We start from the raw sequence: 144,179 nt of genomic DNA, 5'->3' as shown, positions 1-144,179 counted from the left end.
TATCAGAAGGGAGACACGATAAACAAAATTGTATAATAGCCATGTGCCGAAAAATACGTAAAGAAATAGAACGTATTCATGAAGAAAGATTGGGAACAGACGAGTTTGAGCAAGATGAAGTGTCCAAATCAGGGAATTCCGCAAGACAGTCAGAGACCATAGCCTATGTAGGCAGAGGAAGATCCTGTGAAAATACTCGATGTTTTTCTGATCCCATACACTCTGTATGCCCAAATAATAGCAGAACATATCCGACGCCCGTAATAAATCTGAAATCTCCTGAACATTCGTTTCAAGCCGCAGATAAAATACTACGAGAACGAAGGGGTTACCACCTCCTCGATTCCATGGATGAGCAAGAATTAGCCAGATCAGCCGTTCACTGGATTGACAGTCCTGAAAAATACGGTGATGAGACCGTAGCACACACGTTTTTTAATCTCAGTACAGATGAACAACGTTTAGCTGGAATCTATATGATTCAGCAACTCCTTATATTATATAAGAGCCAACATGCTGACCCTGGTCCTTTACCTGATATATTAACGGAACTACTCATGAACAGATGGAGAGGTTCTAGTAACAAGCTAATTAAAGAGATATTAGTGTCACGTAAACAGTATGTCCTTTTTGTAAGTCCGGATTCTCTCTCGCTGCCCCGCAGAGAAAGAGCGCCGTACTATATGGATAGACAAAATCCCTTACGAGAAGTGCACCCAATAAAAGGCGAAGACAATGAGTTTCACCGTGTATTTGTTTACACACCCATATCAAAAATGGAATTATTGGAAATGAAAAAAGTAGTACCTAGTCATGACAAAGACCCAGCGGGTTTCCACCGAGAAATTAAAGACATGTTACTGATGGGAGAGTACACCTTTCCTGATATTATGACGATATTAAAGGTGCTTTTGCCTGCTGGCATTTATGAAAAACTGAAAGAAAAAGAGTGGGAAGTGGGAGACCAAAAGATAGACTGGACAGCATTAGCAGAGGAAGAAAGGGGCCGAACTGCAGGTTCAGGGCTCGGGGATAAAGTTAAACTGTTACCAGGTTTACTAGTACAGGTACTGCCACGTTTATTAACTACAAAAAAGGAAGATTGGGGTGCAATCACAGCCTGCAAACAAAAGCAAGATGAAGACACAAGCGATTATTATGCTCGATTTGAAAAATGTTTTGGTATAAATAGTGGTATAAAAGCAAGTAGTGACTCATATCCACATTTATTTGTGACAAAATTAGTGGAAAATGCATTACCTCCAGTAAAGAATAGAATATTGAAATTCGAGAGTACCTGGCAAAGTAACACTCCGTCGCAAATGCTACAAATGTTACAGTATCATCACAATAGAATTAGGGATGAACAAGAACACGAGCATAGACGCATGAAAGATACAAAAATGAAAATGCTAGTTTCTCAGACAGTACCAGCAGATGGTCACAAAAAGGGTGTGACACATTCTGGTGATTCTGCAGTTCCTGTAAAAGGAACCTGCAATTACTGTAAACAACTAGGCCATTATGTACACGATTGTCCAGTCCTGAAACGTAATATAGCTACAGGTATTGCAAAAGAGAGACCACGATTAGTTAGACACGATCAGAATGAACAAGGAGCTATGCAGCATGGACAGTCCATGCCAGTTCAGCAACAGTCCATGCCAGCCTCACAGCAACCCATACAGTTTGTGCCAGCTGCACCACCGTTGCCTGCTACTGCCACACAAACCACAACACGACAAATGTATCAGACTGCACAGTATGAATACCCTGAGTATCAGCGTTACGCATGAACCAGCCTAGAGAGGGAAGTTGACTTACCGCTTATCGAGATTCCTGTAGATCAAGAAGGACCTTATGTACATAGTGAATTATTAGGTCAAGATAGAAAATTCTTACTCGATACAGGGGCAAGTCGAACAACCATAAAACGTAGTGAAGTTCCAGGGGCACCCCTCTCAGGCTCTCAAAATGTTTCCCTTGGTTTTTCAGGAAAACCTATTGTTAATGAAGTATCACAGCCTCTACCACTTACGATAGGACCTTTGACACGAACTACAGATTTATTGCTTACTAAATCATGCCCAGAAAATCTGTTAGGAATTAAAACTCTGAAAGCACTAGGAGCCATAATATGTTGTTCTCCGGAAGGAGTAAGGTTGTTTTTACGTGATTTTAAAGGTCACTATGTGTCTAGAGACATGGATCCCCGACTACAGACTTTACCAGTACATCTATGGGCACAAGGCCCTACGGATGTTGGCTGCATGAACATTACACCCTATCGAGTCACATTGAAAGCAGGAGTGGTACTACCACGAATGCGACAATACAAGTTACCGCATGATGCTGTAGAGGCTTTGCTGAAAATCATTGATGAGCTGATTGCCCAGGGAGTAGTTGTAGAAACAGACTCCAATATATGTAATTCACCGATAATTCCGATTCTTAAACGAACTGATCCTACTGCCCCACCAGTGTACCGATTGGTTATTGATTTGCGTGAACTAAACAAGTGCATTGTACCACAATTTCCTGTGGTCCCTGATATATCATCATTATTGACAGCAATTGATTCCGAAGCAACATTCTTTACTGTAATTGATCTCAAGAATGCCTTTTTCAGCGTCCCAATAGATCCGGAAAGCCAATACTTGTTCGGATTCAGTTTAAATGGGCGCAGTTTTAAATTCTCGCGCGCTCCCCAAGGATTCACAGAAAGCCCCAGCATCTACAGCCAAGCACTGAAACGAGAACTTGACAGTATCCACATGCCAGTCAATACTGCACTGCTTCAATATGTCGATGATCTGTTGATCACCGCGAGAAGCGAACCTGAATGTGAAAAGGCTTCTCTGACAGTTTTACATTTTCTAGCCGACAAGGGGCACAAGGTGTCTCCTTCTAAGCTGCAATTCTGTGTCCAGCGAGTTATTTATCTTGGTCACTCGCTGTCCAAGGAGGGAAGGCAGCTTACACCAGATCGCATCCAGTTAATTGCTAACATATCAATACCCCAGACACAAAAGGAGGTGCGAGCTTTCATAGGCCTCACTTCATATTGTAGGCAGTGGATCCCTCAGTACGCATTTCTAGCAAAACCACTCATTCAGTTAACCACACAGGAGGCAGCCACATCGACTGTTCTCCCTTGGACTCAGGAACATACACAAGCTTTTGAAAGCCTAAAGGAAGCTTTATGTCAAGCACCTGTTTTAGCAACACCATGTTATAGCAAACATTTTACACTTTTTGTTACAGAACGTGAAGGTACTGCCTTGTCAGTACTCACTCAGGATCAAGCAGGATCCCGCAAGCCATGTGCTTATTTTTCCAGTACATTAGATCCCGTAGCTCAGGCTTTGCCTGCATGCCTGAAATCAGTGGCAGCGACAGCTTTAGCAATCAGACAAAGCGATGCCATAGTATTAGGACACCCATTGACAGTACAAGTACCACATGCAGTAGAGGTTCTTGTGAACCGAACACAAACACAACACTTGACCATAGCAAGACTTACCGGTTATGAACTGACATTGTTTCAACCACACATAGAGATCCGACGGTGTAATACATTGAATCCTGCTACACTATTACCTGTAATTGGAACAGACCCACTAGCTCATGATTGTGTTGAAATCATTGAAATAAAGACGAAACCCAGACAAGACCTGACAGACGTTCCGTTGTTAGATCCAGACCTGACGTTGTATGTAGACGGATCGTGCATGAGAACAAGTACAGGAGATTTAGTGGCCGCGTATGCAGTCACAACAGACACTGAAGTTATTGAGACAAATTGTATAGATACTTTGTCAGCCCAAGCAGCAGAACTTATTGCTCTAACACAAGCCTGTATTCAAGCCACAAATAAGAAAGTTAATGTATACACTGACTCACGTTATGCATTCGGAGTTGTACACGACTTCGGCGTGCTGTGGCGAGAGAGAGGTTATTTAACTTCCCATGGTGCCCACATTCAGCACGGACCTCTCATTCATGCCTTGTTAGACGCAATACATCTACCCACTGCTATATCGATTATGAAATGTAAAGCACACACGAAGGTTACTGATATCATTTCTCAAGGCAATGATTTAGCTGATAGAACAGCTAAACAGACTGCTCAGAATCGCACATTAGACATGACAAAGCCAATAGTTCAGACACCAACACAGTGTATGACAATTAAGGATCCCGCACTTGACGTAATTGACATACAGACACACGCCACAGCAGAAGAAATAAAGAAGTGGACTGAACTAGGAGGGATCCAGACAGATCAGGGATGGATGACGAAGGAGAAATCTGTATGGTTTCTCCCTGATTCCATGGTTCAAGCCATTATAGCTACAGTTCACAGTCCAGCACATTTAGGAGAGAAGGCTATGCTAGACAGCATTCAGCACATTTGGTTTAACAAACATTTACGAGCAGCAGCTAAACAAAAGGTTCGTACCTGTATGATATGTTGTCAGTTTAATCCAGGAAAGAGTGTTCCCGTAGAGCAGGGTGGATTTCAGCCTCCTGACCATCCTTTTGAAGTCCTCCAGATGGATTATATTCAGATGGAACGTTGTCGAGGATTCAAATATGTTCTCGTAGTTGTCTGCGCTCTCTCCCGTTGGACAGAGGCGTATCCCGTATCAGATTACACTGCCCCGACTACTGCCAAGCAGCTAGTTCGAGAATTCTTCCCACGGTACGGTTTACCACGTGTTGTATATTCAGATAACGGCCAGCCTTTCTCATCCGAATTAATGAAACATGTCTCACTTTTGTTGGGATATCAGTGGAAATTCCACTGTGTCCGACACCCCGAGGCAGCAGGTCTCGTGGAACGACATAATCAACTTTTAAAAATCAGATTGTCTAAAATATGTCAGGAAAAAGGTGTGGACTGGATAGTAGCCTTACCAGTTGCGCTATTTTACATGAGGATGGTAGCACACTCTCGAACAGGGCTATCCCCTTATGAGGTGATCTTTGGTAGACCACCGAATATGTGGGGGACGCCTATACCCCGTAAAATAACTGATGTTGACTGTAATATGCTGACAGATTACCTGGCTTCTTTGATGTCTGCACTACAATCTTGTCGTTCACAGGTAGTCGCAGCTTTTCCCGACAACACCGAGGTGAAACCTCATGACGTAATTCCCGGCGATTATGTTCTCGTCAGGAACTTTGATCGGAAAACCCAACTGGAGCCAAGGTGGAGGCTTCCTAAGTTGGTCCTGCTGACGACCAGAACAGCTGTGAAGATCGAAGGGAGAAAAGGCTGGGTGCATTCCAGCCATATCAAAAAATTTCATGGACTTCCTCCTGACACAAACGGTACTCCCCGTGTGTCTTCCCCCATTGACTCAAAACTACCTTTGGCTGAGGCCAGTAGCACCGAACTCTATAAGCAGAAACTCAGGTCCAGATCCAAACTGTCGGACGATTTGATTGTTTAAGTCCTCTCCAAGGTGAAGCGGTTGAATCTGTCCCGACATGTATCCCTTAGGTCTGAATGACGTAGAGTCCAGAATCATAATGAAACGACATGCTTATTGTAAATTACTGCGTAGCCACTGTATTGTGATTTTATTAATTTTGTTTTCCTTGAGTTTTTTAATAGTTACTACAAGTATATTGTTGCATATGTATTATCCTGTTTCTAAACGTGCTTTCAATATAACTGATGAACATTCTTTTAGTGACCTACCCCCACATGAGTTGTCCTATAGACTTGCGCTGCGCAACAACACCTTCATTAGTATGTTACATCATTCCCATCAGACTAGTAATGCTACCAATTGTTGGGTGTGTGGCCGACTCCCTCCCTATCAGAATAACAAAGGAGTTCTGCCTTTCTTTCCACATCCGTTCACACACAATGGCTCCTGTGGAGCCTGGTTTAGTTTATTAAATTCCATAGACCCAGACACAGCAGTTTATCAACAACATTGGATATGGGGAAATCTGAATCTAGTTTTATTCAAAATCTGTCACCCTAATAAGGAGGGTCACCCCAGTAGAACAGGAACTGATTTAGAAAATGAAGTGTATAAATTAGGTAATTTTACGCCTAATCTTATGATTTTGAATGTCAAAACCGAAGTTGAACTAATTCTGCCCACTATGTCAGTATTTCCAGTTAAGGGTGAATTATGTGTAAGAAAAGTTGGTTCCATACATATGGGCCATAGCCAATGCGTTACTACAGTAGAATATAGTGATCAAGGTAAATCTTCATTTAGAGCTTCTCGTCATTCTTACTTTATATGTGATCAGACGGCATATATGCGTCTGCCTCTAGATTGGGATGGTACCTGTTACATAGCATTCCTTTTGCCACCTGTTTTCCTAGCTCCCCCTGATTATTATCGAAATGTTCATTTAGTACACAAAAGAGAGCGTAGAGATCTCCCAGTTGTCGATTATACTGAAACGGCATGGGACAAGTATGTAGATTTCAATAAAGGTATCTTTCCCTATATAGGTACAATATCAAATAGTAAGCTGATACGCAGACTAACCAAGACTCTTGAAGCTGTAGTAAACGAGACTATAGCCGCCCTAGGCAATCTGACAGAGGAACAATCAGTGATGAGAATTGTTGTTCTCCAGAATCGTCTTGTCCTCGACGTCATCCTGGCCGATAGGGGCGGAGCTTGCAGGATCATCGGATCCAGCTGCTGCATATTCATACCAGAAAATTCGCCATCTGTATATAAAGCTATAACGCGCCTTCATAAGATTGTAAGCCAGATACACGAGAATCCAGGCACTTGGACGTGGTCCGGGTGGTTTTGGAGTGTGATATCAGCCTGGGGATGGAGAGTTCTATCCTTCCTAGGTATTGGCCTTCTTATGCTCTTCAGTTGTTGTTTATGCCTGCAATGTGGACCAGCGATTTGTGGTCTGTGTGCCACATCATGCATTCCATATCAAAGTTCTCGTTCAAAATGCCGGAAGAAGAAGGAAGAAGAAATGATGCTCCATGAGCAAATCGATGGAATGATGAAGATTGATATCTCTTGAAGGGCAAGTAGGGGACAAGGAGGGAATGTGGAAATGTGGATTTTCCTGATCAGTTATGTCCCCTATCTTGGACCCCAACGGTTCTGTATGCATGTTACAAGTACATGTATGTTCCCTCCAGTTCCAATTTCTAAGACGCAAACACATGTGTGTCTACCGTCAACATGTTCTCTGTCAGATCCGCCATCAATGGGCTGGATATTCGATTCCTAAGCATGAAAGGCCACCGACTTTATATGGCTCAGTTACTCCATTTTTTTCAGTTCAGGCAAGTAGGCCCGATTCTGTCCTTAAAGCCTTTCCCTGCTCTCTGTCTTTGACAGCTTCAGCTTGAGCTCGCATCCGTATCCATGAACTTTGTCCTACTCCCTGTGCAGCTAACGGTGCCTGCCTCGGCCAGTTTTCGCCTGCCTGCCAAGAAGCTGTATTTCACCTTCGAATTATCTATTTTTCTCTTCAGCCGATGCATTCCTGTCTAGTGATTTAGGTAAACATTTCCTCTAGCTCACAAGCAAGGGACTCAGCCTTTCCGTCCTCCTGCAAATGATTCATAGCCCTGCTGCCATGGAAGGTTTTCTGCCTCTCGCATCTCACATAGACATTTAGGCGTTTGTGCACGCACACAGTCAGTATAGACTAGATTATGTCCGAAAGTCCTTCCTTGTGGATAACATAGTTCTTTAAACATAGGATGTTAGATATGATTTGGGGATTAGGTTGACTTGACCCCTCAGACTTTTCGTCTCCATATGTAGAGTTAATGTCAAGTCCCCTTCACCTCCTAGTTGCACGTCAATTACACGTCATGCTGCTGCGCGCGCATCTATGCCAAGTATTATCTTATAGATCCACCTATGTCTGATAATCCTAACCAATCATGTTTCTTTAATTCCTTATTACGCCTAGTTTCGATTACGTACCTGTCATGTCACTTTTCTTATCAAATGTTACGCCTTCTACATTCGTTTCATTGTAATGTACTTATTATAAAAATGCATGTCTGTCAATAAAGTATTGTACTTCACTTCCTGAACCTTCTTGGTGACGGAACCTGAAGGCCGCGACTCGAGTCGGCCATTTTGAATGGAATAAAGCCCATTTAGAAAAACCTCTTATACCACGGATTCTGCCTCTTGTTATTCTGAGCTATTTTACTTCATTTTAAGATTCCGTATGAAATTCAGTCCGGTAAAGAAGATTTTATTTACCACAAGCCCAAAACCAAAACAAGGAAGGAAAAAGGAAAGACCCGTGTAGTCTTACAGGTAAAATTAGGTCTGACCCACGTGTATAGTTCCAATTATTTTATTCCGCTCTATGAGTCATCCCAAGGTTAAAACCACGGTCATGTTATGTAACCACATTTAAGAATGGCCAACATGTTTCATTGCCTACTCATCTTTGCGGCAAATTCATCAGGGCGTCAAGGAACTGCAATCGCTTCCCTGGATTTTATCTATTTGAAAACAAAAATAACTGCACATATGCAGAGAACATAAAACACATGTAAGGTTGGTGAATGCATGAAAAAACCAATTACACCCCACATAAAACACTTAAAGACATATATCCTTACGAGAAGGACAACATCAAGGGTATCAGTGTGGATTACCTAGTGAGAGCCAAGGGCCCGCATACCAGCTCTCAATTGGTTTAGAGGAGCAGTGCAAGTTGCTCTCCTTGTCCTTGTAAAAAGCACATCCGTTGCTTATGCGTTGCTTATACCTTCATCTGTTGAAACAAATATGAGGAACAAACAATTCTAGTAAACATTGGGAGGTCCCCAGACCTTGACCTTTATACAAGCGAACTCATAACACTCACAATCAACAGAGAGGGGATAATGTCTATTCAGTGCCACCCTCTCGCGACCCCACCATCACATTCAAATTAGGTAGAGGCAGTGTCCACGAGTGCTAATGTGGTTCACAGGGTCCTTAGGCACCAAGCATACGTCAGCATTTTAATAGCGACCCAGTTCACCAAGGTTTGTGCTGACTAACTGCTAACCCTTCGCAGTATTCCTCTGTCACTCGTTCCAATATTAAATAAAACCCAGATTTTTCAACGTTTTTAACAGGGTCCTAATACATATGGCAAAATAGACACTGTTCCTGATTTATCTACTCTCACCGTAAGGTTCCTTGGATAACGCCGTTAATCATTCCAGGATCAACAGGGAAGAGTACGCGGCCGAGATTTAAGCCGGCAGCGCGTATCAGGCTCTTCCGGATCACACCTCGGTACCAAGGCAACGCATCCGGGTCACTACAGCGTCGCTTTCTAAAAGACCAACAGGGCGGCCATCTTGTAGTGGCGAAGCTTGACTGGATCATTGCTAGAATAGCTCAGTATGTGGTATCTGAAATGCACTGGCATATGTGTAACATTTGTCAATAGTAACGCTGGGTGAACAGAGTCACAATTTATTCGAAGGCAGACTGTTCAAAATTGTAAAGATAATTTACAAAAAAGTGAAAGGATAGTAAAAAGCATGCGCACAGCACATAGCTCAATTATTTCATACGGGGCTAAGGGCAATCCCTCAGAAATTGTCGTGCTAATATAATCGCGTTAGTCAGAAAGTCACGGAGAAAGAGACGCTAAACTCTTTTAATATATATGCCAGAGGAGTCAGGACATAAAGTACTGCTTTATCAGACACTCTCATTGTCTGGAGATCTTGTTCCATTCGATCTGATCATTTAGGCCAATCTGATCAACCTTTTCTGAGTAAATCCAACGGGCCTCTTTCAATGCGAGTGTATTCTCAATCTGACTCGCATTACCCATTACTTTTTCCAACACCACCCATTTCACAGCCTTGCAGTTGTGCTGGTTATCTTTATAGTGTTGAACCAACCTCGTAGTCAATTTGCCATTCTTAATGGTGCTAAGATGCTCTTGTATCCTCACTTTAATTTTTCTTGTGGTGAGGCCAATATAGTGAAGCCCACATGGGCAAGTTAATCTATAGATGATGTTGGATGAGTTGCAATTACTGAACTTGTTCAAATACCAAGTTTGTCCATTCTGCAACTGTACACTAGTTGTCTTCTCAGTCAGTTCACAAACAGAACAACCACCACATGGGTTGTGCAGATTTGTGCCCGCTTCACACCGTGGTTTGCGGCCCTCCCTATAGAGTGAGATGATAGATGGACACCGTGGCATGCATGTGCCGAGCGTGGAATTAGCTGCGTAAAAGAGCGCACCTGCCCCATCTCTATGCCCTGTCAATCCCAATTCTGGGGCACCCGCTACTCCTGGTGACTTCTGAGGCTGGAGTGTCTCAGTCGCCGGCAATTTACCTCCTTTTGTATGGCATACCCTGATAGCTCTTTTATTACTTACCACCATATTTTTCAGGACACCTCGGCGGCCCCTCTAGACTCCATGACCTATTATCAACTATGAGCATCCATGCCCAATCTCAATGACACCTTCCTTCTGGCCCCCCCTGTTTTTACGCTGCTTGAGAAAATGTACATTATGCAGCAGACCGCACCGATTGGGATTACCTCTGCTCTGTAGATCTGTTCAGACGATATTAATGTGGAGATTTAGTTTTGCACCCAGTCTAAGGCATAATCACCAAACTATAGGCTGTGTTTTTGATCCACTTCATGCTTTTACACAGAATATACAATACACCAGCACGCCTACTGCCAATGGGACTAGTGGAGGACACACGTTGCTTGTGCTGTGCTGTATTGCACTCTTACTTCCTACAACTGGCGTGGGAGTGACCCGAGATCCGTGACTTCTGGGAGGTGGTGTTTGGGGATATCGTTAGCATTACTGGCCATGCCCCAGATAGTACCCCTCTTGTTGCCCTGCTAGACTATGTTAAAGAGATTCCGCTGGAGGCCTGTTAACTAACAGCAATGCTGCTGCTGTTGGCGAAGCCCATAGTGCAATGAATTTGGCAGACGAAGAGCTCCCACAAGAAGAGGCTAACTGCGGCCCTCTGTCCGGATCTTCTGGACGCATAGTGTGAGCTGATGCCGGTTTGCTCCCGCCCCAAGGACATTTGTGCCCCCCTGACAACTTATCTTAGGCTGCTTGACACCTGTCCGGGGAAACTAATAGGTCATGGGGGCCTATCCCCCACCCTCGGACTGGTCCTACACTCACATCCCCTACACATGATGGCCTCTTGCCCATATGCCCAGTTACATATGATGAATTCCCTAATCAATCTAGCTGTTGGGTGCACTATATCCAGATTTCATACACTAGCAGATAGTGAATCTCATTGAGTGGCAATGTTACAGGTTTTTCTTTGATTACCCCCCTTCCTCCCTTATATACCTCCCCCTCTCTCTCCCTAATTACCCCACCTTATCCTCAATTGCATTCTATTTGATGATGCTAACAGATGTGTATGTTAAGCACCGATTACGATGCAAAATATACTAAGTTTGTTGTTACAAATCAATAAAATCTATCAAAACCTTTTTTTTTTTTTACATTTCTGGTGCTGATTTGGCCAGATGTCTAGAAAGGTTGTGACTTTGATGGAGCAGGGTTTTTACTTTAAAACCGAATACCTGTTTCATTTTCGCATATTATAACTAAAAGTACTACTGATTAATTATTAATTATTAAAAGTTTGACAAATGTTGTCTAACCAACCTTATTAACAAAAGAATTACACGTGGGAATGCAATTGCATGGCTAAAATAATACGTGAACTAAGTTGGTGAGCAAACTGACAGAAATCGATGTTGCTTATGTGATGTTAGTGTGTTTGCGCTTATAATTAATATGCATTAATGGCTTTTGATGTCGCAAATGGCTAGATAAATACACACACATAAGGGTAATAGCAGGGGAATAACACTGTATAATCATTTCCGTGCAGTAATTTTGTTTTATGTCTATTTTCACTTAAGTTGTCTAATGTGGCCTACCCGAAAATGGCTACCATCCGCAGCCTGCATTCGAGTAGATGGAAATTTTACAAAAAGGCTTCGCGCTGCCTGTGACCTTGCACCTCCGATGAACTGAAAAGCCATGAGCAGGATGACAAGTCCAGGAAATCTGCCAAGTGCCCCTGGAAGATGGAGTTGTTGCAATTTTGAAATATTGACTTCATGAACTTATAATGATCCCACCATTTGATACAAATGTATCCAGTAGAGACATCCGTAGATGTATCGAATTAGTCATGGACATTCAATTTTTCTATTCATTATTTGGGACAATCTATGTGTGAGAAAATCTCGCACAATATCGAAAATGTACCAAGATGACATTATTTCCGCCATTCATCCGTTCTGAACAAAGAATTGTAACTTTATAGAATGTAAATTTTAGTATAAATACTAGTAGGCTAGAGAGGTCTAGCGCCACTTCTTCCCGAGCTGATGATCCGAGGTCCCTATGCTGACGGAGAGGACGATGACTCTACATGACGGCAGGAAACTCTAATTCTTCTACAGAGGACCGGTTCTGACTTAGGATCTGACATTTAGAAAGAATAGGTAAATATGAGAGAAATGAATTTGCATTTAATTGGCTTTTCTTACAATTTTAGATAAACAAATAATTCTGTTTGAATTTCTGTGTCGGGTGATTATTTCTGGTCATGTTTATTGAATTTGTGTATTCTTTGCAATGTTTCGCTAGATTTAAAAGCAACTAAGCAGATGCCTTTGACCTCAAAGTACAGGCAGATTGGATAGGTATTGAAAGGTTTCCCCTTATACATGGCACGGATAAGAGTGGTAGGATGAATGTTGGTGAAATGGGCCCCACCAGCGTGTGATGTGTGTGTGCGTGTGTGACTGTGAGACCGCTCCATCCGTGGAAGTAGAGGGGATTCGGAAGCTCTGATCTGCACCAGTTTCTTGGTAGCAGAATGATGGTTTGCTATTGTCTTGGTCTGGCGAAATTGCGTGTATATAGGCTTGTTGATTATTGATTGAAATTTGTACTAACACTATATGTTGGAGTCGTGTTGAGTTTTATGTATTGTGAACGGCTTCTGGGACGTAGGGAGTCGGTGACAGTTCCGTAGTAGAGCAGAGGGAGTGTTGCTCTCGGAAAAAGGCGGGATTGTTGGCCCTGTATGCAGACAGGGGAAAACGTGTGACAATTGAAGTTGCGCGTCGCATTGTCTGGGTTCGATGAGGTAGCATCGCCGTGTGTTGCCATTAGAAACATATTTTCTGTGTGAGAGAGGTGTGTATGATAGCGAAGGTTATCTGTGAAACTCTGGTCTTAGGTCTCAGGGATCCGTATGGCATTCCGTTAAACCTTACCACTGGAGAGGTAATAGGTATTCTCGGAGCTTGTTAGAAGGACAGGGCAGAGGTAAGTGCTGCTTTGTTAACGTGTGATATAATTCTGTAGTAGGACAGACTGTTCGCTGTTCTCCGTAAAGACAGAATTCTGTGTGAATGTACTACATTTTCTGGTGTGAAAGTGCGTGAATAAGAAGGCATTCTGGTTAATTCTGAAACTCTTAGGAGCATTCCGGAGGAAACAGTTAATTGGTGCTTGTTAGAAGGGTAAAGTAGAGGGATGTGCTACTTTATCAACGGAAGTAACGATTCTGTAGTAGGGCAGAGGTAAGCGCTGCTCTCGGGAAAGGCAGAATTCTCGTGGGAAAGGTCTTTTGCTGTTCTGTGGCTAGCGAAGCAGACAATGGAGATGTTTGTATGTTGTAACTAACAGACTCGTAGAAGTTGAAACAAAGTCTACCGAGTAGTCTTGTAAAGGAGGGGTAGAAGAGAAGGACAGGAGACAGGAGCAGAAGCGACTACAGCGACCGCTGACATCAGGGAGACCGCGCTGTGATTGGGCAGTGGGTTAGAACAGTGGAAGCACAGTGATTGGTGTGCTAGTGTACGCCGCGCTAGGATTGGGAGACATACAGAGTGACGTAGACGCTCCAGGATTGGTGCGTTAGTGTGAGTCGCGCTGGGATTCGCGGACTGAGTCAGTGACGTAGACGCTCCAGGATTGGTGCGTTAGTGTGAGTCGCGCTGGAATTGGACAAGAGATCGTACTGTTGTAGAAGAGCAAACAGCTTGTGGAAAATAAGACAAATGTACTACCAGGCTGAGGAAAAGAAGAAGAAATCCTTGCTTAGTAAAGTAAAGAACTGGTTCGACAAGGATAAAGATATAGTGACTAGGGAAGGACAGTTATTGCCCCCGATAAGAACCCCGGCATCCTTCATGGTTGCGAAGTATGGGTATCATACCTGTGTTTGGTTAGATAACTGGGTGAAGTATACGAAGGATGATGGAGTGTTAGCGTTCCCGGAACATGGTTCATTCAATCTGGCCATACTGAGGAACTTACGGGAGCAGATGATGAATCTAGAGCCTCGGCCTAGGCCAACGCAGTTTGAGGCATTGATTGAATGGGAAGATGAAATGCATGAACGAGAAAAGCAGAGGGGTGGGGCTAGCTACAGGTACATGTTTGGGCGAAAGTATGATCGCGAAACCCATCATGACCGGATGAGAAGGTGGCGTGATGCCAGTATGACCGAGGGATTATATCCTGTAAGAACGACAGAGGAATCAGGAGGGAGAAAGTGTACAGAGAAAGAACATAATATAGAAACCCAGAAGATATGGGGCAAATGAGTCTGATGATGATGTCTTGGAGGACATGCTCTATAAAAGACCACCCCCGTATAGACGAGAACCAGAGGTAGGAACAGCAGTGACCCCGATGAGAGACACCCTGCGGATTATTAAGACAGAGGGTACCACCCCTGGGTTGAAAAGCAGTTGTTCTCTGGCGGAAAGAGAAAGAGAGAGAGAGAGAGAGACAGAGAGAGAGACAGACAAAGAGAGAGAGAGAAAGAGAGAGAGAGAGAAAGAGAGAAAGAGAGAGAGAGAGAAAGAGAGAGAGAGAAAGAGAGAATGAACTTGAGGATGAAAAGACCGGAGAACTAGCACGAACTACCTTTGAACTGACAGAGAAAATCAGAGAACTGACTAAAAATCTTGAGGCAGTTACAGTGCCTGTGACAATAGGCCCAGTTATGCCGATTTTTGACAAGCAGAGGACGGGTGAGAATGGTTTGACAGTACCATATGTGAGCAATAGATTGATTGTTCCTCCGGAGCAGGCAGAAATGAGAGCAGGAGAAACACAGTGGAGACATACCATATGTGGAGGAGAATTGAGTGTGCAAACTAACTCAAGTTTGAATTCTGGATGTGTGGAAGGGAACAGAGGATCAATTTTAGAACCGCAAAGAGTGACAGAACCAGGGGGTGCAGAAAAATCTGTGATAACGGCCGAAGATTTGAATGATTGGCTGAAAACTTTACAGAAAAAAGAAAAGGAATCACAGGGAATTGATGTAGCTAGGCTACGTATGGAGATGGAAGAGATGATAGTAGGAACAATCCCTACAGAAACACTGAAGAATTATCAGGAAGGGGAGATCCTCTTCCTGTGCAAGAGTATCACATGGAGAGCAAAGAACATACATGACAGGTTGAAAGGAATAGCCAGTGAATTGGGAATTGACATGGATAAGGTAAAAGCTTTACAAACGCCTTACCGAGTGGATTTTGCAGATAAGGACATTGAGAATCTGAACAATGCAGGTCAAAAGGACAGATTAAGGAAATGATTGCTTTGCTGAAGAAATGGGGAGATGTAGAAAGATGGAAAGACAGATGGTACCGAAAGCGAGAGGATGGGGCAGATAGAACTTACTCGGCATTCCCCCTGAAAGAAAAAGAGAAGGCAGTGACAGCTTACCCCATGAGAGAGATTCCAGGAGGTGGGTACGTACATGTCCCATGGACCAGACAGGATATTTTATCATTTACAAATGATTTCCCTCGACTAAGGGAAAAGCCCGTTGAGTGGTACAGACAGGTCGACAGATTTGTAAAGCTGTCAAAAGTACTGTGGATTGACCTGAATGGCCTGTTTGATATAATTGTACCAGCAGACCTGTGGGCAGAATGTAAAATAGTCATAGACTGGCCCACTAAAGAATACCCAAGAGATCCAAAAACAGGAGCTCCAGATCCAGAGGTAATGAAGAAATATGAGCAGGTTATGGCTTTCTTGAAAAATAAAGTACCCCCCAAGGAAACAGACTGGGTTAAAATAGATCGAACACACCAAGAATTGAAAGAATCAGTCCATGCTTACTATGAAAGACTGATACTAGCTTTTAAGCAGTTCAGTGGAGATGAACACCTGGGTGACAAGGATCTGAGTCATTTTGTGTATAGATTTGTGTATGGTTTGCGACCTGAAATCAGTGAAATGATACGGCAGCACATCGTAGACTGGCAGAGTAAGAAGATTGATGAGATTCTGAGACATGCAAAATACTTCAGTGATGAGATTGAGGCAAAGCAGAGGAAGCTAAAAGAAAAGGCAATGTGGGCACAGGTGAAAGTTGCAGAAAGACAGGAAGCTCAGCTGGTTGAACAGGCAAATAACCCAGGAAATAAGCCCAGGTTTGGTCCAGGAAAAGGAAAGGGGAACATCGAAGAAGCCAAGAAAAAGTTCCCATGCCACAACTGTGGAAAATTGGGGCACTGGAAATCCGAGTGTAAGAATCCACCGTCTACTAATGATGATAATCCATCATTGAATTCACAGGTGCAGAGTGAGGGGTGTGGTCAGCATCGGCAACAGCAGAAGGCTGATAAGCAGCAGAATCAGGTACCAAAACCACCCTTACCACAGAGAAGAGGATCTCAGAAGTACAGCCAAGAGTCGGGATTCTACGATGAAGAACAGGTAATCAAACCAAAACGCGCAAGCGCAGTTTCTCAGTACTGGCTGAAAAATGAGGGAAGCGACTCCGAGGGAGACTTCTGACGTTGCCGAAGAGAGGAAGAGGAGTGTGTGCTTGGCGCAACTCTAGAAATAGACCAGGCAGGGCCTTTTGTAGATGGGAAAATTAATGGTGAAAGTGTCACTTTCTTAGTTGACACAGGGGTCACGAGATCAACTGTCAGGTCAGCTGATATAAAGAATCTTCCTCTCTCGGACGAAGCAATCCAAGTGGTTGGTGTGTCCAACACACAGATTAAAACACTACTTACTGAACCAGTAAGGGTTAGAATAGGGAAATTTTCAGACATGCACTGATTTGTTGTGTGTGACACAAGTCCTGTGAACTTGCTAGGCAGGGACCTGCTGTGCAAGATGAATTGCACTATTTTCTGTACTCCAGATGGAATAACCTTTGAGACACCTGATGAGGATGTTCTATACAGAATGACCATGGATAACAGGGAATGTGAGGCTTTGGGAACATATGCAATATTTAATCCAGATGCATTACCCCCAGAATTGAAACAGACAGTGAAAGCAGCAGTTTGGGATTTTACTGGAGAAGATGTGGGTCTGATGAGAAATGTAGATCCAGTAAAGTTTACTGTAAAAGAGGGAGTGGTTTACCCAAACATACCGCAATACAGATTGACACCTGAAATAATTGAAGGAATAACACCCTTAATTGAAAAGATGATCCAGAAAGGGGTGTTAAGAGAAATATTGAGCAGCCCATGTAATTCACCAATAATGGGACTGAAGAAACCTAATGGAAAGTTCAGAATAGTACAGGATTTGAGAAAAATTAACAAGATTGTTGTACCATGTTGTCCTATTGTGCCAAATCCATCAGTGATTTTGTATCAGATTCCCCATGATGCAGAATGGTATACGGTAATTGATTTGTGTCATGCTTTCTTTTCAATCCCATTGCATCATGACAGCCAGCCAATATTTTCTTTTAGATTTGGAGAACGGATTTTGGCATGGTGCCGAATTCCACAGGGGTATACAGAGAGCCCTTCAATATTTAATCAATTGCTAAAGAAATCTCTGGAAAGTCTGACAATGCCTGAAAATTCAGTCCTGGTCCAGTATATTGATGACCTACTTGTGGCATCAAAAACCCGTGAAGCTTGTGAAATAGACACCATTGCATTACTGAATCACTTGGCAGATGGAGGATTAAAGGTATCTCCAGCCAAATTGCAGTTCTGTAAGAAAGAAGTCCAGTATTTGGGACATAATATTGAGAAAGGCCTGAGAAAAGTGACCATTGACAGGATCAAAATCATTAGAGGAATGAGAGCTCCAATGACACAAAGAGAGGTGAGAATGTTCCTGGGAATGGTGGGTTACTGTCGTCAGTGGATAAGTAACTTTTCCCTGATTGCCAAACCATTGATTAAATTGACCAAAAGTGAGGTGAAAGACCCATTAGAACTAAACCCAGAGGAAATGGCTGCATTCAGAGAGTTAAAAGACAGACTATGTGAAGCTCCTGCCCTAGGAATGCCTGATTATGAAAAGGAATTTGAGCTGTATTGTAGTGAGAGAAATGGATGTGCACTTTCAGTGTTAATCCAGAAACATGGACGTCTGAGGAGGCCAATTGCCTATTTCTCAGCAACTCTTGACCCAGTAGCTGTGGGTTTACCAGGTTGCCTGAAAGCAGTAGCTGCTACCTGCAAAAGTCTGGAACAAAGTGAGGGAATCATAATGGGATACCCTGTACGGGTATTTGTACCTCATGGTGTAGCAATCCTTTTGACAAGGAGCCGGACACAGTTCATGTCTCATAGTCGGCTGACTAAATATGAGAAAGTCATTCTTGGTGCAACCAATGTAAGCCTGGAGAGATGCGTGAATGTGAATCCAGCGACACTGTTGCCGGATGCTGAATGTGTGGAAGTGAGAAATGACGTTGATCATGACTGCCTGGATGTACTTGATTACTGTACAAAGCCAAGGCCAGACATAAGAGATCTGCCACTGTCTGAAAGTGATCATGTGTTTGTGGATGGATCATGTCTGAGAACAGATGAAGGGGTGTTGAGTGCTGCATATGCTGTGTGTAAAGTCTCGGAAGTTGTGGAAGCATCACCCTTGAAAGGAGTTAAATCCGCTCAGGTGGCAGAATTGGTGGCACTGACAAAAGCCTGCAAGATTGGAAGGAGTGTGAGAGTGACTGTGATGACTGATAGCCAGTATGGCTTCGGAGTTGTCCATGATTTTGACCAGCAATGGCTACAAAGAGGTTTCCTGACCTCAAGTGGAACTCCCATAAAGAATGCTGAAGTGGTTGGAAAACTGCTAGAGGCGATACAGCTGCCTAAAGAACTAGCAGTTGTAAAATGTGCTGCTCATGGTCATGGTGATGATTTTGTTACTGTGGGTAATACATTTGCCAATGACATAGCACAATACTGTGCAAGAAACAATCACTCCATTAACCGGAGTAAAGAGAGAGAAGTATCTTCTTGTTCCTTAATGTTTACTAATGAGGTGGGAACATGGGAGGAAGTAAAACAGCTACAGGACGTGGCAGGAGATGAAGAAATAAGAGATTGGGTGAAAGCAGGTTGTGCACCTAGAGAGAAAGATCATGTGTGGGTCTATAGGGATGGAAGACCAGTCATGCCAAATAGCATGCTATCAACAATGGCAAGGATGTATCATGGCCAAGGACACCTGGGGAGGGATGCTATGATAAGAGCCTTTAAGCAAACCTGGTACAGTCCAAAGTTTAGACTGATAGCAGAAAGTCTCTGCCAGAGATGTCTGATATGTCAGCAATTCAATCCTGGAAAGAAAACAGTGGTGAGCCTAGGAACAATAGGCAGGGAAGGAGGACCCTTCACAAGAATGCAGATAGACTTCCTTGAAATGCCCCCAGTCAACAGATTGAGGTATGTCCTGGTGGTGGTTTGTTTGTTCTCCAGGTGGGTGGAGGCGTATCCAACAAGAAGAAATGATGGGATAACAGTGGCCAAATTACTGTTAAGAGAGTTCATCCCAAGGTACGGGTTCCCAGTAACCATTGAATCAGACAGAGGAGGACATTTGTATAATGAAATCATGGGTCTAATTTGTGAAGCATTGAGTGTACAGCAGAAGCTACATTGTGCTTACCGACCAGAGGCTTCTGGTGTGGTTGAACAAATGAATGGTACCATCAAAAACAGAATTGGCAAAATGTGCTTGGCCACAGGAATGAAATGGCCCGATGTCTTGCCTCTAGTCCCGATGACCATTAGGTCTACTCCAGACAGAACGACAGGTTTGAGTCCACATGAAATTATCATGGGACGTGCAATGAGACATGCATTTGTACCAGTCAACAAGTTGATGACAATAACTGATGACATGATTTTGGATTACTGTAAAGGCCTGGCTGACGCAGTTCATTCTGTGTTTCACCAGGTTGGAGAAGACGCCACCACACTTGAAAAGAAAGCAGCCCATGGTCTGAGCCCAGGGGACTGGGTAAGGATAAAAGTCCACAGAAGAAGGAATTGCCTGGTTCCAAGGTGGGGAAGGCCAAGACAAGTCATCTTGACCACAAAGACTGCTGTGAAGTGTGCTGGTGTGAAAAATTGGATACATGCAAGTCACACACTGAGAGTTCCAAATCCAAGAGATGGTACTGGAAAAGAATACTTTGAAGAATCAGATTTCAGTGATGAAGCAGACAGTGAGGCAGTAAGAAGGAAAAAGAATCCTGAAAGTGGGGAAAGTGAGTCAAGGGAAATTTTCATCCCACCAGAAGAGGTTCTGAAGAGAACAGTGCAAACTGCAGAAGCAAGTGCAGACTCAGAAGAATTACCCGAAGTTCCAATTGACAGTGACCAACACAAAAAGAAAGAAAGAAAAGAAAAGAACATTCCAACAGAAGAGACACCTGAATCACATGGGGAAATTGGAAAAGTTCCACCTGAGATAAATATTGAAGAAAAAGGGACAGACAGAGACAGTGAGGGACAGATTGCGGAAAAACCCCGAGGAGGTGTAGGGAACATCAACAACAAGCTAGGTGAAGAGACAAGTAGACAGCAAGAAGATTGCGTGTCGGAGACCAGAGGAGGGACAGAAGTAGGGAAATCTCAATTGGTGGAAAAAGAGACTGTTGGAGAAAAGGAAGTTGTTGGGGAAAAGAAAACTGTTAATGAACAAGAGGCAACTGAGACAGAGTCTGAGGAAAGTGACAATGAGATACATGGAGGACGAGTTCTGAGAAAGAGAACTTGGTTTGGAGAAAGAAACAATAAAGAGGGAAAACAAAAGAGAAATGCTAAAGGTGATATCTGGCCAAATAAGATAAAGAGACTAAGGTACAGACTGACACGAGTTAACTCTTCGAAAGCTGAACAAGTGAACGAAGTGTCAAGTCAAAATCCAACCAAAGAAGAAGAAACAAAGATACCTGAGAGAAGTAAAAGAATAAGGAAACCAAACCAGAGGTACAAGTCACCGGAATGGACGTATGTGGCACTGCCTGAACAAGGAGAAGAGGCGGACAGCCAAGGAAGTCCAGAGGAGGCTTTACTGAAGGAGGTTGCTGAAGAAGAAGCTGTGGGAATCCTGAGAGTTATCTTGTCCGATATTGGAGAAGAGACGGATGTTTAGGACCTGATACAGTTTGATGATGATGAAGAGACAGTGAAAAGTGATGAAAATCCAAATTGAATAATCCAAGGAAAATAACTTGGAGAAGAGAAGAAAAAGAAATACTAAAAATTAGTAGATTGTAATAATCTGTTGGGTACTTGCTGCCCTTAAAAGTTCTGTAGAGGAGTAGAAGAGGCTAAGTCAAAAGACACGGTCAAATTAACAAAATGGCTAACACTGAGAATAAAAGTAGATGTACCTTTCTGAAAAGATGGTGCAAGATGTGCTGCTGCTGTACAGGTTTATTAATGTTGCTTTGGAGCGTGCTTGCTCTATTGATTTCATTTAGAGTCACTATAGACACTTAAGAGGGTCAAACTAATATAGGGAAAAGTTCACAGAAAGTAGTACCGACTAGAACTAGCAATATACTTATACATAAGGATAGGTCAATTAATGATTTTTCTAGCAATGTTTTTTCTAAATTGTTGTATGAGTACGTAAAGACAATGGAAGTAAGGGATTGCTACGTCTGCATGCAATTACCTGCCTCTGTTTCGGAAGGAGTGACTTATCATCTTCCGGCTACGTATGGAATTTCCTGTAGTGTGCTGATTAGTATATTTTATCAGTTAGGGAAATTAGATTATAATATGTCTAATGTAGATAATATTCTTGGGCAACTGCCTATGAATAAAGCACTGAATCCTGCAAAGGAAGCTAACAATTTAGGTGAGATTTTTTTAGAAACCAAAGAATTAACATTAGAATATGTTTTTAGAAATAATTTAACTTGCAGTTTGAAAGGAGAAGAGAAGAATTTTCTAGACATGGTTGAGAGAAGAAGATTGAACATGCACTAGAAAGCAGAAGGGCATAAAATGAGTGACACAATGTGGGATATTGAGAAAGAAAAGGAGTTGAAAAATGGAGCCAGTCCAACTATGGCTATAGATGCCCCACAGAAAGGAAAACTGTGCATTACCAGGAAGAGATCCCAGTATGATTATTATTTCATAGGGACTAGTGAGTGCCATGATACATACTTTATTGCAACCGGATGGGGATTTAGAGGAGGAGAAGATCCAGTTTTCCCGGGAGTGTATTATATTTGTGGGAACAAGGCTTATTACCGTTTGCCTGACCATTGGTTTGGTACATGTTATGTTGGCCTGGTCTTTCCAAAGATTTTTCACATGGATAGAGTAGATGATGCTGAACAAACTAATTTATTAACACGCTATAGAAGAGAAACATGGACAGAAATTGTAGGAGATATTTTTGGAGCTTTAATTCCAGCAGTGGGAATTTCTTTAAATGCATTTGGCATTCGGAAGCTGTCAACAGTGGTAGATAGCTTGTCAACAAGCACCGCTGGAGGCTTTCTTCTGGTTAATACAGAAATGGTTGCTTTGCGTGCTATGGCGATGCAAAATCGACTTGCCCTTGACATTCTTTTGGCAAAAGAGGGTGGAGTCTGTGGAATGCTGAAAGTTCAACATTGTTGCACTTACATTCCTGACGAAAGTAAAGATCTAAAGGTTTATATCAAAAATATTACTGATTTGCACGAAGAATTAGTACCACTGGAAGCTGAAAGTATCTGGACTAGAATGGCTAATAAGATGATTGCTATTAATAATTTTATAGCTAAAATAGGTAGTACCATTTTTGGTAAGATATTATTTCCATTAACATGTGTAATTGTTGCATTATTGATCCTTAGATTAGGGTGTATGTGTTGTAGATATAGAAAAAATAAAAAGAAAATCACAAAAGAAAATGTTAAAAAGAGACAAAAGAAACTAGAAAGAGATCCACAAGAAATAGAATTAGAAGAGCTAAGAGAAAGCATGTATATAGAAACTAAAAAGGAAGATGAGATGGAAACAAGGGTTTAAAAAAAGAAATGAACAAGAAGATATTTTGAATTCTTCCAAAAGGGGAAACTAAATTGATTTTTTGGGGTTTTGATTTTTGTGGTGATTAGTTATCACCAAAGGGGGGATTGATGGAGCAGGGTTTTTACTTTAAAACCGAATACCTGTTTCATTTTCGCATGTTATAACTAAAAGTACTACTGATTAATTATTAATTATTAAAAGTTTGTCAAATGTTGTCTAACCAACCTTATTAACAAAATAATTACACGTGGGAATGCTATTGCATGGCTAAAATAATAAGTGAACTAAGTTGGTGAGCAAACTGACAGAAATCGATGTTGCTTATGTGATGTTAGTGTGTTTGCGCTTATAATTAATATGCATTAATGGCTTTTGATGTCGCAAATGGCTAGATAAATACACACACATAAGGGTAATAGCAGGGGAATAACACTGTATAATCATTTCCGTGCAGTAATTTTGTTTTATGTCTATTTTCACTTAAGTTGTCTAATGTGGCCTACCCGAAAATGGCTACCATCCGCAGCCTGCATTCGAGTAGATGGAAATTTTACAAAAAGGCTTTGCGCTGCCTGTGACCTTGCACCTCCGATGAACTGAAAAGCCATGAGCATGATGACAAGTCCAGGAAATCTGCCAAGTGCCCCTGGAAGATGGAGTTGTTGCAATTTTGAAATATTGACTTCATGAACTTATAATGATCCCACCATTTGATACAAATGTATCCAGTAGAGACATCCGTAGATGTATCGAATTAGTCATGGACATTCAATTTTTCTATTCATTATTTGGGACAATCTATGTGTGAGAAAATCTCACACAATATCGAAAATGTACCAAGATGACATTATTTCCGCCATTCATCCGTTCTGAACAAAGAATTGTAACTTTATAGAATGTAAATTTTAGTATAAATACTAGTAGGCTAGAGAGGTCTAGCGCCACTTCTTCCCGAGCTGATGATCCGAGGTCCCTATGCTGACGGAGAGGACGATGACTCTACATGACGGCAGGAAACTCTAATTCTTCTACAGAGGACCGGTTCTGACTTAGGATCTGACATTTAGACAGAATAGGTAAATATGAGAGAAATGAATTTTCATTTAATTGACTTTTCTTACAATTTTAGATAAACAAATAATTCTGTTTGAATTTCTGTGTCGGGTGATTATTTCTGGTCATGTTTATTTAATTTATTTGTGTATTCTTTGCAATGTTTCGCTAGATTTAAAAGCAACTAAGCAGATGCCTTTGACCTCAAAGTACAGGCAGATTGGATAGGTATTGAAAGGTGTGTTTCCCCTTATACATGGCACGGATAAGAGTGGTAGGATGAATGTTGGTGAAATGGGCCCCACCAGCGTGTGATGTGTGTGTGCGTGTGTGACTGTGAGACCGCTCCGTCCGTGGAAGTAGAGGGGATTCGGAAGCTCTGATCTGCACCAACTTAATCTGCTAGACAGGAGAGTGAGCTAATTTTCTTCAGCAGACCATAACAGAACTTCAAGGCATTAAGATTCTCAGTGGAAAGGTCACAGTGGGAAGAGGCTAGCTCCTCGTTAGCAAGGTGCTCAGTTCGAAAGATGGTACAGAGGTTTGTAACCCTCTCATTGCCTCCATGGAAAGCATGGTCTTCCTCTATAAAAGCAGTTGGTGCTCGCCCCCACGCCTGTCCACCTCTGGTCCTGGGCATTATTATCTGCTCTACTGCTCCTAGCTTAAGGCTTTTTCACTCAATGTCATCCGTTTTGGTGTGATAGGAGGCATGCTGCTCAGGATTGTGGTTGTCCTATGTGTTCTGGCCAGTGTTCACCCCCTCCCAATTACCAGCAGAGCTAATCGTGTCCCTATGCATGTATTCCAAAAAGCTGTGACGGTACGCTCCATCTGAGTAACAGGCTGCTGCAGGATTTGAGGATTCTGGGATTAGATTATTGTGATCTATAAAAGCCTCATTCAGGTTGTGGTCATGCTTTCCTCCTTGTTAGCGAAAGTAATCCTCTGCTCTTCACCTTTGTTTCTGGATCTCCAGCTGTGACACTCTTCAAGATGGATGGCGAGTTAATCTTCTCAGAAGTTATCTGTTTGTGAAGCACCGCTCAAGTTCTTCGGCAGCATCACTTCAAAGAAAAGGTTGGGATGTTTCAAGGAATGTGAAGGTTAATTGTAATAAAATAGAAGTATAATAAAACACAAGTGAAAGATCCATATTTTTCTCTCAAAGAACTTTGCGATGAATCCATCTATTCTATATAGAAGAAAAATTGTTCACTACAGGAGTAGGTTTTAGATTAGAGTGATTCCAAAATGTAAATACTTTGAGAACATTTTGCATTGATTTGTTATTGGGCATAGTAAACCAAACACAAAAAATTAGCCCATCGGGAAAAAAAAAGGGAGAAAGATGCTCAGATTTAAAAGCCCTTACAATCTTACTCTGCTACAGGGCGCTTCTTGTCTCCGAGCTTGTATAATATATTCAGATGAAGCAGCTAATCCTAGCATGGAAACTGCGGCTACAGTAGATTTAGCATCCAAAGTTGAGATGAATTCAGTTATAAAGTTGAATCCATTGGCCCCAATTGTTAATTACGCTATGTAAGAAAATATATTCTGAATTACCAACACTAAAAGAATTAGCCCATAATTGGAGATCATGAGACCGAATAAAAAAAAAATACAGTGTAGAGATTGAAATGCTGTTTTTCAGTCAAGTGACTCGCTGTGTTTGCAATTTATTGGCCTATTCCCGGAATCCAACCAATATTTAAATTTTTATCTGCTATCAAATACATTTCATGTAATACCCCAGTTTAGAGTAATCCAGAGATTTATTCAGTGTAAGCCTATTGGATTCAGGAAATGTTTGCTTAGCTACAACGAATAGGGCAAATAAAGCTGCAGTAAATTTGATAATGGCAAAGTTGGCTGTTTTCATGTGATGGGAGTATATGTTCAAAGAAACCAAGTGATTTCCGAATTAAAGACTTAAAAGACTGTAAAAAGACTGTATGCACTAATTTATGGGTACCAGAAATAATGTCTTAAAGCCAGCTAACCACTACAGATAGCACCTCAAACTTCACTAATCTAACTTTGGTGGAAGAGTCCTCCTTCCTTCTTTGATATCTGTCTCAAATAGTCACAAGGAGGAGTATGCCATGGGTTTGACTCACTGGTATTTATTGGTTCAACCTTTCTGGAACAGTTCTGTTAATTGGAGTCCGCAATTTAGATGACACAATCATCTGACTACAACCAACAGCCGGCAGGGTAAACAAGTTAAGACAAGATGTACACAGCTGAATGCCTACAATCCCGGGTCCGGCAACGGTGAATGGGCCATTTTAAACATAAAAGAAGAAGAGAGCAACAGAAACCATTAGAAGAAAAACACAAAACAATACTCCTCCACACCCGGTTCTCCCAAAATTATCATGCATGGCAGAGATATGCTCCAAGGGGCCCATTGTCTGTGTCCAACACTGGGCGGGAGATCTATGCAGCTTTCATGTCATCTCGTGGAAGCAAGCGCAATATCTGCAAGTGTTTTGGGCAGGTCACTTCCCTGAATTCTGATGATAGAATTCTGATGAAGGGGGCCCACAAATCAGGGTAGGCGGCCGCTTTGTTCTCGGCAGTGAGGGATATACGCTCCATCGCTAGAGTGAATCATAATTTGTGTCACCATGAGACATGGTCCGGGATTTTCTCGGTCCCCTAGTTTGAGAGGATTACTTGGCGTGCTGCGTTTAATGATACCCCGGGGTGATCACAACAAAAAAGTCAGGGGGTTGGGTAGCCCTAAGAGAGTATAGGAAGGGAAAAAAGTATTTCAGGGTCAAATGCTGAATCAGTGTCATCCAAAACCTGCTCCCAGAATCTACTCACCAAAGTCACAGAATCACACGCTAATACTATTTTAACTTAATACCTACTGGACTCATCTCAAAATGGTTTCCGGCCTTGGCACAGTCCGAGTCTGCTCTGCTTGCGTTTATGGAGCAGCTGTGGGCCTCTCTGGATGAGGGCAGAACCTCAGCGCTGATTTTGCTTGACTTGAGTGCAGCTTTCAACATGGTCTCCCACAAGATTTTGCTACATCACCTGAGAGAGATCGACATAGATGGCATGCCCCCTCTGGGTTCTCGTCTTTCCTGGCTGACCGGACCTTTCAAGTCATCTCCCCTCCTCTCTACTCCCTCATCCACCCGCTATGCTTTGGCATTCTCCAGGGCTCAGCATTGGGCCCTACCTTATTCAATGTCTATAGTCGACCTCTGGCTTTGGTAGCAAAAGCCCGCAACATCTCCATGATGTCCTATGCTGACGACATGCAGCTGGTGCTTTCCTTCTCTAGCAATCCCAGTCAGGATTCAGTGAAATTTCAGGAAGACCTGACTGCTATATCTGATTGGATGGCTGACCATTACCTCCAATTAAATTCCATCAAATATGAAGTCCTCCTTGTGGGTAGGGACTGACATCTTTGCGGCAGCCAGTGGTGGCCCCGCACTTGGTGCATCCCCCCTGCCTAAATCTGTGGTCAAGAACCTGGGAGTCTGGGTGTATAGCACCCTCTCCTTTGATGCCCATGCTAAATCAGTAGCAGGCACCTGCTTCGGATGGCTACTTGGCCTAAAGCCTATTCTAGGACTTTTTGATCCCCACACCCAGCAGCTGATTGTCCAGTCCACTGTCCTGGCAAGATTGGACTACTTCAACATGTTGTTCCTTGGCTCTAACAAGTCAGTGATCAAAAGGCTCAAACATGCTCAGAATGCCGCAGCCCACACTCTTTTCGCACTCCCAAAACACTGTCACGTCTCTGACCTCCTTCGCCGGTTACTCCGGCTGCCGATAAAACAGAGAATCCACTTTAAGGCTCTTTGCATCATCCGTATGATTTTCTCGGGCCTCTGACCTAGGATTCTGAGTGATATGTGTCTCCCTTACGCACCTGCCCGTGCTTTGCACTCAGCGGATCTCCATCTGGCCTGAGTGCCTCGGGTACGTAGGGCCAGAGCGCGTGGTCGCTCGTTCAAGGTGTTGACGCCTGCTCTTTGGAACTCCCTACCTTTTCCTACCCGTAGCATCTCTGACCACTGGGTTTTTAGAAAGGCTGTGAAAACTTAGCTATTCTCTGATCACTAAGCTGCCTCTCCTTCCCACTCTATCACACAGCCAGCGCTGGGACGTCCTGTTGCAGGGGTAGCCATGTGCTCTATAAATATTTGAACATAACATACTCAATTTGGGGCAGTGTCACAGGAGGTGAAGTGATCCCGCCTGCCCACAACCGCATCAGCATTTCTCTGAGTGCCCCGTATTCTATCTGTGTATTCGTGCAGGTGTGAGATACCAGTAGGACGCTACTTTATAGGCTGACTCCATACTGGCCATATTGTGTGCAGTGTGATATACTCTATAGTAAATGTCGCTTCAGTCTTTAGTGGAGAGGGAGTGCCCCAGTGTTTCTTTCCAGCGCAGCTGGCCCTTAAATTTAAAAGCAGAGCCGCTGTCAGACAGTAGTGCTTAGAGTTCAGTAACGAGGTGCTTATCACCATCCTTACAGACCATTTCTCACAGTTGGTGAGGGGGCAAGAGCAACCCTGTTTGCATCTCGTGGTGGTCACCCAGTGTCACAGCTGTGGATTGTGAAACTCGTTGGACGAAAGAAGAGAATAGTCCTGCTTGAGTTGATCAGAGGGGGTAACCCCCGAGGGGTTGAAAAGTGAGCCCACCCCTTTACAGCCCTGCTCAAGCCATCAGCTTGAGTTATACCCTGGAGGGATGTTAGGATTGTCAAAAATAAAATGTAAATCCGTATTTGTAAAGCGCAAACTACTCATCCTTACGGGTCTGAAGGCGCTGGGGACCGTCGTGGAAATTAAGTGAGCTATTGCCCAGAGTCATATGGTGCTGAGCTGAGCTGAGCTGCCGCTGGAGCCGGAGATCGAACCGTGAACCCTGTGCTCGAAAGTCAGCTGCCCTGGTCGCTGCACCACACAGCACCACACCACACCTAATTGGCGTCATTGGCAAGGGAAACGTCATCAGACCAAGTTTAAGGTCTAAGGTGTTCTGTACCTTAATTGTCGTGGCTGTCACTGGTGATGAATTCAGCCCCCAGGCCCTGTGCTTTCGAGGCAGCCAAACTTCACGCCAGATAATAACACCGGTGACCGTCTGGTCCGTGAAAGACTTGTGTTTTTCCAAGAGTTGTCGATTCCGCTTTACTATTTAGCGGAGTTATGTGGCCTACAAGTAACGGACAATCATAGGGAGCCCTAAGCTTCCGTCTCCCTTTGCACAAGACAGTTGTTTATGATGGAGTTGTGGTATCTTGCTGCTCCCAATGAGCCGATTGATGGCGGTTTGTAGTGTGTGCAACACAGGGGGTTATGGCGTCATTGGAATGGTCTGGAAGATGTAAAGTATGCGCTGGAGTACTGTCAATTTAACTGCAGCTATGCGGCCATTCCAGGCTAGTTGCAGGTGACTCCACGAGGATAGTGCCTTATTTGTTTGGTCGAGGAGTGCCTGGTAGTTCATCATCATTGTCTTAGTCAGCGTGGTAGCTAACTGGATACATAAATACAGTATGGTCTCTGTCGTCCAGACAAATCGGAAGCAGGCACGCAGGATGGACATGTGCGGAGTGCCCAACAGGTTCAGAATCTTGGATTTGTTAGATTGACTTTAAATCCCGAGACCTCACTAAACAACCATAACTCATCGAGTAGGGTTGGCAGCGAGGTCATCGGGTCCGTTAGCGATAGTATAACGTCATAGATGAACAGGCTGATGATGTGGTTTTCAGCATTGAATCAAATGCCAGATATCTTCTGTTTGTCCCTGACTCTCTGCGCCATGGGTTCCATGTACAACGCGATGAGTAGTGGAGAAAGGGGGGCGGCCCTGTCAAGTCCTGCATGCTATAGGGAATATCAAAGATGATGTCCCATTGACCCGAATGGGGACTCGGGGAGAGCTATATATACAGCATAGCTATGCGATAAATTTATCTCCAAACCCAAATTGGTGGAGGGTTTCTAGCAAGTATGGCCAATGAACGCAGTCAAAACGCCTTCTCCCTTTGAATGGATAGGAAGAGAGCCTCCTTTTGCGACCACTGGATATCACTTAGGTGAAAGAGTCATTTAATGTTGTCCCCACATTGCCTCATTGGAATGAAGCTGGATTGGTCTGGATTGACCAAGTCCTGCATTATTGGGTTCAATCAAGAGGCCCGGATCCAGGCGTCTATGTGGAGGAGAGAAATAGGTCTATACAACCCACAGTCTCCAAGATCTTGAAATGGCTCGAGTATTACCGATATAGTCACCTCTATCATCGAGTCCGTCAGAGCGCCTGAGTCAAAAATCAAGTTAAAAAGTAGAGTTAGGAGAGGTGCTAACTCCTGACAGAAGATTTTATAAAATTGGGCGGTGAATCCATCCTGCCATGGTGCTTTTGAGGAGAGCAATAGCTGCAATCACCTCCTCGATACGTATTGGTTGGTCGAGATTAGAGTGATTCCAAAATTTAAATACTTTGATCACATTTTGCATTGATTGGTTATTGGGCATAGTAAACCAAACACAAAAAATTAGCCCATCGGGAAAAAAAAGGGAGAAAGATGCTCAGATTTAAAAGCCCTTACAATCTTACTCTGCTACAGGGCGCTTCTTGTCTCCGAGCTTGTATAATATATTCAGATGAAGCAGCTAATCCTAGCATGGAAACTGCGGCTACAGTAGATTTAGCATCCAAAGTTGAGATGAATTCAGTTATAAAGTTGAATCCATTGGCCCCAATTGTTAATTACGCTATGTAAGAAAATATATTCTGAATTACCAACACTAAAAGAATTAGCCCATAATTGGAGATCATGAGACCGAATAAAAAAAAAATACAGTGTAGAGATTGAAATGCTGTTTTTCAGTCAAGTGACTCGCTGTGTTTGCAATTTATTGGCCTATTCCCGGAATCCAACCAATATTTAAATTTGTATCTGCTATCAAATACATTTCATGTAATACCCCAGTTTAGAGTAATCCAGAGATTTATTCAGTGTAAGCCTATTGGATTCAGGAAATGTTTGCTTAGCTACAGCGAATAGGGCAAATAAAGCTGCAGTAAATTTGATAATGGCAAAGTTGGCTGTTTTCATGTGATGGGAGTATATGTTCAAAGAAACCAAGTGATTTCCGAATTAAAGACTTAAAAGACTGTAAAAAGACTTTATGCACTAATTTATGGGTACCAGAAATAGGGCCTCATGTAGGTAAATAAAGTTTACCGGTTCTTAAATACCGAGCCGTACCGAATCGGTAAATTAGAATCGGTAAGTTATATGTAGGTAAAAATTCGGTAACAGTTACCGATTCGGTAACATTCGGTAATCACGAATCGGAATTCACCGAATCGGTAAATACCGAGGTGGTATTTACCGATTCGGTAAATACCGAGGTGTTATTTACCGAATCGGTAAATACCGAGGTGGTATTTACCGAATCGGAAAATACCGAATCGGTATGTACGGATTCGGTAAATCAAATCACATGACTTGACGAAACAGCTAATCCAGTGCAACGACAGCCCACCCAACCAGGAAGTGCCCACACCCAGGCAGGTGTACATAATTAGCCGAAGTGGCCACACCCAGGCAGGTGTACATAATTAGCCGACCCTGGAGAAGCTTGGAGTGCAGAGGAGAGGCAGGGAGCCGTTGCATGTGCGAGCGGGTAAACGAACAGCATGTCCAGCCAGAGAACACAGAAAGACGGAGGGGAAAGGAGGAGGAAGCTGAAATTTAGCCCCAAGGAACTCCAGGTGCTGGTGGAGGAGGTGGTGAAGCAGCACCAGAAGCTGTTTGGAAGGCAATCCCTGCAAGTGCCTGAGGCCGAAAAGCGCAACATATGGCTGGCCATCCAGGCGCAGGTCAATGCTGTGGGAGTGACCCACAGGGACATTGAGGTCCTCAAAAAGCGCTGGTATGACCTCCGGATTGTAACCAAGAGGAAGATGGGCGACATCCAGAAGGAGGCCAGCCAGACCGGAGGTGGAACCAACAGGGCACCTGCCCTCACCGAACTGGAGGAGCTGGTGGCGGCCACAATCGAGCAAGAGAGCGTCGTGGGTCTTGGGGACGCCGACAGCTCTGCCAGAGCCGCAACACACCAAGGTAAGACGAAAGCACAGCAATGTAGCCCCCCCTACCCCTATCCCACATCCCCCATTGTGAAACGAGAATCACACTGCAGTCCACACGTGTCAGTGCAGACAGGCAATGCATTCCGGGAGATGTAGTCAGGGCAACACTAACCATGACGTAAATGTTACAGGGCAACAAGGCATGTCACGCACTCGAGGCACAAGGAGACAGGGGACATATTGGAATGTGAAATGATTTATTGTGACGCATGCAATGCAGCCCTTCGGGGACACTGAGCCAATGTTGTATTTCTGTCCACAGATGTGACATCATGCAGGACAGGGCATGCTGCAGGAGAGACGGCACACCGGCCACATAAATCACCTCTAGCCAGCACCAGTTCAGACCAGGGAGCAGGCCCACTGGCAGCCGCACCACCAACACAGCCAGCCTCGCCGCACACAGAGCCAGCATCACCTCACCGAGAGCCAGCATCACCACCACCAGAGCCAGCATCGCCACTCATGTTCGAATCACCGGCCACATCTCCGCTTGCAGGTGTGAGAATGAGGAGGCGTCCAACAGCCAGGCTACGAGCCTTAGACACCTCGTCAGACGACAGCATGGGCCCAGAAGACCGCACCGGGCCCCAGGAAGGGAGCCATGCCACTGTGCCCCACACCTCACAGGCAGCACAGACGGAAGCAAGAGGGCGCCGCAGGTCGCGTGTCCAGAGTCCACCAGCACCCACTGACGGCCATGGTGTCTTCTTGGGGCTCGAGGGCCAAATGTTGAAGCAACAGCGCCTGCAATCAAAGGCAGTCATGTCAGTCCAGAGGCACATGCGGGTGATGAAGACAACATTAGTCAACATGGACACCAACATTAGCGGCATGGCTGCGGGCATTCGGGACATGTCCCAGTCAATCCAGCAGTTGTGCAGCAAATTAGATGCTGACATCGAAGCACGGCGCCGGGAACGCCAGAGAAGGGACACTACCAGCAGGGCACTCAACCGTCTGGCAACTGCGACTTCTCTACTGTGCCGGCGCTCTGTGACGATGCAGGAGGGCCTAACACAGTGCTGCAGCGACCTGTCTCGGGGGATGGTGCAGGTGACAAGTGCACTAGGGGTGCTATTGACTAGTCAGGCGTCGACAACTGCTGCAGGGGATGCTGCGGAGAGCATCGACACCAGCAGCAGCATCACACCCCCCGTCCCAGAAGCACGCAGGAGCAGCAGGCGGCTTGGGGTTGGCTCCAGTGAGGATGCACAGGCCGTGCAATCCACCACTGCAGCGCGTATGCGCAAACATTGATGTAGCCCTGCTTAGCCACTTCCCATTGGGTGACGTAACCCTGGACATACTCCTTGTATAGATGGTATATTGCCAGATTGGCCTGTTCATGTGTTCATGGCGTGGTGCCACATTAAAACTACGTCAGGACTTCTCACAACTCGCTGTGTCCCCTTACTTACTCAGAAATAGTTGCATGTGATATCTGCCCGTCTCTCTCTCCCATCGATTGCAGTTGGCACTCTAGCTGCGTTGCCCTCTGGCTGGCCTGACTCATCCTCGTTGTCCTCAAAATATGTCAGTTCCACATCTGTACCTTTTTTCGTGGCAAGGTTGTGCAGCATTGCACAAGTGGCAATAATCTTGCAGCAGGTGATGGGTTTGTACTGGCGTGCGCCTCCGCTCTTGTGCAGGCAGCGGAACCTGCTCTTCAGTAGTCCAAACGTGCGCTCCACCACATTGCGTGTTGTTTTGTGTGCCACGTTGTATCGTCTCTCACTCTGGGTTGCTGGGTGTAGGTAGGGAGTGAGGATGAATGACCGGCATGCATATGCACTGTCGCCTGGATGAGTAAAAGGGAACCATCAGTAACATGTCTCTATGCACTATGATTTGCAGGTTTCAAGGGGCGTCACTGTTACTTACCTAGCAGGTATCCCTCTCCGAATTCTCCGGCACTCAGTCGTGTGTAGATCCCACTATTCTGGAAGATGTAAGAGTCGTGGGTGCTCCCAGGAAACTTTGCAACAATATCTGTGATGATGTTCCCTGCATCACAGATCACCTGCACATTGATGGAGTGGGTGGACTTCCTGTTCCTGTAGATGTGCTCTGTATCAGCTGGTGGACAGATTGGGATGTGTGTACCATCAATACAGCCGATGACATGGGGGAACTGTGCCATGTGATAAAAGTCTGTTTTTGTTTTCTGCAGTGCAGCCTGTGTGTTTGGGAAGCTTATGTAGTGGTGCATTCTCTGCATCATGGCATCCAGGAACTTCCTGAAGAAACGTGACAGGCAACTCTGGGATACCCCACCCACCGCAGCTATCACCACCTGATAACTGCCGGATGCCAGCAGATGTAGGCTGCAGAGCACCTGCACATGTGGGGGTATGGCGTGCGCCCTTCTTATTGGATGGTCCAGGAGTGGCTGTAGGTCCCTGATTAAGTCCATGATGGTTTCGGGGTCTAGCCTGTACCTCTCATGTATCTCTGCATCAGTCAGCTGGAATAGTGTGATGCGCTGTCTGTAGATTTGTTCCTCCCGTCGCCACACCCTCAGTCCTGCTGCCTGTAGACGTAGGCGCCTTGCAATGACGTACATAGCGGCCATGTTGTCCACGCTGTAGCATTTTGGGATTGCTCATATGCATTGTTGATGGTTACCACCTGCTTTCAATCCGTGTTAATTACCGACTCTAATTTACCGATTTTCTTGGATTTCTTAATTACCGAGTGCTCCTACATGTCATTTTCATTTTTACCACTTCGTATTTACCACTTCATATTTACCGATTCGTTAATTATGTATTCGGTAACTCTGAATCGGTATTTTGGAATTCGGTAAATATGAATCGGTATTTACCGCCTCATATTTACCGAAAATTGGTTTTGGGACTCCTACATCTCACTTGTCTGAATACCGGTCGGTAACGGCATATTTACCGAAAATCGGCCGTTACCGACCGGTATTTGGCTACCTACATGAGGCCCATAATGTCTTAAAGCCAGCTAACCACTACAGATAGCACCTCAAACTTCACTAATCTAACTTTGGTGGAAGAGTCCTCCTTCCTTCTTTGATATCTGTCTCAAATAGTCACAAGGAGGAGTATGCCATGGGTTTGACTCACTGGTATTTATTGGTTCAACCTTTCTGGAACAGTTCTGTTAATTGGAGTCCGCAATTTAGATGACACAATCATCTGACTACAACCAACAGCCGGCAGGGTAAACAAGTTAAGACAAGATGTACACAGCTGAATGCCTACAATCCCGGGTCCGGCAGCGGTGAATGGGCCATTTTAAACATAAAAGAAGAAGAGAGCAACAGAAACCATTAGAAGAAAAACACAAAACAATACTCCTCCGCACCCGGTTCTCCCAAAATTATCATGCATGGCAGAGATATGCTCCAAGGGGCCCATTGTCCTTGTCCAACACTGGGCGGGAGATCTATGCAGCTTTCATGTCATCTCGGGGAAGCAAGCGCAATATCTGCAAGTGTTTTGGGCAGGTCACTTCCCTGAATTCTGATGATAGAATTCTGATGAAGGGGGCCCACAAATCAGGGTAGGCTGCCGCTTTGTTCTCGGCAGTGAGGGATATACGCTCCATCGCTAGAGTGAATCATAATTTGTGTCACCATGAGACATGGTCCGGGATTTTCTCGGTCCCCTAGTGTGAGAGGATTACTTGGCGTGCTGCGTTTAATGATACCCCGGAGTGATCACAACAAAAAAGTCAGGGGGTTGGGTAGCCCTAAGAGAGTATAGGAAGGGAAAAAAGTATTTCAGGGTCAAATGCTGAATCAGTGTCATCCAAAACCTGCTCCCAGAATCTACTCACCCAAGTCACAGAATCACACGCTAATACTATTTTAACTTAATACCTACTGGACTCATCTCAAAATGGTTTCCGGCCTTGGCACAGTCCGAGTCTGCTCTGCTTGCGTTTATGGAGCAGCTATGGGCCTCTCTGGATGAGGGCAGAACCTCAGCGCTGATTTTGCTTGACTTGAGTGCAGCTTTCAACATGGTCTCCCACAAGATTTTGCTACATCACCTGAGAGAGATCGACATAGATGGCATGCCCCCTCTGGGTTCTCGTCTTTCCTGGCTGACCGGACCTTTCAAGTCATCTCCCCTCCTCTCTACTCCCTCATCCACCCGCTATGCTTTGGCATTCTCCAGGGCTCAGCATTGGGCCCTACCTTATTCAATGTCTATAGTCGACCTCTGGCTTTGGTAGCAAAAGCCCGCAACATCTCCTTGATGTCCTATGCTGACGACATGCAGCTGGTGCTTTCCTTCTCTAGCAATCCCAGTCAGGATTCAGTGAAATTTCAGGAAGACCTGACTGCTATATCTGATTGGATGGCTGACCATTACCTCCAATTAAATTCCACCAAATATGAAGTCCTCCTTGTGGGTAGGGACTGACATCTTTGCGGCAGCCAGTGGTGGCCCCGCACTTGGTGCATCCCCCCTGCCTAAATCTGTGGTCAAGAACCTGGGAGTCTGGGTGTATAGCACCCTCTCCTTTGATGCCCATGCTAAATCAGTAGCAGGCACCTGCTTCGGATGGCTACTTGGCCTAAAGCCTATTCTAGGATTTTTTGATCCCCACACCCAGCAGCTGATTGTCCAGTCCACTGTCCTGGCAAGATTGGACTACTTCAACATGTTGTTCCTTGGCTCTAACAAGTCAGTGATCAAAAGGCTCAAACATGCTCAGAATGCCGCAGCCCACACTCTGTTCGCACTCCCAAAACACTGTCACGTCTCTGACCTCCTTCGCCCGTTACTCCGGCTGCCGATAAAACAGAGAATCCACTTTAAGGCTCTTTGCATCATCCGTATGATTTTCTCGGGCCTCTGACCTAGGATTCTGAGTGATATGTGTCTCCCTTACGCACCTGCCCGTGCTTTGCACTCAGCGGATCTCCATCTGGCCTGAGTGCCTCGGGTACGTAGGGCCAGAGCGCGTGGTCGCTCGTTCAAGGTGTTGACGCCTGCTCTTTGGAACTCCCTACCTTTTCCTACCCGTAGCATCTCTGACCACTGGGTTTTTAGAAAGGCTGTGAAAACTTAGCTATTCTCTGATCACTAAGCTGCCTCTCCTTCCCACTCTATCACACAGCCAGCGCTGGGACGTCCTGTTGCAGGGGTAGCCATGTGCTCTATAAATATTTGAACATAACATACTCAATTTGGGGCAGTGTCACAGGAGGTGAAGTGATCCCGCCTGCCCACAACCGCATCAGCATTTCTCTGAGCGCCCCGTATTCTATCTGTATATTCGTGCAGGTGTGAGATACCAATAGGACGCTACTTTATAGGCAGACTCCATACTGGCCATATTGTGTGCAGTGTGATATACTCTATAGTAAATGTCGCTCCAGTCTTTAGTGGAGAGGGAGTGCCCCAGTGTTTCTTTCCAGCGCAGCTGGCCCTTAAATTTAAAAGCAGAGCCGCTGTCAGACAGTAGTGCTTAGAGTTCAGTAACGAGGTGCTTATCACCATCCTTACAGACCATTTCTCACAGTTGGTGAGGGGGCAAGAGCAACCCTGTTTGTATCTCGTGGTGGTCACCCAGTGTCACAGCTGTGGATTGTGAAACTCGTTGGACGAAAGAAGAGAATAGTCCTGCTTGAGTTGATCAGAGGGGGTAACCCCCCGAGGGGTTGAAAAGTGAGCCCACCCCTTTTCAGCCCTGCTCAAGCCATCAGCTTGAGTTATACCCTGGAGGGATGTTAGGATTGTCAAAAATAAAATGTAAATCCGTATTTGTAAAGCGCAAACTACTCATCCTTACGGGTCTGAAGGCGCTGGGGACCGTCGTGGAAATTAAGTGAGCTATTGCCCAGAGTCATATGGTGCTGAGCTGAGCTGAGTTGCCGCTGGAGCCGGAGATCGAACCGTGAACCCTGTGCTCGAAAGTCAGCTGCCCTGGTCGCTGCACCACACAGCACCACACCACACCTAATTGGCGTCATTGGCGAGGGAAACGTCATCAGACCAAGTTTAAGGTCTAAGGTGTTCTGTACCTTAATTGTCGTGGCTGTCACTGGTGATGAATTCAGCCCCCAGGCCCTGTGCTTTCGAGGCAGCCAATCTTCACGCCAGATAATAACACCGGTGACCGTCTGGTCCGTGAAAGACTTGTGTTTTTCCAAGAGTTGTCGATTCCGCTTTACTATTTAGCGGAGTTATGTGGCCTACAAGTAACGGACAATCATAGGGAGCCCTAAGCTTCCGTCTCCCTTTGCACAAGACAGTTGTTTATGATGGAGTTGTGGTATCTTGCTGCTCCCAATGAACCGATTGATGGCGGTTTGTAGTGTGTGCAACACAGGGGGTTATGGCGTCATTGGAATGGTCTGGAAGATGTAAAGTATGCGCTGGAGTACTGTCAATTTAACTGCAGCTATGCGGCCATTCCAGGCTAGTTGCAGGTGACTCCACGAGGATAGTGCCTTATTTGTTTGGTCGAGGAGTGCCCGGTAGTTCATCATCATTGTCTTAGTCAGCGTGGTAGCTAACTGGATACATAAATACGGTATGGTCTCTGTCGTCCAGACAAATCGGAAGCAGGCACGCAGGATGGACACGTGCGGAGTGCCCAACAGGTTCAGAATCTTGGATTTGTTAAATTAACTTTAAATCCCGAGACCTCACTAAACAACCATAACTCATCGAGTAGGGTTGGCAGCGAGGTCATCGGGTCCGTTAGCGATAGTATAACGTCATAGTCGAACAGGCTGATGATGTGGTTTTCAGCATTGAATCAAATGCCAGATATCTTCTGTTTGTCCCTGACTCTCTGCGCCATGGGTTCCATGTACAACGCGATGAGTAGTGGAGAAAGGGGGGCGGCCCTGTCAAGTCCTGCATGCTATAGGGAATATCAAAGATGATGTCCCATTGACCCGAATGGGGACTCGGGGAGAGCTATATATACAGCATAGCTATGCGATAAATTTATCTCCAAACCCAAATTGGTGGAGGGTTTCTAGCAAGTATGGCCAATGAACGCAGTCAAAACGCCTTCTCCCTTTGAATGGATAGGAAGAGAGCCTCCTTTTGCGACCACTGGATATCACTTAGGTGAAAGAGTCATTTAATGTTGTCCCCACATTGCCTCATCGGAATGAAGCTGGATTGGTCTGGATCGACCAAGTCCTGCATTATTGGGTTCAATCAAGAGGCCCGGATCCAGGCGTCTATGTGGAGGAGAGAAATAGGTCTATACAACCCACAGTCTCCAAGATCTTGAAATGGCTTGAGTATTACCGATATAGTCACCTCCATCATCGAGTCCGTCAGAGCGCCTGAGTCAAAAAACAAGTTAAAAAGTAGAGTTAGGGGTTCGGGTGACGGGCGCTTGTTCCCCCTCTTTTCCGATCAAACGGGGGACGCGGCAGGGATGCCCGCTGTCCCCTCTGCTGTTCGCGCTGGCAATCGAGCCATTGGCGGCGTGGTCCCGCTCCGATCCGGTTATTCGGGGTATGGACTGGCCCTCAGGCCACTCTGATCGTATCGCGTTATATGCCGATGATGTCATCTTCTTCATGGCGGACCCGTGGGCCTCCGGGCCCCGGGTGCTTGAGATTCTGCGGGTGTTCGGCGAAACTTCGGGCCTCGTGGCTAACCCGGCTAAGTCCACTTTATTTCCCCTGCATGGAGACCGGAGAGGTCAGTCTTGGGCCTCCCAGTTAGTGCTGGCCCCGGACCATATCAAATACCTAAGAGTGAGGGTCACTCGCACGCCGGATCTTGCTTGGACTTTGAATATCGCGCCCCTGCTGACCCAAGTCCGCAATGAATCCAGGGTGTGGTCACACCTTCCACTCTCCCTCTATGGCCGATCGGCCATCTTCAAGATGGTGACCTTACCGCGTCTCTTGTACCATCTCCAGCATTACCCCTTCCAGGTGCCCCAGGCGTGGTTCCGTCAGCTGAATGCACTTTTGAATGGATTCTTATGGCATGGCGGGCCGGTGAGGGTCCCCTTGGCGACGTGTGTGCAGTCTACCTACTGCGGGGGCATAGCGGTGGCGGACGTTCAGGCATATTACAGGGCCGCGCATCTCCTAGTGATAAATGACTTGTGGTACGCCTCCCCCGTGGATCCAGCCTACGCATTGGACCGGGCTGCATTGGCGGAGAGGCCTCTGCTGCATTTTCTCTATAGCCGTTCCTCGCTGGGACGGTTGCCCCCTGCGTGTGCCATGGTGGTCCGGATCTGGCGGCAATCGGTCAACTCTATCGGATGGCGCGGTAGACTTACGCGGGCCACCCCTTTGTGGCAGGGTACCCTGCTCAAGGAAACAGCGAATTTGGAGGGCTTTCGTTATTGGGACGTAATAGGGATCTCCACGTTGGGGGATGTAATGAAGGGGGTGTCGCTTAAATCATTCCAGATGTTGCAGGCTGACTTTGAGCTGCATAAATCCCAGTATCATAAATATCTCCAATTGAGGCATGCCCTCACGCCTAGCATCCAACACCTAGACACTCTGCCAGAGTTCCACCCGCTGGAGGGTAGACTGTTGATGGGGGACCTCGGGGATCACAAAATCTGACAGATTTATCAGACACTGACGACCTTCATGAACACCACCCTAGATAACACCAAGGAGGCGTGGCAGCAAGATATCCCCACACTCACAGAAGATGATTGGGCGGAAGCTATCGCGGGTCCGCGAGATGCGGCGGTAGCCACCAAATACCGATTCATACAATTCAAATACTTGCATAGGGCGTATTACACTCGGCACCGCCTTTGGCGCATGCACTTAATTGAGTCCCCCACGTGTCTTCGCTGCGGCGACGGGGATGGTACATTTCTCCACACGGTGTGGGATTGTGGTCGGCTACGCCCGTTCTGGGAGGCGGTTCTGTCCTGCTTGGGGGGGGGTGCTGGGTTGGGAGCTTCCCCCTGATCCCCGCTTAACACTGTTGCACTGTACCGAGGAGATAGGGGGCAATATCTATAAGCAACACCTCCTGTTTCTGGGTTTGACGCTGGCCAAGTGAGATATTGCCCACCATTGGAAGTCCTCTGCCCCGCCCCTGGTTCAGGCCTGGAAGAGGGCATTGGATCGCTGCATGTCCGCGGAAGAGGCGGTATTCCTGGCAAGGGGTTGTCCGGCCAAGCATGGTAAAGTCTGGAAGAGATGGGCGCGATATCGGGGCATCGTATTGTCTGTGCGGGAGGCTGCAGTGCCATTGGACCCAATAGAGAGGCTAATCAGGGCCCCGGTGGCTTCCCCTCCGGGGCCCCGGGCCCTAGGACTTGAGGGAGAGTAATCAGAATATGGAGCACATGCTGTTAGGAAATGTTGCATATTTGTGTTGGACTCTGGACTGGTGTGATGTGCGGGCGGGGGGGAGGGTTTGGGGGTCTGATGTTTTGCGGACCGGGGGGGGTTGAACAAGGATGCCAATTCTCACTGTTCTTCTATCGATATTGGTACCGTGTATGGGGACGAGCTCCCCGGTGTCCTTATAAATGCCAATAAAGTTTGTTGTCAAAAAAAAAAAAAAGTAGAGTTAGGAGAGGTGCTAACTCCTGACAGAATATTTTATAAAATTGGGCGGTGAATCCATCCTGCCATGGTGCTTTTGAGGTGAGCAATAGCTGCAATCACCTCCTCGATACGTATTGGTTGGTTGAGCTGGGATGTGAGCTCTGGCAATAGACGTATTAAGGGAACCTCTTTCAGATAAGTGGTCTGTCACCTTTAGGACCGTCTGAGGCAAAATATAGAGAGCTATAAAACATTTTGAAGGTTACAGCTATTTCCTCATCCATGTGGACTTCCACCCTCTGAGCTGTTGTAATTGAGCTCACTGAGCCAGAGAGGATCTTGTTGCAGAGCCTATGAGCTAGCATGCGCCCACAGTGGTCACTGCTCAAGTAGAATTTATGCCTAAGACGCCAAAGGGCATACTCCACCCTATCATGGTCAAGACGCTTCAGAAGGAGCCTCTTTTTCTTCTGGTCTCGCCTAACCCTGGGGACGCTCCTCCATTTATGGATCGAATCTATCTCGTAGACCACCTGTTCTAGTTGCTGGCACTTTTCCCCGACAGACCCGGTTCTCGGTAGCTGAGCTGGCTATAAAAGCGCCTCTCACTCCGAACTTCAACGCCTCTCAAATCGGCGACAAGGGAGTCACCTCGATATTGTTTGTGTGGATATGGTCCATTAGTACAGTGCGCATAGCGTTGATCATTGAAGAAGATTGCAGCAGCGCATTGCGAAGTTGCCAACGTAAAGGGCATGGGTAAGAGATCACAGGGTCAAAGAAATCAGGGCATGGCCCAAAAGGGATCGGAGCTCTATGCTCGCCTCTCTTATGTGAGCTGTCAGGGCCAGGGACGTAAGAAAAAATGATCAATGCTGGCTTATGATTTATGTGCCACTGAGTAGAAGGTATAGTCCCTAGAAGAGGGGTTGGGGTGGTGCCAGATATCACATAACCCTTTATCTGCCAGCCAGCGGAGGCCATCAGACGCGAAGGCTCCCGTTTCAGAGGAGAGTTGGTTGGAGTAGTATAAAGTGGGGTCCATTACCAGATTTAAGCCCCCCACCGCCCCTCCCAGTCAGAATGGCCGTGTCCGGGTGGTCAGAGCAGTCATTAGCTCATTGAGAGTAGAGGGTTCCTGTTGCTCATTCGAGGTGTATATTTTACCCAGGGTGAAATGAACAGAGCTCCATTTAATTCTAACCACGTACAGGTGTCCTTAGTTTCCGTGATCGTGGATATTAGCTTGCCCTTAAATTTCTAGGCGAAGAGGATAGCTATCCCATTCTTCTTAAAAGGGACCGAGGACCAGATCTGATGAGGGAACCAGTGGGAGCGCATGCTGGAGGCGTCTTTGAGTAGCAGGTGGGTCTCCTGAAGCAAGCATATGTCCCCTCCAGATTTCTCCAGGAGAGACAGTGCTGCTACGCGCTTCACTGGGTTATTTAATCCCTGGACATTAAGGCTAACTATCTGTAGCTCCCGAGGTATGGGTGAAGGAGAAAGAAAGTTGTGTGGTGCATCTAGCTCTGAGATCTTAGATACCAGAAGCATAAGCAATAAGGAGTTGGTGTTGTGCCTCTATGGGGGCATACTGAAGTCGGTTGGTGCGGAAGAGCAAAAAGGAAAAAAAACCTCAAATAAATGCTATCTAATAATGTTAAGTTAAACATGGTGACAACAGTCCATCACAGTGAGACATTTGTGGAGCGTCGGCCATTTAGGGGTCTGCTAATTGGTTCAGTCGCCGTCACTAGGGGGCCCAGCTCCCATAATAATAGTGCAAGTTAAGAGATATGTTCGCGGCTGGTGGGCCTCTCCGAGTCCACCTACCTAAAGCCCTCCTGCCTGGCAATCTATTGTGATTTCAGGGAGCCTCTGATTGTACTGTGAGCCTTCTAGGCTGGTGACTACCAATTGTCTGTCTTTAGTGATGGTGGCCGTGTCTGGTTTGTGTCTCCTGGGAACTCCTTTCTTCTTGTGCCACCTTTGCTGGTTATGGCCCTTGTCGACTGGAGGGATGGCCCTCGCCTCAGGAGTTGTCACATCCCTGGGGCCTATGATGCTGAGCACCTCCCTGAGGCAACGTAGCTGCCGCAATTTGCCCTCGTAGCAGAAAATGAGGCAGAAGTGGTGCCCCCAAGAATACGATATCCCCACCTCCCGTAAGTGCGTTGTGACATTACAAAATTCTCTGCACTTCTGAAGTGCTATGACAGACAGGTCCTGAAACAACACTGGAGAGGGATGAGGAATTGGTTCAACCTTTCATAGTAGCAAGACAAAAATTATGTTTTAGCAGTAACTTACGGCTAGGCAATTGAAATTAAACATGACTTCAAAATTTAGAAAAGATGAATGTGTGGCTGTAGATACACATGCTTTGCATAGTCCTGCCATCTAGTGTTGGGTCTGGATGTGTGCAAGTTGTTTTTCTTCGAAGAAGCCTTTTGAGTGATGAGGTAGAGTGACTTTTCTTGATGATAATGCTCCTGGGCATTGACTCCATTGTTAGATTCTTTTTCTTTCCACCCTCTTGTACTGACGTGTGTGCCTGCGCTATGGGTCGAGACCGTTACGGTGCTTTGTTCGGTTTGTGCTCACCCTTGGTATTGTTTTTGATTCCGTATTCCATCTGGCGCATTACGATACAGAAAACGTAATTGCTCGTCAAATCGACGTGCTTCAACCACGGGCATGCTGGTGATGGAACGGACGCCTTTCAGTTTCTGCACGAACTGTCCGGCAAAATTCGCCCCTACCAATCTCTATCCGGTCTGTACCCTATGTTTGTCACCGGAACACAGGGAGGAGGGTTGCAAGGCCTGTCGATCTTTCCATAACAAAAAGACTCTTGGAGACCACTGGGCACGTTGAAGCAAATTGCAGCGGAGCAGCACTGAGGACACTTCCGACATCTTCGAACATCAAGATGTCGAGGAAAAGAAGTAAGAACTCCCCGGACCATCCATGGTGGAGGAAGAGGCACACTCCATTGAGGGTAGTTCTGGCTCTGACCTAGAGCTCGAAATGGAGATTCAGGACATTTTGCCGGCTCAACAATCCATGAGTACTGTAGGTCTGGTTCCTCGGCCTATCTCGAACAACCTAAGAGACATTTGGTCCCTACCGAATTATAGGCCTTTGGACCACCAATGCCTTTAGGAGATGATCGGCACAGAAAGAATGATTTGGATGTCCCGCCCTTGGGCTTGGGGCACAAACACCACGGGAAGCCTTTGACATGGTCCACCTCGGTGCCAAGTCGACCTTCAATACTGAGCGATCAGCACCATCTTTGGCTGTGACTGGACCCTGGGCTCCACAACAGAAACACACCTCGACTTCGAAACCGGTCTCTGAAGCCTTTGGAACCTATTCTCCACAAATTACGAGAAAATCTGGATGCTCGCCAAAAGTAGATACACATCCAGCTACCTACACAGGGCACATTCTTGCCAAACCTCCGATTTCAGCTCCACCACCATAGAAGAGACAACTCTTTTTTGAAGAGGCTATTGATACTCTGGTTCCACTTAAACAGAAAAGGAATGCGTACAAGGCCACCAGTTCTTTACTATCACAATCTCTACCACCTCCACATCCCGCCGCTCCCCACCTCCCCCACAATCACTTTCTCCAACACACTCTGATGGAGACCCCTTAGATAGAACACTGCAAGGGTCGCCACACTCTTACACAGGTGGGAATGGGCAGGGGATGACACTTTCGGTACACCACCATCCCCAAAGGACTCCTGGACAGCATATGATGTAGACTCTTCAGGGTGCACTGATCCAGACCTATATCCTTGTTCATCTCTTCCTGGTGAATCCACATTGTATCAGGAGCTCATTGGTAGAGCTGCTGCTTTTCAAGAGGTCGAGCTATACAATGAACCTCTGGAAGAGGACTTCCTTTTTGAAACTCTCTCTTCCACACATAGGACCACCCAAAACCTCTCTATGCCTAAGGGTATGTTACGTCATATAGAAGACATCTTTTAAGAACCTGCCACAGCCAGAATCATTACTCCCAGGGTCAATAAAAAATATGAAGCCTCTCTGTCCGACCCCATATACATCAGGGGATAGATTCCTCCTGACTTGCTTGTTACCAACGCTCACAAGCGAGTTATTTCCTAAGCTGTCAGTGATGCACCACCTCCTGACAAGGAAAGCAAACTCATTGACGCCTCTGGTAAAAGGGTGCCAGCTCAATCCTCCAAACATTAGTGTATTGCCAACTCAGTGGGTTTGCTTGCACGGTATGACTGTGCCCACTGGGGCGAAATGGAGGAACTCCTCCTATATCTCCCAGAGGGGCATAAAGCAATGGGGCAGGAGCTTGTCTCCGAAGGCAAGCTCATCTCCAACACCTCTATCCTCAAGATACGGCTGCTAGGGGGATTAATATGAGTTTCTTGCTGAGGGGCTATACCTGGCTTCGCATATCTGGAGTTAAGCCAGAAGTTCAACAAAGTCTATTAAATGTCCCTTTTCTCAAAGAACATCTTTTCGGTCTCCAGGTTGACATGGATATGGAGACTGCCAAGTCTAAGGGTGCAGTAAAAAACACCCACTGGGTTCAAAAACCACCTCCTTAGTTGCCTCTACCTAGTACTAACATGGTCAGGGTCACCACTCCTCTCTCTGAGGTTACTATGGAGGCTCCTATAGGGGCAACAATGCCAAAGGTAAAGCAAAGGTGCTTCATCACGTGGTGCCTGACTCACCACTAAACAATGAATTCCTTCTCCCACCCCCCCACCCCGAGCACTAAAGCCATGTTGATGGGCGAGAACAGGATTTTCTGCCCACATGGCAATCAATAACGTCAGACCATTGGGTGTTGGAGACTATCCAACATGGTTATTGTCTGGAGTTGTTTAGAACACCCCCAAACATTCCATCTTGCACTCCCAAGCTTTCTCTGGAACACCAAACACTTCTCGAACAGAACGCTCAAGATCTTTTGCTCAAAGGAGTTATAGAACCATCCCTCTACAACATCAGTGGTCCGGTATATATATACTTCTTGTACTTCTAATCCCCAAAAAGGATCTTTATAGGCAGTCTTAGATATACGCCCCTTAAATCATTATACTCTATCAGAGCATTTTCATACGTTCACTCTCCAAAATGTGATCTCACTTCTCCATCAAGGCAACTTTCTATCAGTCCTAGACTTGAAGGATGCCTACTTTCACATTCCCATACATCCAACACATCGCGAATACCTCAGATTTGTGATAGCATGCAAATATTACCAATTCAAAGTCCTCCCATTCGGGGTGACTTCTGCTCCTTGAGTATTTGCCAAATGCCTAACATTGCTAGCAGCACAAATATGCAGCTTAAACATCCATGTCTTCCCGTCTCTTGACGACTGTCTTATTAAAGCCAGCACTCTTCCTCTCTGCCAACAACACACTCAAAACACCATAGACCTGCTCCATCAACCAGGCTTCACCATCATTGTCCAAAAATCTAAACTTCAACCTTTACAGGTTCAACCGTATCTGGGGGTTATCCTAAACACACAGGTGGGATTAGCCTATCCCAATACAACAAGAATCCAGAATTTCCAAACACTACTACCACGTTTCCAAGCCAAACAACATTTGACAGAACTATCATGCATGCGCCTACTGGGTATGATGGCCTCATGCATTGCCATAGTGCCACATGCATGGTTACATATGTGTCTGCTACAGGAATGTCTACCACAACAGTGGTCTCAGTAACTGGGTCAATTAGAGGATCTAATGTTGATAGACAGCCTCACTCATCGCGCTCTGCAGTGGTGGAAGACAACAACCTGTTGAAAGGGAAGCCTTTCCTCGACCCTGTTGCCCACATCATTCAGACAATGGACGCATCACTAACAGGCTGGGGTGCTCACTTATAGAATCTTACAGTCCAGAGTCTCCACATCAACTACCTAGAACTTCAAGCTGTTCACCTAGCATTGAAAGCGTTCACATTTCACCTGAGCGGCTAGGTTGTCTTAGTCCAGACGGACAATATGACAACCATGTACTGTTTACAAAACAGGGGAGGGGGATTGTGTATACATTCTCTACAGTTATCGCGTCTGTAGGAAGCTTGCTCTATATAATCTATACCAAAATGAGGTATAGTGTGCAAAGAGTAAAGGGAGCCCCCATAGGTATAGCAGAGGCTAAGTTAGGTAAGTACTAACAGCTCTCTTTGTGGTAGTGTGGGCGAGCAGTTAGGCTTATCCAGAGGATGTGTTAAGCATTTATTGTATTCTCTCAATCAAGGACTGATACACACACTAGAGACCAAACCCAGACCAATTAAATAAGTATACAAAAGGTATACTTATATATTATTTTAGAACCAAGCAGGACTTGGCACAGGTAAGTAATACTTACTTTCAAAATGCCAGACTGTTCAAGGTAATACAGTTGTGCTTGAAATTACAATTGTTACTGTTTGGTAAATGCTTTGGAAACAGTTTACTTTTTCGTTACTTTTGGATTACGTTATGTACTGCGGGTGGTATGCCTAGATACCACACCATAGCATCTCTAGATACAAGGTAAGTGCGACTTTTTATACTTTGCAGTTGAGTTCTCTTTTTTCTCATACAACAGTTCAACACTTATGGAAGTAAAATGGTTATCGTTTTCACCGGTAAGAAAACGTTTTACAAGTGGGAGTTTTTGGGGTTAGGACTATGGTCCAGGTCGGCACTCAAATTGCACCACCAGCGGCACAAGGGCGGCCGGGTGTAGAGTGCAGGATGCCAATGCTAGCCAATGGCGATAGGGTGCACCGCGGTTGGGGGCTGCTCACGGGCAGGCCACTCGGTCTGGGGAACCAAACTCCTAGGGTTAAGGTCAGGGCAAAGGGGTCCCCAGTCAGCACTAAGTCCACACCACTAAGAAGCATTAGGGCGGCCGGGTGCAGGGTGCTTAGTAGGGGTCGGAAGCCCAATGCAATCCTATGGGGGGGGTGTTGGATTTTGGCTGCAGGCTCGGTCCAGGAAGTCTTCCAGGAGGAACCAACAGCAGGGCAGGTAAGTTGAAGGGGTTGGGATATAGGTGGACCTCAGGTCCTCTCGACCAGATGCAGGGGTACCTTTTGAGTTTGGATTTCACTTTACCAGGCCACTCGCGGTCTCCATGCAGAGGCTGCAGGTGGCATCAGGGAGTCCTGGAGGGGTCAACCCACAGTGGACTCGGACTCTGGAGCACTGGGGGACCTCGCTGGGACCGGTGGGCCACTGGAACTCCAGCTGTAGGCGACGGATGCAGTGGTGGTTTTAGGTATCGAGTTTCTACGTCCTCATCAGGCTCAGAGTCTATCTTTGGTGTTTCTTTTGAACAGAGCTGCTGTTCGCAGGAGATCCGGTCTTTGCTGAAGGCACTCAGTCCTCCCTAGGGTTTTGGAGGTCGCTGGCTGCAGGACAAGTCGGCTTTTGACGCAGGATCTCCGGAAACTGCAAACTGGTCGGTAGGGCTGGGGCCAAGTCAGTTCTTCTCTGTAGTCTCTTCCGCTGTGCAACTTCTTTGTCCTTCTTCATAGGTTGCAGGAATCTCCCTTCTGGGTTCAGGGTTGCCCCCTAAATGCTGAATTTAGGGGGTGTTTTAGGGGTCTTGGGTTAGTAGCCAATGGACTACAGACCTTAGAGGGACTACGCCATTGGTGTGCTCACCCCACTTGGGGGAGTGGGCACAATCCCTAATCCTGATTGGAGAGTGCCTGCCATCTGCAAGACAGCGGGCACTGAAGAGTGGGCTTCACTTCGCCTCCCCCACCTGAGGGGTGAGGTTGGCAGAGGTGGGCACACCTTCTGGGCAGTTCTAATTTTCCTGTCTGTATTCCCACCGTAAAGGGGGTGAGACAGGAAGAGGGCCTGCTCCTGATAGCTGGATAAGCTGCTGTTACCGTGCAAAGGCAGCAAGGCCTTTGAGGCTCCTCTGCCGCTGCTGGCTCTTCCTGACCTTAGAAGTGTGAACACCTCTGCCCAGGAAAGGCTTTGTTTCTGGGCTCAGGGAGCGAAGTCTTGCACCCCAGGGGTCCAGAAACTTGTCTCGTGGTGGCAGGCTGGTAAACACCAGACAAGGAACCGACCAGAGGCATGTTGTTTTTCAGGTGGCTAATATGCCCTCTTAGTGCATTGTAAAATAAATCCCACACTGGCATCTGTGTGGGTTTACTATGCTGAAAGGTTTGCTACCAAACTTCCCAGAATTCAGTAAAGCCATTATGGTGCTATGGAGTTGTCAAACTTCCAGACCATATACTCTTTATGGCTTTACTGCACTTACAATGCCTACGAATGGACCTAGGCAAACACAAGGAGATGATGGACGGAGCGCTGAAACTTTTCAGACACTCACCCCCATCACAGCGTTGAATCCATAGTTCTTTAGCTCACTTCGCCACCCTAGTTCAGACCCAGCCATATGCAAACCAGTCTTGACCCTCTTCGTCATAGGAACATTCTAGCCCGAACTGCCAAGCCAGGTCTTCCCTGGGTCGGAAACAAGCATCTTGGGATCGGTTTCAGGGTAACCACCCCTCATCCGCCAGACTAGCTTGAATCCAGTGGCAAAGTGAGCAAGGGACCCACGTCTGGGCATACCCTGCCAACTTAAGGCGAACAAAGCACCTGCCCCCAGTCACAGATCTGAATTGAATCCATCGTCGTTCTTTTCGTCACTTTGCCACCTCAGTTCAAGTCCAGCCATATGCAACTTGGACCTAGACCCTGTAGGGGTGCAGTACTCATGCAACTATACCCTCACCAGCGGTATAGTGCACCCAGCTAGAGGGGGGATTTATCTGTACCATAGGCAATGGGTTGCAGGCATGGCACCCAGGTATGTGTGCGATGTTGACTCTTCACTGTGCTCTCCACCAAAACACGCCACCTGCAATGGGGGGGGGGGGTGTGTGTGTTAGTTAAGGTACAGGACCTCTAAGGGTGGCCCAATATGAGCTGCAGCCCTTAGAGGCCTTCCCTGGTCAGTGTCCTTGGTACCTTTTACAAGGGACTTACATGTGGCCAGAGAGGTGCCAATTGTGAGTACAATTGTACAGTTTTGGGAAAGAACACAAGCCCTCAGAACCTGATTGGCAGGGACCCAGGGCACATCAAGGCAAAGAGCATCAGTAATCTGAAAAAAAGTGAAGGGGTTACTGCAACAGAAACCCACTTAGCTACAGCGCCTTTCTCCGACCGTTTGGTGTTGGGCTCTACATCACAACATTCATCTGTTAGCTGAACACCTCTCAGTAATAGAGAATGATAGTGCCAACTTTCTCAGCAGGATGCAGCAACAAGTCCATAAGTGGGAACTCCACCCTTCCACCTGTGGGGATTTCCACTAAAAGATCTCTTAGCAACTGCGGACAACACAGAATGTCCAAACTTCGCCTACAGGTTCTCACAACCACTATCATAAGGCAATGCTCTGTGGATGAACTGGTCAGGGATATTTGCCTACGCTTTTCCACCTCTCCCTATTGGTTTGGAAGCTCAGGCAAATATCTCTCACACTCATACTGGTAGCTCCCACATGCTCCCGACAGCCCGGGTTCACAATATTACTAGAATTATCAGTAGGTCCCCAGTAGAAGCTTTCCCTCAACCCGGACCTTCTCACTTAGAACCATGGAGAATAGGGCACCCAAATCCCAAGGAATTCAACCTAGCAATTTGGCTCCTGAGGTCCTAGAATTCGGTACTCTCAATCTCCCACCTGAATGTATGACTATTACTATGCAGCTAAATGGAAAAGTTTTGACTGTTACTGTCATAACAAGATTATCAATCCATTTAATGCTACAGTACAAAGCATTATTTGTTACGTGCTGCATCTACAGCTCTTTGGTCTTGCATTCACATCCATACGCTTACATCTGGTTGCAGTACCGGCCTAGCTGCAAAATGAACAACATCTGTCTTTGTTCAAAGTACCAGTCATCGAAGCCTTAATGGAATGTCTTTAGAGACTCATTATACCCGGTTCCTTCTGCACCTACCTGGAATCTTTACATCTGTCTCACAAGACCTACGGGTCCACCATTTGAACCACAACGTAACTGCTCCCTTCAATTTCTATCTTGGAAGGTCGCTTTTTAATTGCCAGAGTGTTAGTGAGCTCCAGGCACTAACCTTAACCTTTCTTCCCTTAGCCCTTCTACCAGCTCCACAGAGAAAGGGTGGTCCTTTGCACCAACCCAACATTCTTTCCAAAGGTGGTCTCTCACTTCTGCCTTAATCAGTTGAGTCACCTGTCTTCTTTGCTTAGCCAGACTCAGTTGCAGAATGGGTTCTCCATACATTAGATGTTAAAAGAGCCCTTATGTACTACATTGAGAGAACAAAAGAATTCAGCATAACCAGGCAGCTCTTTGTTGTTTTTTCACCCCCTCATAAAGGAAAGCCCATATCCAAATCGGCCATTGCCAGGTGGATAGTTAAATGCATTCAGACATGTTATGTTAAAGCCAAATGGCCTTTACCTACAACCCCTAGAGCACACTCCTTCTAAACTAGGGGCTTCTATGGCTTTCCTGAGCACGATCCTACTAGCTGATAAATGCAGAGTAGCTACATGGTTTACCTTCTGCAAAAAGGATATCTTGAGCTCCAAAGGAGATGGAGGCTCTTTTCAAGAGTTTTGCACTTCTTGTCTAGCGCTGTTTGAGTCAGTGCAACCTCCCCCACAACTGCAGAATCCCTCGAACACTAGCGATATCATCAAGTGCAGAATCTATCACAAACCTGGGGAGGTGAGTCCGTTCTTGGCTTCTTTCATCAGCCAGTGACGGCTGAGACATTGTACAGTCATACGTGTATAATAATTATGTTGTCAATATAAAGATATTCGTTAGTTCTGCTTAACAAATGTGTATATTAGTTATAGATAGATTATTCAAAGTTTAACATGTATATAGGTGACTGCACAAATAAGTAAATAGTTTATCATAACTATTTATCTACAATTGCTTCGCTATTGAATTATATTAAAAAAATTAACTTAACCTCTTTAGTGCTCATGACGGTTAATGGTTCCGTCATGAGCACCAGCGCACGTGTGCTCATGACAGAGCAAAGAGGGATTTCTTTTCTTTTGCCTCAGGGGGTGAGGAAGAGCTTCCCCAACCCCCTGAGGCATTTATTTTCATTTCAATGCAATGACGATCGCGTGCTGATGTTATTCCGTTAAAACTGAAACTGAAATGAGCCGATCGTCTTGTTTCAGTTTCAGTGCTTCGATGCTCATTGGGCTATTTCATCCCACCGAGCACCGAATCACATGGGAGAGGTATCGTTGGAAAGGGGAGAATCTACCCTTTTCAATGATAAACCTCCCTAGTAGATCCCTGCTTGAACAACGCCCCAGGAGGGCGATCCCTGTTGCAGGGAACTCCTTGGGCTGGTCGAGCTCATCCACGCTGTCCAGCTTATTTAGTACTTGGAACTGCATGGCATCGCCTTTGAGGTTGCCCATTACCATGGAAGCCACCACATCGAACACTCCGACAAGCCTCATTCCTAATTCAACAGCAGCCTCCGCACTGTGATTCTCCTGAACACGTTTGATAACGGAGGGTAGTACAGACATAGACGGAGTGCCGAAGCACTTAGAGTAGGTCGCGGCAAAGACCTTGCCCCAGGGTGTGCAATCAGCCATATCTGGGACTAAGTCTTTCGGCAAACTAATGGTGAGTATCCGGTTTCCCTCCACAGGAGTGGTATACGGAAAAACCGCCTCCAGTTGGTCAAATTTCTCAGCAAGCCAATAAGGAAAATCATCCTTACTCTGTGGGCGCTTGCCCATTACCGAATTAACCATAACAGGACTAATAACCACCGCGTGGTGGTCCGTTGGTTGTCCCGCAACAGCAGGTGTCCCCACCTGCACGTTGCGCGACACGTACTGCACTAAAGCCCTATGAATTGTTATCAGGGCTGTGTGTAGTACCCGCAACTCAGCCACCGCCACCGTGAGATAGCGGGGATGAGGCGTATAGCCGGCCAGCACCGGCCATGTGGCCCCTGCAATAGACAACGGGCCCATTCTTGCCGGTGCAACCGCATGGGGAAGGGCGCCATTAAACCAAATGGTATGCTGCCAGGCAGAGATTGGAATTTCTTGTGTCCTATACGGGGTATAGACCGCAGGTAGCTGTGTGGCAGTAAAGGAATGAAACGTATCATCGTCATCCACCGCCGGAAAAGTCACCCAAGAGTAAAACAACTCATACGGGTAAGACGCATCAGCGCTCACCACAAAAATAACAGCCATCCCATCATCTGGCACCCCATACGTCGTCAAATGACGGCGTAGAGGTGCACGACTATGCGCGGCTATCTCGACCGCCATTAGGACACACTAAAGAGTATCAACGATATCAACAGTAGCACTGGGGTTCAGTAAAAATAACCTTTTTAATGATCAAGCTTGAATGAACCTATTAGTCGAAACACAGGTAGGTTAAACCGTCACTCCCGTCAACCGGAAACCAGAGTGAGGGTGTTGTGGACTAATACAAGCACTACTAAAGCGTTTCAAATCAATAGACCAAACGTTAGGTGCGCCATGTTGCAGGGATTCTGCTTATGCACACAACTATGCACAGGAAACCAGGACCTCAGTGAATTGTGGTGTACTAAAAACTCACCGAAGAACCCAAAACCCCTTATCCGACCAGCATCAGTGTCCCATTTGTTATCCGAGGTTTATCTCGGCGGTCCCAATGTATAGACAACCCAGAACAAGCGACTTAGGGTATTCTCAGGAATGGTGGGAATCAGAAATACCTGTTCGTAATTATTCTCATATCAGTCCACAACAGAATAAACAGAGACACGGTAAAGTTTAAAGAGTTTATTTTATAAACCTCGTGTCCTAAGATGCAGTACTTTGGCTAACATAAGCAGACAAATGATTAAGATCAAAACCATCAGCATAGTTACAATACCATAGAAAATGAAAGGAGTAATCATACTAAAATGACAGTGGATTTCAGCCACCTTCCTTTCGCTAATAAACTAATAGTATTATTATTAGACTAATAAAAGGTCTCTAGGCTTGAATGGGGAACCCCATACCGTAAAGATCATCTCAGTGAGATCACATCACAGGATCAGCTAGACTCTGCTCCTGGGAAAGCTCTTCTTCCAAATGTAATGAAAAACATTCAACCATGCAATATTAAAAGCACCCGACTCTCAGGTATTTGCAGCTGCGTGCGTGTTTTGGCTAAATAGTGGGCCGATCAACCTGAACCCAACAACATGCACCGTCTAGCGACCCAGACTGTTTCTTTACACGATGTTCAGACCAAGGTCGCTGCTCACTGTTTGGGATGTGAACAACAGACAGTTCTCATGTGAAGCAAAGTCGAGCAAGCATTTCTCAATTAATAACATGTAACTACAGTGTTGTGTGCAAAAGCAGCAAAAGCGGCAAGATGGCTTTCTAACATCTAACGCGGTTGTGCTAACTTAGCATTGTACGTATATAGATAGCAATCTTCACTACATCCCCAAACAGGGATCCACCCAATAGGTGCCAGGGAGGGGTGGAGCTGCCCCTTGGGCAAGGGCCTTTGCTCCTCTGATATTTAACTGGGCATAGTCAGTCTTTCTGTCCCCCCGGGCGGCAGATGGGGGCAGTAGCCCAGTAGTAAGCCATGGATTTTCTCTTTCAAAGTTCAGGGGTAGGGGATGCCCAGAAAAGGCATGCCAAATGCCCCCAACCCCCCAAAAAATGCCACAGTCTTTGTCACCCTCAGGAGGCATATGGGGGAAATAGCCCCTGATCTGCTCTCCGGGATGGGGGGGGGGCAGAAAACCCACTAGGCACCAGGGAATATATGTTTATTATTATACGTAGGGGTGGGGGCTGCCCAGAATGGGCATGTCAATTCCCCCACCCCTCAAAAAAGTTAGCCAGAGTCTTTCTGCCTCCCAGTACCTAAATCGCAGGTGGGGGGCACCTGGGTTTTTGGTCCTGGGCTCAGCAGCCATCTAGGGAAACCTACCAAACCCAGATATTTCTGAAAACTAGACACCCGGGGGAGTCAAGGGAGGTGTGACTTGGTGGATCCCCAATGTTGTCCTACCCAGAATCCCTTGCAAACTGCAAATTTAGCTGAAAAAAAAATCTAATTTTCCTTACATGTCTGTCTGGGATCACCGTGCCGGCACAAATGTCTTACCACCTAGCATTCCCATTAGTCTCCCAATAAAAATTATACCTCACTTGTGTGGGTGTCTAATGCAGAGTCAGCCTAAAAACGCATATAAATCAATATAGCGCTTAGAGCTTGCTGTGCTACCCCCTCTATCCCTATGTTTTAGGCCCCTACCAGGAACACACCCTCGGCCCACCCACACAAGTGAGATATCACTTTACTCAGGAGACCGAGGGGGAACGCTGGGTGGTAGGTAATTTGTGCCGGCACAATAATGGCAGACACAAATGTGAGGAAAATGTGGGTTTTTTTAGCTAAATTTGAGGTTTGCAGGGGATTCTGGGTAGGAAAACATTGGGAGGTCCACGCAACCCACACCTCCCTGGACTTGCCCGGGTGTCTAGTTTTCAGAAATGTGGGGATTTGGTAGGATTCCCTACAACGCCGCTGAGTCCGGGTCCAAAAAGGCAGATGCCCCCCTTTACAAAACCAGGTCGTTTTGTGATAGATAATTTTGATTTCTCCGCAATATGTTTTGGGCCCTTGTCTGTCACGGGTACTTGGCCCACCCACAGAAGTGAGGTACCATTTTTATCAGGAGACCTAGGGGGACGCTGAGTGGTAGGTAATTTGTGTCAGCCTATTGATCCGACAACTTTCCCACGCAGAAATTGAGAAAAATTAGATTTTTTTTAAAGCTACATTTAAGGTTTTTAGTGGATTCTGGGAAGGAAAACTTTGGGAGATCCTCGCAAATCACACCTCTCTGGACTCACCAGGGTGTCTAGTTTTCAAAAATGTCTGGAATTGGTAGGTTTCCGTAGATGGCCACCGAGCCAGGGACCAAAAACACAGGTGACTCCCTCGCAAAACAAGGTTTTTTTTGATCATTTTGAAGTCTCCACAGTACTTTTTGGGCCGTTTCCTGTAGCGGACACTAGGCCTACCCACACAAGTGAGGTACCATTTTTATCAGGTGACTTGTGGGCATGCCGGGTGGGTGGAAGTTTGTGGATCCACACAGATTCCAGGACTTTCCATCACAGATATGTGAGGAAAATTTGTTTTTGTTTTCTTTACAAAATTTGAGGTTTGCAAAGGATTATGGGTAACAGAACCTGGTGAGAGCAACACAAGTCACCCCATCCTGGATTCCCCTGTATGTCTAGTTTTGAAAAATGTAAAGGTTTGCAAGGTTACCTTAGGTGCCGGCAGAGCTAGTGTCCAAAACCCACAGCTAGGCACATTGTGAAAAAGGGTCAGTTTTCACTGCAAAAATGTGATGTGTCCACGTTGCATTTTGGGCAGTTTCCTGTCGAGGGTACTAGGCCTACCCACACAAGTGAGGTACCACTTTTATTGGGAGACTTGGGGGAATGCTGGGTGGGTGGTTGGAAGATTTTGGCTCCACACAGATTCCAGAACTTTCCATCACAGAAATGTGAGGAAAATGTGTTGTCTTTTTACAAAGTTTGGGCTTTGAAAGAGATTCTGGGTAACAGAACCTGGTGAGAGCCACACAAGTCACCCCACCATGAATTCCCCTGGGTGTCTAGTTTTCAGAAATGTACAGGATTGCTAGGTTTCCCTTGGTGCTGGCTGTGCTAGGGTCCCTAATCCACAGCTAGGCACATTGCAAAAAAGATTCAGTTGTCTGGAAAAATGTGGTGTCCTCGTTGCGTTTTGGGCAATGCTTGGTGGGTGGAAGTTTGTGGCTCCCTGCAGCTTCAGAACTTTCCATCACAGAAATGTGAGGAATTTTTTTTTCCACAACGTTTGCAGGGGATTCTGGGTAACAGAACCTGGTGAAAGCCACACAAGTCATCCCAATCTGGATGTCTAGTTTTCAAAAATGTATAGGTTTGCTACTTAGGTGCCGGAAGAGCCAGGGTCCAAAATCCACAGTAAGCACGTTGCGAAAAAACTTGTAAGTTTTCACTAGAAAAATGTGATGTGTCTGTTGCATTTTGGGCCGTTTCCTTTCGCAAGTACTAGGCCTACCCACAAGTGAGGTACCATTTTTATCGGGAGACTAAGCGGAACACAGAATAGTAGACCAAGTGTTATTACCAATTGACTTTTTTTGCATTTCTGCCTTCCAAATGTGTAAAAACTAAGTCCTTTTGATAAATGTCCTCTAATTCACATCTTGTACGGGTACCAACAATTTCAGAGATGTGCAAATAACCACTGCTTCTAAACTTTATATTTTGTTCCTTTTTGGGAAATATATAGGTTCCCTTGGTACCTATTTTTCACTCTTTACATTAAACCATATGAATTGCTATATCCCCTACCCGAAATGGAGGCCCCCTCACCCCTTCCTACCGGACTATTCACTGACACGCTACTGCCCCTCAGAATTCTAGCGAATCCGAGCTTCACCCTGGCAAACCCCTACACTGCGAGGGTAGAGATACACCGGTCATCACACAGTCCAGCAAAGATTATCACATTTATTTATTAATGGCAGCCCCCTTATTTCCTTTGTTTTTAATAGGTTGTTAGTAGATGTTCAATAGTTAGTATATGTTTTATTGGCACATTTCCATTTCTTCTCTTCTTTTTCTTTTGCGAAACCCCTGTTAGGGTATTGAAGCATTTGTATATTGATCTCCATTACATCTACAGACGACGTATATATTGTATATCATCGCACTGTTTAGGATACCTCATGCTAATGTACAGAACCAGTGATTTCACTTGCAAACTGGCAACAATGGTGCGGAAATGTGGGCAGGCAATCATAGCGTGGCATGGTTTACTGCTTGTTGATTACGCTCCTGTAATGTACAGTGTTGAACTAAATAGTGATCTAATGAGGTTGTATAACGCAGAATTATGTGTTGCTTTTGATTATTCTGTATTGTCATGCACAGTGTAAGTAGAAGCAAAAGAAAGCAATTTAAGAAAAAAACAATAATGAATTGCTATATCCCCAGTACACAATGAAAAACCATTACAAGACACGGCTCATTTATTAGTTCTGGGTTCCCGCAACCTGAAGGGTCTAGAGGAAGTAATGGTATATTGCTTTAAAAAATCTGTCATACTTCTAATACGTTACAGGTGAAAACGTTGGCATAAATTGCTGTTTATTTCAACTCAATTTTAATATTTTTTTTTATTTCAGTTGTTAGTTTCTATAGCAAAACCTTGAAGAATCTACACAAATGAATCCAGAATTGTGTCTACTTTTCAGAAATGTATAGTTTTCCGGGATCCATTATTGCATTCACAACCATTTCTGCCACTAACTGGAAGGAGGTTGAAAGCACAAAAACAAATGAAAAATAGGCTATGTCCATGTAAAATGGCAAAACTGTGTAGAAAACTTTGGTTTTCTTCATATGTATTACTTTACTTCTAACTCAGAATCTCCAATGCACTACCCTATATCTCACCATGTAGCTTTCACAGTGTATCCTCTAACTCCACTCTGGCTCTTCTCAAACCTTGTTCTACTACTCTCTCCAATGCACTACACTATTTCTCATCCTATACCGCTCTCAATATATCCTCTACCTCCACTCTCTCACTCATCGAAAACCCCATTCCCCTACTGTGCTCTCCAAAAAGAACCTTTTATAGACTCTTCCCTCCTTGCATCATCTCATGCCTCTTTTACTAGTCCCATCTCCCAAACACGCCTTTCTAAACCCTTCCCTCTAGCTCGTCCGCCTCCATCTCTCCATTACTCATCCCAGACCTCCTCCTACTACTATGAACTCCCCCCCAAAAAAACATTCTAGACCCTTCCCTCTTCTGTCTCTCCACTATTCCTTTTCAAACCGAATAACAGACTAACATATCTACCGCCCAAATTATTTCATATTTCTCTATACTAATCCCCCACTAATCCTGTTTGGGTTCTAGAGTAGCGTGCTACCCGCCGAAAAGCATTTCAACACCTCATCATGGGTAGCAAGCGCTATAAGAATGCAAACCCTTAACTCTTCTACCCCTCCACTATCCTTTTTCAATACAAATAACAAACTCATATGTCCACCGCTCAAATACATTTCATGTTCCCATATACTAACTCCCCACTAATCCTTATAGGTTCCAGAGTAGTGTGTTACCTGCCAAAAAGCACTGTGATGCCTCGTCAGGGGTAGTAAGCGATATATAAATGCAAATACAATTACACCACACACTTTCACTAAGCATTGTGTGGATGTTCTAGCACAACAACAAGCAAATGTAGGTCAGGCAGTGCAGCGTACACTCTTTCACACAACTGCAACACCCGCAGGTTAGCCACTGGAAGGCACTGCTATACAGTCTATGCAAAGATGTGTTTCTACAGCCACACATGCCTTGAATGGATTATGCAATTTACCCTGTAATCATCTGCTCTTGGCATGTAGTACTATAGATTCATATGCACACACCCTCCTCCCCAGACATCTTTGGCCGTAGCAGGTTCCTTGCAGTTCCTTTACATATGCATAGATATCTCCTTACTTACACATACTTTACACTCCATTCTCATTAACCTGGGAGTAAACAATCTAACAGTGGAGACGATGCCCATGCGTATTATCACCAAGAGTAGGAGTCACTCTACCTCGTCACTCAAAAGACTTATTCAAAGAAAAACAACTTGCACACATCCAGACCCATCACTAGATGGCAGGAATATGCAAAGCATGTGAATCTACAGCACTACATGCCAGGAACGGATGCTTACAGGGTAAGTAACATAATATGGATCACTATAAATCTTGCTATTATATGGTTACAAGAAACATGGACACTAGGTCCATGGGCTGCCTTAGATTATTTTATTTTTCATAAGTCTGCTGTCCCTTTCTAAGAAAGGCCGTCCAACTGGAGGACTATATATGTTGGAGTAATGAATTTACCTGGGACTTCATGCTTTTATCTACAAAATAACATTTTCTGCAGTGCATCATAGTGTCTGTTTATCCCTGGAAAAGAAATATGGTTAGTTAATATCTGAAATATGTGACAAAATTGGAGAAAGTAATCTCATGCAAGATATAACTGACATATTGCTAATAAGTGAGTTCTGTGCTAAAATAACTAACGGTGCATGTGATCACTTTAGAAGATGCGGAACAATTTTCGGAGCATGGAATCCCCATGCCTACTCTTAGTTATGAGAAGGCAGATTTGAGGGGGAACGCTCCGCTTTTACCCCAGTGTGCTGTATACTATTGAATAGGCGGTTGTAAAGAGAAATTACTGTCACTTACAAATTTCATAAATTATTGTAGTGCAGACCAATCTAAGTTACTTCCATTTATAGATCCATTTATTGGATATTAAGATAAAGTTGACGATGTAGAGTGACACCGGGCCTCTAAATGGACTCTGATTATGCACCCCAGAGGCCGGGTTTGGCCAACGGGTATACAAATTAATGGGGTTGTGCATCACTCAAGAGTACACCCAACTAGTATACACTGAGTCATGTGTGCTTTTTGAGTATGAGGTGCTAGGTCATCACTTCCAGGGCCTACTGCGTACACTCACATCTAGCAACAAGTAGGTCACTGACATCCCGTGCTCCCTTCTCCGTTCAGCCACCGTCCCACAAGAGCAGCACACTGCTGAAGCCCGTTGCAGACAGCAGCCACCTAGCTATCTCTGCTCTTCACCATCCTGCCTAACATTATCCATCCTGTCAGTGACGGGCACAGCTGAGAGGCGCACTCTGCTGGAGCGTTAGGCTTGTGACCCGCTGTGCCGGTGCTTGTGAGGCACTTAACCTGCGATTTCCACCCAGACTCCCCAGCCCGGAGAAGAGCATCAACGCCTGTATCTGCAGCCTGACAGCAGCAGTCTGAGACCAGCTCAGATGAGTCAGACCATGTGTAGGGCCCAGAGCAAAGACTGCCAACACCACCTTGTGGCTGAATGAGAGAATTGAACCTGCTTGGAGCAGCAAATAGCAATCCTGCTGTTCAAAGTCTGGCCATAGGACATCCAGTGCCATCGTCAGTTCTGTCAAGGGGAGTAGCCTCGATTTGTGAGACCTGAGCATCACCAAGGTAGGGGAAGCCCTATAACCATGGCACCTTCAGCCTCCACATGCAGGCTCCTGCGCAGCAAACTTGTGATTTGCCCATCATGGCCGATGATCAACAGAACCCTGCAGCAGTGGCCGAACCACACCCTGTGGCCTGAGTTCCCACACCTCCTTGACCACCGTTCAGCCCCTTGGCCGACTCTGCGACAGCAGCACCTAGATGGCGCACATGGACTGGTAAAGTGACTTATTTCTGTGCAATGCGGTGAACAAATAGTATAATGAAGAGGTCATTCTGCCTGCACTCCAGAGGTGAAGAAATCTACCAGCTCTTTGAAATCCTGCCAGGGAAAGGGGCCGACTATGCTATGAAGCGGCTGTGCTGGTCCTGAATGTATATTGCGATCACCAGTTAAACCTGGACTTTGAACAGTTCAAACTGCATCATTCCCACCAGCATAAGGACATAAACATTGAAACCTTCTACGCCCGATTGCTACACCTTGCTAGCACATACTTAGACAATGCCCAGACAAAAGAGCCCAACTTATCCAAGGATTATGTTCGTCTACCCTGTGGCACCTGATCCTGCACCTACCTGGCATGAGTCTGGATGCAATCCTTATACTAGTTTGCTCGCACAAACTCTCGAATAGCCAAGCGGAGGAAATGGAACTAGCCTTTCTACAATGCCTCGAGACAAGCAGGGATGAGTGAAGGGGGACTGTCAGGATGAAGGAAGAGAGGGTGGATGCTGTCTTCAAAAGGGCCACTACCTTGGTAGCCCCCTGTGAAGTGCAGGAACTGTGGTCTAGAACTGCACCAAAGAGACACCTGCCAAACTAAAGGCAAATCATGCTCCAGGTGTAGCAAAGGAAATCACTTTTGTCCACGTTTTCCAAAGCGCAGAGAAAGTACAAAAAACCCAGTACAGGAAGAAGTGGTGTACGTCACTGAAATACATCTTGGTAGAGGGGACCATCCCTGATGACAGAACTCTACGAGCCTACTCTCAGGTACGACGACCCCAGACAGTGACGAAGAGGAGGTCGTCACCATCTTCGCAGCACTACCAGCAGACAATAGTAGTAAGCTGTCCCTTATGTGCACCATAATGGTAGGAAGCAGCGCCGGTCCCAGCTCTGAGAGACACCAGAGCTTCCGTTAATGTCATGGACATGTCTCAGTTTCTAATACTGCAGCCGCGCCCATAGCTAGAGACCAGTATAGCCAAGATAATCGCTTATGGCAGAAGGCGCCTTCTGCCACTGACAGAGTCTTTGTGCAGGTGTTAGCCAATGGAGACCAGAGAGTGCAGATCTGCTTCCATGTCACCAAGTAAGAAATGGGTGCCCTCCTCAGCTGCCACACCACTGAAGACCTGGGCTTTGTGTTCTTTGTCAAAATCATCAATGACACCCAAGCAGACGTCATCCTGAAAGGCTTTCCTAAACTATTTCAAGGCCTGTGATGTTTGAGAGGTACACAGGTCGAGCTCCACATTGACCAAACGGCTCAACCCTCAACACTGCAGCACTAGAAAGGTTCCCTTCCTCCTATGACCTCGAGTGGAGGAGAAATTGCAAAAGCTGGAGCTACTATATAAGATAAAGAAAGTGTCTGGACCCACCCTGAGGGTGACCCTTTTAGTCGTAGCGCCCAGGAAACCAGGAGAGGTCCTCCTATGTGTGGATATGCACCTACCGAATGGTGTGATCTGCTGAGAATGTAATTCAGTGCACACGGTGGATGGCATCTCTGAAATGAACGGCACGCAGTGGTTCTTGAAGCTGGACTTCAATGCAGAATACCACTAGCTCGAGTTGAACCCCTCCTGTTGCTACTTAATGACTTTCTCAACTCATATGGGGCTAACGTGATACAAGCGCCTCAACCTAGGCATTTCGTCGGCTGCAGAGGTCTTCCAGAATATAATTTGGGAATTGCTGATCAGTCTGGCTAGAGTTCTTAATATCAGTGATAATATCTTGATCCACTGCAAGACATTGGGAGAACGCCACAAGCAACTCCGATCAACGTTCTCTCAATAAGCGCCACACGACCTCACGGCTGCACAGAGAGAAGTGCTCCTTTTTTTAAAACATTCTGTCGAATCCTTTGGATACAGCTTCTTTAAAGATGGCATGCGAGCGGATCGAAGAAAGATGTATGCCATAAGAAAAGCCTCCGTGCCAAAGTTCTCAACCCAGGTTCCTGGGCACGGTTCAGTACTTCTGGGGTTTATCCAGAGTCTGGCCATGCTGTCAGAGCCCCTGCGAGCCATTATTAAAGTGGATGCGGTGTGTAGATAGGATGACAAAACAAACTAAGCATTTCGAACGGTGAAGGAGGCTCTGTTGAATGACGCATTTATGACCGATTATGGGCCCCCCAAAGGAACACTGAACTGTAGTTAGACGCCAGTCCCATCAGATTGGGAGCCGTGTTGCTGCAAGAAAAGAGCCACAAGACATGGATCCTGGTTGTTTACTTCAGCCGAGCCCACTCAGGGACCAAAGCCAGCTATGCCCAGATTGAAAGGGATGCCCTGGCCATCAGGTGGAGCTCTCAACAGTTTCACTTTACCATGCGGACGATGATTCAAGTTTGTGACGGACCACAAACTGCTAGTCCCTCTCTTTGCGTGCACCTTGTAGAATCCCCAGCTAAGGATTGAGTAATGGGCAGTGAAGTTGCAAAATTACTATCTTTTAGGTTGTGTACCTGCCTGTGGCACACCACCCAGCGGATTTCTTATCTCCTCACCCACAGAGTGGTGGCCCTAGGATCCAGGTAGAAGACAAGTGGGCTGAGGATTTAATCAACATGGCGGTAGAGAGTGGGAAGGTGGTGGGAGCACGCTGACTTCACGTCTCCGCGTCATTACCTCTAAGCATCTTGGTCAGTGTAGTTCTTTCTTCTTAGCACAGGACAAAGTTCAAAATTTCACTTGGCTCAATTCCATAATTTACTTAGCGTATCCCTAGACACGTGTTTCTGGATTTCTCCGTCATCAGTAGGGAAAGAGTTCATAGGTTGCTTGACGTGCTGCCGCTTAATTTTCTCAGGCATAATTCCACTCTGGGCATGCAGGCGCTCCCGAGCTCGTCAGCTCAAGGCGGCTCGAGGGAGCCTTTTAACTTGTGGGAAGGTGGTGGGAGCACGCTGACTTCACGTCTCCGCGTCATTACCTCTAAGCATCTTGGTCAGTGTAGTTCTTTCTTCTTAGCACAGGACAAAGTTCAAAATTTCACTTGGCTCAATTCCATAATTTACTTAGCGTATCCCTAGACACGTGTTTCTGGATTTCTCCGTCATCAGTAGGGAAAGAGTTCATAGGTTGCTTGACGTGCTGCCGCTTAATTTTCTCAGGCATAATTCCACTCTGGGCATGCAGGCGCTCCCGAGCTCGTCAGCTCAAGGCGGCTCGAGGGAGCCTTTTAACTTGTGGGAAGGTGGTGGGAGCACGCTGACTTCACGTCTCCGCGTCATTACCTCTAAGCATCTTGGTCAGTGTAGTTCTTTCTTCTTAGCACAGGACAAAGTTCAAAATTTCACTTGGCTCAATTCCATAATTTACTTAGCGTACCCCTAGACACGTGTTTCTGGATTTCTCCGTCATCAGTAGGGAAAGAGTTCATAGGTTACTTGACGTGCTGCCGCTTAATTTTCTCAGGCATAATTCCACTCTGGGCATGCAGGCGCTCCCGAGCTCGTCAGCTCAAGGCGGCTCGAGGGAGCCTTTTAACTTGTGGGAAGGTGGTGGGAGCACGCTGACTTCACGTCTCCGCGTCATTACCTCTAAGCATCTTGGTCAGTGTAGTTCTTTCTTCTTAGCACAGGACAAAGTTCAAAATTTCACTTGGCTCAATTCCATAATTTACTTAGCGTATCCCTAGACACGTGTTTCTGGATTTCTCCGTCATCAGTAGGGAAAGAGTTCATAGGTTGCTTGACGTGCTGCCGCTTAATTTTCTCAGGCATAATTCCACTCTGGGCATGCAGGCGCTCCCGAGCTCGTCAGCTCAAGGCGGCTCGAGGGAGCCTTTTAACTTGTGGGAAGGTGGTGGGAGCACGCTGACTTCACGTCTCCGCGTCATTACCTCTAAGCATCTTGGTCAGTGTAGTTCTTTCTTCTTAGCACAGGACAAAGTTCAAAATTTCACTTGGCTCAATTCCATAATTTACTTAGCGTATCCCTAGACACGTGTTTCTGGATTTCTCCGTCATCAGTAGGGAAAGAGTTCATAGGTTGCTTGACGTGCTGCCGCTTAATTTTCTCAGGCATAATTCCACTCTGGGCATGCAGGCGCTCCCGAGCTCGTCAGCTCAAGGCGGCTCGAGGGAGCCTTTTAACTTGTGGGAAGGTGGTGGGAGCACGCTGACTTCACGTCTCCGCGTCATTACCTCTAAGCATCTTGGTCAGTGTAGTTCTTTCTTCTTAGCACAGGACAAAGTTCAAAATTTCACTTGGCTCAATTCCATAATTTATTTAGCGTATCCCTAGACACGTGTTTCTGGATTTCTCCGTCATCAGTAGGGAAAGAGTTCATAGGTTGCTTGACGTGCTGCCGCTTAATTTTCTCAGGCATAATTCCACTCTGGGCATGCAGGCGCTCCCGAGCTCGTCAGCTCAAGGCGGCTCGAGGGAGCCTTTTAACTTGTGGGAAGGTGGTGGGAGCACGCTGACTTCACGTCTCCGCGTCATTACCTCTAAGCATCTTGGTCAGTGTAGTTCTTTCTTCTTAGCACAGGACAAAGTTCAAAATTTCACTTGGCTCAATTCCATAATTTACTTAGCGTATCCCTAGACACGTGTTTCTGGATTTCTCCGTCATCAGTAGGGAAAGAGTTCATAGGTTGCTTGACGTGCTGCCGCTTAATTTTCTCAGGCATAATTCCACTCTGGGCATGCAGGCGCTCCCGAGCTCGTCAGCTCAAGGCGGCTCGAGGGAGCCTTTTAACTTGTGGGAAGGTGGTGGGAGCACGCTGACTTCACTACTCCGCGTCATTACCTCTAAGCATCTTGGTCAGTGTAGTTCTTTCTTCTTAGCACAGGACAAAGTTCAAAATTTCACTTGGCTCAATTCCATAATTTACTTAGCGTATCCCTAGACACGTGTTTCTGGATTTCTCCGTCATCAGTAGGGAAAGAGTTCATAGGTTGCTTGACATGCTGCCGCTTAATTTTCTTAGGCATAATTCCACTCTGGGCATGCAGGCGCTCCCGAGCTCGTCAGCTCAAGGCGGCTCGAGGGAGCCTTTTAACTTGTGGGAAAGTGGTGGGAGCACGCTGACTTCACGTCTCCGCGTCATTACCTCTAAGCATCTTGGTCAGTGTAGTTCTTTCTTCTTAGCACAGGACAAAGTTCAAAATTTCACTTGGCTCAATTCCATAATTTACTTAGCGTATCCCTAGACACGTGTTTCTGGATTTCTCCGTCATCGGTAGGGAAAGAGTTCATAGGTTGCTTGACGTGCTGCCGCTTAATTTTCTCAGGCATAATTCCACTCTGGGCATGCAGGCGCTCCCGAGCTCGTCAGCTCAAGGCGGCTCGAGGGAGCCTTTTAACTTGTGGGAAGGTGGTGGGAGCACGCTGACTTCACGTCTCCGCGTCATTACCTCTAAGCATCTTGGTCAGTGTAGTTCTTTCTTCTTAGCACAGGACAAAGTTCAAAATTTCACTTGGCTCAATTCCATAATTTACTTAGCGTATCCCTAGACACGTGTTTCTGGATTTCTCCGTCATCAGTAGGGAAAGAGTTCATAGGTTGCTTGACGTGCTGCCGCTTAATTTTCTCAGGCATAATTCCACTCTGGGCATGCAGGCGCTCCCGAGCTCGTCAGCTCAAGGCGGCTCGAGGGAGCCTTTTAACTTGTGGGAAGGTGGTGGGAGCACGCTGACTTCACGTCTCCGCGTCATTACCTCTAAGCATCTTGGTCAGTGTAGTTCTTTCTTCTTAGCACAGGACAAAGTTCAAAATTTCACTTGGCTCAATTCCATAATTTACTTAGCGTATCCCTAGACACGTGTTTCTGGATTTCTCCGTCATCAGTAGGGAAAGAGTTCATAGGTTGCTTGACGTGCTGCCGCTTAATTTTCTCAGGCATAATTCCACTCTGGGCATGCAGGCACTCCCGAGCTCGTCAGCTCAAGGCGGCTCGAGGGAGCCTTTTAACTTGTGGGAAGGTGGTGGGAGCACGCTGACTTCACGTCTCCGTGTCATTACCTCTAAGCATCTTGGTCAGTGTAGTTCTTTCTTCTTCGCACAGGACAAAGTTCAAAATTTCACTTGGCTCAATTCCATAATTTACTTAGCGTATCCCTAGACACGTGTTTCTGGATTTCTCCGTCATCAGTAGGGAAAGAGTTCATAGGTTGCTTGACGTGCTGCCGCTTAATTTTCTCAGGCATAATTCCACTCTGGGCATGCAGGCGCTCCCGAGCTCGTCAGCTCAAGGCGGCTCGAGGGAGCCTTTTAACTTGTGGGAAGGTGGTGGGAGCACGCTGACTTCACGTCTCCGCGTCATTACCTCTAAGCATCTTGGTCAGTGTAGTTCTTTCTTCTTAGCACAGGACAAAGTTCAAAATTTCACTTGGCTCAATTCCATAATTTACTTAGCGTATCCCTAGATACGTGTTTCTGGATTTCTCCGTCATCAGTAGGGAAAGAGTTCATAGGTTGCTTGACGTGCTGCCGCTTAATTTTCTCAGGCATAATTCCACTCTGGGCATGCAGGCGCTCCCGAGCTCGTCAGCTCAAGGCGGCTCGAGGGAGCCTTTTAACTTGTGGGAAGGTAGTGGGAGCACGCTGACTTCACGTCTCCGCGTCATTACCTCTAAGCATCTTGGTCAGTGTAGTTCTTTCTTCTTAGCACAGGACAAAGTTCAAAATTTCACTTGGCTCAATTCCATAATTTACTTAGCGTATCCCTAGACACGTGTTTCTGGATTTCTCCGTCATCAGTAGGGAAAGAGTTCATAGGTTGCGGCTCGAGGGAGCCTTTTAACTTGTGGGAAGGTGGTGGGAGCACGCTGACTTCACGTCTCCGCGTCATTACCTCTAAGCATCTTGGTCAGTGTAGTTCTTTCTTCTTAGCATAGGACAAAGTTCAAAATTTCACTTGGCTCAATTCCATAATTTACTTAGCGTATCCCTAGACACGTGTTTCTGGATTTCTCCGTCATCAGTAGGGAAAGAGTTCATAGGTTGCTTGACGTGCTGCCACTTAATTTTCTCAGGCATAATTCCACTCTGGGCATGCAGGCGCTCCCGAGCTCGTCAGCTCAAGGCGGCTCGAGGGAGCCTTTTAACTTGTGGGAAGGTGGTGGGAGCACGCTGACTTCACGTCTCCGCGTCATTACCTCTAAGCATCTTGGTCAGTGTAGTTCTTTCTTCTTAGCACAGGACAAAGTTCAAAATTTCACTTGGCTCAATTCCATAATTTACTTAGCGTATCCCTAGACACGTGTTTCTGGATTTCTCCGTCATCAGTAGGGAAAGAGTTCATAGGTTGCTTGACGTGCTGCCGCTTAATTTTCTCAGGCATAATTCCACTCTGGGCATGCAGGCGCTCCCGAGCTCATCAGCTCAAGGCGGCTCGAGGGAGCCTTTTAACTTGTGGGAAGGTGGTGGGAGCACGCTGACTTCACGTCTCCGCGTCATTACCTCTAAGCATCTTGGTCAGTGTAGTTCTTTCTTCTTAGCACAGGACAAAGTTCAAAATTTCACTTGGCTCAATTCCATAATTTACTTAGCGTATCCCTAGACACGTGTTTCTGGATTTCTCCGTCATCAGTAGGGAAAGAGTTCATAGGTTGCTTGACGTGCTGCCGCTTAATTTTCTCAGGCATAATTCCACTCTGGGCATGTAGGCGCTCCCGAGCTCGTCAGCTCAAGGCGGCTCGAGGGAGCCTTTTAACTTGTGGGAAGGTGGTGGGAGCACGCTGACTTCACGTCTCCGCGTCATTACCTCTAAGCATCTTGGTCAGTGTAGTTCTTTCTTCTTAGCACAGGACAAAGTTCAAAATTTCACTTGGCTCAATTCCATAATTTACTTAGCGTATCCCTAGGCACGTGTTTCTGGATTTCTCCGTCATCAGTAGGGAAAGAGTTCATAGGTTGCTTGACGTGCTGCCGCTTAATTTTCTCAGGCATAATTCCACTCTGGGCATGCAGGCGCTCCCGAGCTCGTCAGCTCAAGGCGGCTCGAGGGAGCCTTTTAACTTGTGGGAAGGTGGTGGGAGCACGCTGACTTCACGTCTCCGCGTCATTACCTCTTAGCATCTTGGTCAGTGTAGTTCTTTCTTCTTAGCACAGGACAAAGTTCAAAATTTCACTTGGCTCAATTCCATAATTTACTTAGCTTATCCCTAGACACGTGTTTCTGGATTTCTCCGTCATCAGTAGGGAAAGAGTTCATAGGTTGCTTGACGTGCTGCCGCTTAATTTTCTCAGGCATAATTCCACTCTGGGCATGCAGGCGCTCCCGAGCTCGTCAGCTCAAGGCGGCTCGAGGGAGCCTTTTAACTTGTGGGAAGGTGGTGGGAGCACGCTGACTTCACGTCTCCGCGTCATTACCTCTAAGCATCTTGGTCAGTGTAGTTCTTTCTTCTTAGCACAGGACAAAGTTCAAAATTTCACTTGGCTCAATTCCATAATTTACTTAGCGTATCCCTAGACACGTGTTTCTGGATTTCTCCGTCATCAGTAGGGTAAGAGTTCATAGGTTGCTTGACGTGCTGCCGCTTAATTTTCTCAGGCATAATTCCACTCTGGGCATGCAGGCGCTCCCGAGCTCGTCAGCTCAAGGCGGCTCGAGGGAGCCTTTTAAATTGTGGGAAGGTGGTGGGAGCACGCTGACTTCACGTCTCCGCGTCATTACCTCTAAGCATCTTGGTCAGTGTAGTTCTTTCTTCTTAGCACAGGACAAAGTTCAAAATTTCACTTGGCTCAATTCCATAATTTACTTAGCGTATCCCTAGACACGTGTTTCTGGATTTCTCCGTCATCAGTAGGGAAAGAGTTCATAGGTTGCTTGACGTGCTGCCGCTTAATTTTCTCAGGCATAATTCCACTCTGGGCATGCAGGCGCTCCCGAGCTCGTCAGCTCAAGGCGGCTCGAGGGAGCCTTTTAACTTGTGGGAAGGTGGTGGGAGCGCGCTGACTTCACGTCTCCGCATCATTACCTCTAAGCATCTTGGTCAGTGTAGTTCTTTCTTCTTAGCACAGGACAAAGTTCAAAATTTCACTTGGCTCAATTCCATAATTTACTTAGCGTATCCCTAGACACGTGTTTCTGGATGTCTCCGTCATCAGTAGGGAAAGAGTTCATAGGTTGCTTGACGTGCTGCCGCTTAATTTTCTCAGGCATAATTCCACTCTGGGCATGCAGGCGCTCCCGAGCTCGTCAGCTCAAGGCGGCTCGAGGGAGCCTTTTAACTTGTGGGAAGGTGGTGGGAGCACGCTGACTTCACGTCTCCGCGTCATTACCTCTAAGCATCTTGGTCAGTGTAGTTCTTTCTTCTTAGCACAGGACAAAGTTCAAAATTTCACTTGGCTCAATTCCATAATTTACTTAGCGTATCCCTAGGCACGTGTTTCTGGATTTCTCCGTCATCAGTAGGGAAAGAGTTCATAGGTTGCTTGACGTGCTGCCGCTTAATTTTCTCAGGCATAATTCCACTCTGGGCATGCAGGCGCTCCCGAGCTCGTCAGCTCAAGGCGGCTCGAGGGAGCCTTTTAACTTGTGGGAAGGTGGTGGGAGCACGCTGACTTCACGTCTCCGCGTCATTACCTCTTAGCATCTTGGTCAGTGTAGTTCTTTCTTCTTAGCACAGGACAAAGTTCAAAATTTCACTTGGCTCAATTCCATAATTTACTTAGCTTATCCCTAGACACGTGTTTCTGGATTTCTCCGTCATCAGTAGGGAAAGAGTTCATAGGTTGCTTGACGTGCTGCCGCTTAATTTTCTCAGGCATAATTCCACTCTGGGCATGCAGGCGCTCCCGAGCTCGTCAGCTCAAGGCGGCTCGAGGGAGCCTTTTAACTTGTGGGAAGGTGGTGGGAGCACGCTGACTTCACGTCTCCGCGTCATTACCTCTAAGCATCTTGGTCAGTGTAGTTCTTTCTTCTTAGCACAGGACAAAGTTCAAAATTTCACTTGGCTCAATTCCATAATTTACTTAGCGTATCCCTAGACACGTGTTTCTGGATTTCTCCGTCATCAGTAGGGAAAGAGTTCATAGGTTGCTTGACGTGCTGCCGCTTAATTTTCTCAGGCATAATTCCACTCTGGGCATGCAGGCGCTCCCGAGCTCGTCAGCTCAAGGCGGCTCGAGGGAGCCTTTTAAATTGTGGGAAGGTGGTGGGAGCACGCTGACTTCACGTCTCCGCGTCATTACCTCTAAGCATCTTGGTCAGTGTAGTTCTTTCTTCTTAGCACAGGACAAAGTTCAAAATTTCACTTGGCTCAATTCCATAATTTACTTAGCGTATCCCTAGACACGTGTTTCTGGATTTCTCCGTCATCAGTAGGGAAAGAGTTCATAGGTTGCTTGACGTGCTGCCGCTTAATTTTCTCAGGCATAATTCCACTCTGGGCATGCAGGCGCTCCCGAGCTCGTCAGCTCAAGGCGGCTCGAGGGAGCCTTTTAACTTGTGGGAAGGTGGTGGGAGCGCGCTGACTTCACGTCTCCGCATCATTACCTCTAAGCATCTTGGTCAGTGTAGTTCTTTCTTCTTAGCACAGGACAAAGTTCAAAATTTCACTTGGCTCAATTCCATAATTTACTTAGCGTATCCCTAGACACGTGTTTCTGGATGTCTCCGTCATCAGTAGGGAAAGAGTTCATAGGTTGCTTGACGTGCTGCCGCTTAATTTTCTCAGGCATAATTCCACTCTGGGCATGCAGGCGCTCCCGAGCTCGTCAGCTCAAGGCGGCTCGAGGGAGCCTTTTAACTTGTGGGAAGGTGGTGGGAGCACGCTGACTTCACGTCTCCGCGTCATTACCTCTAAGCATCTTGGTCAGTGTAGTTCTTTCTTCTTAGCACAGGACAAAGTTCAAAATTTCACTTGGCTCAATTCCATAATTTACTTAGCGTATCCCTAGACAAGTGTTTCTGGATTTCTCCGTCATCAGTAGGGAAAGAGTTCATAGGTTGCTTGACGTGCTGCCGCTTAATTTTCTCAGGCATAATTCCACTCTGGGCATGCAGGCGCTCCCGAGCTCGTCAGCTCAAGGCGGCTCGAGGGAGCCTTTTAACTTGTGGGAAGGTGGTGGGAGCACGCTGACTTCACGTCTCCGCGTCATTACCTCTAAGCATCTTGGTCAGTGTAGTTCTTTCTTCTTAGCACAGGACAAAGTTCAAAATTTCACTTGGCTCAATTCCATAATTTACTTAGCGTATCCCTAGACACGTGTTTCTGGATTTCTCCGTCATCAGTAGGGAAAGAGTTCATAGGTTGCTTGACGTGCTGCCGCTTAATTTTCTCAGGCATAATTCCACTCTGGGCATGCAGGCGCTCCCGAGCTCGTCAGCTCAAGGCGGCTTGAGGGAGCCTTTTAACTTGTGGGAAGGTGGTGGGAGCACGCTGACTTCACGTCTCCGCGTCATTACCTCTAAGCATCTTGGTCAGTGTAGTTCTTTCTTCTTAGCACAGGACAAAGTTCAAAATTTCACTTGGCTCAATTCCATAATTTACTTAGCGTATCCCTAGACACGTGTTTCTGGATTTCTCCGTCATCAGTAGGGAAAGAGTTCATAGGTTGCTTGACGTGCTGCCGCTTAATTTTCTCAGGCATAATTCCACTCTGGGCATGCAGGCGCTCCCGAGCTCGTCAGCTCAAGGCGGCTCGAGGGAGCCTTTTAACTTGTGGGAAGGTGGTGGGAGCACGCTGACTTCAAGTCTCCGCGTCATTATCTCTAAGCATCTTGGTCAGTGTAGTTCTTTCTTCTTAGCACAGGACCAAGTTCAAAATTTCACTTGGCTCAATTCCATAATTTACTTAGCGTATCCCTAGACACGTGTTTCTGGATTTCTCCGTCATCAGTAGGGAAAGAGTTCATAGGTTGCTTGACGTGCTGCCGCTTAATTTTCTCAGGCATAATTTCACTCTGGGCATGCAGGCGCTCCCGAGCTCGTCAGCTCAAGGCAGTTCGAGGGAGCCTTTTAACTTGTGGGAAGGTGGTGGGAGCACGCTGACTTCACGTCTCCGCGTCATTACCTCTAAGCATCTTGGTCAGTGTAGTTCTTTCTTCTTAGCACAGGACAAAGTTCAAAATTTCACTTGGCTCAATTCCATAATTTACTTAGCGTATCCCTAGACACGTGTTTCTGGATTTCTCCGTCATCAGTAGGGAAAGAGTTCATAGGTTGCTTGACGTGCTGCCGCTTAATTTTCTCAGGCATAATTCCACTCTTTCCCTACTGATGACGGAGAAATCCAGAAACACGTGTCTAGGGATACGCTAAGTAAATTATGGAATTGAGCCAAGTGAAATTTTGAACTTTGTCCTGTGCTAAGAAGAAAGAACTACACTGACCAAGATGCTTAGAGGTAATGACTCGGAGACGTGAAGTCAGCGTGCTCCCACCACCTTCCCACAAGTTAAAAGGCTCCCTCGAGCCGCCTTGAGCTGACGGGCTCGGGAGCGCCTGCATGCCCAGAGTGGAATTATGCCTGAGAAAATTAAGCGGCAGCACGTCAAGCAACCTATGAACTCTTTCCCTACTGATGACGGAGAAATCCAGAAACACGTGTCTAGGGATACGCTAAGTAAATTATGGAATTGAGCCAAGTGAAATTTTGAACTTTGTCCTGTGCTAAGAAGAAAGAACTACACTGACCAAGATGCTTAGAGGTAATGACGCGGAGCCGTGAAGTCAGCGTGCTCCCACCACCTTCCCACAAGTTAAAAGGCTCCCTCGAGCCGCCTTGAGCTGACGAGCTCGGGAGCGCCTGCATGCCCAGAGTGGAATTATGCCTGAGAAAATTAAGCGGCAGCACGTCAAGCAACCTATGAACTCTTTCCCTACTGATGACGGAGAAATCCAGAAACACGTGTCTAGGGATACGCTAAGTAAATTATGGAATTGAGCCAAGTGAAATTTTGAACTTTGTCCTGTGCTAAGAAGAAAGAACTACACTGACCAAGATGCTTAGAGGTAATGACGCGGAGACGTGAAGTCAGCGTGCTCCCACCACCTTCCCACAAGTTAAAAGGCTCCCTCGAGCCGCCTTGAGCTGACGAGCTCGGGAGCGCCTGCATGCCCAGAGTGGAATTATGCCTGAGAAAATTAAGCGGCAGCACGTCAAGCAACCTATGAACTCTTTCCCTACTGATGACGGAGAAATCCAGAAACACGTGTCTAGGGATACGCTAAGTAAATTATGGAATTGAGCCAAGTGAAATTTTGAACTTTGTCCTGTGCTAAGAAGAAAGAACTACACTGACCAAGATGCTTAGAGGTAATGACGCGGAATAGTGAAGTCAGCGTGCTCCCACCACCTTCCCACAAGTTAAAAGGCTCCCTCGAGCCGCCTTGAGCTGACGAGCTCGGGAGCGCCTGCATGCCCAGAGTGGAATTATGCCTGAGAAAATTAAGTGGCAGCACGTCAAGCAACCTATGAACTCTTTCCCTACTGATGACGGAGAAATCCAGAAACACGTGTCTAGGGATACGCTAAGTAAATTATGGAATTGAGCCAAGTGAAATTTTGAACTTTGTCCTGTGCTAAGAAGAAAGAACTACACTGACCAAGATGCTTAGAGGTAATGACTCGGAGACGTGAAGTCAGCGTGCTCCCACCACCTTCCCACAAGTTAAAAGGCTCCCTCGAGCCGCCTTGAGCTGACGGGCTCGGGAGCGCCTGCATGCCCAGAGTGGAATTATGCCTGAGAAAATTAAGCGGCAGCACGTCAAGCAACCTATGAACTCTTTCCCTACTGATGACGGAGAAATCCAGAAACACGTGTCTAGGGATACGCTAAGTAAATTATGGAATTGAGCCAAGTGAAATTTTGAACTTTGTCCTGTGCTAAGAAGAAAGAACTACACTGACCAAGATGCTTAGAGGTAATGACGCGGAGCCGTGAAGTCAGCGTGCTCCCACCACCTTCCCACAAGTTAAAAGGCTCCCTCGAGCCGCCTTGAGCTGACGAGCTCGGGAGCGCCTGCATGCCCAGAGTGGAATTATGCCTGAGAAAATTAAGCGGCAGCACGTCAAGCAACCTATGAACTCTTTCCCTACTGATGACGGAGAAATCCAGAAACACGTGTCTAGGGATACGCTAAGTAAATTATGGAATTGAGCCAAGTGAAATTTTGAACTTTGTCCTGTGCTAAGAAGAAAGAACTACACTGACCAAGATGCTTAGAGGTAATGACGCGGAGACGTGAAGTCAGCGTGCTCCCACCACCTTCCCACAAGTTAAAAGGCTCCCTCGAGCCGCCTTGAGCTGACGAGCTCGGGAGCGCCTGCATGCCCAGAGTGGAATTATGCCTGAGAAAATTAAGCGGCAGCACGTCAAGCAACCTATGAACTCTTTCCCTACTGATGACGGAGAAATCCAGAAACACGTGTCTAGGGATACGCTAAGTAAATTATGGAATTGAGCCAAGTGAAATTTTGAACTTTGTCCTGTGCTAAGAAGAAAGAACTACACTGACCAAGATGCTTAGAGGTAATGACGCGGAGACGTGAAGTCAGCGTGCTCCCACCACCTTCCCACAAGTTAAAAGGCTCCCTCGAGCCGCCTTGAGCTGACGAGCTCGGGAGCGCCTGCATGCCCAGAGTGGAATTATGCCTGAGAAAATTAAGCGGCAGCACGTCAAGCAACCTATGAACTCTTTCCCTACTGATGACGGAGAAATCCAGAAACACGTGTCTAGGGATACGCTAAGTAAAGTATGGAATTGAGCCAAGTGAAATTTTGAACTTTGTCCTGTGCTAAGAAGAAAGAACTACACTGACCAAGATGCTTAGAGGTAATGACGCGGAGACGTGAAGTCAGCGTGCTCCCACCACCTTCCCACAAGTTAAAAGGCTCCCTCGAGCCGCCTTGAGCTCACGAGCTCGGGGGCGCCTGCATGCCCAGAGTGGAATTATGCCTGAGAAAATTAAGCGGCAGCACGTTAAGCAACCTATGAACTCTTTCCCTACTGATGACGGAGAAATCCAGAAACACGTGTCTAGGGATACGCTAAGTAAATTATGGAATTGAGCCAAGTGAAATTTTGAACTTTGTCCTGTGTTAAGAAGAAAGAACTACACTGACCAAGATGCTTAGAGGTAATGACGCGGAGACGTGAAGTCAGCGTGCTCCCACCACCTTCCCACAAGTTAAAAGGCTCCCTCGAGCCGCCTTGAGCTGACGAGCTCGGGAGCGCCTGCATGCCCAGAGTGGAATTATGCCTGAGAAAATTAAGCGGCAGCACGTCAAGCAACCTATGAACTCTTTCCCTACTGATGACGGAGAAATCCAGAAACACGTGTCTAGGGATACGCTAAGTAAATTATGGAATTGAGCCAAGTGAAATTTTGAACTTTGTCCTGTGCTAAGAAGAAAGAACTACACTGACCAAGATGCTTAGAGGTAATGACGCGGAGACGTGAAGTCAGCGTGCTCCCACCACCTTCCCACAAGTTAAAAGGCTCCCTCGAGCCGCCTTGAGCTGACGAGCTCGGGAGCGCCTGCATGCCCAGAGTGGAATTATGCCTGAGAAAATTAAGCGGCAGCACGTCAAGCAACCTATGAACTCTTTCCCTACTGATGACGGAGAAATCCAGAAACACGTGTCTAGGGATACGCTAAGTAAATTATGGAATTGAGCCAAGTGAAATTTTGAACTTTGTCCTGTGCTAAGAAGAAAGAACTACACTGACCAAGATGCTTAGAAGTAATGACGCTGAGACGTGAAGTCAGCGTGCTCCCACCACCTTCCCACAAGTTAAAAGGCTCCCTCGAGCCGCCTTGAGCTGACGAGCTCGGGAGCGCCTGCATGCCCAGAGTGGAATTATGCCTGAGAAAATTAAGCGGCAGCACGTCAAGCAACCTATGAACTCTTTCCCTACTGATGACGGAGAAATCCAGAAACACGTGTCTAGGGATACGCTAAGTAAATTATGGAATTGAGCCAAGTGAAATTTTGAACTTTGTCCTGTGCTAAGAAAAAAGAACTACACTGACCAAGATGCTTAGAGGTAATGACGCGGAGACGTGAAGTCAGCGTGCTCCCACCACCTTCCCACAAGTTAAAAGGCTCCCTCGAGCCGCCTTGAGCTGACGAGCTCGGGAGCGCCTGCATGCCCAGAGTGGAATTATGCCTGAGAAAATTAAGCGGCAGCACGTCAAGCAACCTATGAACTCTTTCCCTACTGATGACGGAGAAATCCAGAAACACGTGTCTAGGGATACACTAAGTAAATTATGGAATTGAGCCAAGTGAAATTTTGAACTTTGTCCTGTGCTAAGAAGAAAGAACTACACTGACCAAGATGCTTAGAGGTAATGACGCGGAGACGTGAAGTCAGCGTGCTCCCACCACCTTCCCACAAGTTAAAAGGCTCCCTCGAGCCGCCTTGAGCTGACGAGCTCCGGAGCGCCTGCATGCCCAGAGTGGAATTATGCCTGAGAAAATTAAGCGGCAGCACGTCAAGCAACCTATGAACTCTTTCCCTACTGATGACGGAGAAATCCAGAAACACGTGTCTAGCGATACGCTAAGTAAATTATGGAATTGAGCCAAGTGAAATTTTGAACTTTGTCCTGTGCTAAGAAGAAAGAACTACACTGACCAAGATGCTTAGAGGTAATGACGCGGAGACGTGAAGTCAGCGTGCTCCCACCACCTTCCCACATGGCGGTAGAGAGTACCTTCCCTTGTCGATGACGGCGGAAGAAATACAGGCCGCTACAGGCTTGGGCACATGCCTACTGAAAGCAGCAGTGACCTTGCATGTTGATGCCTGTGTCAAAGAAAAAACACCACTTTACTCTGGTAATACCAGAATACACGTTTATTTAGATGCTTTGAGGAAGTGTGTTGACCAGTGGGAAACATCAACCACCATACTCTTTTCGAGATTGGAAACTCCAGCAGTATATATACAAATCTCCACGTTCAGAGGTCATCTGGTTCCCAGTAAGAGGAGGTCTGTACAATAAAATGTTTTACAGCTTAAGAGGTGAGTGAAATAATTTAAGCAAGGCTTCCTGCAAATAGGAACTGGTCCTGCTTCCCAAAACCCAATACATAAGTAAAATGCTTTACATTTTAGCCTTGTGCAGTGATATATGGTAAGCAATGTGCAGGGATAGCAAATGTCTCAAAGCAGAAACTACTATTTTGCATTCTTTCATGGTTGACGGATGAACAGTCACCTGTACAGATATTCTTGGTGATGAATAGAGGACTGATCAGGAGGTCATCTACCGCCACACACAACACATCAAGACAGAGTGTGCCCCCGTGGACCTTCTGCTGCAATGCCCTTAATGAGATAGCATCCCTGCCAGTAATAGGTGGCTACCCCCAGAAGTTGATGCAGAGTGTGCAGGAACGGTGCAGGGCCACCAACGAGAGAACCTGCAAAAGCTGCCGGGCCACTGCTCCAACACTGCAAGTGGAAAATGCAGTGTTTATGCAATACTGACATCCTGGCTTTTTACATTTCAGACTCATGACATATATTCCCGAAGTTTTCCACCTGTTTAATGCTATTCTGCCTGATGGACCTGGCACACCAAGGTAGGGCCAAGACGCGTCTGAGAAGAAAAGTGTGGTTTCGCGGAATGTACAGAAAGGTGGACAATGCTGTTGGCCAGTGCTCTCCTGCCTGATCACCGGAACGGGACAACTCCACCACCTGTGATGACTGAAGAATTTTACCTCGATCCATGAGCACACCTGAGTCACGATTTTGGCAGTTTCCAGGACGGGAAGTCCACTTTCTAAGTCATTGATGCCCACTCAAAGTACACGGTACAGGTCACCACTTTCAGGGTGGTGAGACCATTAATGGAAAAACATTGCCCATTTTGGGTGCTGGACGAGGTCAAAACTGACAACAGCCCCCCTTTGCACAGCCAAGACTTCGTGGAGTACCTCAAAGGATTCAGGATACGTCACAAAAACAAATAACACAATGTCCTCAAGTGAATGGGGAAGCAAAGGGATTTATGAGAACCCTCAACAAGATGCTACAAATCGGGTCTGGCAAGAGGAAGCCCTTGAGGAGTGCCTCCATCGCTTCCTCATGGTGTACCACCACACACTTCACAGTATGACAGAGTGCGCCACCGTGGACCTGCTGAAATGTCCTACCTGAGATAGCATTCCTGCCAGTTTTAAGTGTTTAACCCCAAAGTTGATGTAGAGTGTGTGTAAGAACTGCGCAGGGCAACCAACCAGAACACTAGCATGAACTGCTGGGCCACTGTGCCAACACTGCAAGTGGGAGATGTAGTGTTTATCCGGTACCAACATTGTGGCTTTAAGTTTCAGACTGATGGCGTGGCCAAGGAAGATGCCCAACGGGACGTAGATTCCCAAAGCTCCTGACCTGTTCACCATCATCCTGCCTGATCCTGTGCTATCTAGCGCATACATTGTGCTTATTGCTCAGGGCCACTAACCCCCCACCCCCATCACTCCTCCACCTCTGGAGACAGGTGGCCTAAAAAGGAGAGACGTCGGAGGCTTAACACCAGCTACACAGAGCACTGAGGGAGCATCCATTTAGGCCTACTGAGACTGGCTGGGAGGCGGTCAAAGCCAGGCCTGGTGATGCCCCCCAATAGCGCTGACATCATTTGGGGGTGAGGGGCAGCCACAGAGCGAGCAGCAGAGATGGTCTGAGGAGCCCGGCAGAAAGCTGGAAGCGGCCATGGCCTGCTGGGACAGAAGTGCCTGCCTGAGTAGGCAGTTGAGGCACTGGGTTATTGACTCGGTCGAGCCACATGGCTGGGAAGAGCGGTGCCCCTAGATGCACCAAGAAGAGGCCTGATTGATCCTGCGGAGGCCGGACAGTGAGGGGACATTACATTTTTTTCCCCGCACCTGAGGGGGGGACGTGGAGAAAGCGGCTCGATAGGTGCAGTGGGTCCTATTACGAGGAGAACAGTTCTTCTACCCATGTGACTGAGTGCCCTCCGGGTCATCGTGGGCAGTAAAGGGGGGGGGGCATACTGGCTTGTTGCCTGCCAGCTTTTAGTCTGATTTTGCAGCCTGCCTGTTGTGGGACCCTGAGGCCTGGTCCTTCATTGCCTGGAGGTCCAAGAGAGGGCAATTTTGGGCTGTCCTCCCCAGCGGAAACGGATTGATACTGGTGGCTGGACTTTGGCCATGCACTTTCCTGGTCGGCTTGCCGGGGTGGGGTGCCCTGAATGCTAGAAGTTAAATGTAGGGGATTCCTGTTGGGCACTGGGACTATGGCAGCACCACCAGACCCTGGACCGGTGCCAAAGATCTTGTTGAACTCCGTGCATGTTGTGTCGTGATCCCCTGAGTTCGGTTTGGAGTGGAGCTGGGGGCGATCTGCAGTGGAGACCTCATAGGAACACAAAGCGGATCCTCTGTGTCCCTTAAAAAAGTGAGTGTTCCTGGTGGCGAGAACAGAGCCATCCAGGCGATAGTTGCACATGGTGGTTGGGGCAAAGCATGGCCCTGAGGAGGGCGGGTGAGAGGTGTTCCCTGGCCAGGAGGCTAGGGTAATACAGGTGGCTGGCTAGGATTTATGTTCTAGAGCAGAGTTGTGGGGGCTGCCACATCCCAGAGCTGGTCAGATCCAGTGTTGCTCGGAGAGGCGGGGAACCTGTGGCACCAGGAGGAAGGAGAAAGCAGTCAGGACACATTCTACTAATACCATCGCGCAATACACCATGCTGCGACGGCTGTCTTAGCGGATCATGCAGTAGGAGGGGGGGCGCATGTGGCCAGTGGACCTTCGGAGGGTGACCCCGAGCCCTCCAGAGAAGGGTTCTCATATGGCGCTTGAACAGAAGATTGAGAATGTCTATATAGATGTGACTCTGCTACGAGCAGATTTGAGGAAGATGGCAGACAAGGTCACTACTGCTGAGATCAATACAGTAGATCTCCAGGGGGAGGTCACCAGTCTCAAGCGACAGATGGGCAAGATGAAGACAGTCACCAGTTGATTGGAGAGTAGTGTAGAGGACATGGAGGGCTGCGCATGTCGCAGTAATATTCGTGTGCTGGGATTCCCTTCGAGAGTCAATCAATCAATCAGGTTTGTAAAGCGCACTACTCACTCGTGAGTGTCTCAAGGCGCTGGGGGGGGGGGGGGGGAGAAAATAAAGCTCCGGATCAGTCGAAGAGGCAGGTCTTGAGGTCCTTCCTGAAAGTGTACAGTGTTGGGGAGCGTCTGATGTTCAACGGGAGCTCGTTCCAGGTCTTGGCTGCGATGTGAGAGAAGGCTCTCCCGCCTGTTCTGTTCTGTTCCTGCAGATACGGGGGACCTCTGGTACGTGGAAGGATAGTTTTTCATTGAGGTATTTGGGTCCGATGTTGTTGAGGGATTTGTAGGCGTGGGTGAAGAGTTTGAAGGTAGCCCTCTTCTCGACCGGCAGCCAGTGGAGGTCTCATATGTGTTGGGTCATGTGTTTGTGGCGTGGAGTTCCTAGTATGAGTCTGGCGGCGGCATTCTGGATAGTCTGGAGTCTGTGCAGGAGTGTTTTGTTGATACTGGTGTAGAGGGCATTTCCGTAGTCCAGTCTACTGGTGATGAGTGTGTGGGTGACGGTCCTTCTGCAGTCGGAGGGGATCCACTTGAAAGTCTTGCGGAGAATGCGTAAGCAGTTGCAGCTGGTGGAGGCGACGGAGTTGATCTGGCGGTTCATGGAGAGGGAGGAGTCAAGGATGATGCGGAGGTTCCGAGCGTGGTCTGTAAGGGTGGGTGGGCTTCCTAGGGCGGAGGGCCACCAGGTGTTGTCCCAGGCGGAGGTGCAGGGACCAAGGATGAGGACTTCGGTTTTCTCTGAGTTTAGCTTCAGGCAGCTGTCCTTCATCCAGGCTGCCACGTTCTTCATGCCTTCCTGGAAGCATAGTCTGGTGTCTTCAGTATTCTTCGGGAGCGAGAGGATGAGCTGGGTGTCGTCGGCGTAGGATATGATGCTGAGCCCGTGCTGTCTGCGATGGCGGCGAGGGGGGCCATGTAGATGTTGAAGAGCGTGGGACTGAGTGAAGATCCCTGGGGTACTCCGCAGATGATTTCCGAGGGTTTGGAGAAGAAAGGAGGAAGGCGGATCCTCTGGGTTCTATCGGAGAGGAAGGATTGGATCCAGTCGAGGGCGGCTCCTTGAATTCCCGATTTGTGCAGTCTAGCTGCGAGTGCGCGATGTGAAATGGTGTCGAAAGCTGCGGAGAGGTCTAGCAGGATGAGGGCTGCAGTGTGTCCTTGGTCGAGTAGAATGCGGATGTCGTCGGTAGCGGCAAGGAGGGCGGTCTCGGTGCTGTGGTTGCTGCTGAATCCTGACTGGGAGGCATCCAGGATGGAGTTCTCTTCTATGAAGGTGGTTAGTTGGGCGTTTACTAGTCTCTCGGTGACTGTGGCTGCAAATGGGAGGAGCGAGATGGGCCGGTAGTTTCAGGTCGTTTGGTCGGCTGAAGGTTTCTTGAGGAGGGGGTTTAACTTCTGCCCGTTTCCAGTCTTTTGGGCAGGTGCCGGATGTGAGTTGATGGTGCGTCCTAGTTCAGGTACGATGGAGGTGGCGGCCCTGTGGAAGATGTGCAGTGGGCAGGGGTCCGTAGGGGCCCCAGAGTGGGTTTTCTTCATGGTGGCTGTGATGCATTCGATGGTTGCGGGCTCTCAGGACGTGATGTTTGGCTTATCAATGGCGATGGGTAAGGGGGTGGTGTACGTCGTTGGTTTGCTGAAGTTGTCGTAAAGGGCCTTGATCTTCAGGTGGAAGTAGGAGCTGTGCCTGTCGCAGAGTTCCTGGGAAGATGTGATGTCCGTGGCTTCGCATGTGGGTTTGGCAAGCTGCTGAATGACGTTGAACAGTTCCTTGGTGTTTGTTGCGTTGGTCTGGACCTTGTCTCTAATGAAGGTCCCTTTGGTGTCTCTTATGCGTTTGTGGATTCCTTCAGGGTGCTCTTGTGGTCATTCAGTGCTTCCATGGTTTTCTGGTTTCGTCAGGTTTTCTCTAGGCGTCTGTAGTAGCGTCTGGCTTCTTGAAGCTCTGTGGTGAACCAGCCGGCTTTCGGCAGGCGTTGTTTGGCGGGGTGGCGGAGGGGTGCTAGCTTGTCTGCGCAGCGGGAGATCCAGAGGTGGAATTCCTTGGCTTTGGAGTTGGTGTCGGTCGTGGCTCTGGAAGGGTCCTGGAGGAGGGTGGTGTTTAGGCGTTCCTCTGTGACTTTGCTCCAGTTCCTTTGTGGCGGGCATAGGGCGGGTTTGGGTGCGGTGGTGGTGTTGAAGGTGAAGTGGACGCAGTGGTGGTCCGTCCAGGAGGGCTGGGTGGTGTGGCTGAAGTGGATGTTTGTTCCTTCCGCGAAGATGGGGTCGAGGGTGTGGCCTGCTCTGTGGGTGGGCATGTTGACGAGCTGCTTCAGTCCTAGGTTGGCGAGATTGTCGAGTAGAGCAGTGGCGTCGGGGTCATTGCCATTGTCGAGGTGGAAATTCAGGTCACAGAGTGGGATGTAGTCCATGGAGAAGATGGCGTGGGGTGTGGCGAGCTCTGCGATGGTAGTTGCGTGGTGGGCGCGAGGTCCTGGCGGTCTGTAGATGAGGGTGCCGCGTAGTGTGGTCCTGGAGCTAGTCTGGATCTGGAAGTGGAGATGTTTTGTGTTGGAGTGGGGGTCACTCGTGCTGGATGTGGATAGGCGGAGGGAGGTCCTGTATGCGATGGCGAGTCCTCCTCCTGGGCGGTGAGGGTGGTACTTTCTCTGGATCTTGTAGCCATCGGGGATGGCGGTGGCGAGGTAGGGCCTGGAGGTGGCGTTAGTCCAGGTTTCTGTGAAGAAGGTGACGTCGGGCGAGAGGGTGTCGAGCAGGTCCCAGATCTCAATGGCGTGTTGGTACAGGGTGCGCACGTTGAGCAGGATGCAGGTCAGGGTTTTGGTGGTGCGTGCGTTGGGCGTTCTTTCGGTGATTTCGGGGACTCTGTCGATAGTGAAAGATTTGCGTTAGGGTCTGCACGAGAACTGCACGTGTGTGTTGTTCGGCGTAAATTTTGCGCAGTCGTGTCTTTGTGGGTTGAGTGCGTGGAGGGTAGTTGAGTCGTAGCGGTGCGGCCTCAGCAAACCAGGGGTCCTGGCGCTGGTCGTGCTCGGGTCGTGAACGGGCGCAGACGGGCTTGCCTTAGGCGCGACCACGTAGCGGTCTGCATTTGTAGGGAAGGGACGCTCAGCTGGGAGGCAGGAGCGGGGAGTGGGGAGGGGCCGGGAGATCAGTGCCAGTGAAACGAGGGGTGTGGACGGCAGAGGAGGCCAGAAGCCAGTAGGCAGGGAATGAAAAGGGGGTCTAAGATAATCACAGGAATACCAAGAAAAGCAGGCAGGCGCAAATAAGAAGAAAATACAGAATGCAAATTAAGAAAGAAAATACAGAACACAGGTATAAATGAAAAAGGGGGTCTAAGATAATCACCGGAATACCAAGAAAAGCAGGCAGGCGCACTTAAGCAGAAAATACAGGACGCAAATTAAGAAAGAAAATACAGAACACTGATACAGTTACCAAAACCAATGATTCAACACAGCAGCACACAGCAGACTCGAACACACGAGGCAGGGGGCCCAGAGGCAGCAACGGATCGCAGGAGCTGTCGGGGAGAGTGCAGGCCTATGACCGAGGTCAGGGTCTTAGAGTGGACTTTGGCTGAGACACCGGAGGACTGGGTGAGGCAACAGCTCAATGTTGGCTCAATTGTACTTATAAATAAAAGTAAAAAAAAAAAAAAAGTCAGACTCTGTTAAAGAGAGAACCTTGGTGAGCCTCCAAGGTCAGAGCGACCATGATCACTGCCACCTGTCGAGGTGAGACGGTCACTCAGAATGTATCCTGGTTTAAAGAAGCATGGAGGGATGAGCAACCAGTCCCGTAGGACCATCAGGAGGAACAAGAAGGTGATAGTTTCCTAGATGACATGCCACCACGAGTAGAAGCTCCACTAGGAGATAGTCCGAAGAGCTGGGCGTGGAGTGGTCGGACCTCTCCACGCCCAGCTATTTATAACACCTCTCCTTTGGACAATTGAAAAGACCAAGCAAGACGTAGATGTAGAGCTCGAGAACAGCAATGTAATAAAACCTAAAGCCGAAACTGAAGCCCAGCCGGGTCCTAAAGAAACCTGGAGGAGGTCGATATACCTGATTGAAGAGGCGGCGTCCTCGCACACTGACTTGGGAAGGGATGTAGAATGCCACCAGGTCTTTATATGGATTCTGATTACGTACTCCGTAGGCGGGGCTCCGTCGATGGGTATAACTAAATGGGGTTCTATTTCTCCAACCGAGCTGTGTTCACAGCCGGGTTGTAGAAAAGCTGCAGGCTTCCAGGGATACGCTTAGCGTCAGAGCTGCTAAAACCAATCCTGGTGCTGCTATCATAGCATGAAAGCAGCATCTGGATTGGGTAGGGAGCCTTTTTTTCCAGAGACTGCTGGGAGAGCACCGAGGCGGGCGTTGGAGGCAGCGGTAGCGAAAGGAATACGTTTAAAAAACAAGCATTTGCAATGCAATAGGTCTCGCATTTATAAGAGTTTGAGCTATTGGCATTGTAAAATTACAATGCCTTTATTTATGTTTTGGTTTTAAAACAAATAAAAGGCATTGTCATTTACAATGTCAGTGATTACTAAAGTAACAAAAACATGGCGTCCAAGCAGAACAGTAATTTTTAAAAAACAGAATTTCCATGAGGCATTACTCCACACAAACGAGATTTCATGGCAGGATGTTTTCAGTCAGATGGTCTGTGCCACTGAAACACAGTGCACAGGTCACGAGTGTGAATCCTTGTGAGGCCCTATCAGCCTTCCATCCTGCCCAGCTCGATAAAAGAGTGCCATTAAACTGGTTAACAGCTACATGGTAACATTTACACCATTATAAAAAGTGTAAGTGAAGCAAGAAGCACAAAATTTAAAAATCAAAGTACAACTGCTGTTTTAGTCAAAGGGGTGTTCGGCAATGACCGGCAGTGAGCGCACCCAGTCCATTATTCCTCCTGTATGGCCAGCGTAGAAACATGCGTATCCCCAAAACAAAGCTATTACGAAACTAATGGCAATCTACTACCCAGCGAGAATGTGGCGTAACATACAGAGCTACGGACTTCGGGCCTGGGATACCAGGTTCGAGTCTCGGTTCTGTCTGTGCTTATAAAAATATGTCGATCATACGAATGAAATGAAACAGTAACAGACTCGTTGAACTCCCTTTAATTGCTGAATATTATAACCGCAAAGCGAAGCCGCTCATAACACTGAAAGTAAACAATGGCATACCCAGAAGCCGGCAGTGGTTGAACTCAAGATTGATTTCTAGAGCATGGGCTCCGCATTTCAACCACAAGTAAATATTGATGTGAATGGAAAGACAATGGAGGGCCGAGAGCACTCTGTAGGCAACTATTAAAAAGTTCATAAGTTATAATCTCCCGAGCCCTTAAGGGCACATGTCTTGTGATTCCAGCTGCCGCCCTTCGCCCCAGATGGAGTCACTTGAGTCAGACATACCTTCGCAGGTTAGCAGACTTTCAAACATTGATTACTAGAGAGACAAACATGGCATCCAAGCAGAACGGTGAACTTTAAAACAAGCAGGAAGGGGGTGGCAAATGGTGTTCACGGGCGCTTTGATGTCCTCAGTGGCCGCGCGGCTCACTGAAAACATCAAAGCGCCCGCGAAATGTAAGTGATCGCAATCGCGATCACACTTCAAAGCGCGGCTGTGTGACAGGCAAAAGTGAAAGAAAACGAGTGCTTTCAGGCCTCCAAATGGTGCGCGCGCCCGGCACACATGCACTGTATTTGGAGGCCTGAAAGCACTCGTTTGCACTTCCAAAACTCGCTTACTATAAGTCTCGCCAGTGCAGCGCTAAAGCGCTGTCTCAGGCGAGACCTAAAAAACGATTATTTCCCTTCCTCAACCCCGCGCCCCACACCTTCACTTTCGTTTTATGGCAGCTGCTTCTGATGCACTGTGTGTGTGGTTCTTGTGTATGAGGTGGTAGGCCGTCACTCCCAGGTTCTGCATACTCGCACAGATGACAGTAGCTAACGAGCATAGGTAATGCATTGGTTTTGCCAATGTGATGAATAAAAAGCAATTTTTATCAATCACTGTCCGGGACGAAGGAAAGAGCTCCCTGACAAGTACCACGGAAGTGGAGCGGATGTGGCGCAGCGGCCAGAGCTGCTGACTTGAGAGCTGGGGTTCCAGGTCCGAGTCTCGCCGTGCGACATCCTGTGATTCTGGGCAAATCACTTAATCTCTCTGGGTGAGAAATTGTGCTATGTAAGTCTGCTGCAATACAAACAAGCATTTACAATGCAATGGTCTCGGCATTGTTAAAGTTAGAGCTATTGTCATTGCTGAGGACATTATTTTTGTTTATGTTTTTAAAACACTGAAAGAAACGGCATTGTTATTTACAATGCCAATAGCTTAATCACTCTCAAATGTGAGACATTTGCACCCACACACAGAGCCACACACACAAAGCCACCCACACACACAGAGCCACCCACACACAAATAGAGCCACCCACACACAAATAGAGCCACCCACACACAAATAGAGCCACCCACAGAGCCATGAAAATAAAATAAACCCCTGAACTAAACATAACCGGACCATAAATTAGAACAGTGGTCATTTCTGTAACTCATACTACCTAGAAGAAGCCCTTTTCAGCACTGTGCTGCCTCTCCATGCCCCTGGGTATTAATTAACACCTATGTCAACAGGGATGGACAACTCCAAATATGAAGCAGTATCAGTGACTTACCTTCCCTGCTGCTCTACCCCATTAGGAGTGGTCGAGGGAGCCTAGGGCTGGGAACAGAACAAGGGAGGGTATTCGGGTGTATGCAGTCTGTCCTTCACGTTAAGAGTCAGGGTAGCAATGTGATATAACGACGAGACAAGAGAACGAGAATGCAAGTTGGTGCCGAGGTCTCAAAAAACTAAGAACACGAGAGAACAGTAAGCTCCAGTTGGGAATAACTCACAGCATTCGGAAACGGTAATCCTCTGACGGGTCATAGTCATAGTCATAGTCTACAACCCAAGGAGCAACTGCCAAAAGTTCTGGAGAATTCAGAAATAGAAAATCACAAGATGATACCAGGAACTCAGCCTACCTTCTGATAAGGCAAGGTTTGGAGCACGATGCGTTCCAAGCCTCGTGTAATAATCTGAATGAAAGAAGAAAAAAACTGAGCCGCAATGCACACTTCAAATGCGTGCAGCCTGAGTGACAATGATTATGTAAACGTGCTGTGCAGGGAAGATTAGGTAAACGTACAACATTTCAGTGCAGGCAAAACATTTTATTTTTTTTAAGTGCCCTAAAAGCGGATGTGAACAGGACTTCGGTGACAGGAAACTGATAAGAGAAGCACCCAGGAACAAGCATTAGTAAAAGGAGGAAACAGTATGCTCCAGCCAATAGAAATGGAGGAAATTTAAGTGGTAAGTACAGGATCTAATGAAAAGCACGGAGAGCAAGTAGGCGGGATGTATGCAGCTTTTAAAATGTATATTAACTACAGTAGACTTCTCAAGCACAGCACAAGCGCTGTGCAGGCGAAACTAAAAAATGATTGCGATGGGGATGAACTGTTAAGTTACAAAACACAATCGCAGAATATACTGGACACAAAATTGTAGAAGCCAATTACATAATAAAATAACAGCACTTTATAGTTTTTAATTTTAGTCGTAACAATATTGAGTTTATACAGTTTATAACACTATTCCTAGCCATTATTAAAACACTCACCATATACATAAAACTTGAAAATAAGCAAGTTATCAACAAGTACAAAAGTGGTATAAAGAGAGAGAAAATTAGATATCCTAGACGGCAGTTAAATAGATTAATTAGGTTTCAGTTACTATGGAAGGATCCCATTCGCTTTAAACAAATTAAACCCATAGGGCAGCGCCTTGAAAGATTACCCTCTGAAGCAAAGGAGAAGCAGGACTCAGAAATCTGGGGCTCCGTTTTTGCGGCTGCACACAGGGGCGGCCTTAGGCATGTGCAAGCTGTGCACCTGCACAGGGCCGCCAAACCCCAGGGGCCACCACGAGGAATTGGATACAATACATATTCGTGGTGGCCCCTGGCAGGGATTTGGCGGCCTCCGGGCGGGGCCCCCTACCTACGCTCCCTGCACAGGGCCACCATGAGCCTAGAGCCGCCCCTGCTGCACATACCACAAATCTTAGGGAATACTGGAATATATTAGCAGAAATCGGTGAGGCAAGAATATATAAAACCTCTGCCTCAGTATCAGGAAAATAAGGGGCAGATTACTTAACCAAATCATATTCTTTAATTGGAGTTTGAGTTTCTAGAGAGGGTGCATCATGTTTATTTCATCCCGTGAAGACAAAATCAATTAGGAAGCAAGAGTAACTCGGGCACAGGAACCTGATGGTATACCTATATCACTTTTAATGTAAGACCCCAAACTTTGGCATAATTTCTTGGGTTCATTATTTATAACTTCATTTAATTGTGGTAAATTTCCTAATTCATAGAACGGGAGTATATCTGTACCCGTTCAGAACACTGAATTTCAAGTGGATTAAGAAAACTATGGGCAGTTGGACGCAATTGGTTAGCTATATTTGGCTGATGTCTTAAACGAACTACAAAAATGGTTGTTAAATGATAACTGCGAACAAATAGAGTTCTGTAAAAATTGTTCTCTTTTGGACGGTATTTCAACTGTTCAACTAATATTTGAGAAATATGTGCTACGGGAAAGATAGTCAATGTGTGTCACTATTATTGACGTCCCCTCCGAATTTGAGAGGATAGACCAAAACATCTTCTAGTAGCAGTTGTTTTCTCTACATTTACCTGACAATCTCCTAAATGCATTAGTATTGCTTTATTCTAAAACTTGAATCTAGGTTCTTGTTGATTCGCATCATGGTTTTCACACAGTTTCACTGCACGCAAACAAGTATTCTTTTTATATATTTATGTTGTATCAGTGGTGTTGAATCCTAAAACTGACAGATGTTTACAGGATTGTATTTTTTTTTACATTTGTGTATGACATTTATCTAATTATCTGATTTAAAGGAGTATTGTTTGTTAGTCTGTATTAATATGGTTTATCAAATTAATAGACTCGATACTTTCTGAGGTTTTCTGCTTGTGTCACAACATGGAACTTCTGCAGTATCCCACCAAACAATTTCCTTTCATTCTTGGAACTAGTTGACCTCTTCCAGCTTTCAGAGGCCTTGGGTTAATGATTAGCTAGGGGGAATTAGATGAATTTATTTGGGTTGTGAAGCGACTGCTAGATTTTTGAACTGTCACTTGCGCCTGTGTACTGGATCTCTGTCTCACCTTCTAGGTTGTGCTGCAACAACAGTCTCTTTGGCTTTCGCAGAGTTATTGACAAATCCTTAATCTACCTAGGTTTCCTTTCGGTACCTCAAAATGTGGAGCTTTAACAGTTGGGACATGGAAACAGAACCAGTCTCCCAGCGATTCCTTTGGCTCTAGCAAGATAAGCATTTCCTATAATGCACCTATTAATAGAGTGATTCTTGGGGGTTTTCAGTTTCTGAAGAATGTTGCCATTGATGTGAATATGCATGCGTTTGTCATTGATGCAAGAGCAACAGTCGTCCTGTGTTCTGTTTAGTACAAAAGAGCGATCACTCGTGAGAGACTTCAGAACACCTAAAAGAGCCTTCATTTAACAAGACTACACCTGTCAATGTCTCTTGTGTGCTTTCTCCTGTATCCCTTTCCCTGCTCTTCATAGTCAGTATCTATGATAGCCCTATACACATTTGGCACTGTCGGGGAAAGGAGACTTGGGTGGGTTTCACGTCAATCATGCTCCAACATTCGGATCTACAGATTAGTGGTAACCTACCTTTGACTGCAGTTGTTTCTTCTGAAGTAGATGGAGACAGTCCAATAATTAAATCTGGTGGAGCCACCCTGGCACCACAGATATAACTGAGCACCCATGCCCTGTGTTCTACAGGTCTTTAAGTATCAGATGTCAGAGTGAATGCATGGAAAGGTTGAGCCTGTAGGTGGTCAAAGTGCAGGCTGAAGTTCATGTTATAGGTGAGCATGACTCCAAGATGTTTATAAACTGGAACTTCTTCAAGGTGGTCTGGAACCAAGTACCATTTACAACGCATAGTGTGTAGGTTTCCTTGGCCATATAGGAGGTCAAATGATCTAAGTCCTTGAGCTAAGTCAAGTGAATCCCCCCTGTCTTGAGAACCGTGAAGATGCCTGTTCATGCTGTTGTTCTATGCTTATTGACTCCTAAAATATGGAGGTTCGAACAGAACTTGTCCTGAACAGTTGCACATCCCCAAAGCGTAACTGACAGCTCAAAGAGTTGAGGGTTTTGAGTGCCCATTCCTCTTTGTGCTTAAAAGTGGTATGTGATGTTGACTGTCTGTACTGCTGGATCGCACCACTCAAAAAAAAAGTTGCCAGTGCCAAGGAAATTTCCTCAAGTTCCAACATGTTTTGGTGGAGAGATAAATCTGATGTATCCCACAAGCCCTTGATGGATATTTTGGTGCCATGAGCCTCCCACCCATATTCTCTAGATTTGGTTTCCAGTCCAAAAAAAGCTAGAACTGTGAGCAGACCTCATCAGGGTTAATGGCAAGTCTGGGCTTCCCTCCAATCTACAGTAAGTCCTTTTTGAGCTTGGCATGGGAATGATGTTAGTCCAAACTGCCTATCACAAGATGAAAGCCCTTTTTTAGAAGTGGTCTGGATGATGGTCAGAGCCTTTGCTGGAGAAAAGCCTTTTGTAAAGCTTAAGTACAGGATTGCAGTGATGAACTGTCATTTTCTAGATGGCTAGTGGTACCTGAGCCAAGTCATGAACTTGAATTTCCTCAGAACTGATTCCAGTCGTAAAGACCACATTGTCTTCCATCTATAATTGATGGGGTGGAATTATCCCTGTCCTTGACTGTCCCTGTCTCTTTGAAAAAGAGAAGCCGCCAAGCCCACTTTCTCTGCATGCTACCTGGTACATAGATAGTCTTGGGGAAGCTCTAGAGCATAGCCTTTTGTAGCAGCGGGGATCTATGCAACTGATAATCTGAGTCCAGTGATGATAACAAAGGGAAGACCTTCTCCCATTGGAGAGAAAGTGGAATGGACTGACATCCTGATAGATTGTAGATGTGCTGGCCTCTGTTGGGGCTTGAGTTGAGAAGCCTACGTTTTTTCTTTCACCTGAAGCACCGCTTAGACTGTAGAGCATGAGAAAGCAAAGATACTAGAAACTGAAGTAGTTGGTATTGCTATGTAAGATGATCTTTAGTTTATATCACAAAGTTGGAGCCAGAACATGAAAAGAGCTTCCTCCCTGCCTCACCAACTTAAAATACGTTATCACTGCCAGTTTGAGCTCAGACAATCGTAGAGATTTCATGGGCGGTAGGTCTGAAGCAGAGAAGTGAGAATAGCTACACCCAAGTTATTAAGAGCACAATGTGTAACACAGAAGGTCTTAAATTGAATGTGCTTCTTCCCAGGGTCCCGGAGTCAATTTTGAAACTGATTGGATACCAGTTGGGTTCCTTTACAGATTGCACAGCAGTTTAGCAGCAGCATTAATAATCTGTAATCTATTTTTAACATACAAAGGACCCAGATACAAGCTGTAACAATATAAGCGTGAAATTATTAAGGCCTGCACAATCGTCCTTTGAACTGAAGGGGAAAAGTTCCCTAGAATTTTCTTCAGGCTTCTCAGTAAACTTCAACAGCAAGATGTCCCCACTTTAAAGTGTGTTTCAAAGGGCAACTTATTGTCAACATAATCTCCCAAATTCTTTGGCAATTCAAGTTCAATCATTACACCACTGCTGTCATGCTGTCATGCTGTCATACTATTATACTATTTCTGAAGTGACAGGGCCCCCCTCCTCTGGCAAGGACAATAACAAATTCAATTGTGTGTCATTAGCATATGACACTAAAGATAGTTCAAAAGATTGTACATTGTCCGTTAGAGGGCAGACATATATATTAAAAAGAATAGGACTTAACGCAGGACCTTGGGGGACCACAAACTCCAGCTGGTGCTTTTTGGAGGAGAATGGTGGAGATATTACTTGAAAGGAGTGACCGTCCAGTAAACCAGGCTACTACCTTGCACTGAATCCTAATATCACTCAGTCTGCTCAACAAAACCTTATGGGATACATTGTCAAAAGCAGTGCTTTGGTCTAATAGAATCAAAGCCGCTGACCCTCCCATATCCACAGCCTGCCAAAGCTCCTCTGTAATCCTGAGCAGCTCAGTCTCAGTACTGTGAGCAGACCAAAGTCAGCTTCAGATGAAGGCAATAAATTATGCTCCTCCGGATACGTCACCAGTTGACTATTAATACATTTCCCCCAAACATTCGCCAAATACGGGAGAAGAGAAATTGACCAGTCTATGATCTAAAGCAGTTTTTTCTTTTTATAAATAAAGGAATCACCATAGCATGTTTCCAAATGGGTGAAACTATCGTGAAAAAAATTAAGAGATTTAACAGTCTGAGAAAGAGCGGAAAGAGAAGAGAGTCTGCCATTTTTATTATAGCAGGCCTCACTGGGTCACATGGCGAGACAGATTTTACTTTTGAAGCAAGTGTTTGTAGGCAAGTCATATTCAAAGGCTCAAACTCTTCTAAGCATGAGCTCAACATGATCTTCTGTTTAGGTTGAGTGACCGCAGCTAGCGTAGGGCTAGAGTTATCACCCGGAAAATTTGTAGGAATATCCTTTATTTTTTAATGTAAAAAAACATTGTGTTTTTTTTTTTTACAAAGTGGTCTGATGGCATATTACACATCCCATTAGAAGTGTCAGCGACAGGAGAGTTGCCGGATACCTTTATCAAAGCTTGCACAACAGCAAAAAATGTCTTTTAGCGATTTCTGACTACTTTCAGTGTCCACAGCATAGAAACAAAAGCATGCCTTTAGAATCGTTTTATACCAATTTTGAAGATGGCTGCGTATGCCAGCCTTAAGATCATAAAATGTCTGCCATGTTCGTCCCAGCACTGTACATCTTTTTTTTTGTTTTTTGCTCAACTAGATGGTTGTCATACCAAGGGGCAGGTGATTTCTTTTTTATGCCTGTCCACTATTTCAGAAAGTGTCAAGTGCCAAGACAATCCAATAATTAGTTTTCGTCACTGCTTCTTCTATATTAGTGTTGGCCACTGCTAACTTGCGCTGTAGTAAATTGTAGAAATTGGCTTCCTCTAATTTATACCATTGTCTAATAACCCGCAGTCTACACTTCATCTGCAGTAATGAGAACTCTTCCACCACCATTAAAAGAACTGCAAAGTGGCCTTTCCAAGCTGGAGGGATGAAAGTACGCTAACTTGAATGCCCTAAATTGGATAAAACAGAATCCAGAAAGTGAAATGCTGAGTGAGTGGGACCTTTAATTAGCTCGATCAGCTGAATGGCTTCCAGGTCTTTAATAAAATTTAAAACGTGAGCAAAATGATCAGAAATCAAGTGCAAATTTAAATCTACTGGTATATCGAAATGTGCAGTCCCCAACACATAGGGTACAATAGTCTCCACTATATCCTACAAAAGCTACTTCTCCAGACTGGGAGGATGGTAACAAGCGCTCCTGAAAAAGGAAATCTTGACTCAGGCAATGCAATTAGACATCACTCTCGAAGGAGAGAAACCACACTCAAGATACTGTACCGTTGGCACTACACCACAGTATGCCTGGCACAAATGCAGAACAGGGGCACCTCACATTGTTGGAGGTTCAACCACCAGCTCATATTAAGCACTGGTCACAGGTATTTATTTATTCACTCTTCCTCATGTAGGAATTGATGTTCCAAGTGCACGTATTAAAGTTGTATTACCACTGCATACAAAAGGCAAGAAGGCCGCCCAAAGTGTAGAGAGACATAAATTGTAAAAAAAAAAAAAGTTTAAAAAAAGTGCCGGCCCCAAAGTTTTACTCAGAAGCCCGGTGCTATCAAATGTCAGGGTGGCAAATACCAAGGCTGCACAGTCATGATTCACCATCATGTCTCTTTAACCCACCATCATAAACTCTGCAACTATATTTCACTCTTGCAGGTTCCTGCTTTCTCCTTTTGTCATAGTATTTTGTTCTTTCGTTTCCTTCTTCTTTCCCCCCTTTTGTGGTTTTCCATCTCTGGCTCCGAGTCCAAGCCGGATAAGGAAAGATAACTTCCAGTCCCCAAAATTGGTACCGGTGGACCCCACCTTCTACCACCGGCTCAAATTAGGCACTGGTCAGTGGTATTTATTCTCTCTTCCTTGTGTAAGAGTTGGTGTTTCAAATGCACGTATTACAATTGTATTTACATAGTCACAAAAAGATAATTTATGAGTTTATACAGTCTATATACGTGTGTCATATAATGTAATGTGGTACAGTGAAGCCAAAACTTCATTATTGTTATGTTGTTATGAAATGTGTTGGCTATTATAAAAAAACATAAGAAAGTAATAAATAAAGAAGTCGGCACTTGTGGTAGCAGCATCTTTAGCAGCAGGTTGCTGTTTAGGGAAAATCATGTGGCTCTCCAGAGGAACCTCGTTATAGTAATAGTAGTACATAGAGGAGCCATGCACCAGACAACAGGTTATGTGGGTCAGGTGCAGGATCAATGACATGCTGCACATGCCTTAAAGTTGGAGGTTTGCAAATTGGTACCCACACTGAAGAAAGACGAGGCAAGAGGCAGAACAGCAAAATTCTAAGAAGGGCTAGTAAGTTGATGAACAGGAAATACGCTTGTTTCCCATCTACTCTGCATAAAAAAGGAGTTGGCAAGGGCAGGCAAAACACGAGAATTAGATGCACATATTCTTATGATCCACCAATATGCTATATATGTGCTCAAGACACTGTTTAACAGTTATGGATGCAGTTTATAGTCCAGTCACTTAGTGGCCAGTACATTCAAGTTGAGAATGATTAAGAGCCTTAACCTAGTTACAAGATTACGAGAAGGTACTCCTTACTGTCCATTCTGGCGTTTAACTTCAATGTCCTTAAACTTGTCAAGCTAGTCTTCTCAATACTCTTCCTCCAGTTGTTTGCTCTCTGAGTGAGATTGATAATTATGGAGGGACATAAGCCAAGGAGGTTTTTCATCATACACAAGGTAAAATGTGTTCTTTTTCATGTCTCCCTCATAAGTGTAGTGTGCACCAATTAGTATTTGAAGTTCCTAAGTCCCTTATGGGGAAAACATGTTTTTCTAGGTCTAGGGTCCTGAATTGAAGATACACCAATGTTTATTATTTTGCTCACTTTGTTGGACACAGATCTGTAATATGGCAGAAATCTAGGACTTAACTATACCGGTTTGGAAGTAGCCTCTGTCCTGGCAGGCCCACCCTTACTGAATGACTTTAATTTTACAGAGACTCTTTGGCAAAGGTAGCAGACTGTGACTCTCTTTCACACCAAATACCAAATAAAAGCATCGATTCATGGGGTAACCATGACCTGAGGATGAATGCAGTGCCATGGGGTCTCGTAGTTACTAATGAACCAACGATCTTCCTGGATGATATGACCTTCCAAAAGGAATGGTTATTATTAGCCTGGCACTGCACGAGAGACTGGCTGATACTAATCATTAGGACAGCCAAAGACTTGCAAAGGTAATGTCAATTAAAATCCAGATAAGGGAGAACGAATTACAGACTTCAATCTATGTAACATCTTATAAGAAAAAACTTGAAGAAATAAACCAGGAATTCAGTGATTATAAGCAATTCTTGACTCAATAAAAAATTTACAAATTACAGAAGATATAAAACAATTTTCACACAGCGCTGAATACCCTTGCACTACACAGGAATACTATTCCAATACTGAGATGGCAGAGAGATGGTTAAAGGACAATTGGTCCTCCGATTCTGAGGTACGAAGCAGTGGGGATGACGCTCTGCAAAGACGAGAACGCCAAAGGATTGCTAGGCGACTGTACTATGGACCAAGACATTACCTGAATCCGTCATTCTTTTGACACTCAATACTGCCTGTACCATATCAGTTTTGGCTGAACAACTTTAGTCAGTTTTTCAGCAATCAATTGCATTAACCCTCTAACAGGGGTCCTTTTTTAGGGAATGGCCAAGGACAAGGTCCTCACTGGGGCAAACAAAAATGACCGACAATGCAGTGGGAGGACAATCCCTAAGGGATGCAGAAAAATAGCATATTCTAATAGGCTTCTAGCCACAAATTCCTTATCTTAGAATATTCCCTGGACCTCAACCTGGAACCGCAGTGTTTTTTGAGCAGTCCCCTTGTGTGCCGGCAGATAGTATCATTTGGCTCCACATGGTGTTGGCCCCGCAGGAAGTGGGGTGCATGGTGTCTATACAGGCGCCATCCCCAGTGCACTGACCTCAGTTCCTTCTTTTCCACGCCATCCAGCGGGGGCGTGGCTTGATGCCGATGTAGGGTGAAGCGGACCTCGGATCTCTGTGGCTTCCCTCCACTACCAACGATCCTGAAACATTAGAGGGGCCCTCTACCGCATAACCTCTGTCGGAATACCTGGTGCCCTCCCAGGATCGTCTCTGGAGAGCGCTGATGTGGTAATACGGGAGGAAAACGCGGATCTATGCTCAGCTCGTAGTCCGGATGCGGTGGTGCTAAGATGGCGGCCGTGCACTAACGCGGAGACCTCCTCTCCGGTCTCAGCCATTGCGAGCGCTCTGACACCAAAAAAAGGACGGCGGTGAGGAGAACTGGCACCAGGCCCGAGAGAGGGCCTCACTGAGGCGAGGACCCGGAGAGGCGAGTTCAAGCGGCGCGGACCCCGATGTGCCTTTGCACAGAGAAGCGCTCCCAAGATGGCGACCCCGGGCGGCGATGGTGAGGCCTGGTGAGGACGAAGGCGGCAGGACAAGTGAGACGGATCGGCGGAGGCTACTGATTGCGAGAGAGATAACTGGCAGATGAAACACCGCAGCGCTGGTGGAGGAACGCTGATGGTAGCAATGAGCGAACGCTGCAGCCAGAATCTGCTGGGTACTTGAGTGGCCGAGTAGTGGCACGGGTGGCGAACTTGCAGCGATCCTGCGCAACAACACTGCCACGACGGAGAGGCGGCCGGAATCTGTTTGTGCCTTGCCCCCCTCCTGATCGGAAGCTCGGTTGCTGCGCGTCACAGCCCTGCTTTCAATGCAGACGCAGCACACACTGGGATGTCGTGGGGCGGCACTTGTTAGGTGCTGTGGATATCTCTCACTGGTGAGTTGAGTGCCTTGATTTGGACCTGCAACACTGCAAGGTGACAGGGCACTTAGATTGGGCCCCGCTGGGTGGCAGTGGCTCTGAGACGGCACTGAACGCTGAGGCCTGCTGGCGACTGCGAGATGAGAGACTGTGGATTGGCGATGGTTGGTAGCCGGGGCCCCTGCTGACGATGTGAGAGTACTTGGGGAAACTGACCGCCCCTGGGAGCACAGGTCCTCCGCACCACAGGGATCCCCCCTTTTGTACACTTGTGTGGCCAGACTCACGGAGGTTGGGCTGGGGTACATTACCACCTGCTGATCAACAAGGGAGGACAGGAGTGAGTGCAGGATCGACAGACCTCCCACGAGACATTTGGGCCTCTGTTTTTGTCGGTGTCCTTGCTGGCCCGGGAGAGCTCTGCAACACCCCGAAACGTACTCTAACTGAGCCCACGATGGGGAAAGTGTCCAGAAAAATGGAGTTTGAGGTCCTGCGAGTGGAAGGCGCTAAACAACATACTGAGGACGATGAAGATACACCCGGGAGGCGAGCGGAGAGAGCGCCCAGGGACCCCAACCTTGCTGACATCATGCAGGCCATCACCTCTTCGAGGTAAGCGCTAGAAACAAAAATTGAGGCAATAGGAACGGACCTTGCCTTGTTAAAAGATGACCATCGTAAACTGAAGGAAAGAGTGACTATGAATGAGAAAACCATGAAAGAAGTTCCGGAAGCGGTTTTTACCCTGCAGTGCCTTGAGAACGGTGGAAACTAAAATTTAAGTATTGGAAATGAGAGCCGAAGACAGCGAGGGGCGCTCACGTAGAAATAACCTGCGCATAGTGGGAGTTCCGGAACGAGAGGAGGGGGCTGATTCTGTCCAGTTCCTGGAGTCTTGGTTGAAGGCAGGGGTGGCCCCGGAGGGTCTCTCCCACTTTTAGGCACTCGAACGCGCACACAGGGCCCCGGCTCGGCCGCCCAGACCTGGAGCTCACCCGCGACCGATGGTGGTGAGGCTGCTCCATTATCGTGATCGGGACTACATCCTACAGCGAGCACGGGAGAAGCATGATCTGCAGATTGGCAATAGTAGGGTGCTGATTTTCCTGGATTTCACCAGGGAGGTGCAGTGTCAGCTAGCCTCCTTCCTGGCCGTTAAGCGGAAATTACGCCAGCTGCAGCTCCCCTATGCTATGCTGTTCCCGGCACGTCTCTGGGTCACTGATAATGCAGAGACTCATCTCTTTACCACATCCCAGGAAGTTTGAGAATGGCTGGAGACCAGACGGAACGCTGGACCTCGCACTTCATTACCAGGCTCGACCCGGGGGAAATGAACACTCCTTCGCCCCCTCGGAGAGCTCCTTCCCCGGAAGGACGGAAACTGGAGCTTGACAAAGCCGTGCAAGCGTTGGCAGAGATTAGCCATGGAGACACGAGCCCAAACAGTGATGTCCTTGAACGTGAACTAGATAAATCCGATGGCTCAAGGTCGAGCAGTCTACGAGAGGACTCGGATGGTGAACTTCCAGACATTACTCCTCAAACGGCAGATGGCATAATCTGAAGAACTCATAACAGGTTTATGCAAAGGGACTGCCTCTCACTGGGAGATGTCCTTTACTAACACTTGGGGCTTCTAGTGGCACATTGGGGTCACTATTGGACACTAGGGGCCAGCACCTGACTTATGACAGTGGGGGAGGGGGCTGGGGGAGATCTGGGTCCAACAGGGTCGGCTTACACCCCGCCACTTTTTTATGCAACACTGTTCGTGTGCCTTAGTTTGAATGGAGACCTGTTTGTGTGTACCTGTCCTGGGGAGGGGGAGTTGGGTAGTTTGTATGGCTAAGGGGTTTTTGTTCTGGGACCAGACATGTCGCTGGGGGGATGATATTCCGAAGAAGTCTGTGGCTTACACAATGGCACCCACCATAGGTATCATTGGGGGGATTTGGTTTGGGTCCAGCCAGGTCACCGCGGGGGGACTACTGCCAGTTAGAACACGTCACAAACAATGGGACCCACCATAGGTATTAAATGTATAACCTGGAATGTCAGGGGGATGCACTCCATGATCCGGCATCATAAGATACACTCATTCCAGGTTAGGAAGGGGGTACAGATTGCCCTATTGCAGGAAACCCATTTATCGCAGGCAGAAGGAGCAGCCTTACAGCGACGATGGAGGGGGCAGGTGTTTTATACTACGTACTCGGCTTTTGGCAGGGGGACTTTGATCTGGGTGCGAGCGGGAGTCCCTTTTCAATGTGTTAGGCAAATAATAGACCCAGAGGGCAGATTCGTGGTGATCTCGTGGAGGCTAGACGGGCGGGATATAGTGTTAGGGAGCATTTATGCCCCTAATATAGATCAATTTGCATTTTTGGCGCACCTCTCACAGACACTTGCATCGGTGTTGACAGGTTCAGTGCTATTGGGGGGAGACTTTAACAGTATCACTGATGTCAATCTGGACCGCTCCCACCCGCCACGTCCTGACGCACCTGCACACAGAATTGCTGAGACTATGCGAGACTGGCAGCGCCACTTGGGGCTGACGGACACCTGGAGGGCCCAACACCCGGGGGAGAGGGATTATTCTTACTTTTCCGCCCTACGCAAGCTACATGTTCGCTTAGACTCTATTCTGTGCTCCCCGGATGTCCGTGGAGGGATCAGTTTGAGTGAATACCTGACTAGGACAATTTCTGATCATAATCCCCTACTGGTGTCCCTCGATTGGGTGCGGATTAGAACCGCAATTCCTAGCTGGCGTTTAAGACCGGAAGCATTGGAGGATCAGGTATTCCGGGCCACAATAAGCTCCGCTATTGAGGATTATTTCCTTGTTAATGCCAACACAGCGACAAGCCCATCCATCGAATGGGATGCATTTAAACACGTTATTAGGGGCCGTTGCATTGGAGAAGTAGTGGGGGTGTGGAAGGTTCTCCTGCGTGAAGTGTAGGACGCGGAACAGCGACTGAGGGAAGTAGAGAAGGATTGACCCGGGAGAATGGATAAACAGGATGACCTCCTTGCTGCCAGGGAAACACTGGTGGCACAAGTAGAAAAATTGCACTGTTTCGACTATAGGGCCTATGTCGCGGGGGCGCATGCTGAGAGGGATAAATCTGGAGCGTTGTTGGCCCGGCTGGCCAACCCAGCGCGCAGGGAGACAAGAATTCTGGAACTACAGGGGCGAGATGATGAGGTTTATTACAGTCAGCGAGATATTAACCTCCCCTTTTTGGAATATTACACTGATCTGTACCAGAGCAGGCTTGACCCAGCAGTGCTAGAAGATGAGGGATTTCTAGGAGATTTAGAACTCCCCAAACTTGATGAGGCTGCAGAGACCCTAGGTAGAGAAGTCGAAATTGGGGAAGCTCGGAGCGCCATTAAACAGATGGCCAGGAATAAGACACCGGGAACCGACTGGCTCCCAATTGAGTTTTATTCGGCGTACGTAGACATATTGGCTGCCCGCCTGGTGGCCCTGTATAATAGAGCGAGACGGCCGCCTACCCGCTTCAACGAGGGAGGCTGTAATCGTTCCGCTTTTAAAGCCTGGCAAGCCTGCTTGGGGCCGCACTGCGTATCGGCCCCTCGCCATGCTCAACATGGACTATAAGATCTTAAGTTGCATATTGGCAAGCCGACTACTGGTCCACATGCCGACGCTCGTGCATGTAGACCAGGCAGGCTTTATTCCGGCTAGGAAGACTCCTACGGGTATTGGATGCGAACACGTACGTTAAAGAGGAGGCATGCATTTTATCGGTCGATATTGAGAAGGCTTTTGATAGCCTCGAATGGCCGTATCTTTTTAGAGTACTGAGAGCGTTCGGGTTGGGAGACAGTTTTGTGGCTTGGATGGCTATCCTATATAAGGATTCCACCGCTAGAGTTCGAATGGGGGGTTGATTTCGGAGGCTTGCTTGGTGGGCAGGGCTGCCCGTTGTCGCCCCTCTTGTTTGCGTTGGCGGTGGAGCCTATGGCCGTGCACGCTAGAACAGGCCTCCATTACCAAGGACTAGAAGAAATGGGTCAACCCTAATATATAGCACTCTATGCAGATGATCTCTTGATGTTCCTAGCTAACTCTGGTGATGCTCTAAGTGGAGCCAAGGCTCTGCCGAGTAGACTGGGAAGAGTTGCGGGTCTTAAGGTAAATTGGTCCAAGTCGTGCCTTTTTCCTGCTATCGCGGAAAGGATTTGCCCACCTGCAACAGATGGCGTACCATGGGAAACCAGGTGCCTGACCTATCTGGGGGTTAAAATATTTCACGATCCCGGTGATTTACTGGAGGGCAATGTGGGGAGAGCGATCCGAACCGCCAAAAGCAATTTCGAATTCTGGGGGTCCCTTCCGCTGTTGGTAGCCAGCAGGGTTGCACTATTAAAAATGGTCACATTGCCACGACTACTCTATTATTTCGGATCGCTGCCACTCTGGATACCACACAGACTTTTTACCCAGCTCAATACCATGATCACTGGGTTTCTATGGGGCACAGGAAGGCAGAGAGTAGCGCACACCACCATGATGAGGCCCAGAGCAGAGGGGGGACCATATTTTTGAAGCCTATTACCATACGGCTCAATTGCAATGGTTCACGAAATGGATGGCGGGTCGCCTCCGGAATGCGGAGCACCCTGGAAACTCGGATTTGAGTTTGCAGCTCCTCTCCCGAGTGTTGCTGCACCTCCCCCTGAGGGATAGGGTGGTTCCCTCAGACCTAAGAGCAGTGCGCCTTTGCTGAAATCGGTCATGTGCAGATAAAATACCCCTATGCGCCAGAGATTCCGTTACTGGTCTGCGAGGCACTGCCCTACGGTGGGGACTGGCATAGACTACAGGCATGGGGAGAGGCGGGTATCACTACTATTGGAGATTTATATGCAGATAATACCCTGCTCCCTTTTAATGATCTATTAGAACGGTACGACCTCCCAAGAGGAGACTTCATTTTACATGCTGCCCTGCCTCCAGCTATCCGAAAGCATTGGCGGGAGGGACTGGCGGAACCTCAGACCTCCCAGGGTTGTCAGTATATAGTAATGGCTGTTGGCACAATTTAAGCGGTCACCTGCCTTTACCGACGCCTCACTCAGGAGACGCGGCCACCCCTGACAGCCCTGCGTCTCAAATGGGAGGTGGTCTTGGGCGAGCCCATAGCTGAGAAACAATGGGGGAGTGTTAGAAATGGGGGTCTCTAGTTGGCAATGGCTGGCCACTGTCCAAGTAGGGACCCTTCTTCCTAAGTCAGAGTAAGCAGCCTACACCCTTTGACAACCCCTGCTCAACCCTGTGGTAACGTAGCACGAGCAGCTAGGCTTATCTCAGAGGCAGTGTGTGAAGCATTTATGACCATACACAGTAATATAATGAGGAACACTACAAATGGACACCACTCAAGTAGTTATGAAAAATAGGTATTTTTATATAGACTTAATCACAAGACCAATAACAGTAAAAATCCACAATACTATAAAAAATATAATTACTTTAGAAATGCTGCAAGGAAAAATAGTTCAGGATGCACAAAATGATGTTTAGTTCAAGGCAGGGGTCTCTGCGACCCTTTTACTCACAAAGTATCTGGTTCCTGGAGCAAAGCAACAAAAATGTCGCTAAGGCGTTGTAGCGATAAATTTCCTCCGCTAACCAGCGATGCGTTGAATCCTTACCGCAAGGGAGGATGATGCGCTGGGTTGCGGGCAGAACAAAGCGACAAACTTCCTCACGCTAAGCCGGTGATGCGATGAAATCCTTGCCGCGAAGGGAGGATGATGCACCGAGCCTGTTGCGTGTGCGATCTTGCTGCGTTGACAAAGATGGCGCTCCGCGAGGAAGCGACGATCCGGATTCGATGCGGGGAAAATGGCGAACGCTCGGCGTCCGCGCTGCGATGATCCTGTTGCGATGATTTCCAGATAGCGGGCGTTTTCAGGCCCGCAGACAGGTGCTGCGACGATCTTCGGGGTTAGCGAGCACTCGGCGACAGCGGAGCGGCGATTTTTCTCACGCTCACCAGCTGCAGCGGCTCGCTAACGGAGGTTAGCTACGATTTTCAGCGCTCTCTTCTTAGCAGTAGAACTAGAGGCCCTGGAACACACAGGAGCCTCACCTGCAGATAGTAATCCTCGCTGGGAGGAAACAGGAGGCTGATGGTGGAGTCTGATGTGCCTGAGACTCCAGCAGGAGGCTAGCTCTCTCCTGGCCCTTGGGTGATTGCTGTAGCACAAAAATACAAAGTCCAATCAAAGTTCTTTTCCTCTTCTTGAAGTCCAGTAGTAACAGCTGCAGGCCAGTCCCAGAAACAGCACACAAGCACAAGGACAGTCCTTCTCCTGCAGATTCTTGTAGCCACACGGACAGAGGTTCTTCTTGTTATCCAGGAGCAATACAAATTGTAGGGGTTTGTGCACAAATATTTATACCCCCAAAGTCTTTGTTCTTAGGGGTCCCAAGTCTCTGAACCCAGCCAGAACCAGTTCTGCCCAGCCCTGGAGCACTTTGTTGATCAGGCTGCATCCTTCCTTTCAGAAAGAGGGGGTCTGCCTCAGACGCACAGTGGGAGGTGGAGCCAGCATTCAACTTGCCAGGCACAGTCCTATTCAAGTGCAGGAGCTACCCCTCCCCTCACACCAAGGCAGGTCGCTGTATTCAACCCAGGTCTGACTCAGCCTGCCCTGTCCCTCCAAAACCAGACAGCCAATACACATCATAGCAGAGCAAACTGCAAGGCTTAGGCAAGAAAGTACCTATACTCTAAAAGTGGTAGTTTCAAACACAGAATATAAAAATAACCTTTACTAAAAGATGTATTTTAATATTCTGAGCTCAGGCATACTAGATTCGTTTTTCTACCATGTTCTGTGGGTCAGTTAGGACTATAGAATGTAATAGCCCAGACCTCCCATTCTGGCCTATGGAGAACAGGTAGCCTTACAGTAGTGAAAAACGAAATGGGGTGTAATTCACTACTAGGACATGCTACATACATCAGGGCATGTCCTACCTTACACATACAATGCGCCCTATCATAAGGGGGACTTACAGGATGCCAAGGGAAGGTTTAGGGGCTGGGAAGTGGGTGCACTTCACAGCCAAGATGGCAGTTCTGGACTGCACGCAGACACTGCAGTGGCAGGTCTGAGACATACTTTACAAGCTGCTTCTGTGGGTGGCACAAACCAGTGCTGCAGGCCCACCAGCAGCATTCGGTTTACCAGCCCTGGGCACACACAGGCCACGCTACTAGGGACTAACAGGTAAACCAAATAAGCCAATCATGGATGTACCAATTCATATGTCATCTTTACAAAGGGAGCATTCGCGCTGTGGCACTGAATGGCAGTGGCACAGCGCCCAGAGCATCTATAACCAGCAAAAACAGAGGAGACACAGCAAAAAAAATGGAAGGGAGACTCACGCCAATGGTGCCAGGTCTAACACACGTCCCCTCCAGCTGAAATGTGGGGAGAACTACCCATCCCCTGGGAGGTTCTCATCACTAAGGCGGAAAAATCTGGACAGACCATCAGCATTGGCTTGTCTGTACCAGGGCGGTGTTCCACCGTAAAGTCCATACCCTGTAGGGAAATGGACTACCTTAACAACTTGGGATTCTCACCCCTCATCTGCATTAACCACCTGAGGGGCCTGTGGTCGGTCTGAACCCGGAAGTGAGTCCCAAACAGGTATGGTCTCAGCTTCTTCAGCGCCCAGACCACAGCAAATGCCTCTCGCTCGATCGCACTCCACCTCTGTTCCCGTGGAAGTAACCTCCTACTGATGAAGGCTACAGGTTGGTCTAGTCCCTCCTCATTTATCTGTGACAGAATCGCCCCCACCCCATGCTCTGAAGCGTCTGTCTGGACAATAAATTCCTTAGCAAAGTTGGGCGCCTGGAGTACGGGTGCTGTACACATGGCAGTCTTGAGAGCATCAAAAGCTTTCTGACAGGTGTCAGTCCAGTTCACAATCTTGGGCTGCTTCTTGGAAGTCAGCTCAGTCAAGGGGGCAACAATGCTGCCATACCCCTTGACAAACCTCCTGTAATAACCCGTGAGTCCTAAGAAGGCCCTCACCTGGGTCTGAGTCCTTGGGGGCTCCCAAGCCAGGATGGTCTCAATCTTGGGCTGTAGAGGGGCCACCTGGCCACTCCCTACCTGGTGTCCTAAGTACACCACCGAACCCTGCCCAATCTGGCACTTACTGGCCTTGATTGTGAGGCCTGCTCTGCGCAGCGCCATCAACACTTCCCAGAGGTGGCGTAAGTGGTCCTCCCATGAGGAACTAAATACGGCAATGTCGTCCAGGTAGGCGGCACTGAAATCCTCCAGCCCAGCCAACACCTGGTTGACCAACCTCTGAAAGGTGGCAGGGGCATTCTTCATCCCAAAGGGCATCACACGGAACTGGTAGTGCCCATCTGGGGTGGAGAATGCGGACCTCTCCTTTGCCCCATCAGTTAAGGCGATCTGCCAGTACCCAGACGTTAGATCAAACGTGCTGAGGTACCGGGCAGCCCCCAACCGATCTATGAGCTCATCAGCTCTGGGGATGGGGTGCGCGTCGGTCCTCGTGACCGAATTGAGACCTCGGTAGTCCACACAGAACCTAAGTTCTGGAGTGTCACCAGGCGCTGCAGCCTTTGGTACCAAGACCACGGGGCTGGACCAAGGGCTGCTAGAGGACTCAATCACCCCCAGGGCAAACATTTTGGAGACCTCCTCCTTAATGCAGGCCCTTACCCTGTCGGTCACCCTGTAAGCCTTGTGCTTGACAGGAGGACTGTCCCCGGTGTCTACCTCATGGACGCACCAGTCAGTGACACCAGGTACCAGGGAAAATAAATCTGGGAATTGCCCCAACAGCTGGTGGCAATCTCTCTGCTGTTCTGGGGTCAGTGTGGTGGAGAGGACCACACCTTCCACTGACCCATCCTTCTCTCCGGCACACAGGAGATCAGGAAGAGGCTCACTCTCCTCCTCCATCCCTGCATCTGTGGCAAGAAGCATGCCCACTTCAGACCTCGCAAAGTGGGGCTTTAGGCGATTCACATGCAGGACCCGCAGGGGGTTCCTGGGAGATTTAAAGTCCACCAAATAGGTAACTTGACTTTTTCGCTCCACCACCTCAAATGGACCGGTCCACTTATCTTGGAGCGCACAGGGCTCCACTAGGGCCAGTACCCAAACCTTTTGACCAGGTTGAAACTCGACCAGAGTGGCATTCTGGTCGTGCCAACGTTTCATCTCCTCCTGGCTGGCTTCCAGATTTGCCTCAGCAATGTTTCTGAAACGCGAGTTTGGTTCCTGAAGGCCAGGATGTAGCTAAACACATCCTGGGGAGGTTTCCTGGGAGATTGCTCCCAGCCTTCCTTGACCAAACTCAGAGGCCCTCTTACCGGATGGCCATAGAGCAGTTCAAAGGGGCTGAACCCTAAGGACTTCTGTGGCACTTCACGGTATGCAAACAACAGGCATGGCAAGAGGACGTCCCACTTACGCCTCAGGGGCTCCTCTAGGCCCATGATCATGCCCTTCAAGGTCCGGTTGAATCTCTCAACCAGACCGTTACCCTGGGGGTGGTAAGGAGTGGTGAACTTGTAAGTCACCCCACACTCCTTCCACAGAGACTTCATATACTGGGAGATGAAGTTGGTCCCCCTGTCGCTCACCACCTCTCTGGGGAACCCCACACGGGAGAAGATCCCCATCAGTGCACGTCCCACCACGGGGGCCGTCACTGTCCTGAGCGGGATGGCTTCAGGGTACCGGGTGGCATGGTCCACCAAGACCAGGATGTACCTGTTGCCCATGGCTGTCTTGGGGTCCAGAGGCCCCACAATGTCAATGCCCACTCGCTCGAATGGGGTGCTAACAACTGGGAAGGGTTGGAGTGGGGCTTTGATCTTCCCCCCACTCTTCCCACTTGCCTGGCAAGTCTCACAGGTCCTACAATACGTATCTGAACTCTTGCGCATCTGGGGCCAATAAAAGTGGGTGACCAACCTTTCAAAGGTCTTGGTCTGCCCCAGATGTCCAGCCAATGGAATGTCATGAGCCAACCCCAGTAGGAAGGTTCTGAAGCACTCGGGTACCACCAGCACACGGGCTGACCCCGGCTCAGCAACCTTAGGCTCGCTATACAGGAGACTGTTCTCCCAATAAATCAGATGTGAACCGGACATATCACATGCTGCCTGGGCTGCAGCCTGTTGCCGCATACCCTCAAGAGAGGGGCAAGTTCTCTGCTGTTCACAAAACTCCTCCCTGGTGGGCCCCCCTTCTTGCTGCCTCTGGGTCAGCTCAGGCAGGTCCCCCAGGTCGGTACTCTGCTCACCGGTAGGCTCCAGGGCATCCCCCTCAGGGTCTGCTCCCTCCTGGGCCGTGGGAACCAAGGGGGCCGGTTTCCCGCACCCCCTGCCCCCTCCCTCTAAGGCAGGGACCTGGGCCATATTCTCAGGCTCCAGGTCTTTCTCAACACTCTCTCTGGCTGCCATGGACCGAGTGGTAGCACATGCCCACTCAGGCAGTCCCAACATTTGCAAGTGAGCTCTCCTCTCCACTGTAGCCCACGGTGAGTTCTCTAAATCATTGCCCAACAGACAGTCCACAGGCATGGCGGGCCTCACAGCCACCTGAAGAGTTCCTGAGACCCCCCCCCCCACTCAAAGGGAACCTGAGCCACCTCACATTGGCTCTCTGTGTTGTCTGCAGACACTACTGGGTAGAATGCATGGAGCACAACCTGCTCTTTGGACACCAACCGGGAGCTGACAGCAGTTACACTGGCTCCTGTGTCCCTCAGAGCCTGCACTCTATGGCCATTGATGGTTACCCACTGCCTGTATTTTTTAGTGTTATCAGGCAGTGCAGGCTTAGGAACCATTTCAAAGTCTCCTAGTGAGACAAGGGTCAACTCTACGGGGTCCCACCCACCTGAGGCACCCATCTCCTCCTCCCCCAGGGCTACACTAGCAAGCTGGCGGGGCGGTGCACGGGGTGGTGCAGGAGTATCCTTTTGGGGACACTGGGGGTCAAAGTATCTGTGGCCCACCTGGCCACACTTAAAACAAGTAGAGGGCCCCCTTGGAACAGGATTACCTGTTGGAGGCACTGGCTTCTTATCTGGGGGAGGCTGGGATACCACTGCCTGGTTCCCTTGGGAATTATCTTGGGGCCCTCGGTGGAACTCCCTTGGTTTACCCCTGTCCCCCCCACCTCTCTGCTGGGGACCCTGCCCACCTTTGGCGAAGTCTCCCACTGGACCCTTGCGAACCCGGGTGCTCACCCAGCGGTCCGCCTCCTCAGCAAGCTTCCTAGGGTTAGTCAGCTTGCAATCTATCAGATGCTGGCGTAGCTCAGGAAAACAGTTACTAGAAAAATGCTCCCATGCAATCAAGTCATACAGTTGCTCAAAAGTTTCTACGTTGCTGCCTTTTACCCAGCGTTCCATTGCTCTGCCAAAAAAAGACACATATTCAACCCACGTGGTACCCTCTATCTTCTTGCAGGTTCTAAATCTCTGCCTGTACATTTCAGGGGTCAAACCATAGCGGGTAATCAAAGCTTCCTTCATGTGGGCATAAATCATCCTACTTTCGGGGGGTAGGTCCAACAAGGTATCCCTCCCCTCACTCACAAAGCGTCCCCACAACCCCGCTCCCCAATCCTTCTCAGGGACCCGGTGGGACACCATAGCTAATTCATAAGCGGCAAACCATTGCCCAATATCCTCACTTTTATGAAAATCCTTAATAACCTCTTTAGGTATATACACTCTACTCTCAGTATGCACTACTGGTATGCTGCCACCAGAGGGGGAGATCTCAATACTCTTGGCCTTAATCTCCAACTCCCTCAAAATTCTCTCATGTTCAAATTTCATCTTCATTATCTCAACTTCTAACTTCTTATTCTCTAGGTCTCTCTGACCATCCAATTTGAGCTTAGCCATCTCCATATTATGCCGCCTATCTCTCTCCCTGTCCTCCATCTCTTCTGGAGACAGACCCCTTGAGGACACACTAGTGCCCGGGCTGGAAACTGCTTTATCCCCTACCAAATCTACAATTTCTTCCTGCTGCTCTCCTGCATTCTCTCCCCCCTCCACAGGCCCTTCCTCATTCCTAGGGGCATCCCTGGCTTCTAGCCAGGCCTTCAATGCCTTGTAATACTCTTCCCTTTTAGTGAGACCTGTGATAGGGACTGTGAAGCGTTTGCAAAAATATTTGAGCTGCTTGGCATTGTAGGTGTCTAATTTCTCTTCTTCCCAGGAGAGATCCTCAGAGGCATTGGATCTGGGCTTGCCCATTGTAGCAATAACTGGCAATAACGATCAAAAATAGAATCAGAAAATCTCCAAAAACGTACGTGGTTATGTTATGGTCTGCACTCACTAGTAGTGTACACTATAATTACTGTATGCAATCGTAAATGCAAGTCCAGATCCTCACCGCTGACCACCAATGTTAGAAATGGGGGTCTCTAGTTGGCAATGGCTGGCCACTGTCCAAGTAGGGACCCTTCTTCCTAAGTCAGAGTAAGCAGCCTACACCCTTTGACAACCCCTGCTCAACCCTGTGGTAACGTAGCACGAGCAGCTAGGCTTATCTCAGAGGCAGTGTGTGAAGCATTTATGACCATACACAGTAATATAATGAGGAACACTACAAATGGACACCACTCAAGTAGTTATGAAAAATAGGTATTTTTATATAGACTTAATCACAAGACCAATAACAGTAAAAATCCACAATACTATAAAAAAATATAATTACTTTAGAAATGCTGCAAGGAAAAATAGTTCAGGATGCACAAAATGATGTTTAGTTCAAGGCAGGGGTCTCTGCGACCCTTTTACTCACAAAGTATCTGGTTCCTGGAGCAAAGCAACAAAAATGTCGCTAAGGCGTTGTAGCGATAAATTTCCTCACGCTAACCAGCGATGCGTTGAATCCTTACCGCAAGGGAGGATGATGCGCTGGGTTGCGGGCAGGACAAAGCGACAAACTTCCTCACGCTAAGCCGGTGATGCGATGAAATCCTTGCCGCGAAGGGAGGATGATGCACCGAGCCTGTTGCGTGTGCAATCTTGCTGCGTTGACAAAGATGGCGCTCCACGAGGAAGCGACGATCCGGATTCGATGCGGGGAAAATGGCGAACGCTCGGCGTCCGCGCTGCGGTGATCCTGTTGCGATGATTTCCAGATAGCGGGCGTTTTCAGGCCCGCAGACAGGTGCTGCGACGATCTTCGGGGTTAGCGAGCACTCGGCGACAGCGGAGCGGCGATTTTTCTCACGCTCACCAGCTGCAGCGGCTCGCTAACGGAGGTTAGCTACGATTTTCAGCGCTCTCTTCTCAGCAGTAGAACTAGAGGCCCTGGAACACACAGGAGCCTCACCTGCAGATAGTAATCCTCGCTGGGAGGAAACAGGAGGCTGATGGTGGAGTCTGATGTGCCTGAGACTCCAGCAGGAGGCTAGCTCTCTCCTAGCCCTTGGGTGATTGCTGTAGCACAAAAATACAAAGTCCAATCAAAGTTCTTTTCCTCTTCTTGAAGTCCAGTAGTAACAGCTGCAGGCCAGTCCCAGAAACAGCACACAAGCACAAGGACAGTCCTTCTCCTGCAGATTCTTGTAGCCACACGGACAGAGGTTCTTCTTGTTATCCAGGAGCAATACAAATTGTAGGGGTTTGTGCACAAATATTTATACCCCCAAAGTCTTTGTTCTTAGGGGTCCCAAGTCTCTGAACCCAGCCAGAACCAGTTCTGCCCAGCCCTGGAGCACTTTGTTGATCAGGCTGCATCCTTCCTTTCAGAAAGAGGGGGTCTGCCTCAGACGCACAGTGGGAGGTGGAGCCAGCATTCACCTTGCCAGGAACAGTCCTATTCAAGTGCAGGAGCTACCCCTCCCCTCACACCAAGGCAGGTCCCTCTATTCAACCCAGGTCTGACTCAGCCTGCCCTGTCCCTCCAAAACCAGACAGCCAATACACATCATAGCAGAGCAAACTGGAAGGCTTAGGCAAGAAAGTACCTATACTCTAAAAGTGGTAGTTTCAAACACAGAATATAAAATTAACCTTTACTAAAAGATGTATTTTAATATTCTGAGCTCAGGCATACTAGATTTGTTTTTCTACCATGTTCTGTGGGTCAGTTAGGACTATAGAATGTAATAGCCCAGACCTCCCATTCTGGCCTATGGAGAACAGGTAGCCTTACAGTAGTGAAAAACGAAATGGGGTGTAATTCACTACTAGGACATGCTACATACATCAGGGCATGTCCTACCTTACACATACAATGCGCCCTATCATAAGGGGGACTTACAGGATGCCAAGGGAAGGTTTAGGGGCTGGGAAGTGGGTGCACTTCACAGCCAAGATGGCAGTTCTGGACTGCACGCAGACACTGCAGTGGCAGGTCTGAGACATACTTTACAAGCTGCTTCTGTGGGTGGCACAAACCAGTGCTGCAGGCCCACCAGCAGCATTCGGTTTACCAGTCCTGGGCACACACAGGCCACGCTACTAGGGACTAACAGGTAAACCAAATAAGCCAATCATGGATGTACCAATTCATATGTCATCTTTACAAAGGGAGCATTCGCGCTGTGGCACTGAATGGCAGTGGCACAGCGCCCAGAGCATCTATAACCAGCAAAAACAGAGGAGACACAGCGAAAAAAATGGAAGGGAGACTCACGCCAATGGTGCCAGGTCTAACAGGGAGCTAGTGGAAAGAGCCTGGAAAAGTTCTAGGAATGCACGTTTTCAGCGGATCCAGTTCTTTGGACTCCACAGAGCGTACCTTACCCCGCGTAAGATTTCTGAGTATTTTGGGGCCCAGTCCGCTTGCCTGAGGTGCGATCTGGAGAATGCAGGGTTTTTGCACATGTTTTGGGACTGCCCGCGTCTGGGAGGGTTCTGGAGAGAGGTGACGACTAGATTGACGGAAACTACGGAGCGCGACATAGTGCTGACACCAGGGTGCTGTCTCCTGCACTGGTTCTCCCACACTGCCAGGAACACGGTCACTAGCAGGTTTATAGACTTAGGGTTGGTGTTGGCCAAAAGGGAACTCACTAGCCATTGGAAGGCGAAACATGCCCCTAGTGTACTACGATGGACGAGGGAACTTATAAAATGGGCTGACTCTGAAGGGATCTTTAGACTACAGCTGGCCCAGAGAACTGGGAGCGAAAAGACACTGGAGGCGGCAAGAGCATGGGTGGCATTAGTGGAGATACTGAAACAGCCAAGTGAAGACAACGACGTACACCCTGACGACGAGGGCCCTGACGTGAGAAAGTGTTTTACTGGGCGATGCGGACTGCTGCTCGCGAGCGCAGACTGCCAAGTGGAGCCCCTGGCTTGCGGGACCCCGTGGTGGAACTGCAGCCCCGAGATTAAAGTGCCTGGCCCGGTGTTTATCTGACCAGCATTATAATGCAAGACATCCGGTGAATAAGCGACAGGCCTGGTGGGAGGGGAGGGTGTTTTTCTTGGAGGGGGGGGGGGGATTTTTCTTGGTTTGTTAAGAAGTTAATTGAGGAGCAGAACAATGCGATGGTGACTACCAACTTAATAAGGTACTGAGTGCTACAGACCTGGAGACCCTAGGCCTCTCTAGCTCTACCCAAATTCTTTTTTTTCTCTTTAAGTTTAGACAGGAATAACACCTTCATGTGAAATGCCAAACTGAGTATGGTGTATAACTCTGCAGTTAGCTGTACTTGGGTTTAGATTGCATATACAATTCTGTATTCGGGATGCTACTGATTGTTCTATCACAAAATAATAAAATTCTTTTTGCAAAAAAATCAGTGCAGCTCCAGATTGAGCTCGCCCTCAGTCACTTTTTGACTGACCTTTTCGTTCTTTTTGTCAACTTTGACGACCAATGTGCTTTTTTCTCATCTTTTTTTTTTTGGTATGTCTCTAAAGAAAAACTAGTGGTTTTAAACCTTGTGATGCCTGTCACAGACACATGCCTTTGGTCTGCCTGTGGTTCCTGTAGAAGGATCACAACTCTAAGACCTGTCCAAATTGTAAAAACATGAATCCGTAGGCCAACCGTGAGCAGGCCATGAAGCTTCTGGCCGCTTACCATGCACCTCCACAATGCTCCAAGTCCCGTTTGTGAGGGAGGTCCCAGAATTGCTCTCTGAGCCGTTTGCACCAGTAATTGCCATAATCCCAGACTTCTTCAGGTGGGTCCCATCAGAAGTGTTTTTCGACTTCCTTTGCGGGTTCCATTCATCGGGAGAGGTTCCCACCTCATCCCCTTGAAGCCTACACCTCCGCGGGACGCCCAGTTTCCCGGAGTGACCCCTGCCCAACATTGATAATTCTATGAGGCCACAAGCCTCATTTTCAGGCAGCTGAACCCATTTGAAGCGCCTTCGGCTCCATGGATTTGGGACAAACTGTGACTGGGTTCCCCCTGGCTGGTACATACTATGCGCCAGTCGGACCTTCAGTATCCATTGGTGGATACAGATCGACCCCAGCCGTGACTTTGTGACCTACTCCAAGGGCCATTCCAGAAGCGCTGAACTCATCATTTTTCCAGACTCATATACAGAGTTGGACCGGCGTCATCGGTTCAGGTGCCGACCAGAGCCTAAATTGGAGATGGAGCCCTGTTTTCCTGAAGGGCCCTCTGAGGAACATAAATTGAGAGGATCTGAGGATCCCCTTCAATAAATTCCTCACTGATGTGCTGCTCTGCCCTGGGCCCAGTCCTGCACTGGCAGTCCTGTGCCCCAGACTGCCGCCATCACCCCGCTCCTCCCCCAGCATCCCACCCCCCTTGGAGTTCAAGCCTGGAGGTCCATACCTCGAACTCCAGAATTAATCCAGGTGCATTCCCTACCACACCACCAGATAGGGAATCCAAAACACTGGACATCTTTCGGAAGAGGATTTTTTTCCACCAGTCTTGCTCTGTGGTCCGTGAACACCGCTTACTTATTGGGCCAATAGTCCTGTACTGTATGGGATTAAGTGGCGCAAGTGCTGCCTGTGGTCTTAGAGGATGCCCGAGCCAAGCTATTTCTGTTGGTAGAGAAACAAATACCCTCCTCCTCAGCCCCCCTGGCAGTAGCAGTTTCAAAGCTGATCAACATCTAGCTGCAGATTCCTTACCTTTGAACTTCCAGGCGCCAGGCTGGATCTGAAAGATTTTTGATAGCAATACCCATGCGTGCCGATAGGTGGTGTCGGTTGACTCCGTATGGAGTCTATGTCATCTATATAGGTGCCAACCTGGTGCGTTGACATCAGTTCTTTTCTTTCAGTGCCAGCCAGCCCAGAGCTGTCGAAGAGAGCTAGCCCCTGTCACTTTTTGACAGACTTTTCTATTACTTTTTGTCGAGTCCTTTTGGGGTGTAGGTATGTCCAAGAAGACCTCACGGTTCAAGCAATGTGGCACCTGCCACTGCACCATGTCAGTCACGGACCCCCATCTTATGTGCCTGCAGCGTGATCATAACACAAAGTTGTGTCTAATTGCTGGGCCATGGCACCGAAGGCTTTGAGGGAGCAGTCCCTAAAGCTTAATCCCGGCCTGGCGTTTGGCGCCACGGAGGTCACCTCATCGATTTTGCTTCCAGTCCTGTTTAGAGGAAGGTCAGAGCAATGCTCTGAGGAAAGCGGGGGGGTCCTCGAAGTTTTCTTCCTCGAAGTCATTGCGGTCAGATAAGAAGCTGGCGGATGCCTGGTACGGCTCCATGTTTCCCTTCCTTTCTGGAGCCCCGATCGACCCCCGCCGAATTAAAAGAATTATATGATGCCATGTGCGCCATATTTGGGCCGTCTCACCCCGCTGCCATGCCTTCGGGCCCGCAGGCTTAGCAGAAGGAGATCCCGTGGGTTCGGCCCCTCAGGCTTCGACCCCGGTGGCACAGCCTCCTCTTGGATCCTTTCCTAGATCCGAACTGGCACTGGTCTGCGACCTTCCGCAGGTGCCGTGTCCAACGCAAGCCCTCGGCGGCGCCTCCCCATTGTCATTCCAGACTACACGAAGCCGGTCGGGCATCCAACGGTGCTGTACAGCTCCATGCCGCTCAACTTGCCCTATTGTGAAGAGCTAGAAATGGATGATAAGGATTGGGAGGGGCAGCAAGATCCCTTGAAAATCCTGCAACCCAGTCAAGACCTGGACTTGTATGAGGACCTGGGTGATGCCAGCGGCCTGAGCACTTCTCCAGATTATGGCATGCTGTCTCCCCATAGCCTGACTACGGAGGAGGGAGCCTCATTTGCAATTGTGGTACATAGGGCTGCGTCGGTCTTGGACCTCCAGCTTCCTATGGTGGCAGTCAAGACTGACGTCTTGACAGAGGTTCTGTAGCCTTCGTTTCCACCTCGGAACCCTTACTGACTTTCAACAAGGCCTTAATAGATGTTCTACTGGGCACCTTTCCAAGACCAGCACAGGGGCTCCAGTGAATAGAACCATTGTCTGCCGCCACCGCCCTGCATCTGACAACCCAGCTTTCCTCTCCACCCATACCAATCCACAAAGCTTGGTGGTTCATGCATCCACTTCCCATGGCACGTTCCATTAAGCACCCCCGAACAGGGAATCCAAAAGGCTGGACAGCTTTGGTAAGAACATCTTTTCTTCCACCAGCATAGCATAGCTGTCAGTAAACACCTCCTGCCTCTTGGGCTGTTATTCCCATTCGATATCGGATACTTCTGCGCAGGTGCTGTCAATAGTCTCTGGGAAGGACTCGGTTCTCCTTCACCAAGCTATTTCAGAAAAGAGAGATGCAGCAAAGTTTGCCATGCCCTGTGGCTTAGGCACGACAAACTCACTAGATAGAGCAATTTTCTCGATGGTGACCGTAAGGCGCCACGTCTGGCTGAGGACATCTGTTTTTTCAGGAGCTGTGCAAGCTAATCTCACGGACATGCCCTTTGATGGCTACCATCTCTTCGGACACCAGGCAGCTGCAGGGCTTGAGCGCTTTAAGGACAAGTGGGCTACGGCCAAGACCAGAGGCCTCACCACATCATCTTGGCCTGTGTCTGCATTTCGCCCCTTTCATGGCTACGGAAAAGGCTTCCAACCGGGCCAACCCTATTTCAGCCAGAGGGCCCCGCAGGTTCAGCAACCTCTGAACGACTCCATGGTTTGGGTGGCCAAAAGTCGAGGCAAGCCACAAACCCCTCCTCCACTGCAAAACCTTCCTAGTCTGATAGCTCCAGATCATGGACATCCAGTTGGTGGCAGGATACTATCCCTCCCTCCATGCCTCCAACTTATGATCGGCTGATGGAAGATCACCTTGCCTTACTCCGTGAGGATGTCAAGACTCTCTTGGCCAAAAGAGCTAAAGAGAGGGTTCATGGGCCAGAAATAGGCTGTGGTTGCTATTCCTGCTATTTTATGGTTCCAAAGAAGGACAGAGGCCTCCATCCTATCCTAGACCTCAGGGCTAACTACTAATTCCTCAAAGAGGAGAAGTTCAAGATGCTCACTTTTGCTTAGGTCCCGTCTGCTCTGGACCCGAGAGACTGGATGGTAGATTTGGACTTGCAGGACTCCTATTCCATATCTCCGTCCTGCCAGCCCATCGTTGCTATCTGCATCCCCATGAGTGCCCCTCGGGTGTTCACCAAGGTGATGCCAGTGGTCGCAGTCCATCTGCGGAGATCATTCCCAGCCTTCCCCCTATTTCGACTACTTCTTGTTGAAGACTGGCTCGTTCTAAGCAGTCATCTCCCACTTGTATTGTATTGTATTGAATTGTATATGATACTTATAAAGCGCAGCTATCACCCTACGGGTATCTTGGCGCTATAGTACGTGAAACATCAGTCCGTGGAAGATGACAAAGGGGTTCCAAGAAAGGAACCCTCCTAACGATCAAATTCTAGGCAACAGCCACATTTTAACCCTTTTCCTAAACTGCAAAAGGTCTTGAAACCTGAGGAAGGCTGTTCCAAAGTTTGGCAGCAGCAGAGCTGAACGCCCTGCCTCCTGATTTGGCTTTGTGAATTTTCAGAGCTCTCACCAGACAGGCCGTGGAGGAACGGAGACACCTTTATTGAGTATACCACACAAAGGTCTCCTGAAGAGGTTTAGATCCAGCTCCATGCAGAGCCTTGAAAACCAAGCAGAGGGACTTAAACTGGATCCTCTGCCTTATTGGTAACCAGTGAAGCTCAGCAAGAGCCAAGGAGCCTGGTGCATTCCGCAGTTTAGCCAGTGCTAGTTTGGGCGCAAAGGTCTGGACTCTTAAGAGACGTTCAACCAAAAATTTTGGGGCCTCCTGCTGAGGATGAGACTTCCAACAATCAACGCTCTGGCTGACTTACGCACCAGCGAAAGGATTTTTCTCAAGGCTCTGATCAAGGAAAAACAGTTCCCCACTACCTTATTTACATGTGTTTCCAAGGTTAAGTTAGCATCGAGCATAACTCCCAAATTCCGTACTGCTTTGGCTGGAACCAAAATCGGGGCAGCTGAAGAAGGCCAAAAATTATCAGGAAAAGGGGAAGGAACTTTCCCCACCGTACAGTATAAGACCTCGGTCTTATCTGAGTTGAATTGAAGAGAGTTGGCCAATGAGCAGTGTCACGCATACAATCATGAAAAGTCGCTAGAGAAATTGACTGATTCCCCTCTAAGGAGGAGAAGAGCTAAGTGTCGTCAGCATAGTTCACCAAATTCAAACCATGTGCCTTTATGATTTCAATCAAGGGTCTCATATAGATATTAAAGAGAGTAGGGCTATAAGCCGATCCCTGAGGAACACCATGGTGGACATTGGAGAATTTTGATTGAAACGGCGGAAGAGAAACCGCCTGACACCTGTCGGAAAGATACGAACTGAACCATTCTAATGCCGTCCCTGACACCCCTACCACTTCTAGTCTGGTCAGCAAGATGTCATGGTTGACCGTGTCGAAAGCGGCAGACAGGTCGAGCAAAATAAGAATGCCAGATTGTCCCCTGTCTGCCCGCAATCGAAGGTCATCTAGCACGGTCACCAAAGCAGTTTCCGTTCCATGACCAGGACGGAAGCCGAACTGAACATCATCCAACCTAGAGTTAGATTCCAAAAATTGAGACACGGTTCTGCTGACCAGACGTTTGATGATTTTAGTTGGATATGGTAAGAGAGAAATTGGTCTATAGTTACCAGCACAGGTCGGGTCGAGTGTCGCTTTTTTTAGGAGCGGAGTAACCACCGCCCGTTTCCAACACGCTGGTACTAATCCAGAAGTTAGAGAACTGTTACAAATCTGGCACAAAATGGGAAAGAGCTCAGGACCCAAATCCTTCCAAATTTTGTGTGGGAGAGGATCTAAAGGGGAACCTGATGACGCACCCAAAGCAGTTCTGTTAAAGATCTCCGAGGAGAAAGGGTCAAAATGGTTCAGGGAGGTCACAGAGTCTAACTCTATCTCATTTATCTTTCCTCTATCTTGTGACCCATCGGTATCCATGGTAAGACCTTCTTTCCTAGAAACATTAGTCGCCCTCAAGCCATCAATAATCTTGTTTATTTTTTCCATAAAACAGTCGCTAAGTTGTCACACAAAGCTTGAGTTGGTGGGATTATAGATTGTGTACATTCAGGGACTGTCATATCCTTAACTATCTCAAAAATTGTTCTGGATTGATTTTTAGAATTTAAGATAGTGTTGGTGAAATATTCTGATTTTGCTGAGTCAATTCCCTTCCTATAGTCCACTATTGCAGCCTTCCATACAGATTTATCTACGTCCATGTAAGCCTTCCTCCATTTCCTCTCCGCCGTCGGCAGGTCAATTTTAAGGATCTAAGATGATCATTATACCAGCAGGCCGATTGCCTGCCGGTCTTCTTAAAAGTTTCATACTTCCATACTACGGCGAACGTCCTGCATTCGCTGGGGTTCACTATCAGCATGCCAAAGTCACATCGGACTCCCCCCAGACGCTTCCTTACATCGGAGAATTTCTGGTGCAGTTACGGGCTTATACTCCCGAGCGGCGAGTCAGGATATTCAGTCTATGGTACCGATGTTTCAGCCTCTATCCTGGATTTCGGTGAGACTCTGAGGCTGTTGGGCCTCATGGCTCCCTGCAACCTGCTAGTGGACCATGCCAGATGGCACATGTGGGCTCTGGAGTGGGACCTGAAGTTTCAATGGGCACAGCATTGGGAAAATCTCTCTGACCTAGTTCAGATGTCGGAGGGCCCCGCAAAAGACTTGCGGTGGAGGCTGACAAACCACGTTTCGGTCAGATGCAGACACCTAGCCCTTCCCCACCCATATCTCACAGTAGTGATGGATGCATCCCTTCTGGGATGAGATGGCCATCTGGGAGAGGTAGAGCTCAGGTCTCTGGTGGAAGCCAGGCTCCGTATCAACCTGTTGGAGCTTTGTGTGATCCGATTGGCACTGTAAGCCTTTTTACCATCCCTCAAGGGAAAGCTAGTTCAGGTGTTCACAGACAACACTACCGCCATGTGGTACTGCAGCAAGAAGGGCGGAGTGGGGTCGTGGACCCTCTGTCAAGAGGCCTTGCTTCTCTGGACTTGGCTGGAACAACAGGGAATTTCCCTGGTGGTTCAACATCTGGCCGGTTCTCTGAATGCCAGAGCAGATGAACTGCTGGTGCCTTGCGGATCACAAGTGGCGTCTCCATTTTTCAAAAGTGAGGAGAGCCTTGGTTAGATATGTTCGCCTCCGAAGAGACTGCGCAATGTCAGCAGTTTTGCGCGTTGGAGTTTCCAAGACGGCTCACACGCGGTGTTGCTTTTTGTTGCAAGTGGAGCACAGGCCGTCTGAATGCCTTTTCGCCCATACAAACTCCTGCCCAGAGTGCTCGAGAAGAGCAGGAGTGATTGGGCCCAAGTCGTCCTTGTGAACCTGGACTGGGCATGGAGAGACTAGTATCCCAAGCTTCTGCAAATGAGCATCGATCCTCGGATCAGGCTTTCTCTTCGGGAGGATCTTCTGTTGCAGCAGCAGGGAAGCGTCCTCCACCCGAACCTGTCCACTCTCCGACTCCTTTTGTGGAAATTGTGCGGCGACAGTTGACAGCTTTTGACCTTCCTGACGAAGGCTGTGAGGTTATTCTGGCAGCCAGGCGTCCCTCCATGAAGTCGATATACAAGATGGGTGTCAGGGCAAGTGGAAGTAATCGTATCATTTCATCGACAGGCATTATGCCGAGATTTCTCAAGATTGACCAAAGACCTTACTTTGTTCAAGATGACACAAGTCTTTTAGATACTTCACCATGCCCTGAGGAAGCCCCAGGCCGGATGGACAATTAATGGGGCGAAACACGTGTTGGCTGTTTGTCACTTCCTTGCACACCCACTCAGTTTTCCTTCAATGAGTGACAACACCTATAAAAACAACTATTACAAGGAATCCGTCTTATTGGAATTTTTTCTGAAATAATCCGATTACTTCAACTTGCCATGATACCCATCTTGGAACTCGCTCATGTTTAGGGGGTTAGGGATTTCCCCCTGTCCAGGACAAGTATCACAACAATATTTGCTCAATATCTAACGGCTAGTAAGGGATCGAAACCCATCACCCCTTTGCTTACAGAAATGAAGTCGATATATGCCTATCGATTTCAAAAATTTTGTAAATACTGTACAGAATGGTCTGTTGACCCTTTGTCTGTCTCTCAATCAGATATTCTTCTTTTCATTCTCTCCTTCGCCCAGTAGGGCTCTGCTCTTGGCACTCTAAAGGGCTCTTTCGGCCCTGTCTGCTTTTTAAATCACGTCTGTCTTGTACAGAGATTTTGAAGGGGCTTACGCATATGTTCCCCCTTCTCCTTTTATTATGCCCCAGTTGGACCTTAATTTGGTCCTTACCTTTTTGATGTGTGCACCGTTTGAACCTCTGCACAAATGTCCCCACCAGCCGCTCACTATCAAAATAGCCTTTTTAGTGGCAATAATGTCTACCAGGACGGTGAATGAACTGCAGGCACTATCCTCTCCACCTCTTTGCCTGGCCGTCTTTCTGGACAAAGTAGTGCTCTGCACTAGGACATCTTTTCTGCCTATGGTGGTAACGCCTTTCCATCTGGGTCAATCTGTTACTCTGCCCACCTTCTATGCACCTCCGCATCCTTCCAAGGAAGAGGAGCGTCTCCACCGTCTGGACCCAAAAAGAGCGTTATCGTTCTACCTTGATCCTGCTAAAGAGTTCCGGGTGGACGACCAAAAAAATATGTCACACATTGGTGAAGAAACAATCTCCTAAAGGCCTTGGGGCCATTCTTCAAGCGTGAAGGCAACCACCATGGCTCTTAAGCTTGGTGTCCCAGTTAGTGACATCTGCTAACCAGCCACGTGGGCATCTCTGCATACGTTCGCCAGTCACTACTGCCTGGATTCTCAGGTCTGCAGGGAGGGCCTTTTTGGTCGCTCTGTCTTGCAGGATTACCTAGTCTGAAACCTTTCCTTAGTCCCAACTCCGGGGATGTTTTTGCTTGAGTATCTATGGAATGAGGTGAACAACGGCGGACCACAGTAGCCGCTCTTCCCTGCTGTACTCATCTACTAAATGTTCTATACGTTATGAGGGTTGGTGTGCACATGCAACTCCTGCACCTGCCGTTGTTAGGTGCCAACTGCCACGCAGAATAGGAACTGAACAAACTTGGAGTGGTGCACTCCCAAAAAGTTTTTTCAATAAGTCTGGTAGACTTTTTCTTTACATCAACTAATCCTTTATTTTCAATGTCATCCAACAACATGAGCTCCAGCCAGCGCATTTCGTTCATTAAAGAATGAACTTCTTCAGGGCATAGATGAAAGTATAAATGCTGGGGAGCGATGATCCGTGTATCCCCAAGTGTTGCAATGTGTGGGATGAAGAGTGTGCGACAGTAACGCTCGTAACGGTTGTCTCAGTATCTGTTCAAAGGTAAGGAATCTGTGGCTAGAAGTCTCTATCTGGTCAAGTTACTTTCCTTGTGTTACGCCTTATCTGGTAGAGACATGATCTAGTCACAAATTCCTTACTGACCCACCCATCCTCCCCGCACTGCGGATTAGTTTTAGTGACTGGGCTGTGACACATGACAGTCAGTCACTTCATGGCTCTGCGCTTCTGGCGTGGAAAGTCGTGAAAAGTACTGATGTCAGCTTGCTGGGGTGGCGCCTATATAGACGATGCGGACGTCACGATGAACCCGATGCCAACGACCTCACATGGAGTCGACCGACACCGCCTATTGGCACGCAGGGGTACTGCTATCAAAAATCTTCCAGATCCAGCCTGATGCCTGGAAGTTCAAAGGCAAGGAATCTTCAACTAGATCATGTCTCTACCAGATAAGGTGATTACCGAAGATAAGTAACTTGTCCGTTTGGCCAGTTTCTTCAAATTGGAGGGAATTGCAGCAGGATGTGGCCAATGACTTAACCGAAAAACTGGTAAACAATCCGTAACCAAGTGCTCTAGCTTAAGAAGATTAACATGAGGGCCAAGTCAACAGGGAGTCCCTGTTGGGCACATATGACAAATCTAAAACAAACAGATTCATTTGTGTGACCACATACAGCAGTATGATCAACAGATTGAACAAAATAATAAATAAACGCTGGTGAATCTTGAATTCAGGAACCCTAGACTTGGAAAAAACCTTGTTTTCCCATAAGAGTAATAGGAACCTCAAAGACCAATTGGTGCACAGTAGACCTATGAGGGAGACACCAATGACTACAATGAGGATACTATGGGACATACCACCAGTTATGGGACTCTACCTATGTGCTTCATGCAGTGTATGCTATTTGACCTAAATCTCAAAAGGAATAACATTAGAGCCGGAGTTCACTTGGCTCTTGAGAGAACACAACTGCAATTCAAATAATTTGATCTACATATTAACGTGCCCATGTAATAAGAGGTATATCGGCATGACGGGTAAAAAAAAACCAGCATTGGCATAGCCAATAGGTCTCGCTTGACCCAGCGCATGTGCTGGGTCAGGCGAGACCTAATCAAGATTTGAATATGCAAGCATAGCAGCATGTCTTGTAAAAAGGACACAACAATTACTTCTCATTTTTTAGATATTCATCACACCCCAAATTGCATTAGATGGGTGGTACTGGATCAAATTGAGTGTGCTGACCCATCGTAAATAGGACGGATTTTATTTGAGAAGGTAGCAAACACAACAAGATGATGGACAGAATGCTGAAACATTTCAACCACTCACCCCAGTCAAGAGATCTGGGTTTAATCCATCGTTCATTTGCTCACTATGCCATCCCAATTTGGATCCAGCCATATGCAAATCAGTCTAGCCCGACCGGAAACAAACATCCTGGGACCAGTTTCAGGGTTTCACCCTCATCAGGCCTGCTTGAATCCAGTGGCTAAGCGAGCAAGGGACACTCGTCTGGGCATAGCCTTGGCTACTTAGTGTGAACATAGCAAACACCACAAGATGATGGACAGACTGCTGAAACGTTTCAACCACTCGCCCCCATTCAAGAGATCTAGGTTTGATCCATTGTTCTTTTGCACACTATGCCACCCTAGTTTGGACCCATTCATATTCAAATCAGTCTTGCCCCTGCTCCTCATGGGGATAGTCCAGCCCAAACGGCCAGGCTATCCACTACCTCACAACAGTGCATCAAAGTACAAGTGATGCATTCCAACTTTTTAATCTTATCCGGTTAACTAACAATAAAGTCACATTATTCTTTGGATTATAGTCTACATCATTTAAACCACAACCTTTTTTGTCCCTGTAATATAAAGAGGTCCTGGAAAGCTACTATAGCCCACCCAGTAATACCAGCTGACTGGGTGAGGGGTCCTATGAAGAAGCATGCCTCTAGATAACTAGCGCGTGAGGGCACCTATACAAAACTGTAGTGTTCCCATAGGCAGGTTCTAATGAATCTAGTAAAGGCAGATTGATCTTGTAAATCCAGGTAAATCGGATCTAGGATTTGGGCATCCATTTCTTATCCTTTTGCTTAACACGTTTTAAGATTAAGCCAGACAAATCTCATAAATATTCCCATCAATCCAGTAGTTTTCTCACATATCTATCCTCTCTCTCCTACTTACATTAAACACATTGTCTGTTAATTTACAGTAAGGTTAGGATTTGTAATTTCAAGATAACGAATTATTTATGAAGCCTTGTATTTTTCATCTTTATTGATTCTGTTTTGATGTAATCCTTAAAAATGAATATAAATAAATATAATGTTATTTGCCTGAGTTTTGTCCATTCTTATGTATTATATCTACAGCCTTTACTTTACCATGGGTTACTTTAACAGGAAGATAAAATCATAAGAGGGTGGGGGTCTTACAGCTCCCTTGGTTGTTACTTAGTTGGACTCCTCTCAGGGAACCAGATTACACAATATGTTTCTTTAAAAAATGCATTTGACTTTTGGTCAGTAAAACGATCAGAATGGTATACCATGTTGTCTTGCCTACCCAGATGACTCACAAATAGCTTTTGTTCCTTCTCCTAGGAAATCTTAATCACTCCAAATGGTCTCATGCCCAAGAAAGAAATTGGGAGCACTAGACCAGACCTAAATAATTGGCATCTTTACTCTACCATTTCCATTTCGTCGTGGATTGTGGCTCTCTGCAACACTCTATGACTCAACCTACCCTGTGATGAGTAGAAAAAGGGTGGATGAGCATTTGTGAGTGAAATGGGTCACCTACTTGGGTTCGGTAGCACTACAGCTGATGTAAACCAAAACTTAAATTTCATTGGTGGTGCTAGAAAATGGCACTTTACTTTTCCAAATCAAGGGGTCTGAAAGGGAAAACCCCTACCAGATTTGTATACATCAGCAGCTGGCTACCAGTTTATTGCAAAGCTGCCGTTATCTCGTTTAGAGAAATTGTCGGGCTCGGGTCTTATTGAATGACGTTGAGTGTATACGCAGACTCGAACAAAACATGTTAATATTTTGACAATCATGAGAGTTGTAGCACAAACAGTCGAATGTACAGGCAGACGGTGGCTGGAACCCTTGGCTCGTCACTCCGTTCACTCCTCACTACTTTATTTTAATCTTGGTTTATAGATCTGCTAGCCTGAAACAAATTTCCCCATCTAACCCTTCTCTAATCTTCTCTTCTATCTCTCATGCATATACCTGAAGATGAGAATCTGCATGCAAATAACTCCTTAGCTATAGCAAAGATAAGGGGCGACAGTGAACAGTCCTGCCAAGTACTGTTTATTGAAAAACTGTTCAAACACCACTTGTTCTGTATGCACAGTGCGACTAGCTGTGTATAAAGTAACAGGAGCCATTCTTGAGGCTCAGGCCTATCCCCAGTATTTCAAAGATCCTTATAAGTTCTGGTTGCCCTAGGGTGTTAAAGGCTTTTTCTATGTCCAGGGAGAGTGGCGATGTGTCTTGAATCTTCTAACCGAACATTGCCTATCAGACGGAATACGTGACACCGATTGAAGAGCAAATACTACCTGGTAGGAAGTCATTCTAGTCTGGATACACTATTGAGCTTACCGCATTCAACAATCTGTTCTTGAGTACATTTCCTAGAATGTTAAAATCCAGGCTTAGCATGGCTAAGTGGCGGTATGGTTGCACAGCCAGGTGATCCTTATCTTACTTGGGGAGGACCACAATGATAGCCTCACGGGATGACCACAACAGTGAACCCATTTGCCTGAATGTTTCATACAGTTTGAGTTTCAGGCCAGTATAGCCTTGTATGTAAGATGAAATTCAGCCTATAGACCTCCGGTTCTAGTCTTTTTGTTTCTTGCCATCTGATCTATTGCCCCCTTGACCTCTTCTATAGCCAGAGGTTCCACTTGAGTGTTACATTGTAGTGGGTCGAGGCCTGGGATGCGGGTGCTTTCTAGGTATATTTGCAACTGATTCTGGTCTTGATCTTGTGGAGCCTCATGTAATGGCTGATATTTTTCAAAATCCAAATTTATTTTGGCTTGCAAATTTACTGTCACGTTGTGGGAGATTTTAATGGTTCCAACCGGCTTCCTGTCTAAGCCCGTTTTCAACAGCCATGTCAGTGAGTGTCTGGATCGATCACAGTCTGTTGGCGTACGTCATACTCTTATAATCCACTCTCCACAGTCTGTCAACTAAGTCCCTATATTTCCTCCTGAGGCCTTTAACACCCTGGGAGTCTACAAAACCCTGAGCTAGCCGAACCACTTCCTTGCGTATTTCCCTTCTGTGGCCATAATATTGTTGGTCAACCACCTTCTGAAGCATTAGATGGTCTTCATGCAGATCCCCCTTAATAACACCTTTAAGGCATTCCATTCTATCGTCCTATCTCCAGCCACCCCTTCGTTTTCTGTAAAATAGTCATAGCCTTACCTAGTGCATTTGTGAATGGAGTGTCTGCTAATGCATTGACAATCCGTGTCCATGTTGGTATCTTTGATTGCACTCTGTCCCACCCTACTACCATCTTCAGGAGATTATGATCCGACCACAAGTGGCCTTTTGATATTCTGTGTCCAATACCATATCACCCATATGTTGAGGACACAGAAATCAATCCACCCTAGTTTGTAATTTGTGCACTTCCAAGTAGTGGTAGTACTCCCTACTGTGAGGGTGCATGTTTTCTCCAGGCATCACAAAGGCTCAGCCCAGCACCCAGTCCTGAAAGTGGACAACCACCCGAGCACTTTGTGCCCCAGGTAGCAGGGAAGTGTATCTATCCAACTCACTAGAACATAGTTGAAATCCCGTCCCCACCCAAAGGGTGCCTGCAGGTTATTAATCAGGGACAGTGTAAGGGAGGTTAGGAATGTGGACTGATTGAAGTTTGGGACATAGATCGCAATTGGTACTAGCAGTTTTCAGTCCAACAGGCCCTCCACCACCATGTATCCACACCCATGGTCCACCCTTCTAGACTGAACCATAAATAGAGTGCCGGGTGGTAGCCGTACCAGTGTAGCATATGCTGAGTATGTTGTTTTTTTTATTTTTTGCAGAGTTTTATATAGCGCAAACTTGACCCGAATCCAATCGGGTATCAGAGCGCTTTACATAGCACCAGTTACGTTACATGAGGACACACATTCATTTTTTGTATTTTTGCTAGGCACGGGGAGATTAAGTGATTTGCCCAGAATCACAGGATATTCAGCGTCATTACCGAGACTTGAACCCAGTTCCCCAGGTCCGAGGTCGAGTGCCCTAGCCGTTACTTTGTATGAGTTTCTGTAGCTCTACATTGTTCATGTGTCTCCTGTATTTAAGCAGTGTGAGTGTGCCTGCATGTCAAGTAGGTGTGGATTTTATATTTCTTCACTGGCATGGCCATGCTTCACAAATTCCTCATCAATTGGCTGTAGGTCATTGATGTGCTCCTTTGTCAAGTACCCATAGTGTATAGTTACTTAAACCTTTTACCAGACACTGCATGCTGCCAAGAGGCCTGCATTCCAGCCGGGGCCGCAGACCTTGCAGGGAATGTGCATCAGGAGATTACAATAGCATAAAAGGAAAGAGGAAGGAAAAAAAGAGAAAAAATAACATCCCCAAGCTGGCTCCTCCAGGCCACCAGCAAAGGACTACCACACGTAAATCCAGTTCGTATTACTATTTCCGTTTGAGCAGTAGATGGGTCGTCCACTTCCACACAGTTCCTGTTTTACTACGCTCCATGCGGTTACCCTCTGCACCTCTGCACCTCTGCTGTTGCGCCGACATTTGGCCGACCAGCTCATGGCTCATTATATAATCTATAACAACTGCAGTAATGGCACATGTACAGTAATAATTCACCAATGTCTTCATCCACTTTGAATCAGGATCTCTGTAACTACCCAGGCTTTTTCTTGAGCTCCCTGCTCTTTAGTGGGTCTCCCTCTTGTTCTCCTGTTTGTCTTTTTCCGGGCGCACTGTGTGGACCAGCCATCCCTCAAGCCAGTTCCTCTTGCGTGGCCTCCACTGCCAAGCACTTTGCGAGGTTACAAAGTAAAGGGTTTCCCAATGTACTATTCTTCAAAGTTGAGCCTGATACATGAGTACATACATCGTCCCATTTGTCGTATCCTTTTTTTGACCCTACGTAAGAGCTTTGAAAACAGTGAACTTAATTTGTGTAATCCGGAAAAATAGGAACCGTACTTCCATCAACTAGCCTGGCCCCTTCGTTCTTGTAAGTTGGATTTGATGTGTTACTTGTAAAGCGCTCGAATGCCGTGGCGTCTTGGCACTGATTGAGGTACATGGGAATAAAGAGCTCTGAACAAAACTATTAGATCGCGGAAAACAACCAGGTTTTCAGCGCTTTCCTAAATATCTGTAGGTTAGGTTGGAGTAGTAAGGTGGACGGCATCTGTTTCCTTAGCTTAACCGCACAAAATGACAGGGTACGGCCCCCCCTTACCTTACGGATTTTCGGAATGCAAATATTGGATCCAAGTGTTCTAGTGAGAGAATACCTGGAAAACAGCTTTTGTATCTCCCCAGAGAGTCCTCCGTAAAGGGCCTTATGCACCAAACAGAGGGACTTGAATTCCGTTCATTGCTGTACTGGAAGCCAATGTAAAGTCCTGATGGCAGCCGAGGTGGAGAAACCCTTAGGTATGTTCATAAGTAGTCTGGCTGCGATATTTTGCAGGGATTGTAGTTTCATCCTCTGCGCCTTATCAATTCCAAAAAAGAGCGCGTTGCAGTAATCTAACTTAGAAAGGAAGACTGCCACCACAACGGTCTTTTGAAGTTCATGTGGAATAAATGGACAGATTTTCCTTAAATTTTTCAGAAGGAAAAAGCAGGAGGAGGTCAGATGGTTAACTTGGGCCGAAAAATTGATCATCGAAGATCACACCCAAGTTCCTAACTTTAGTAACAGGGCGCGGGCAATCACCCGCCTCTGTTGGCCCCCAGGTGTTATTCCATAGAGAAAGTCCCTTGCCAAACTCCAGGACCTCAGTCTTGTCAGTATTAATCTTCAGAAAATGTTGGCTCATCCAGCTCATGATATCTTTCAAACAAGCATGAAAACTGCTGGCAACGATATCTGGTTGTTTAGATACCGATAAGATGAGCTGGGAGTCATCAGCATACGTGATCAAGGAAAAGCCATGTTTTCTGGTAAGATCAGCCAACGGGGATACATATATGTTAAAAAGCACGGAGAAAGAGATCTCTGTTCCTATAGTTGAATAGGCGGACAACCACTGCCTTTATGTGCTCTCTCAAAGGGACAAATGTGGTGTTTTGCCCAGCATCGTGGTGTCTGTTATCATTTTTGTCCAAGAACCGTTCCATATCAGGCATGCTAATGATTCTTATGTTGTTCCGTCTGGAACCCCCTTCCGCATCCTCAACTTTGATCTTTGGGGATCTGGACCTTATGTCTCAGTGCTGGAGCTCCTTCACTGTTGAACGAGGAGTTGAGTGCAGACTCCTTATTCTCCATTATATCCACTAATTTCCGTAGATGGGCGGAGAGAAGACCAACATCCAATGCTACATCATCGATTTTCAGTTCAAAAGTGTTTTTTGAGTCTACAGTAGCCTGTGCGTTTCCCCAGGTTCGCTTACCAGGGAACCAACCTCCAAATTAGCAGCAGACTTGAGCACCTCAGTCTGTGTGCTTGTCACGCAGGCACGTGTAGAAACCACCCCACAGCCAGGTCCTCCCCATAGAGGGACGGAATGCCGCACACTCAGCCTGCGACTGAGTGTCAACATGGTTTGTTCGGTTCTACTCTGGTACCCACGGCTAATGTGGATCAGGCATCATCTGGCCTACGTCACCCTCCTTCTCACAGGAGTTCAGAGTGTGTCAGTGAGGGAGTACCCTTCACCTCTGCAGTCCAGGTTGATTAATGGCTGTGCCCTCAGGGTCGGATGTCTCCCAGAGCACAGCTGTGTTGGACTCCGAGCCCGTCCCGTCATTTCAGTGGCTCCAGGCAGCTCTCTGTCTCCAATTGCAGGTATAGCTGCTGGGATTTCACGTGTGCCGCTTCATTAATAGCGTCCTGATGGTTTACCCAGTGTTGTGGAAGGAACCGATTGGGCCCGATGGCCTGTACTCACTGGTCGGGAAGAGTGCCACATTCTTCCTTGGCTCCCTGTACTAGCGTCTGCCCCATTTGCCTCCTGTGGGTCGCCATTGGCGTCAGGCCTTTCCTTCAGGCAATTTCACACTGCCCCACTGTTTCTTTTATAAAAAGGTTTTTATTAAGGTTTCAAACAGTGACAAGTACATCATTGTATCTTGAGCCAGCTTGTAGTCAATCAATAACAGTTGCATACATTGCTTTTGAAACTCACCAACATTCACTTCCACTCACAGGTCCTCCAGGCTCTGCAAGTCTAGCTAGTCCATCTTTTGGGTCAATCTGCTGTCTCTCCCATTATGTTCCTTCTGACAGTGGTCCATGACTCTTCTGAGCTTTTTCCCCCTGGTTGTCAGGTCCTCCACACCCTTGTAATCCCTCCGGCTCCGCTTAATTTATTGTTCATCAGCCAATTCCTACACACTACCCCAATGTTTCCCAGAGCAAGCCTGTGTGGGCCTTGATGTGGCCAGTCGTGAACCGCAGGGGCTCACCACTCAGACCCCATTTCCATGGGTCCCCAATGCCGGTTGGAGCTATAAATAAACTTCAGGCACGAAGGGTCGCATGGAGCTCATAGCAAGTTCTTCTTACCAACACTGTTATTTGCCGCTGTAAGAATTCCTTAAGCTGTACTGTCACTAGAGTTAAAGCTGCACTTTCTTTGAAAAAGAAAAACTCTTACAACCAATGGAAGTCTGCTCATGGCCAGATCACAGCCCAGAGTTTGCCGTCACCTTAGTCTTAGATGATTTCAGAAGGCTGGTAGATGGCACTGGTGATGGAACCCTGGTATTATTGGATATCTCAGTGTCTGTCGACACCATCGATCATTCCACTCTCCTTTAAAGACTAGAAGAAACTGACATGACTGGGCCAGTCAAGCAATGGCTAGAGGGATTAATGAGTGACAGAAGGGAAACAGTCTCCATATCCCCTTTCAGCTCCAAACCAAAGATCGTAAATCATGGAGTCCCACGGGGTTCTGTTTTTTATCTCCACTAGATTTTAACATGTTACCCCTGACAAAACTACATGAACGATTTGACGTTCATGCTACATATAATCCGATGACTTCCAACTGATTTTTGGCCTATCACAAAATGCAACCAAAACAATGCCCTTCTTTCTCGATAGGATCAGATGGGAAACGGCCACCAACTTCTTTAAGCTAAACCCAGATTAAACATAGCTATTTATTGCAAAAATGTACACTACTGGATCCCAGCCCTCTTTCCAGAAGTAATAGGTCCACCACTTAAACCTATAAACTCAGTTCTCCATCTGGAATCCCAATTGGTGCAACCTTTCGGTAGACACACAGGTGAATTGACTTGCTGCTTCCTACAGCTTAATACAATATTACTTTTGATTCAACCTGCTCATCAGATCTTGGTTGTCAACTCCTTCGAGCATACTAGACGAGACTATGCAAATGTTGTCTTTATATGCTTCCCATCAAACTGTTGACAAAAAATTCCCACTAGTAGAAAGTGCCACTTCACCGCACACTACTGGTCTGTCTTTCTGCGTTCACATCATCCCATGTTATGACACCTACAGTGGCTACTAATAGGCACCAAAGTACTATTTCATGACTATTGCACATGGGTGTTTATTTAATCAGGCAACCACCTAACTTCAAAATCAAAATTCAGGCAATAAGCACTTGCTCATCACATTCAGACTCCACACTTCGTTCAAGCCTTTCCCAATTTTTAGAAGACAAGAACTTCCACATTTGGAGATTAAGCCTTCTCCGCCATAGAGGCTAAGGCATGAAAATCTCTTCCTCTTTATGTACACTGAGAATCTTCCTTACCAGTTAGCAGCAGAAAGCTCACTCTCTCCTTATGTGAATTTTATTTACTTGATGGAGGTAGCTCACCGAGTAAATTGCTTGGCAAACATCCTAAATAACCCTGTCTGGTCATGAGGATCCTTTGAACACCGAAGTATTCCTCAATGAGGTTTTTGAATGAAAATAAAAACATTTTTTGTGGGATTTTGTCTTGTATGTGAATAAATGTCATGTACTTCTTGAACTTGTGTACATTTTATGGGACACAAAAATCTAAACAGTATGAAACCGATAAAAATACATTTAAATTAATCAGGAAACACCAATTAAAGAAACTATAGGTGAAACAGTAAAAAGCGGAGTCTTGAGAAAATGTCCAAATACCTGCAGAGGCATGGACATAAAAACATCTGTGGCAACCCTATGTGTCTTTACGCACATAGGGCCTCATGTAGGTAGCGAAATACCGGTCGGTAACGGCCGAATTTCGGTAAATATGCCGTTACCGACCGGTATACAGACAAGTGAGATGTAGGAGTCCAAAAACCACTTTTCGGTAAATATGAGGCGGTAAATACCGATTCATAGTTACCGAATACATAATTAACGAATCGGTAAACATGAAGTGGTAAATATGAAGTGGAAATAATTAAAATGACATGTAGGAGCACTCGGTAAATAAGAAATCCAGGAAAATCGGTAAATAAGAGTCGGTAATTAACACGGATTGAAAGCAGGTGGTAACCAACAGCAGTGCAGCTCAGCAATCCCAAAATGCAACAGCGTGGACAGCCTGGCAGCCATGCACGTCATTGCAATGCGCCTACATCTACAGGCAGCAGGACTGAGGGTTTGGCGACGGAAGGAACGCATCCACAGACAGCGCATCACACTATTCCAGCTGACTGATGCAGAGATACATGAGAGGTACAGGCTACACCCCGAAACCATCATGGACTTAAGCAGGGACCTACACCCACTCCTGGACCAGCCAATAAGAAGGGCGCACGCCATACCCCCACATGTGCAGGTGCTCCGCAGCCCACATCTGCTGGCATCCGGCATTTCGCAGGTGGTGACAGCTGCGGTGGGTGGTGTATCCCAGAGTTGCCTGTCCCGTTCCTTCAGGAATTCAGTCCCCCATTACATTGGCTGCATTGATGGGACACACATCCCACTCTGTCCACCAGCTGACACAGAGCACATCTACAGGATCAGGAAGTCCACCCACTCCATCAATGTGCATACCGAATGGAATGTGATTGTGAAAGGTCCCGTGGGTGGCAGAACCAAAAGGTGCGCGTATGCTATTTACAACGAGGTCTGCAAGTTGTCGCACAGTGAGGCGGCCTCCAGACTGAGAGCCATTGACCAAGCGAACATGGAGAAGGCCTAAGCCGTTATAGATATTAGCACTGGCACTCTCACTCCTAGGATTCATGCATGAGACAATGGGCACATGCAAGTACACGGCGCATGCAATGTACAAGCCCCGATTTCGGCGTGCGTCCTACGAGGTATCCCAGTGCCTGTGATTACACCTTCTTTCACTGTGCTTGCAAACGGTATTCATTTAAATATGATAAATGATGTTTGCTGCGGGATGTGAGTGGTAATCCCGTACATAACTGTCTCGCATGAAGTTGTCTGCTGCAATACTGTTCTTATTCCACCCCCGCATGGGCGGCGGGATGTTTCCATCTGACCTTCGATTCCAACCTTGAAAGCAGAGTCCAACTAGTTGAGCAGAATAGAGCGCCATTGTCCCACAAACAGGTGCCTTTGACTTCCCTCGTGAAATATTTGTCCTTCACATTGCTACTACGCGCACTGAGGAACAGGCGCTTCTGAATACTGACCTCCCCCTGCATTTCGGCTCTTTGATCCAATGTATTATCAATGCCTCGTCCACGACCGGCCTGGCTCAATTTGTGTGAACATGTGGGGCTCGGGTCTCGTGACCTCCTTCCACACTATTATTTGTGTAATTTCGGCATTTTACATTCACTGTTCCCGAGCATCTTTGGAGGTGTTCCGCTGCATCTGGCGCTGGTGGAAGGTGTGCTGCTTTTACTTTTCATACTACGGAATGGCTGCTCCTTCTGTGCCACACGAGCGCCTGTCCCGTCTGCATCTTCTTCGTGATAGGATGCTTGACTTCTATGGTACTTTGCCATTGGCGACTTTGAGCCTGTCTTATGGATTATCCTTCAGGTATTCCTACTTCACCTGCGTACAACCTGTATTGCACTGCCTGGATTGTCCCTTTGAATGGCCTCTGGATTTGTGCTTGACCAACATGCTGTCTCCGGTGCCGGATTTCGATCGACTGATGCGGCCCTTAGTGTCTCACGAGTTGTCCTGTTATGGTGTCCGGATCATGGAGTGTGGAGCGGCGCTTGGTATCCTGGGTAATTGGGACATCTCAGCGGCAGCCTACGACTTCTTGTCCATGAGCTATTTGGAGGAACATTCCGGGTGCCCTCAGATTGTGCTAGAGGCTCCGTTGGTTGGAGCACACGTATGTTCCTTTTCTTTACTCAATTGGATGGCTGAGACTTTTAGTGGCCCTGAAAACGATTGGCTGTTGGAAGCCGTGGCCACATATGCTGCCTATACATTCATGGATTGACTGGATAGTCGTCCATTGCGCCTGTGCTACTGGACAGCACCCTGGCGCGACATTCATTTCTTTTATTTCTCGTTTTTCTCTTCCTGATGGTCTGCTTGAGTTGTTTACTATATATGCATTGTGTTTTCTACAATTGTATGCTGCAATTAATTGGACTGTAGGACTTTGGCGCTGCATTGGTTATGCCCTGTCCTGCTCTGACCAAACTGAACTCTGCTTTCTCTCTTTTCTTGCCTATTACATATTGCTTCGCTCAAGGGGGCGTGTAGTGAGTTCTCCCTGCATACGAACATGCATTGTTCAGTTGGCATGACCGCGTTGAATGTTATGTAGCCATATTTGTGTCTTTGCACACGACACTGCGTTTACATGTTCTTTCTTGAATAAACTGATGACTCGAAAATTCCTTCAGACGAGTGCATTATGTTGTTCCCATCCCGAGCACTGCGCAGCGACCTTGGTCTGTACATGCTGTGACACACAGTCTGGAATTTTACACAATGCATGTTTTCCACTCTGGGTTGTTCGACCCACGATTTAGCCATGGCACACGCGCAGCTGCACATACCTGAAAGTTGGTGCTTTTAATATCACAGACATCATGTTTATTATTCAGACCGAAGGCGAGCCTTCCTGCGAGGAGACTCCTGATGCTCCTGTGATGTGATTTCACTGAGCTGATCTTTGAGGTATGGGGTCCCCTTTTCAAGCCTGAGAGACCTTCTATGATGGCATGATTGTGATATTGGCTACTTGGTTAAGGGTAGGTGGTAGTTTCCTCGGTATTTTCCGAATCGCTAAATACCACCTCGGTATTTACCGAATCGGTGGATTCCACCTCGGTATTTACCGAATCGGTGGATTCCACCTCGGTATTTACCGATTCGGTGTATTCCGATTCGTAATTACCGAATGTTACCGAATCGGTAACTGTTACCGAATTTTTACCTACATATAACTTACCGATTCTAATTTACCGATTCGGTACGGCTCGGTATTTACGAACCGGTAAAATGTATTTACCTACATGAGGCCCATAGAGAGCTAAGTTGCTGGTGCAACAACCGAAGACAGCCCAGCATGCATTTTCTATTGTAAACAGCGTGCAAAACTTAGAGTCGTGAAGAAGGGGGAAATCTACTTTAGCATTCTAAAGTGAAAATGCTGTGCCAGCAGATAAAACACAGAGTGGTTAGTATTAGGTCAGTTTGAATAGAATTGTGCTAAATGGGGGTGGATGGCATCCACTACTAGATGAAATTTAAGAAATTGGCCAAAACAGTGGGCAGCCCTGTCTGAAGTTAAGTGGAAGAGACCAAGGCTGAGTGTCATACGGTTATATTTAGAATTGGTCCATGCCTGATATAGTATGACGTCCTTGTATCCATAAAGATTGCACCAACCATGCTCCAATTAGGAAAGAGCTGAAAACACCTCCCAAAAGAATCCTACATCATAGTGTTATTACAGTCTACGTTTACTCTTAAACCCTACCCCTCCAGACAGTGTTTTCTCCCTTGCATCCTGTACAAAGCTCTGCTGCCTTTCGCCTAAGTTTGTGCCAAATAAATACCTTATGTATACATTATTTAGCAAGGGGGCAAAGGTGTTAAAAGGGAAGGGAAATACTGGAAAACCAAATCTAAGCATCTTGGCCTCCGATGAATACAGTTAAAGAGCCAGAACTTGTTCATCAACCAACAAGGACTTAGTCATTTAAGGGCTGTGCATAAAAACGTGCTTCAGCTAAACTGGTTGTAAGGATGGTGTGGTTGATGGTGTCAGAGGCTACTGAAACATCTAAAATCATCAGTGTATTATGCTCCCTCAATCAGCCAGCTTGGGTTGATCGTCCAACACTGAAAGTACCACCAGTTTTGTGCTAGAGCCAGAGCAAAAGTTTGAATGGAACCTAGCATATTTACTTCTGCAATGCATTTTTTTGCAGTTGCTTAAATGCTAGGCTAGCTTCTTAGGCATATACCTAAATAAGAAAACCATGAAAGGGGTCAGTAATTATTTGGGTCACAAGCTCTCAGAGGGCGTCTTAGCAGAGGCTTTATTATGGCTGTTTTTGAAATATGGGGAACGGTTCCTAAGGTCAGCAATTGATTAAATAACAATAGTTGGCCCTCAATACTTTATGGCTAAGCTATTGCATGTCTCTCCGCTTATAAGATCATTGGATGAGCCAGAGACTATAACTTTCAGCGATAGTATCAAAATATTGAATCAGTAATATTCACAAACTGCATGAACAAGCAGGGACATTTTCAATTGGTGGTGATGTCTGCATGTGTATCAGTGCTTTAATGTGAACAGAGAAAAGACATTAGAGATGCAGCTTGACATCTATACTTGGCAAAGAGAACAGTTTTGCATTTTCTATATTTTTTAAATATCTTTTTATTTCAACAGAGCAAAAACTACAATTTGACCTTTGTGCATATACAGTCATAGAGTAAACATCATTTCAGCACAGTACAGGGTATGTCTCAGCCCCACTCAAAACCCTACAGCAAGCAAACCTCTCCTTGTGGCAGAATTCCATCCGACTCCGCCTGAATCCTGGAAAATAAAGTCTCTCCCACCGGTGGAGTACATGGATTGCCCCTGTAATCATTGCATTTGGACAAAATTTCCATCCATTTTTTCGGGCATCCTCTCTTGACATAAATTTCTTTTTCCGCCACCATACATTAATCCATGTATTTTTTCCAATCCCGGAGCCTGGGAAGCACGGCTACCCCCCAGTGTTGTGCTTTGTTGCGTTTTGCCACCATTAAACCTAACGTAGCTCATGTTTGCTCTGCTCACCCTAGGTTGGAGTCCTCCCACACATTTAGGTGCCAATTTCTCCCCCACCACCTCCAACATGCAGGATATTATCGCTTGCCAGTAGACTTGGATGTCTTGACATGCCCAGAGTGTGTGGTATAAAGACCCCACCTCGCCACATCTGTTACAAAGATCGTCAGCCCTACGTTCCATCTTTACTAGGTTGGTGCATGATATGTATGTTCTATGTAGGATTTTTAACTAGACCAATCAAAAACAGGCCCAGATGGCCACTTCTCTTGGAGAGGCCATTGCCTCCAGCCAGTCCTCGTCTTGCAAGTCCGTTATGTCGTGAGACCATTGTACCTTTAATGTTTCAAGCATATCCGGAAGATTATTGATCAGCTTTCGCTTTGTGAGTGAAATTGCCTTACGTTTCAGGTGTTCTTCAAACAGTCTATACTCAAGTGGGGACGATTTTCGAAGCTCCGAACCCCAGGGCACTGCTGCTTGTATGCCATGCCTAATTTGGAGGTAGTGGAAGTATTCGGTTTTGGCCAAATCATAAGTCTTTTGCAGTTCCTCAAAAGATAGAATTTTACTCCCCGTGTGCAGGTCTCCCAACTTCGAGATTCCTATTAGGTCCCATTTACTAAAACTTTGTTCAAGTTTCCATGCCCCCAGATGGTGGGACTCCCAGAGCGTGGTGGCTCTGGTGAGTTTATTTTTCCATCCCAGCTTGGCAGATGCCATTGTCGGACTGTGACCGCTGTGGGACCTTCTATAGAGAGACGACACGGATCTGTATATAGTGCGTGGAGGGTAGCCTCTAGGTTGTATCACTAATCTGTCCATTGTATAAGTTGGCCCCGTCAGTGGCTGGTGCACCCATTGATTGACCGTTGCCAGTTGAGCTGCCTTGTAGTATGTTTGAATGTGCGGCAGTGCTATTCCGTCATCGTACCAGCTATGCGGCAGTTTACCTAGGGCAATTTTTGAGGGACCCCCCTCCCACAGCAACATGCGAACCAAGCTATAAATAGCATTGAAATGTGTGTCAGGAACTGGGAAGGGAGTATTTTGGAGAACATACAAAAAACGTGGCAGTGCCATCATTTTAAACAATTCCGCTCTACCTAGCAGCGAGAGTGGGAGGGCCCGCCAGTGACAGATGTCGCTTTTGAGGCGGTCCAGAGGGGGCTACAAATTCCGAGCTGTATAGACCACGGGGTTTCCAGTGATAAAGATCCCCAAGTATCTTAATCCCTCCGAGGTCTCCTGGGCCTCGCAGTCTGCCGTTAATGTTGGCCTTGGTCCGCTAAGAGGATTGACCACCGAATTGGTTCAGTTGATCGTGTATCCGGAAAACCTTCCAAATGTGGCGAAGAAATTTAATATTCTCAATATCGAGGCTCTGGGGGACGCCACTTACAGGAGGACATCGTCTGCATAAAGCGAGATCCTGTCCTCCGAGTCTTCCGACCATCGTAAGTCCTGAATTATTGGATCTCTGAAGATCCATGCCACCACCGACTCTAGTGCAAAAATAAGTGGGGATAGGGGACAACCCTGTCTCGTCCCTCGATAGAAAGGAAATATGTGGGATCTTACCCCATTTACCATCACTTGCACACAGGGGTCTGTATATAGAAGTACCAACCATGAAAGGAATCGGTGCCCAAATCCCATGTGTTTGAGCACTGCCACCATGTAAGGCCACTCAATTGTATCAAAGGCCATGCGTGCATCTAGGGACAGCACTGCTGCCTCCTTCCTAATTCTATGTGCGCGGCCCATAACCCCATGAAGGCGTCAGAGGTTTGGGGCCGTGCTACGCCCTGGCATACATCCGGACTGATCCGGATGGGCCAAGGCCGCAAGTAAGGGTAAAAGCTGCTGGGCCAGCAGCTTCGCCAGGATTTACGTATCCGCGTTTAGTGAGGAAATTGGCCTGTATGAGGCACATTGGTCTCTGGGTTTTACCTCTTTGTGATTCACTACTATCGTCCCCGACCTCTGTTCTGATGGCAGTGATCCTATGTCTCTACTTTCCTGAAACATGGCTAGCAGATGGGGTGTGGTTACCTGTGCCGTAAGTTTGTAAAGTTCAATTGGGATGCCGTTTGGTCCCATAGCCTTGCTCAATGCTCCTATGGCCTGAGTTACCTCAGTCACTGTTAAGTCTTCTTCTACCTGTTGACTTTCTTCTACGGTTAAGATTAGGAGTCTGATATCTTTCAGGAAATCTAGGGGTTACCCCGCAGTACTTGCAATCTCTGGTCCCCCCATATGTCCCTCCTCGAAATCTCCGCTCATCCACTCAGGGGAAGTTTTTCGTTCCCAAATCTAGACTATCTCGGATGGGTGGAAGGTCATTTGCATATCTAGGTCCCTCACTCTGGAATGCCCTGCCCATAGCTCTTTGAAATGAAACAGAGTACGTCCAATTTCGCAAATCATTGAAGACTTGGCTCTTTAACCAATAACTTGTAAGCTGTTTCATCATAGTCTCTAATCTGCTATGGCGCCGGGAAACCCTTTTTGGGTAGCTGCTGCGCCTTATAAATAAATATAAGGATTCCTGCTCAGTATATTGCGTTTTGGCGACGTATACCGCCGCATCAATTTTGCATTTTTATATAGTTTTTTTTACTTGGGCTGTTTCCCCTGTAACATGTTGATACTCGGCGATAAATGTCCTTGTAGGGTCTGAAGTCTTGGAAGGATGAACATAGCATGTGTCATCTGTCTTCCAGATTCATACTCCCTAGCTGTGTGTGGGATTTGTCAAGCAATGCTACATATTAGACTGAAGGATGGAGGGAGAGTGTTTGCGGAGTGAAATAGATGGAAATTGAGTAAGGGCAAGTCCATCAGCTCTAGCAGGGCAGTGGATTATGAATCCTCATCTGCTTTGCTTTTAAGCAGATGTGGACCTCCACCCTTTGCATCCTTCAGTTTCAAGACATTCATCTTCAAAGGTATTTTTCAAGGTTATTGGAGACTATTGGCTTGATGTCAGGCTATTCTATGCTCTTACGAGCTTCAGCGTTGCATCAGAGTTCATCTTTGTAGCCTATGCGTCAGTAGTTTAAACCCCAATATAGTATGTTTGATCATGGAAGAGAATCAGTCTGTTTCATCTTTTCCAGAGACTTGGGAGATTGTGTTGAGACTCGCCTATCTATTTTGCAGAAAATGTTGTGCAGTTTCCAAAGCAAGCAATAAGAAGCTCTGATGGTCTGTTCTTCCTTTGCCTGTCCCTCCTCAGCCTCTGCTCTTCTTAGCTAAGAAAAGTTGGAACTTGGGCATAACAGATGTTGAAATATTAACAAAGAAAGTCCTTGCAAGAAGAAGCAGCAGGAAGAGTACCACAGTCAGCCTCACGCAGAACTTATATCCCATGGGAGGCAGGAAAAGGACTCCCATCCTAAAAGAGCTCTGGGGGCACATGGGGCTTCAGAAATGCCAAGATAAGAACTTATGTAGATGACAACTGTGTGCCGCTTCTTAGAGTAACTATACCTCCAACCACACACACTTCATGAGTACTTAATTCCCACACAAATTCATGGATCTCTTTGATGAATGTTATGTTCTTAGCTTCCATGAACTATTAAAGAATGTCAGCAGATAAAACAGATTTTACGGTGTATAAGCTCTGATTTCTTTTTATTTTTTTTATTTTATTCCTGCTTCCTTCACCTAAGACCATACCAGTGCAGTCATAGGTTTATTGGAATCAACAGTGTACACGTTTCTCTGGAAAAACTGTAGAGAGAAGGTTAAAGAGGCCTCCATATTTAAACCTTTCCATGGTAGCCTATGCAGCAAGTAAATGCTAGTGTGAATTAGCTTCTTCATCTTCAGCTCCTCAAGAGAAGCAGAGCATAATTCCAATCACAAGAGCATGTGCCAAATATCAGCTGCAACCAGGAGAGCAGCTAATGTTTCTGCTCTCTAAGTTAGATATAATAAAGCACTTTTGGACTCCATAAAAAAGCTTGTTGAACACCTTCCGAGCGAAAAGAGAGATAACTTAAAATAATGTGTGTAAAGTAGGAATGCTTACTTTTTTCTTAAATTTATTTTTCATTTTACATGTTACAAATACAAAGAAAAACAAATCAAATCGGCATCGAA

The sequence above is a fragment of the Triturus cristatus genome, chromosome 1_1, assembly GCF_964204655.1.
Source record: "Triturus cristatus chromosome 1_1, aTriCri1.1, whole genome shotgun sequence".
NCBI classification, from domain to species: Eukaryota; Metazoa; Chordata; class Amphibia; order Caudata; family Salamandridae; genus Triturus; species Triturus cristatus.
This window is presented reverse-complemented; position numbering follows the sequence as displayed.